Source organism: Trachurus trachurus, assembly GCF_905171665.1.
Source record: "Trachurus trachurus genome assembly, chromosome: 10".
Classification (NCBI taxonomy): domain Eukaryota; kingdom Metazoa; phylum Chordata; class Actinopteri; order Carangiformes; family Carangidae; genus Trachurus; species Trachurus trachurus.
Genome location: NC_139894.1, coordinates 14,863,270 through 14,985,165, shown reverse-complemented (window position 1 = coordinate 14,985,165; position 121,896 = coordinate 14,863,270). Strand labels below are relative to the sequence as shown.

The following is a 121,896-nucleotide window of genomic DNA, read 5'->3' as shown; positions in this document are numbered from 1 at the left end:
GAGGAACACAGTGTGCGCATACAGAGGCGCTTTGCTAGCGGGCACTTTGGCTGTCTTAAATAAATCATGGATTTAACTGATGATGTGTCATTCTCGCAAAGTAAATAAGCTCGTTGTGGGTGCTGTCAACTCCCTGACAATCTACACCACGCAGCCACATGAAATGCAGTCAGCCCAGCCCTGATCTAGTTTGCACAAGCGAGCTTTAACACACCACCTCCCTTCAAAAAACAAAAATAACAACCGTGATAACACATTCAAGGAGGAAAAAAACAAACAAACATACACACACACACACACACACAGACAATACAGGCATTCAGACAAAACAAGGGGAATATCCTTCTTTTTCCTCTTTGCATTTTTTAAAAAGTTCTTTTCATGGAAGGTCCAATTTGTGCTGTGGACTGACAATAAAGCTTCACACCTCCGAAACGACTACACAGATACTGGTAAGCACAGTGTCTTGGCTGAGCATTTCCCTTTGCTTTAGTCTCTCCCTGACCTGCTGCTAACGTTAGTTTCCTTTGGCTCGTTAACATGGTGTCAGGCTGCGCCGCTGAAGTTATCAAGCGCAGCCTGGCCAAACGGACATCAGCGTGAGCCTTTAGCAGTTTTGCATGAAAAAGGCTTTTAGTGCACAAAGTTCCAGTGGAGGGTTATAGCTCTGGGTATCATCGCTGCTGCAGTATAGGTCACAGGGCCTGGTGGACTGTGGCCTGACCTCAGCTGTTCTGGAGCTCCTCCCGCTGCCATCAGGTGTCCTTTCGGGCTTTCACGCCGCTCCTCTAGGGCCCACTTAGGGGTTATATGTGTGAGGTGGTGCCTGAGAGTAGGAAATTAGAGGAAGAGCAAGAACAACATGAAAAGCTTTTGCAATTTTAGGAACACATACAGAAGATGGAAAAAAATGTTCTGGGTTTCACGAAGAAGGCTATAATTATGATAATCCCTTTTCTTTGTCCAATTTACAGGCTTTAGACTGCCCAGGAAATTGCGTTTGAAATGCTACAGGACAGTTTGCAAAGTGTGTGAACACTGACGCTCTCTCACTCTCTCTCTCTGCTACTGTACTCTGCCCCTCTTAATCTTACTCCTCCTCCTCCTCTCTGCCATTTAATCTCCCCGTCCCTCCCTCTGACAATCGACCCGCAGCAGTTCATATTTGCTCTCTTCTCCATCTCTCACTCTCTGGCGGGTGATGGAGGAGCAGAGAGTCTATCTCCGAAGCCAGAGGTGCTACAGCGGCAAAGATCCATGCAGCCGAGAAAAAACTCACCCGGCTCTGAAGGAAAGACGTTTCTCAGCTGCTCGATGACCTCCTGCAGCTGTAGCACTGTGTCCTGCTCGTGCTCCATATCATCTCCTGACACAAACACACACAAACAAAATGTTACACCTCTGAATGGATAAAGGTTTACTTCGCATTCTTTGTGCATTTATTTGTCAGGTCTGTCGCTGACCTGCTGCTTCAGTGTCAGTGGTTTCTCTGCTGGCCGGCTCCCCGTGGTGACCTCCTCCGGATACAGGTGAAGACAGGGTGGACGGTTCTGATCCGTTGGCCTCCGAATCATCTTTGGGCTGTTTTGTTTTTTTTCAGGAAAGACTGATTACTATTCGATGCAAATAACTGTTTATATCCATCATTTTTCAAACCTCAGAGGCATTTAGCCTTTCACATATTAATGAATGTGATGGTTAATGGCACTTAGCCAGCAGTCCTCAGTTGGCATCTCTCTGCAGAACTAAAAAAAAAAAAAGGGGGGGGGGAATTTTGTCCAACAGCTGTTCACCCAAAAACCATCATGTTACTGTGATTTGTGCTTTCATGGAGACAAAAAGACTGAATTGGACCTCACGCCTCACACAGTGGTGAGGAGAGATCTCATATCACAAAGATGCATAATGTAAATGCTAATGATTTTAAATGCAACCTAACCATCTCTTGTATTGTTTTTAGCAACAGTGTAGTAATACTCCAGAGGCGAGTAAGTTCAGTAGCTGCAGTGAAACTGAGATGTCTGCTGAGATTACGAGGTGTTCCTACTCACACCTCCACAGACTACAAAGGCAGATTGTACAGATTTTTATTTTTGGAGGAAATGAAACTGTAATACTGGTCCAGAGAGAAAATGATTATATGAATTTGAATAGTGTTTTGTTGCCCATGTGCATATCTCCTCTTTCTCTGCAACTACCCCTCCACGGCTACACACTTCTTCCCCTCACTCCCAATTTCCACGTCTTTAACCTGAAGAAAGAGCAGCCTGTTCCTCTTTCCCAGTGTCTCTCTCCTGTTGTCACTCACCCCCTTTGCTTTCTCTTTATTCAGTGCACCTGCTGCTAACAATTTACACTTTCCTATTATAGTAACAGTAACTGTGTGTCAGCTCCCACTCTTCCATCCATCTCTTTCTCACACCTTTCCTTTAGACTGCGGTAAATCCTTTTATATTACACTCCACTGTGTCTTAAGGCTTATCCTCTTTCTTAGCTCCTTCAATACTGTATTTTCTTTTGTACTCCCACTACTGGTATTTCAATCATAGGTAAAAATTCAAAGATGATGTTTTCAGAGAAGTCTTTGCTCCAAGTCAGTTGTTATTGTTGTTGTTGTTTTTTTGCATGTATCTTGTTTGTCTTTTTGTGCTTAAAGAATGTATATAAACTGTGCTACCTGATGTATACAGTGTGACATATACAACCTGCTTCTGTGTCTTTCATTCAAATTGCAGCTACAGTCATCTACACAAGTTTTGTTGATGCATCTGCTCTGTTGAACCACAGTGCCTAAACAGAGCAAACAGCCTGTTTCTTATGTTTAAACTCCACTGGTGGAAGAACTACTGTAGGTACTCTAGTTAAAAATACTAATACCTGCCTTTCATGTGCAGTTAGTTAAAGGGATAGTTAACCCAAAATTCAAATTTTGCGCCGGCGTCAGTGCAAATCGTGTGAGATTTGGACGGACCAGGAATAGTAGTGCTGGGAGCTTCCGCTACAAACAAGCTTAAAATACTAATAAATAAATAATAATTTATTTAATTTTTTTCGGAACAATTTCTCATGTTGGGGCTTCAATACAAGAGGGACATTACAGACGAGCACTATGGAGGCATTTGGATGTTTTTTGGTGTGTCACAGTTTTGGACGAAGAAAAGTGAGCCCCGTTCGCTACCGTCATATGGACATGCAGTGCTGCGCCGAAACCCCCTGTAACTCAGAAAAGGCACGGAGGACTCTGAAACTTCTCCCAGCCCTTAGTCGACATGCGGGTGAGTAGATAATGAGTGAAATTTGAATTTAGGATGAACTATCCCTTTAATATCAAATACTAGAGGGGATGAAAGACTGCTAGAGAGTCTCAAAATCGTAACGTAATACAACATAATGTAATGTAATGTATCATAACATAATTTTTTTTTTTTTTTAAAGGTACTTTATTAGTCACATATACAGCTAGTACAGTGAAATTCTTTCTCTGCATTTAACCCATCCCTGAGGAGCAGTGGGCAGCCGCGGTGCAGCGCCCGGGGACCAACTCCAGATTATGAGCCAGTGCCTTTGGTCAGGGGCACTGACTGGAGGATAATGTAACCAAATAGCCATGGTCTGACAGAGGACCTATGGATCAATGTTTGTTTGGCCATTGTCAAGGCCTCCCATGATTCCCACATAATTAATAAATTCATTTTAAGTTTTGTCACAGTATCTTTATGACAAATCATGAGTTATCCCCCCCACCCTCATTATTCACAACACTACATGGAAGTGGCAAGATATTGTATGCAGCCTCTTCACTTTGACAAACAGAAAATGTTCCGGTGGATTCAGCCATTCAGCTCCTTAATGACTCCTCAGACTTTCTACTCTCGATAAAGGCATGTAAGATATAGCTGACAGGTATGTGAGCAGCCAAGAAGCTCAATGCCAGATATCTCCAATTTTGACGTCGAAACAGCGGCTCAACCGTCTTTGTCTGGACGCTGCTCCGATAAAGCTGCCACTTTTACTGCTACTTCATTGAAAAGACTTCTTTCTCCCAGCTTTTTAGGTGCTACTTTGACCCATCATTGTGAATGGCAACTTTCTTTGACTGTCATCCTTTTGAAAACTGTACTTTTTCTTCTACACCCCATGCACAGAAGGGAATGGGCAAATGGGAAGAGACTCCTCATTTCCTTATTCCTGAGCAAGGCTAATTTCTTCTCTTGTTGAATCAAATCAAATAAGACTGAATGTGGACAAAATAATAATTCATACCAAAGAAAAATCCTAATTGCATATTTACCTTTTGTTTTGTTTTGTTTTGTTGATTTTATCACTCTCAAATTGTTGAAAATGCTGTAATTTAGTGACTGTAATCATTTACAATTCATTTCCCAGAAATAATGATAATAAGGAAAATACGGCATAATCAGAAGATACACTTCCAATTTATTAAAAAAGCTAAGATAGTGTAACCCTGAGACTACAGGTCACCTAAACATGAGAAAATATTACATTTATCAAAATTCAACACGCTGTTTGTTTACCAGTTATTAAATTAATAATGGATATTCACTTACATTTAAATGAAGCAAGTCTCTCCAGGAAATTCTTAAACTAAACATAACTAAGTTAACTTTTTGAACTTTGTCCTTAATTTCATCATAATTTGAACCACAATCACAAAGTTCTTTACAAAAAATGTATGTAAATTATGAAGAGATTATAAGAGAATACGTGTTTCCCAAAGGATGATCACAGGATTTGAATATTACAAACTAACAGCTATCACATTAATGCAGTAAGACAAGAAGCAGAGATAAGCGAGATAAATGCAGTAGTACCTGAAAACTGTACTTAGTGAATGTATTTACATAACACTCCATCATCATCATCATCATCATCATCATCATCATCATCATCATCATCATCATCATCATCATCATCATCATCATCATCATCATCATCATCATCATCATGTGTAGTGTACCTGTAGCAATAGCTCCCTGAGCCTGCGCAGCTGGGACTCCAGCTGTTTGTTGTGGTCCTCCAGGATCTGCATACGGGTCTCCAGGCGTGTCTTGTGTTGCCGGAGCACCCGGGCCTCGGCCAGAAGCTCCTCATCCTGCTGCCCTTCTGCTGTCGGTGAACCCGGGCCGCCCTCTCCTGCCTCGGTCAGCATAGGAACCGAAGCCGCTTCTTCATGCTTCCACTTGAGCCTCCTGTACTCCCCCTGCAGCACCCTGTGGACCCAGAGTGGAGGACAGATGGTGGGAAAACAGTCAGGCACACAAGCTGGCCTAGCATGCAAAATATAAACACACAATGAGAGATGAGATAACTGTCCAGCTCCTCCCCGATGCAAAGAGAAATGCACCTACATATAATTGTACATGTTGTGCTTGTGAGTTACATGATTAGAACAAATTCACATCACTTCAACACTAACACATAAAAACAATGCAGGGAGAAGCTAATGTTCACAACATGGAAAGCAATTATCTTAATTTTAAGTATAAGCTCCAGTAAATCACTTCCTCCCATCCCTCACTATGTGACACAAACCATTAACTTGCATACTGTACTGTGCTGTAACACAATTACTAGGCGCTGTAATCTGTATATGCCTGAAAATCACGGTGCACAACATGTTATCAGGTCTGTAATGTTGCTCTACATAGTGGAAATACTGATGTTTTCTTTCAAAGAGATTCAGAGAGGACAGACCCTGTTAGACATCATTAAAAAACAAACTGTGAAAAGAAATTCAAAAGCATAAAAAGTGTTATCCCGGACAAAGAGCAGCTGAAACCATTTAGTAACAGCAGGATATCTGAGACAAAACACAAAGTAACGCATCATTTTCTGTGGCAGATCTTTCAAACATGTAGTCAGGTCAAAATTGGATGTTGAAATTAGTGAAGGACAAAGAATCAGTCTGATAAATAATGTTAAATATATAGATCTTCACCTGTTAGACAGACCCCGGCTCTCCAGGACCACAGGAAGAAGATTAGGATTAAAGGTGTGTGATTCTTGTACTGATTTATTGTTCAGGTATGAGGCACATGAAAGCCACAGAAGATCATAAACTAAGCTACAGCAGCTGCTGTAGTCATAAATACACACAACAAAGCACAATGCAGTCTCTTAACAGGACGCATTCTTTGTCGAAAACCGAACTGGGTCAAGGTTTCAGACACCTAAAGGGCACAAATGTGTGTGTGTGTGTGTGTGTGTGTGTGTGTGTGTGTGTGTGTCTGTGCGTCTAGAGAGGTCACCGAACTGAAGACAAATTATTCACATGAATCATTCGTATAAAGGCTGCCTCTAGTAACCAATTAAATAGAAAAGGGAAAATGAATTTGCTTCATTTATGGAAACTAGCTGAGCCTCTTTGCTTGGAGCACACAATACATGCAAATTCAAGCATTCACATTTAAAAGAAATGCATTTCAGAGATACACTTCTATCACAGCTGATGCTCCACAGTAGACTCTTTCTGTCCCTCCTGCAGGACACCTATAAACCCTAAACAGATGCAAGGCATGATTTACAAGCTCCCGTTTTACCCTCATTATTGAACCGGCTTAATGCCAGGTGTGCACACAGGAAACTGTGTCCTGTTTTTTTTCCGCAAGGCTGTTAAAAAGGATTTCAAGTGTGAAAGTGTTTACTCTCTTCAGGAGGTCTGCAAATGGCAGCAGACACCCTGAAAAGGGTGTAATTCCTACAGACAAGCACGCATATATTTGTGTTCCCATGCTGCTGGGAAGCTTTACAGATGAAAATCACCACTGCTACAAGTCTTTTCCCAAACCTTCATTTAAACCTCCTTCAAATGTATGATGAAATTGTATGATGAAATCAATTTCAACACAGTCTTGAATACTTAAAGGAATTGCGAGTTGTGCAGATGTTGTAGTGTAGATGTTCAGTACTCCAGAAGGATTAAATGTGTGTAAATCAAACATACAGTCAGGAGTCTACCATCTAGGCAAATGAGGAAAGAAACCTTGTGTCTTTTTATTTCCTGACTACAGACCTGTTCTCGTTCTCCAGGCGGGCCAGGGTGCACTGGAGCTGATCCTTGTCCTGGTGCTCCAGGTGAGCCAGCAGCATGTGCTGTCCGCACGGTGAGTCATGGTCCAGGGCTGGGCTGGAGTGACGCAGGAGGTACTGATCTTCATCCCTGAGTCCCCCACACAGGAGACAACACACTGAGCCACCAGCACACAGCCACCAGCAGCACAAAGCAGAGCAGCAGCGGAGAGCAGGAACAAGCAGGCCGAAACAAGGTAGGGCAAGCAGGACGAGGACAAGTATTACAGGACGAGACACAGTGACAAGTGCACTGCACTGTGCCAGGCTCACAGTCAAAACTGAAATGTTCTGCACTAAACTTGACTCAAGCCGTTAAAAAACCACTCACATTTGTCAAAAATGAAACTCAATATAAGACAATATAATTCCCCAAACATTGAACACTTTATTGATGATGAAATAGAAAACTTCATGTGCAGATCTATGATAGTAGCCCCTACGGCTGTAAAGCAATAAATGCATCTATAAATGTTTGGCAATTACTTTATTGGAAAGACAGATGCTTGTCAATTGTTTTTATGTTGCAATAATGCCTTGGGCTATGAAGCAAACAACTTTATTGAGCCAAACTTAAAAGCAAATTAAACGCTCTGCACTGTAATGCCATATACATTACAGATGAATTTATAGGCCTAGTTTAAACAGAGTGGCTCTATATAGAGACAGGCAGATGCATCTATTTACCTTTTTTACTTTTACAGAAAATTAGGCTAATTAAAAAATCACCAGGCTTCCCTATAAAATCCTATAGGTTCTTGAGATGCATAATGACACAGTTTACATTGAATATACAGTATGTGTTAGATGTTTGTTTTTTACGTCAGAAAGGTTCATGTCACTAAATCAAAAACTGTTTTACATAAGATTTACATTTTGATTATGGTATTATGAAGATGTATTTGCTATTACAATCAAATTAATCTACTTTATGGCTAACTAATAGTAACTTTCCAACATAACTGTGGTGGATGAAATATTTCCATAACTACATTCGCTATCATAGTAGAGAAGTAGACTCTGGTCTAATAATTTGAATACATATTTACACTAAACCTTAAATAACGCTGTTATTCATACTTTAGATCTACCGTTAATGAAAAATGCTGATTCTAATATAAATCACACCACTGAACGACGCATTCAATGGGTGCAGTTATTTCCACGTCCATTACCCGGCAGTAAGCAGCAACAGCGAACTCTGAACAATGCATGCAGGTGGAGCATGAAGGCTGCACACACAGGCGGTGCACTTCAGAACAGAAGACAGTTTGATGCCAGCCAAACACCAGCTGGAGGCTCAGATAGCACAGCAGCAAGTACAGAGCCATGCAGCAGGAAAAACAGAGGCAACAACCGACAGACGGACAAGGTCGCAGGAAGAAGAACAACAGCGTACAAAAAGAAAAACAACACCGCTACACGTAACAAGAAGAAGTGAAGCATCATGCATGCAAACGCATTCTAAGGTAAAGAGTTACAAATAACTACATGTACGTGCACTGATATACAAATATTGTTTGTGACTATAGCTCCACCCAGGCACCACATCGAGAGAGAGATACATCCAGATACATGCACATGGGAACAAAGACGTCGGGAACAGTCTTGACAAGCACAGATGTCAGTAGTAAAAAGCATTGCACTAGTTTTGTCTTAGCCTAAAACTGGCTTTTAATGTGGTGTCAATCACAGCTTTCTCTCAGAACAAACACACAAAACACGACTGTAAAGAAATAATGAGCACACTTCACAGTAAACACACACACCCGAAGACCTGAAAACACCTTGCACAGAAATGTTGGGCATGTGCATGCTACCCTGACTCTAAAATGTGACAAAAAAAAACGGAAAAACCATCTTAGGAAGGGAGGAAACGGTTGACAACGCACATAGATGTCAACAAAATAAGACATGGACACACATGATCTCATACAACCGTAGACAACTCGCTGTACCTGTTACTTTCTCAGCTTTCCACAGTGAGGACTCACCTCACCGACTCCCTCATTCACATCAAACATCCCTATTTCTCACACTGCTGTAACCTTGTCACCGCCCCGCCACTCATCCTGCTTCTACACAAACACACACACACACACACACACGCCTCCCTCTCCTCAGAGGGGGCTTGGTCTTTCTAACTACAGCCACAGACTTTAATCACAGCAGGCATGTGCATGATGAAGGGGGGGCTATGTGCGCGCTGCTCACTGTGGGTCATTTTCTTTACGTGGCTGATTATTTATGTGATTACCCAGTCTTACCCTAACATCCATGAACAAGCCTGAGCACACAGAGAGAAGGGTGCACACAAAACACACACACACACATATATATATATAATCTCCATGAAAGGCTGCGGTTGAAATGAGGGGGTTCATAGTGTGGAGGCGGCGTCATACTCACAGACTTTCATCAGGAGACAGACTATCCGTGAAGAAGGAACAATTCTGGCTCTCCATTTCTGCCAATCTATATACAATAAACATACAAACACACACACACACACACACACACACACACACACACACACACACACACACACACACACACACACATACATATACCAAGGCCAACATGTGACACACAAACAAACATATATATAGAATCACACACACCAAAGAGAAAGACAAGGGAGAGGATGAGTCAGAGCAAATCAAAGAGAAAAGCCAAAGTAACAGATATTATCAGACATGTGGGAAATATGTTTCACCAAATACAAGATAAAAGAAACCATCAGAACAGTTTAGCCTCTAAGTAATATGGATAAGACCTCTGGCCCTCTCGTATTATGGGCTGGAGCTGAGCAGGAAGCTGTCCAGAAACATGTGACTGACAAGACTGCAGAGTGGCAGAAATTCCAATGGCCATAGAGCAGGAACTATAAAAACGTCTGCATGGGGGGAGGATAAAATACTGTACCCTGTCTTTCAGCATGCAGCCAATAAAAAAAGAAAGAAAAAAGCCTTTTAAAAATGCGTTGCTGTCCAGCACCGTGGACAGAAACTATAGTGTATGTGTGTGTGTGAGTGTGAGTAAAGTAGTGTGATTGAGCTACTGTGTGGCTTTTCAGGACCAAGGACAGCGCCTCTAGTTCTGCATTATGTCCTGCTGACTGTCAGTGGACAGCTGCAGAGTACACGCTGCTCTGTGAGCTGTTTCACTGTAACATCAACCAAAATGTGCTGGGGTAGGGGGAAAACACAGAGTGCTTATAGTGTCTCCTGTTTGACGGCATCAATAAGAAAAAAAACAGCTAGAACATTCAGGCTGCTGTGTGAAAATAAGACAATGAAAACATGCATAAACGTAGCATATAGTCTTCTACATAATTAATGATAAGTAAATATTTCAAAGTACATCTAAATACAAGACTCACATCATGACATTTGAGTTTTTAGTCACTGTCAATAGCAGCAATTCAAAGTGTGCAAGACAAAGTTGCTGGACCGGTGTGGTGAAAGACAAATCCACCGTCTTCATTCTTTGTCTTTTTTTGTACCATATTGCAGTTGCTTTGTGTTTTCCTACATGATGATTTCCTTGCTGTGTGGCTGTTGCATAATCAAGTATATTACAGCTAATATACTAGCTGTTGTAAACAAAAGTAGTCACACAGTCAAGCTGCTATTAAATTAAACTTCTTAAATTATTTAGTAGCCTCTTACACTATTGAAGTGTGTAGCTACTGTTCAGCATTAGACTTGGCAGATTACCCAGGCGTTTGCACTTGGCTCATTCTGGTGTGCAGCTGCATTTTTTTTTTTTGGGGGGGGGGGGTGGTGGTGGTGGTGGTGTTTCATGGAAATAATCTTTCAAACTACAAACCTGTGTGGGGACTGCCTGCCCTGCCTTCCATCATTAGTTTTTGTTTTCCTTGTGTGTGTTTGTGTTCTGCCCAGATCACCATTACAAACTAATTCACTGCAGGAGCATCATTAGCAGCGGCACGGGCTCACAGTGCAGTCAAGTTGTTGTAATGCGGCTCTTTTTCTTGACTTTGCTCTGTGTCAATCTCACCTTTGCTGCCTCCGCCTACGTATTAGCTCACACCTGAATGCAACAAGGCCACCATTTCTAAGGCACTTGATTAAAAATCATGAAGGAAGTCATGATCTGAAGGCGATGGAGTGGGCTGGGTGGAAGTGAGTACGAGCGGCCCACTGAATATCATGTTAATGATATGTAACAGTATTGGATGATCAAACAGTGAGTTTCTCCTTCAAGTGAGGTAATTAGCAGAGAATCAACCCACTGATGCTAATATGCCATGAGCTTTGTGGCTGCCCACATACATATACAGTGTACATACATACATGCATGTATGTACACGTACATACACGTGTGAACTACTGTAAATGAAAGCAGTGTCAAGTCTTCACTGCAGCGTTCCCGGTTCACACAAACATACCGACACACTCGATGCTGCATCATTTTTCGCAGAGTGTCGTCAGCTGAACGAGTGAGGGATGGGGGGGGGGGGGGGGGGGGGGTGATGTAGAGGGCTGTCAGGGACATTCACATTACGTCCTATTTCTCTTCAGTGTCCAGTGACACCATAACACTGAGAAAATCAGGATTCATCCATGTCCTGTTACAGGAGCCACGGCCTGTGAACCTGACCGCTCGTAATTCAATCGGTGACACCACTCATCAGAAAGCACTCCAGAAACCTAGAGCCGCAGTCAGGTACAAATGAGTGGGGACAGGGCAGGCGGTAATAGGAAACATTCGTGTGTGGGTGTCTTGTGCATACATGTGTGTTTATCTTCTGGGATAAATGTAAATGGATGTGAGAGGAAATGAGAAATGGGCGAGAGAGAGTGTAAGAGCGGAGAAATCCTAACAGAGCTCTGAGAGGTTTTTTATTATCTTCTTCTCATCCATCCTCTGAAAGATGTTGAAGCAGTGCTGATGATGAAAGGAATGAACTCTACTCCTGCATCAATATTGAGGGAGGGGCGAGGGATACAGCGATACAGAGCGAGAGAGAGGCTGTCTCTAGGTTTGACGTGCCTACAAATCTGGCTTTCCTTACCCCAAACATCAATTACTTTATCTCCTTTGAGATGACTGAAGACGATTTTATTGCCACAGATTAACATGCATACCCCTCATTGGCTGAAGGGCACTTTGACACATGCACACACACACACACACGCACACCGACTCACAGACACACACCTGTCTAATATGTCATCCCAGGGAAAGAATTTCAGACACTGACCTGCCAGCGATGACATTCAGTGTTTTGATATCGGCTTGACTTTCTATAAGTGTTCAAAGTGGCCAGAGTTATGATTATTGTGGGCAGTGGATGTGATTTTTCTCTTTATATTCTATACAAACTGACAGCAGACGGAAAGAAAGAAAGAAAGAAAGAAAGAAAGAAAAGAAAGAAAGAAAGAAAGAAAGAAAGAAAGAAAGAAAGAAAGAAAGAAAGAAAGAAAGAAAAAAAGAAAGAAAGAAAGAAAGAAAGGATTGAAGTCAATTCTGCTTACTGCCAGAGTGCGGATAAAATAGTCACCATTGCCATAATAAGGACTGTCTGCTCGTATTATGCTGGTGCTCAGATCATGCTGGAAAATAAGGAGTGTGCTCATACTGCTCTATTTTTTTCTTGTGTCTAAATGTGCTGCTGAGTCCCATTCATTTTTGGCCTGTATAATTCCTTTATAGCCACTGTGAGCCAACACAATCAACGACACATAATAAGTGGGACAAAATAACAAAAACATAGTACAAAATACATGTTAAATGCATTATGGATAAAAGCCCATTTACACAGCAATCATCTTTGCTCAGCCTCTTTATCTTTTTCCCTCTCAGTCACTCGTTCATTTTCATAGACAATGGCAAGCTATCACGCAAGACACTGGTTTAACCATCAGTAGTCATTGGGTTTCTTTGTCTTGCTCTGGGAACCACTGACATGAGGAATCAAGGATCAAGGCCGCCAACTGTAGACTCAGTTAATGAATGTATGAATGTTTGATGTTACAGTGTAACAGAGCTGTAGTCATTTGCAGCCATCTCTCCACCATATACTCACTGGCTCAGCAAATGTGAATGAATCAGCCACAGGAAACTTACACATCACTACCACTTGAATAATGTGTGCTAAAAACTACCTAGATATTTTAGAAAATTATGTTTTTAGTTGGAACAAAAGTACTTGAGAAATCACATATATACTATATATTCTTTAAACCTGCTTGTGAATGTTAACATTTTTGTAAATAGTTAATAAAAACACATTATACATGACAGAAGACATATAATAAGAATTAAACCGTGTTATGTTATCAAGCTTTCACTATATGTTTCTATAGCAGCACCAGATGCTTCATATGAGGGGCTGTTAGCAAATAATTACACTTAAACTGCACTTATATCTGCTCACAGCTACATTATGGTGTGTTATTATGTGCTTATCCATTTTAATATTTAATTACATGGTGCATTCAACATTTTATATATGGAGTGTTACCATTTGAGGACACTGAAAGCACAGCCGCCTGATGAAAGCTTATTTTCTCAAAGCGTATTCATTTCTTTTTATGCAGAAAAAAAAACACAGATTCCTGGCATGCCGAAAGATGACAAGCTTCCTATGAGTGAAGTAGATACACGTTCTCGGCAGGTAGAGGAAGATGATCAAAATTTCTCAGTGAAAGCGTCTCATTTTTACTGAATTACACTCTTGCTCTCTGACCACCTTTCCTTTTCTGTTCCTCTGGTTTATTTCGGTGAGGGCCTGTGGATCAGTGTATTACGCTGGCTACGTTTTTTGCTGTGCGACTCAAGAGCTGTTGGAAGCAAATTGTGCTGTAATTGGCAACAAATGGGAAAATGTAAGAAGATGTAAGAGAAAACGATATTAAGGAACGGAGATGAAGAAAGGGGCGAGAAGAGCGAGAAAGAGAGGGAGAGCAAGAGACGGAGAAGGAGGGATAAATAAATGTGTGGGTGGGAGACAATAGAAGAGAGGGATCAGGGATGAGACTGAAAAGAAAAAAGGCAAACAGAAAACAGGAGAAAGGCAAAAAAAAGGAGAGATAAGAGGGGTAAAGAGGACAATTGAGCCTGCTCTCTTGCTGGTGTGTGTTCCCTCTGTTTTGGCAGGATGTAAAGCAGTTGTGTGTAAGAGCCTTAGGGAAGTAATACACAATGGCACACTTACCAGCGCACACGCACGTGGTACTGTGTGCACACTCTGCAGCTCTGTGGGCAGGGCTTCCAGGAGCGTGGGAGTCCAGTGTTGTGCCCTGTTTATAACCTGTCACACAGACACTAATCCACACCGACGGCTCCCAGGTGACCAATGGGCTCACTGCCCTAGCAAGTGACAAGCCACTAGGCAAGCTGAACCCTGCTGACCTCCGCACACACACACTAGACCACAAACTGCTCTGCTTCTGTCTGCCTGCATGTGTTTGTGTGTTTGTTTGTGTGGAGAAATAAGAGTGAGGGAAACTGCTGGGCAGTACAGTCTCTGCCCTGTTTGGAGTACAGTGCACCGCGCAGCCGAATCAATACTTCAATCAGTGTGCGGTGGTGGACTACAGGGTGAGGGAGCAGACAAAGAGGGGGAGGAGTAGAAATGGAAGCAGGGGTGGAATGAGTATAAAGAAGAGGGAGGGTGTGATTTGATAGGAGGAAAGTGAAAGACGGAGAGTTTTTTGTTGTAATTATTTGATATATAGCGCAGCACAGTGAGCCACGTACCTGCTGGCATAATGCTCAATCCTGCTGTGTGTGTCTGCATGGGGTAGCTTGGGTGAGGAGCACGGCCTGGGAACAAAAAAGAACAACGTCAATTCTTCAGGACGGCATTTTAACACACTGAAAGAGTGAATGTGTGGCTGCAGGAAAGCAGAACATATTGTTATAATACAGAAGAAGAGATTTATTTGCCCAAAATGTTCCCGTTAGGACAAGAAAAAGAGAGATTCAGTGAATTCCGCAATATCAATATACTTTACTATTTCATTCTAGACCTCTGCTGTATTTCACAAGGAAACATTGCATTTCTTACTTCATTTATCTCATATGACTGAAGTTACTTTGCAGATTCAGAGTTTACAGATAAAACATATGATCATAAATATCTGATGTGATTTCACTGATTAAAGTCCCTGGCTCCCAACATTTTTGGCCTGTGATCCTTCATAGTGAAGACTCTGTACCCAAGAGGGAGAAGCTAATTTCACAAGCAGTGTGATTGCAAACAAAGCAAATGGAAAGATGTGAAGATAGGCTGGCGCAACTTGAAAATGTTTTACTTTGAGCAAAAAGTCAACACACATCCCAGGGCGATATCAATCTGCTATATGAACATAAAGAGATGAGAGAGAAAAAAAAAGGGGGAAAAGCTGAAGGGAAACAACAAACAGAGGCTCACTCAGACAGACACAGGCAGTACATCCATTTCTAGCTTGATAACACCTATAGATACATTCAGTGCATTTGGTATTTGGGGCGAATAAGCACAAGCGGTCCACTGGTCAAATCTGTGCAAACGATGTAATGTAAATTCATTTTAAACAGATGATCAACTAAAGTGTCACATTCCCTTCTCAGGTTGTTCAATTCAACAGACATTAAAGTGGTAAAAGTAACAAAATTTGTCAGAATAAATGAATGAATAAAACCTATAGGTCTAGCACCACTGTCATGACAAACAGTGTAAAACAGTGACAAATTTAAAACTAGTTTCCACCAGTTACAGGCTCCTAATGCATTAATGCATAAGGAGGAATAACAGTCCAAAAATATTATTAGCATTACAATATCAAACAAGTCACTCTACATAGTAAGTTCTTTGACTTTCAATAATACATTTTGATTGCAGGGCTTTTACTGTCTTCATATTGCTTCTTCAAGTGCTGGAGTCTCATCCCTGCTGTGTCAGTAGGTGGAGAGATCAACTCGCAGACTCGTGTAATGTTTTGTTGAGGTTATAAAAGGTGACCTCAGTGACACAATCAGACAAAACATCGACCCACAATCATGCTAAATCTTGGTAGCTACTATCATCACCCTGAGCGATGCTACTTGATGATCTCATGGGTTTGTCTCATCGTTCTTGTTTTTCCCTGTGGCTCAGACTCGCTCATGTGAACACAGCATCTGACCCAGAGTGAGATCACAGGAATAACATTATGTTAATTCTGAACACAGAGCCGTCCCTTTAACCCATCTCCGCGAGTCAAAGCGCCCTAAATTGTCAGAGCATGATAATTAGCCGACAACAGCAGGGTTTTTTATGTGTGTAAGTGAGAGATGCGGGCTCCAGCAGAGACAGAGAGATGACTGTGTTCGAGTGTTTACGTGTGGGACTCACGTCTCGGCGCTCTCGGCCTCCAGCACAGACTGCACAGGCAGGTAACCCCTCTGAGGATGCTTGGTGAAGTACTGCTTCGATCTGAACTTATTCTTCAGAGTCTTGGCAAAGTCCCTCATCTTCTCTCCCGAGGTTGTCTGGAGCGTGATTTAGAAGTCGAGGGAGGGGAGGTTGGCGTGGGGCGGGTTTAGGAGGGGTGAGACAGTGGTGGAGAAAGTGGGGAGTGGATGGGTGGGAGACAAATTATAACACTACAATTTTTAGAAATGCTGCAAATTGGCCACATCTAAAATTTGTCCATTCTGTCTCAGGGATGGTTTGTCTTACTTTAACTTAACTAATTTATTTTTCCATCTGTTTTTCTCACACAGTTTCTGCCGTGCCGTTTCAAAATCATCCCTCTCTCCTCTCCCTCCTGCTCTCCAGCTCCGTCGTCTCTATCTCAGCATAAATCTATGGGTGCCTGCCTGCCTAGCCATTCTGAAAAACTGTATCCAGCAAATGTAAAATATTGTCCAGTGAAAAGGAAAATCATTGTGCAGCTGGCCCTTTGCCATATATTTACAGCTTGGAATTGATTAGAGATTAAATCTGGCACCATCTCAGTACATTTCAGCACTCTAGCTATAGTGCTACAGCTACTTCTCTGGAATTAACTCGACTTCAGAGATTGTGCATGCAGTCACTCAAGGCTCTGATTGTGCGCAACATGTGCTCCAAATTGCACTTTATGTGTACACTATAGCCAGAGAGGATGTTACTGCTGAGTGGTACTTAATCTCTGCATACTATAGACCTGGATGAAGCAATATTAGCATATGTAACAGTATATTTGATAGAGATATAGTTGCTGGAGAGCTCACACTACAGTGGTGGCTGATCTATCCCTGGCAGCAGGAATCCGGAGATGACAGTATATTTTGAGTACAGCAAAGTACTACTACTCTATTATAAGTACTATTTGTCCCTGGAGCCTTGAGTCTGTCTTCAGCCTAAGTGCTATATGACGTTAGTCTTACTGGGGTGTAGTACTCCATGATGGGGTAGTGCAGCTTCTTTCCCTTAGTAGTGCGGCCGGTTAGAAAACATGTCTGGCAGATGTCCACATTGAACTGCTTCAAACTGCGATACCTGTCAAGATCAATATAACAGAGAGGGTGAACTGATGTTTGCAAGAGAACAGACAGAGATATCAGAGACCCACAGATGGAGTAGTGTGTGTGTGTGTGTGTGTGTGTGTGTGTGTGTGTGTGTGTGTGTGTGTGTGTGTGTGTGTGTGTGTGTGTGTGTGTGTGTGTGTGTGTGTTTGAGTGTATTGAATTTGTATGCTTGCCTGAGTGCATGCTGTCACCCTCTGCCCCAGACAGGGCTGTACTCTATTACAGCCACATGTTTTCTTAGCTTCAACATCTCCAACGAGCCATTTTTATTTTTCGCTTCTTGTATATAATGAAAACAGAAAACACCAGCTGCCACTATCAACATGGATTTATTTGCTTCTCTCTTTCACTTTTAAATATCCCTAGAAGTTTTGCACTTCTTTGCTGTAAATATGGCTCAAAAAGTTTTTTCAATCAAATTCCAAATATACATCAATTATTTTTACTCTTTGTTTATATATTTATGTCTATGTGTAGTGTACCTTTAACAATGATGAATCTTTCGATCTGCATGTGTGTCTGTTTAGTCATGCGGTCATACCAACCTGAAGCCCTTGATGGGACACTGTTTGCAAATGTAGCATTTGGCTTGGTGCTTGGTCGACTCTGCAGCGGCCACACGGTGGAGGACAGGCAGCCAAACCATCGACTGGGGCTCCAGGCTCATCCACTCCAAGAAGTGAGACACCTCAATGGCAGGTTTCCCTGGGGCCTGGGAAGGGAAGGTGGGTGGGTGGATGGGTGGGTGGGGAGCGCAGGAGACTGTAAACAACCCAAATATAGACCAAGGCAGGACAGGTACATAGAGTAATGAGAGGAGAAGGTGTGCTTCCTTTCCTTTCTCTTGGTTCTCCTGCAGTGAGCTACTATAAAAAAAAACATGGAATCAAAGAGAATACAAAAGATAAGTGAAAGAAAGAGGGTGAACGAAGGTGTACTGCACAGTGGGGTATCTCTTGCTTTTATGGAACTGCTAAAACATCTATGAAGCTAAAACACAGCAGACACAAACATGTGCATCTTTGTGTATACTGTATGCGTTTGTGCGTCTGCTCGCAGTCCGTCTCTCCCGGAGGCACCTTGTTGAGAATTCCAGAAAGTGGGATAAAAAGGAAGTCAACCTAATAAAAGAATGACTCGCCAAGCGCTGAAAATCCGTGATGTGCTAAATTCTCATTAAGTCTGCATCAGAGATGCATTAAGAGGTTGATTTCCCTGGGGCTTCCTCCACCGCTCAAGCAGAGTAGCATAATAAATGTGTGTGTGTGTGTGTGCGCGTGTGCATACGGATCATACAGACTGTGATGGTGTACAGAGGTGTACAGTCTCTAGGGGATGAAGGAGCTTCTCTCTGCTAGAGGAGTAGCCAGCATCGCTCCATGTGGGAGGTCAAATCGCAGCCCCTTGCATATCGAACACCTGGAACTGGCTCTGACTATGCTGAGCATGCTGCTGCATCACAAAGCAGCACACTGAGCAGATGGGCTGCATCAAACATCATTGGAAAACTAATGTGGTAAACATATAGTTGTCCATCAAAACTTTGTGCACCACATATCCACTGAACAGCACATGTTTGTGAATCGAGAATCAATGTAGAATACCTCTCACCTACTTACAAGATGCTGAGTTATTCTGCCAGTTGACTTTGCCCCAATAACCTCTGCACATCTCATAACACCTTCAGCAATATCACACTGCGACTGCAACTACCTTACTCTGCATATTCTGTCTCAAGTCGATTTCATCTCACCTGCTGCCAGCAGAGTCAAACTGTCAATATCCTTGGGAGGTGACAGCAGCTGCTGTGGTCACATCTCCAAAAACTGATGCCTCTCATTTCGGAGCTATACCTGGAAAATGGGTGAATGAGCCACCCCCCCCCCCCTCCCCCAATTCACAATACATATACGCATATTTCATCTACAGCTAAATGTCCTCACATGGAACAAATCCAGAAAGGCATTGATTTTAATCAGCCATAGCTGATACAGCAAGCATGGGCCAGAATAGAGTGTATATCATTAGTATCTGCCCTGAAAATGAGTGAATTAAAAGGCTTTGCATAGGCCATCTCACAAAAAAAGTAGTGCCCTAACAACTCAGTAATTATCTGCCATCGCAAATTGAATGTCACATGATAAAGTTCCCGCAAACCTGCGGCAAATGTTCAAGTTCAGACACATTTAGAACAAGCGAAGGAGGGAAAGATAAATTAATTAATGCTTTGAACATGTCTCCTCATTAGCTGTTGCGCTGTGCGCTGCTGCACTCTGTGACCTCACTTCATCATATCAATATTCCAATATATTCCATATCTTATATGCAACCCTCCCAATTAAACCTCTTGCATTTTACCTACAGTCTACGTATAGTTAATAACATCATGCATTATCTACCACCGACTGTATTTGTATGTGCATTAAAAGCAATGCAATGCAATATTGATGTGATGTAATGTTTGTAAGGCAGTTAATGCTTCCTTAGGTGAAATAATTATAACTTCTCCATTTCCTGAGACGATGCATTTAACTTCTTCCTCTGTGGGAAAAGTTGAACTATGCTTATGTCAGTGAAACACAACAGGCTTCTCAGAGCTGGCAGCTTCCTGATGCCTGTGCTGGGAAAATTCCAAAAACAAATGTTTGATTAAGCAAATGATTCCTAAGGTTTTGGCCTTTTCAGTATCTGTATTTGTAACACTGTCTTGGCACAGATAAGGTCTGTTCTGGTTATCTAGAGGTTACATGTTACTTTTCTACACATTAGTAGTTAGATGAGCAGGTTTGAGACAAATCAGTCTGCTGTAATAGCAATGATAAGTGGGTTTTCATTGTGCATATGCAAACTGTGCCTGCACCATTTCCTGTATCTGTGAGTGTATTTAGGCGTGATATAAATGTATTTGACTGTTTCCTTACCATGCGGAAACAGCTACGGACGCTTGGCTCCACATTGCTGCCCCCAAAAGCGGCGACTTCACCCAACTGGCGGGGGATCTGGATGGCTTCGTGGAGCAGCATGCTGAGGTGACGCTGGTCTGTCAAACCCCCCGGACCAGACACCTGACGGAATAAGTCTGCAGGAAATATAGTTATGCATCAATTATGCAGTAACTAATCTGATTATGCAACAGTGAGTGCAGCAGTGTTGATCGTCAACCACATTCGTATGCATGAAAAAATGCCATTTGCATTTGTATTATCATTATATCTGCATTTTTCCTCCACATCTACATATGTTGATTTAGAGCAATTGTATGTACTGCTATGCGCACTGGACCTTTCAAAATGTAAATAATGAATATTGTTCCAGACATTCAAATAATTTATAGAAGATGGTTTTGCAAAATAATAGCTTTGGCACAGACATAAAAAGTGTATGCTAATTATGTCAATACAACAGCAAGACATTGGGTTTTCATCAATTTTTTAACAACAGGCTTACCAAACTCAGTTTTGCAGAATAAAACTCACTTTAGTGACTTATAGACAGAGACAGAATCACTATAAGTGGTCTGGCTGGTTTGCTTGGAGATGAAAGAGCTGTCTAAGTGGAGTCGTGTCAGGTTCTCAATGAGGCCTTTACTAGGCTTGCTAGGAGTCAGCCTGTCGCTGTGGGGATGAATGCTGACAAGCGTGTGCGGGTGCTGCACAATGCCAGTGTTAGTATCCCATGTTTCCCTTTCCCTGTGTATTTCTTCAACCCTACAGGGACAATACTTGGCCTTAACCCCTGCATGCGAAACAGCCTCACGTATATAGTCCTCCTAACTACAGCTGCAGCGTGTTTGGAATCTTAAATGTTCATGCTGCGCTGTCTTTGACACAAAAGTAGAGTGCTTTGGGGAGACACAAATCCCTATTGTACAATTTGAAATATAAACTCTGCAATGAGATAATAAGATATTGTATTTCTGACCGACACATTGCTAAGTTTGTTTGTGAAGGCTTTAATATACTTTGTTACTTATATGAAACTACTTTTTTTTAGCAAGCTTTTGGTGAACATAAACAGTTGTGGCAAGATAGTCCTGAGAAATGTGTTACTACAGAGGGAAAACACTGATATCATCAAAATCATAATAATCGTAATCAATAATATATATTTTCAGGTACAGTCTATGAGCTGTAGGTAAACTTAGTCAGTGCCAGGATGCTAACATGCTGCCACAGTGCTAGGACATTTACAAGGTATAAAGTTAACCATGGTCCCCTTCTTAGTTTTGCATGTTAGTACGTTAATGGCTAATTAGAAGCATGATCCAAGAAAGAGTTGATATGAATTTCACTTTGCTGATATTTGGTCAAAGTACTGCACACATGAAATCCACCCAATAATAGCATAGGATACATCTGTCTGGACCAAAGCTGAAAAACAGACATTACCATCATGTGGCTATAACATCACAAAAGCAACATAATTAAAGTAATTACACTACTTTTTGGAACAGTAGCGACAAGTGATGACAAGCATATTTCTTTTCTGAAGTTCAGCCAAAGACTGGCAATGACGGAATAAATACCCACCATCTGTATCTCAAAGCGGGTTGATGCAAATGCTGCAGATTTATTTGCAAATATTATTCCATTGACGTCTGGTGCTGACAAAAAAATGTAATCATTCGGAGAAAAAGACAAACTGTTAAGGCCACCACATGTCTACCTGAACTCAGAAAAAGAGGAAAAAGAGGACTGAATCACCTCAGGGACCATTCAACTGAAGGCAGATCAGCTATCTTTCAGTCTTTCAAAGCTGACACAGATGGTGTACCAAGCATGAATAATCCTGGCATGGGTTGCCTAAGATCGTGTTTGAACTACAAGCTGTTCCAGGTCCAGCCATCATCAGCCTTATATTTACAGGATATTAGCAGTATGACTTGTAAACTGGAGTTACAATAGATGAGTAAAAACATATCCCAGACTGAGGCGGTGCACTAATAAAATGTGACAGCACAATTCAAAAAAAAGGAGAAGAGACAGGGGACTTAGCTTTTTGCTAGTTGACTTGTATAGAAAAATGAGAGTGGGAGCGATAGAACGAGAGTGTTCATGAATGGTGTCTTTGGCAAGCAATCCTTTTAAGGGCCCTAGAGTACTTTGTAGAAGTAAAGAAAGCTTTCTCCATTATGGCAGCAGAGTCATTTCCTCCATTAGACTAAGTGGATGTCTTTATGTAATACTGGAAATCATGGCCGTTTTGTTTTGGCTCATTGTTTGCAGATGAGGAGATGCATTAGGCACATGAGAAAGCATCAGACTCACATTTGTACTTCTCCTGGACGTCTGCGTTGCACAGGCTCACCAATCCCATCTTGAAGCTGAGCACTCGAATTTTGCCGTTTCGAGCGCTGGACAAGAAGAGAGGGGGAAAAAAAGCGGGGTTACGAGGTTAGAATTATTGAATGATGAATTATTCCAAAATCACAGTACACTGTGTCATGGTAATACATTCATAGGACGGCTGAGCCCCGCTGGGAGGGACAAAGTGTAGCGGGATTTTGTGGGTCAAAGCAGTACAGATTAGGTCGGTGCAACAGTGTGAAATTGTATTAGAGCACATCCAGAGGAACTAAAGGAACTTGATGAAGTGCTGTGTTCATGGGTTTATGCCCAGAAGAGCAATATAAAACATACATACACTCCAATGTCACAATTTCACTTACAGGCAAGTATACATGTTTACATATTACACAGAAACTCTAGAATAACACACACATATCCTACATTCGTGTGTTTCCTCAGCTAAGTAAATTGTCTGATGACTGGCGAATAGCTAAGTCTGTTGTGCCGTGACCTGTATCTAAAAACTGTTCTAGCTTGAAATAAAAAGGGACATAAGTGGAAGTAGCTGTGGAAAGGGTGGATTTGAGAGGCAAACGCATCGTCACTGTGCCTGTGAGGATTTCACAGCTCCGGTGCCAAAACAGCCAGGAGACATTTAGTGCTGAGCTGAACTGCATTGGAAGAAACCACAGGCTTATCGTATTAACGTTTGAATCATTAAGTGAGAAATCAATAACATCACATTCATCTGAGAACGTCAGATCAGTGAAGTATAAAATTGAATTAAAAGAGTGAGTGGGATTTCCAGAGCTGAATGTTGCTTTGAATGTCTTCAAAAGCAAATTAGAGACTGTGTTTTTTAATTCACCCACAGGTCAAAACACGATGAAGTGAAACATTACTCAGACCAGATCATTAGAGTCCAGAATATTGGAGTCACATGGAGAAGCGTGAGAAGGCATGAGGAGAGCATTACTGCGGCTCCTCTGACATAATCAGGGCCGGTGCGGGTCCAGAGGAGCTGGAGAGCGCGTGGGGACGACTGGCTGTCAGCACCTTTCACACACACTTTCTGCTGTGTGCCGCATGCCATCTTCAATATGCACCCCTACGCTGTCCCTCAGGGGACACGTCACTCCCGCAAAGCCTGGTAGTGTGACATGCCTCTGGAGGACACACACACACACACATACACATACGCACACAAACATATGTGTATATACAGAAATGCATATCCACTGGCATAAACAAACACACACATGAAATTGAACACACAAACACACACCTCATTCAGATTCACTGCTGCAATTTATTGGGAAACAAAAAGCAATTACTGAAATATATGCAGAGGGTAAAGTCTCTGATTGTCTCTCATTAGGAGCAAGTAGTTAAGAGCTACCAACCGCATTTACAGCACTCGTGGGTGTACTCCTGTATTTTTGTGTCTGTGCTTGGTGCTTGCTTTTTGAAGATGGCAGAAAAATAGTCAATCAGGAGCAAAGCTGGGGAGAATTTTTGTGTGAAAGAGGATTTGTTTCCGTTGTGTCTCAGAAGGGATGATTGGCCCTCGGCCTGGACATTGTTATTGGAGCTTTAGCCATGCTGAAGCTCTTTACAGATATGTGTACAACAAGCTATTGAACTGGTTACATCAATCTGCACACAGACCTCTGTTCTAGGACTCTGAGGATTTGTTCAAAACAGCTTTTATCGTAATGGTTTATAGTAGCATGAGATCACAAATATGTTCATTATGCACTGCGTGCGTGTATGTGGCATGTATATTCCTAATGCTTCATTATTTATATTCACGCTGTTTCTTATGGCCGAATATAAAATGACGGAGGTCTTAGCAGTGCTAAAACTGGCTCTGCAGCATTTCTAAACATGATACCGGCCCATCATGCTATACATCATCATAGCCACAGACGATAACTTACACGACATTTCTCGTATTTAATGGTCTTCCTGAGAGATTTAATGTTCATTAAGTATTAAATAAGAAAATAGGAGTACAAACCACCGGAGGGAAGGTTACAGTTCAGATTTACAACATCAGTCATATCTAAAGTAATAAAAACATGACCAATACTGATTCACTGCGGGTGAATACCTATACTAAATATAGTAAAATCCCTTCCAATCACAGATCGCTGCTCCTAGTGTTGGCTACAAGCCTAAATGCAAGAAAACTGAGAGATAAACAGAGAGAGAAAAATATAGTGTAGTATGTGGCACTAATGGATCTTTATATTTATGTGCACCAGGCATTGGTATGAAATCTCACGAAAAGCTGATTTTCCACCAACTTCACATCAGACTCACAATGAAGTGTTACTACTCAAAAAGTAGCAAAACTGATGGAGCAGAGCCAGAGATATTTTCTTTTTCTTTTTCTTGTGTGGAAACACATTCTCCTTCCTTGTCATAATCTAGTGTTTACATTCCCTGCTGACATTTTAGTCTGTGATTTGAATATGTAATGCTAGTTAGAGGCTAATGTGGCCTCAAGGTTCAAGCTGCTTCTAGCTTCAGATGAGCAGCTTGAGTCGTCTGGCAAACTCATTTCATTTCACTCTCTGACATGTTTTTCATTTTCTTTGTTTCCTGTAGTCTTTTATTTTCAATGTGTTATTTACAACAAAGACCTAACAACCAAAAACAGCATAATATTACAAGTCAAAAGTCCATCTTGCAGCAACCAAAGCTGACACAAGTGGCGTCCCTTCCTCTGAACAGCTCTCTCTCTCTGGGGCTTTATACAACTTCCACTTCCACAGATGAAGCAATACTCCTAAAGAGTTGTAGACTCTGATGTGTAAAATTGGAACAATTATCCTTTAAGTGGACATCTAAGTCCACAGCAAGTAGTTTAACCATCTTGGACTTAAATTTCTCAGGTGGCAAGAAACACAATTCAAAACGAATACTCAAGTCGCACAAACTCGATCAGACAATTGCACACTACATGTAAGCTGTGCTGTTTAAAAAAAATGATTTGATCCAGCTTTTGATCCAGAAATGAGTAGATTTTACATCAATAGGGGAATACCCCTCAGATAATAGCTTACCCACCTGTCGTACACGTTGAGCAGCCAGTTGAGACACATGTCAACGCAGAGTGGGATGTTGACCAGGATGGACCTCTCCTCCTCCAGCCGCTCGTACAGAGCCGTCAGACCGTGAATCACATCCACCACGTCCATCACATGCTCCGCCTGCTGCAGCTCCTGCTCCCGAAACACCTCCACCAGGCTGCTCAGCGCCACTAAATCCACTGAAAACAGATACAAGTTCCTTTATTAATTTATGATGTGATGCCAATAACTGATAAAGCACCAAAGCATACTGATGGCTAACAACACTAAGATTAATATGCACATTCATTTTCGACACACAAATACACACACATTGTAGGATCGACCTCCTCACCCCATTAAATAAGAGCATGAGCGACAGAGGTGCCTATTCACCCTTTTTGCCCACTTAAGCTCGACCAGATGTTTCAAGAGCAGTGACACAAATTTGATTTCGCTCTTCTAAACTAATTTGATGGCCCATCCCTTGGAGTGGAGCTAAAAGGGTGTCCGTTGATGCCAGGTATAATTGGATAGCACGATAATGAGGTAGAACAGAGAGAGGAGATAAGAGGAGTATTCTCAGGGTTGGAAGGGAATCACCTAAAAATGTATTTCTGATGGGCTCTTATGCAGCGCTGCTCAATCATTCACAAAGTGTGCAGAGCGACAGAGTGAGAACTCTGTGGTTATCAAGGCAGCCTGGCAATTAAATTCTGGAACAATATCAACTAGTAGACCAGAAGAGAGTGAGATAAGACAGCAGGGAAGAGAAAGAAAGAAAGAAAAAAGAAGAAAGAATGGGAGTCATTGAAAGAGGTTCTTTCACGGTGGACCGTGACTGTGTAGGTTGAGCTTTTATTACAGAAACCTGGCAAATGAAGGAAGGAAGAGGGAGCGGATGAAGGGTTGCAGAGAGAAAAGGAGGGAAGGCAGAGAAGGAAAAAGGAACGAGGGCGGACAATATGGCCAATATGGGCTCATCTGGGGTCAGCGAGTTGGAGCACTGCGGGTGATGAAAGATGGATTAGATTAAGGTGTCAAAAGCACAGAGATCGAGACAGAAAGGCCAAGTTTGAGGTAGTGAAAAAGTGAGAGTGATACAAATGTGAAGTAGGCAGATAGTAAGTGTCTGACCCGTGTAGGATATAACAAGTGCTGTGACCCTGACGAGGCACACATTCAAACCTCAACCAAACGGCAAAAACTAATCGTCTTCTTTTTTGTAACTCAAATGGACCGATTAATAGCTCTAATTACCTAGCAAACCAATGATCCAGGCCCTGATGAAAATGAAACAGGAATCCGGTGGTTGAGTGGTTTCTAGTAGCTCTTGGGGTTCATCAATACTTTTGATCACTGGATTTCAAATCTCATAGTAACGGAGAAGACCGAGAATATTTTCAACTCCATTTCCAAGTCGTGTAGAGGGGAGTAGTGGCCCCTTTGACAACCGAATAAAGAAGTGTGTCACAATTCTAATTCTAATTCCCGAAGAGAGCCTGTCATAGCAGATTACTGATGGCGCAGGATAACAGCATATCACTTAACCAGCCCATTTCCGTACTGGAAACAGAAAATACCATCAATGAAACTCCATACATACACCTCAGAGCCTTCTGAACCCGTCGCAGCTTCATGGCTGTTCTGTATGCTGAGAACTTGATGTTGTTCAGATCCGCTAATGGAGGTTGGGAGAGAGAGAGAGAGAGAGTGATAGAGAGAGATTAGAGCAATAAAAAGATGAGAGAAAACAAACCCATCCTACACCACTCTACTCGGTCATTGAGGAATTAGACATCACTATCTCCCCTCCTTGTTTATCACACCACTGCAGAAGTCATTAGGAGTGTACTGTGTTACTAATGTTATCTGCATGTGTGTGCGTGCGTGTGTACGTGCATGTGCAGACGTGTGTCTGTGTGTGCATGTGCATGCAACAGCGTGTATATCTCCCCTGAAAGCTCCCAGTGTCAGATCAGATTAACAGTAAAACACATGATGTCGTTTAATCACAATTAATTAAAGGCTAAGCGAAAAGCAATCACAGCGCCAGCAAATTGGGCCTCGTAGGTTAATGACAGTAGCGATGTAGTCCCTTAGGTGTTTGAAATACAGGGACCTTAACGAGCTGTGACAAGGCCCAGTGGTGCCGTGCTGCTGATGCTGCTGATGCTGCTGATGCTGCTGGGACCCAGTAGGGGTCTAGAGCTCAGGGTGCAAGACTCAGAGGACGCTTTAATTGTCTCCTTACTCACCGAGCGCTTGGTAGAGTTCTGTCATCTTTGGATGGTCCCAGCATGTCGTCTGAGCTTGATGGCTGGGAGACAAAAGGCAGAGGAGTTCGTGAAGCTGGCAAGAGAGGAGGTGCACGTTTTCAGGCCAGGAAGATCAAGGTAAAATGGAGCACAAATGAGCGGAGGGAGCAGAGACAGGCAGGTGTGACAAGACGGTAAAAGGAGTGAGATCAGAGGGGACTATGTGAGAGAGAAAGAGAAAAATGAGAGCGCAGGATAGGGCGGACAATGTCTACAAGAGATTTCAAGCCCTTTAAAGAGCAGACATATGGCAACATGATAAAGGAATCAGGTTCAGGCATCAAAGTGACTTCTCACTGCTGCTCCGCTACATGGAGTTACAGGAATGGCATAAAAACAACTAATCTGTAAAATAATAACAAAATAAATGAGCGAATGACAAAAAGGATAAATAAAAGGATACATTATTAAAAATGTATTGCTTTTGAATGTCATCTATTCATTTTACTTTTCCCCAATAAAGGAATTGTTGATTGGCTTTTTTCAATTGCTACTGAGAACAATAGAGTGAAAGCAAAATTAATAGGTAAAAGCAATTTTTATTCTTTCTTCTTTTATATTTGTCCACATTTTCTCTTTAGTATGTTTATACTTCTTATTTATTTTCTTTTTTCTTTACAGATCTACAGTGCCCTTCTTTTATAGCACTGCATATCAATAGCACATTGAAAAACATATGTTTACATCACATTCATAATTACACTACTACAGCTCTATGGGCACATTCAGAGACTGTACCATGAAAAAATAGATCCAATAAAAAAATGACAAGCGCAGCAAAATGACTGAGAATCCCCATAGCAGGAAGTCTGCCAGGACCCAGGGGCCTTTTAGGACAGCACTCATTGTTTTACCTGCGCAAGCTCTCATAGATTGGTACCCAGTGGAGTGCTACTCAGATACAACTCCCACCCCAACTGGTACAGTAATGTCGCCTATAAAGAACTGACTAGCCGACTAAAACGAGACCCAAGAGGTTCTATCGCAAATGATTAAGAAAATAAATACTCAAGGTCAGGAGAGGAACAAACTATACAAAAGCTTGTACTGTAGAGTCATAACATTGCACACATAAAGGTATCCTCTAGGGTATAACAAGACACCTACCCCTACAGTACACACAGACACACACACACAGAGTTCAAAGAGGTGAAATAGTATTGATGAGGCAAATAGATGAACAGATGAGCTCAGGCAAATAGGGTTCACAGAGGCTCAATAGAGTTCTTCTCTGAATCAAATATCTGTACAAATGTTTGGGCAGCAGAAACAGCTTTGAAACTCAAACTGTGCTTAAAGCAAAGATGATACATTATTTCTACTCTGACGAATCTACTCATGCTAATAAAACATCTAGCTTTGCAGGTTGAGATCAGTCGTGTCACGAGCTACGAGAATAATGGCACAGACAGAAAGATTACAGATTTTGTTGAATTTTTGTGGAAACTGTATGTTGAGTTATTATAAATAATCTGTTTGCCCTTGATACAAAAGCAATTGGTTTCAATAAAATAAATAGATAACAAGTGCTGTAATAGACCTTAATTTATCATGGACTATTGATTAAAAAAAGCTCCACTATGGTATCGTTTTTGCTCTTAAAGCATGCAGCACGACCTCTCGCTATTGATGAAAGTGCACCATCTGAAGCTGTTCCATTGGGAAGTCACAACTGGAAAAAAATAAAGAAATTATGCCCATCAGTCACACTAATAGATTCCTAATAATACTGCAGGAAATTATGGGGAGGAAATTATGGTCAAAGTTAATCTATAGGGAAAAAGAATGTAATCAATAATCTCCCCAGACACACAATGACTCATGCGCTGTCTCACAGAAATAACAAAATCCCCTTTAAAAAAAAAGAAAAAAAAAAAGGCTCCTAACCTGCCATGGAAAATGCACATACATCCTCACACTGCAGACCTTGACCGTGAAGTTGCACTTACTTGATGTAGTAGGGCACTTTGTTTGGCGAGATGGCACGCTCCCATGGTATCTGCACTGAACCTGCGTAAACACACAGAAACAAAATCAGTTTCAAAAAGAGCCAATGTGCACAATGTCCCTGACAGTGTGTCCAGACACCGTGCCCATTCAGATCTTCTTAACAGAGCTGCCATGGTGTACTACAGGTGCAGTAAAGCCAAAGGGATAGGTCTATTGTGTCGAGTTTCCACAGGGCATCGGTTTGTTTGGCACGGCCTAATAGAATACGGGGAGGGTGGAGGAGATGGGGGTTAGAGCAGTGTTTTAACCACGGGAGGTTCAGCTGAGGATCAAAGAGGACAGACTGAACTGGAAGAAACAGGAGGCAAATACACTGGTCCAGAGGAATTACAAAGGCATACATGCAACCACACACACACACACACACACACACACACACACACACACACACACACACACACACACACACACACACACACACACACACACACACACACACACACACACACACACACACACACACACACACACAGAAGTAGACTTGTAAAACCAGTAGTAGGCTACCAGTACTGTATTAAAGCAGAAGTAAGCGACCCGGTCGTTTTGGCTAATGCTGCGTTCCAGGCAGGCTTTTGAAACCGTAAATTACAGCTTCAAGTCACAACTTACGACTTTGTAGCGTTCCAGGCAACCCACTCGTGTTTTTCCGACCTGTTTTACCTGTGAAAGTGCACTATAACGGCCACTCGTAACTTCCGACCCGTGAACTCGTACCAGATCGAACTGGTACGACTTCACAGGTCGGAAAAACACGAGTTACGAGTTTCCTTGAACGCACCATAACAGTCCTCGTCCCTACGTCACCACATTCACAGCGTCCCTTGGCTGCACACACAGCCCTGCATGCCGTTCTCTCTCCTCATTGGATAAAAACTGTAGGATACGATAAATGTTTTCTCCTCGGCTCAGAGCAGAGCAGAGTGACTGACAGACCCGTGTTTCGGTCCAAACACTCTATGTAAGTGATTGCTGTCGGAAGATATAACTATTTAAGACTGGAATAGAAGACTGGAATAGCATGATGTATTATTTATTTTACATCACATTATATTTTAGTAGTGGCTTCATTTATTCCTCAACCTAAAGGGATAGTTCAACATTTTGTCAAATTGGCCCATTTTTAGGAAATATTTGATTCAGCCCTCTTGGACCTAAAGCAGTTTGAAATTTAAATGAAATTGATTCAGAAGTTCAGAGGGGAAACAACTTACAGAGATCTGGAACATGACAAGGACACTGAGCCAGACAAATATACATAAATTTATAGAGGAGTAAAAAATACATTTCCCCCTGAAATTGAGTAAAGTAGCACTAAATGGATGTGGTATAGTAAAGTACAAGTTCTTAAAATAGTAATGAAATACAGTACTTATGTAAAAGTACTCGGTTGTATACCATCTACCGATGCACAATAAGTACAATGTGCTCTATAGCATTTTACAGCTTGCTATTTAAACAAAATAAAGGCATTTTGGAACATAAAAAGAAACACAGTACATCCAGACGTTCCTGCAGAGTGCAGTGGGCTGCGGTGGCAGTGGAATAATGCTATATAAGCCCGAGTGTGGCATTTCTGAGCCAGCGTGACAGCAGTAAAACTGGATGGGGTTGGTGAGGACTCAACTCAAACACACAGCACGGCTTCAGATACACTTGCAGAGTGCCCCACCACACACAGCCTTTGCACTTCTTCATCAGTTTAAACTAGGCAAAGGCAATCACATTTGTCAGCCCCCCTGCTACCCCGCCCCCTGCTCTGTGCACTTTGAAGAGCAGCAGGTAAAGGAAAAGACAGAATTCACAAACATGTATCTGTGCTCAAATGAGAGCAATGACTGTTGTGATGAGCATCACTGGGGATGCTTATCGCAACAGTGAGCTGGAACTGATGAAGACAGATGAATAACGCCTGCCAGCTCCATCTGTAACCCAAATACTAATAAACACACAAGCACAAACGCCTGCACAGGAAGTGTTTTACAGCCTCACCACCACCAACCTGTCTTATACCTAACCTTCTTTTCATCCCGACCCTTCTACACTTAAAGACGCTGCCTTGGCACCGCATGGTGCAGATTGGTGCGACATGAGGTAGCAACTTCAAATAGCAGAAGAGGGCTCTTACTGGAAAGGAAGTGCTGCGATCCGGGGCCAAAGTCTCTATGTGCATCCTGGAGCTGCTTCAGCCGCTCCTCTATGGACCCCTGAAGACACACACACACACATGCAGAGTTAAATCAAAGGGAATCACGCTGTTCATCCCTCTCCACCACAAATCCCCACAATAGAGATGCAGACGGATCAGACCACCTGCTTCTCCTCCATTAGTTAACTGCAGAATATAAATTATGTCTTTTTCCTCTGCTGCCCCTCTTGAAGGACTTTGAAAGCCTTTGAAGAGCAGCAGGTAGGAAATGAAGACGGAGATTGCAAAATAATAAATTTCGTTGAAACGAGGACAGCGGCTCCTGGATGCACTGTCAGTGTGGAAAAGAGCTGCAGGAAAATATGAAGGAATGAGAGAGAGGGGAGGGTTACACAGCCTCACATGTGCCACGTCAATAGCCGTGGAGACTGAGTTGACAAAATTAAGTTTGCCACTGCCTTTGTAAAAGCATTTCACATCAGTTTTATTCCCCTCCAAATGGGATTTAGTTTGTCTAATCCTGGTTTATTTGAAATGTATTGGATTTGGCACATGAATCATTGTCAGCTGGATGTTTGAAACGTCCTCAAACAATGGGAGGTAAATCCACTCACGGTGAGGTACGGAGAGACAGATGAAGAGAGTGAGGAAAAGAAGAAAATTTGAGGGGTCTTTACAGACTTCAAAGAGAAGCACAGAGAGTGAGTCATGATGTGAGAAGTTTGATGTATTAAGTTAACATTTCTCAGTCTACACATACCATTGCTCCCTCAGCGGAAGATAAAACAATATAATCTGGAGCGTGATTTAAATTGGTAGGGACTAATAAAGAGTACTGTCATTTTGCTGTGGAGATGTTACTGCCAACTGTGCGGTGTTGTGCAATCTATTTGTTATACAGGCAATTTGGGCTGCCATAAGGAAGACAAATGACTAAATTATCCATGATCGACAAATATGAGCAAATCAAATTTGGAAATACATTTTTGCCGGCGTCGGAGAAGCCAAAATCAACAGGGCGCAGGATGTTGCTGGGATTTAGCATTTATCATTTTAATTAAGAGAGAAATGGGACACAGAGAGGGGCAAAGAAAAAGGTTCCTCCATTCTGCTTGCTTTCACACAAGATGTCAGGTCGGTGCATCTTATCGCGCTGAAATTAATTAATGTGGGTGACAGAGACAGCAGATTGTCCAAGGTGTGAGGCAGCATGAGGACAGCTGAGGTATACAGAAAAGTTTGCTTCTCCTCGATCCACAGCCTACACCCCCACCCTGAAAACACTTGCTACGCCTGCCACCGAAATACATCACTTGGGCCTTGGTGATAGCACAGACTGGTCCAAGATCTCCTGGTGACTATGGATACTAAAAGCCTTTTTTATTTTAACAATGCTGATCATCGGGGGGGGGGGGGGGGGGGGGGGGGGGGGGGGATTCGAGACTCACTTCCTTCCTGAATCAAAGACCAGAGTGCTTACTGAAGAACACATCATGCATCAAAGATTTAGCAGAATTATCCCGTAAGAGAACTTTTTCATGAAGACTCTTTCTACCTCCAACGCAAAGGGACATCACTGAGTTGCAAGATGAGTCTCAATTTCTGTTCTTTCTAGGTTGCTCTCTCTGAAAAAGAATGTGTAATGAGCCCCAACAATCCTTTCCTAAAATACATGGGACTGCGGTGGCAATTTGTATCTGATCCCTCCTTGATAATTCAGGCTCCAGAAAGTGTTTTACTGGAGATTTATGAATGCTTTTAACGATCACTTAAGCTCCCCAATGCATCATAACCCTTGTGAAAGAAATACTTTCAGACATTTTAATTGAAACAGAGAGAAGGTAGCCTACTGATGTGTATAAAAATAGGACTGACAGATGTTTCTATTTATATGTGAGCTTGTTCCATCCCACACAGAAGAAAAGTCTTCCTGTTGTAATGGATGAGAAGTACCATGCTGATGTTTGAGCAATGAGCACTTGAACATGTTCATTTTGGTCAAACGAGCGGCCTGAAAAAGGATCAGCACAGCTTGAAATAAACACAAGAAGCTTCAACAGCCTTTTAACAAGCTGTGCCCCAAAATCCACACTATTTACTAATTCTTAATATGATGTACTGCATGTTAATGATCAAATTATCTGTTAGTAAACAAACATATGAACATATCTGGTGTGATCCATTGTGGGGTTAAATCACACTCCACATGGGTGTAAAAGAAACTTACCCCCTGCTCGGTTTCCCCATATTTCCAGTCTCTCAACTTGATCAAAAAAGGGCATAAAAATGCTCCAAAAAACATAACTGAAATAGATAAATTAATAAATAAATACTTCACCATTTTAAACTGACAGGAATTGTCACAATAAGTGTCAGATGTCAGTCAAACTGCAGCTTTGGAAAGCAACAGTTCTTTAAACTTCACTGTAATAAAAAAAAAGAGGTGTACATTGTGGGACCATAGTGTGTATCATCAACGCATCCAAAAGGAACTGTATTTTTGTGTGGAGGTTTCAGGACACTTTTTTTTGCCACTTCTCATGTATGATCACTATGCAGATCAAAAAACAAAAAACAATTTACAACAATTTACCCTGAGGGGGAAATTAATGTCTGTAATCAGCTTTTAAAACAACATACAGTACTTGAGACTCATGATGACGCTAAAGAAAAGTCAGGGAAGTCATTCAAATATATCCAGTTGGGGTAATAAATGTCTGTATAACACTCCAATTAATACAGTACTTGGTGTTAAGATATTTCAGACTGGACTTCAGCTAATTTCTGAAAGCTCTGGCATGCAACTCGGTCTAGCTGTGATAAATTGCTACAAATAATCCGACAGGTTTCATTCAGATGACAGAGGCTTAGCTAAAAGAATTATCTTTATTCAAGAGCGCACAGAAAAACCCTGGTATAAACCCACAGTGAGTCCATCTATGCTGATCTTCTCTGTTTTGTTGCTGTCTTTTATGCTCATGACCTCTTCCATTCTGGAAAACTTCATCAAGTGTACAAAGTTGATACCAGAAACTCATCTGTGAGAAGTGTTGAAGGAATCCTAATATTGCCTCTAAAGAGAGAGAGAGAGAGAGAGAGAGAGAGAGAGAGAGAGAGAGAGAGAGAGAGAGAGAGAGAGAGAGAGAGAGAGAGAGAGAAGAGGCGAGGCTAGAGTGGCAATTAAAAAACATCATGACAAGGCGACGAGCGACAAGCTGGGAAGGTGTCATGAAGGTTATCGAATGGGAACAGGGTGTTCTCTCGTGAGGTGTGGGGAAGGCTGAGTGGGGTTTGTTGTGCTTGTAGGAGTGCCACAGAGGTTTCTGATGGAGGACGCAGCCTAAGCTTGGAGGTTGCACACTTCAGAGTTGTGGTAAAGCTCACTGGTTAATGCATCCATACCTCCAGTAAAGCATCAAGGGCAAGTTCAGTTCAATGAATCTGAAACACTTTATTTTTGAAATTTTTAAGAGGCTTTACTGTAAGTGCCTTGAATGCATAACATTCATGTCAGCGCGCAGTTTTCATTACATTTTCATCATTCATTCATCTCTACTGCTTTTCTTACATGAACTTTTAATAAAAATACTAAAGATCTAGCTTGAGCAACGACTCTACACAACTAGGGAAAGTGATTAAAAAAAAACAACCTTTGTTAGGAAACAAGCCCATAATATTTGAGTGCGAGTTTACTACAATATGAATTAAATCTTAAAGGCCCCATGGCATGAAAAATGTGATTTTGGTTATTTTTTCGTGCTTGGGGAGGTCTCTGGGCCACGTATATACTGCCCCATGCATCAAACTGGTCATAAACGGAGAAACACACACCGCCCATTTGTAGGAACATTCTATTTAAGACGAGCAGATAGCACTTCCTCCTTTCTGTGATGTCACACACAAGGTAACTCCGCCCACCGTGACCAGTTGTTTTTTTTCAATTTGTATGAATGCAGCTTAGGTTTCAGTTACTTGCCTGTGATTGGCCCGACCACATGCCACTCTAAAACAGTCAGCCAATCAGAGGAGAGGTTCTCATTCTCTCTTCTGATTGGCCAAATGACCTGTGCCTGTTAGAACTCCAGAAAGAGGCAACAGAAAGGGGCAGTAGAAACATTATTAAGCAGATCACAGGTACTCAAAACCAATGATGCATTTTGTTAAGGATATCAGCAGGTAAATAAACCCAGAGAAAAGTGCACAGCATGGGGCCTTTAATACTTGCTGCAGCTGCTTCACTATAAATAACCTGTGTGTTACTGTCTGTTACTGTGGCAGCTGCAGTAAAATGCTGGAGAGACTAATGACAGTCACTGGTGTTACTTTAACCAGAAATCGAGGTCCATCTTAATATGTATTTAAATATTTTAAATATTAATGATAAAGAAAGAAAAAGGAGGGATGTGGGAGACTTGAGGAAGCTGATGGAGACAAACTAGCTGTTGGGTAGGATCTGAACCAGGATGATGGAGCTGCTAATGTTTTGTCCACAACACAGATACTCTTTCCACAAGCTGATGTCAGACATTTGAGCCTGGAGCTGGCTGTCCACAGTCCGCTCATTTTTCACCACAGGTTCAGCAACTGAGATAAACCTCTGTAAATCTCCCCTCACGCCCTCATAAACACCTTTGCTGGCCATGTCTTATGTTAACAGACCGTATGGTTAAACATGATTAACTACAAATCACTTTTGCTTTATGTACTGTGCCTTCACAAACCATGCTTCATAGAGGAATTTAAGTGAATTTTGTGTACCATTCAAGGCATCCTCTTTTTTCATTTCCATGCACCGTGATGGCTTATAAAACATAAGGAATAACACCTTAATTGATTTGAAATTAACTGAGATGAACAGGTGCAGTGGCGCTGTAGGAAAACTAAACCCAAAACATGGTGTCCTGGTGGTGTGAGCTTTAAGAAACTTGGGATCTTTATGTCATGTGATCTTAGTGACTTTTACCTAATATTAATATATATACTTACTGTATATACTTATTCATCTGTTTTATTGTCTTGTTGTCGGGTACACCTGTACATGCACGCATTAAAGCAGAAGTAAGCGATCCATTCGTTTTGGCTAACTTCTTGTCAGCAGATGGAGTTAGCAGTCCCCGCCCTCGTCATGGATCTATTGGTCCTCGTCCCTACGTCACCACATGCACGCGCATCCCTTGGCTGCACACACAGAGAGGACCGCCCCTTTATGCCGTTCTCTCTCCTCATTGGATAAAGGTTGTAGGATACAAGGAAAGTTTTCTCCTCGGCTTACAGCAGAGCAGAGTGACTGACAGACCCGTGTTTCAGACCAAACACTCTATATAAGTGATTGCTGTCGGAAGATATAACTATTTAAGACTTATATTAACACAAACATTCCGCTTACTTCTGCTTTAACCCTCAGAGCATAGATCAGAAGTCCACTAGAACTGTCCCCCTTTTCATTAAATTGTTAAATCATGATATTGTTAATGTGTCTAGTTGTTTAATCTTTCTGACACATTTGAAATAGTATGTTTTCTTGTCTTTTCTTGTATTTTCTATGCTTCTTCTATTATGAATGTGATTGAAGGATGTGCGTAACAGAACCACTCCCCATTTCAAAGAGCTTCTTTTCACTGTTTATTATTTAATTCTAGAAGTATGATATTGTCAATGTATCCATTCATATTTATCTCTCTGACACATTTGATATGTTAATTATGTAATTTCGATGGGATATGTGTCATTTTGTGTAATGATTTTGATTGGAAGCTGGTACGTAATGCAGCCATGTGTGCCACGTAACTGCATCTGTGCAGTCTGCATTTAAATGTGAATAACATTGTTGTGGCTGGAGAGCTTCTCGTCACCAACATTAACCTTCATTCATCCCCTGAAACAAACCACTGTCCTTCACAGGCCCAAGCAGACATCAAACAGTTGTAAACCTGAGGGGTTGGTAACATTAGAGCCTCATATAAACTCATATTCTACATTAGGGCAAATGTAACACATGAGATTTCTCTTTAAGGCCTCCCTTCAATTTGATGCTGACAATGTCAAACACACAGCACAGCCCCGGCAGTGAACCCTACCTGAAGCACTTTCCATCTGCTGTTGAGATGCTCCAGGGCGCGGGCATTCTCCATTGACAAGTGGACGTCAGAGATTGCCAGCTGGTGGGCCAGATCATTGATGTGCTTCATGCCCTCCTTAACCTGGGTCAGCTCCTCCTTAAATAACTGCAGCAGAACGAGAGAGTGATAGGAGGAGCAAGAGGAGCAAAAGGGGCAGAGAGAGGAGCATGGAAAAAAGAGCAGTGGAATAAATGAGAGAGATAGAGAGCCAGATGAAATATATTAAAAAAAATCTTATACCAGAAAAAGATCAAGCACAGGTGGGGAAAGAGAGCAGCACAAATATCCAGTCTGGACAAAACTTCATTCAGATTATGTAAATAACTAAAATCAATAGAAACGTAATCCACTGCAGTTTTCAGCTCTGCTTTAGAAGCTCCTGGCAGCAACGATGTATTAACTTCCTAAATCAAAGAGAAAATATTATGTAATGATATTGGATGAGAAGCAGCTTCTGTTCATAGTCGATTGTAAATGTGAACAAAGAGGAAAATAATGAAATTTATACAGCAAACTGTGTCTACCTCAGGATATACTGCAACAATTACAGAATGTGAGTGCGTGGGCAGCTCAGGCATGCACATGCTGGTCTATTTACAAATCAAATTTGCACTGGTGGGCGGATGTAATCACGTTTTAAAAATTCCTTTTAGTGTGTGAAAACTTCTGCTGTTGACGTTTGAAAAGCTCCACAGTGCCACACTGTTAGCTGAGCTAACTTACAGCATGTCTAAAGAAAAAAGTTTAAAAAAAAAAAAAAATTCTAACAAGCAAAAACAATATCTTTATTACATAAATAAAAGATTGGGTGTGAGAAATATTATGCACCGATGGAAACTAGTGAGCTACATGGCAGCGAACTCAGCCCTAGGACAGCCTGAAGTCACATGTTTTTGTGGATTATGTCCCTGTTTTCCTTCCTCAGGGTGCAACTTGAATGACAGTCATGTGGATTCATGTAAAAAATAATTTAAAATCAACTCCAGCAAATAAATATTGCTGAAATCTAGAACAGATTTCCTGTTTAAAATTATGGATTATATATTGTGCGAGCTCATGAACTATATGAGTGAAGATCTGACACAATTCAGCCACTCAACAGAAAATTAATTTGCAACCATTTAAAAAAAAAGAAGTAATTAACAGTCCAACATGTACAGTTTGCATACACATGTGTTTAATGTGTGCTTGACTCTGGCCTGTTTACATGCATCCACGTGTCTACATGTTAAGCATCAGTGAGTGAGGGAGGACAGATGAGGCCAAGTGACAACTCTGCCCCAAAGACTGAGTCGAACATGTGGTGGCTGTGACAGGAGTCCAAACAGTGACATGATTATTGTGAAGTGCCCTCACTTCTAATGAACAGTGCCACGCAATTACAGGCAGCAGCGGCACTCGGCACTCCATAATGACTAAACCAATGACCTGTCATTTGTTTAACAACATTCAACTGAGGATTGTAGCCTCTGCCATCTCCCTGCGTCAGATTGAAGTACCATGTCCTTGTCATCATCTGTCACATCACAACCACACAAACAGGGAAGCGCACATGGGCAACCAAAACAAACATTTTAAAGCAACAGATACAGATCTCCCATTAATCCCAGAGTGATGTATCACTTCTGGTTTTTAGTGATTTTTTTTTTTTTTAAATGGATGTTTCTGTTTTGATGTTTGTTTATAATGTGTCAAAGTGTCACAGTGTGTGAGATTATCTCACCAGAGGCAATTAAGTTACTCAACGGGTAAAACCAATTTATATTTGGGATTCATGATAATGTTTCTGTGTGTGCAAGTGTGTGTGTTTAAGAGAGATAAAGAAAAAGGCTGTGGGTGCTCTGTGTTTATCTACCTTTGTGGCATCTATGTGGTCCTGCAGAGAGTCAATGAAGAGGTCTCCCACAGGCTCCCAGGCGTCTCTCACCCCCTCTGCCTGCTCCAGGGCCACCGCCAGCTCCTCCATTGCCGCCTGGATCTGGAGAAGCCGCTCTAACGTCCTCTCCATGTGCCTGAAGTCATATTGAAAATGCAATTCATTTTAACTATACCTGCACCGTCACAATTTGGGGCTAATGCAAGTAACAGCATTCACATACATAATGCATTCAGATTTCCAGACATAATTTCAGGAGGGCCATATGCTGTGTGCACATTTCTATAACAACATTTCACTATCTGAAATGTTTCTCCCTGGGGAAAAAAAAACATTTTAATATTCTAAAAGGTAAGCAGAATGTACAATGATCTAAAACTTGATAAATGTGTTTTTCTAATTGCTTCTGTAATGGATTATGCTGCCAAATCTTGTAATCACGTTATGGTAATTGTATTATGTGTAATGCATTGTTGCATAACCACATTACAGATGAATGCAAGAGAGAAATAATATTGAACTTTGGAGTTATAAAAGTTATGGGTATATTTCTGATGTATAGTAAAACCTTTCCAAAAACATTTTATTTTTATTTAATTTTGCAACAAATGTATATGTTTTTTTCCCCTCACACATATTTGAATACGTTATTCATCCTCCTTTTCTCTCCAGTTACATATGGCTAAATCATATAAATAAAAATCTATAGGTAAATAGGAAGTATACCCTCAAACAGTGAATAAATGAATGACTCAGTCTTTCAACTATTGGCAGGTGTATCATTAAATCTGAATTCAAGCAACATCCAGAGACACAAGAAACTTGTTTTGTCCATCGTATATAAGTAAATATACAAATATGTAGTCAACAAAACATGAATAAAGTATTCATTCTACTGGAAATGATATCATTATTTTTGACATTCACATTATGTGAGCAGCATTTTTCATTATTTAAAGGGTCACAGAATAAGCCTGCATGCAGGGTCGAGAGATGATTGAGCAGGCGGTGTTTTGTTTTGTTTTGTTTTTTCCTTTTGTCAGACTTCATTGATCAATAATTCAAAAAACAGGTGAAATGTCTCTTTGGTGGAACTGCTCATAGACATTTGAAATGTGATAAGAGGTGCCAACTAGGTGCCAATAGCACAGTGTCATTCCCACAGTTGTAGTGCACTAGAAGTATGAAGTAGCAGCCACTGGAAAAGTCAATTTAACCTCCATCACTGCAGAAATCACACGTAATCTGAGCAGGACAAACACAATGTAAGGAAAAGTGCCCGACCTGTGGCGGTCCACACAGCGTGCCGTCAGCTTTTCCCACAGGTCACTGGCCACGTTCGCCTGCTTCCATACTGAGCGACTCACATTTAAGATCCGCCGGCGTGGAGACACCTCTGGAGAGGGCGGTAAAAGGTTAGACAGGGCCACACAGGGTAAAGAGGATGAAGGTGCCGAGGAGGAAGTAGAGAAATAGATGAGGCAGAGGGGTAACAGTGTGGAGAGGAGGACACAGGGGTCAAAGGTCAGAGAAAGAGAAGAGCTATCATTGGAGAAACATGGTGTGAAGGAAGGGGGCTTAAACAAGTTAGAGAACAAGGCGAACACAGTAAAGTTTACTGCTTTAGAGTTTCCCCCGGTGAGCATCCAGTGGTGAGAGGCAAACATTATGAAGAGGACGTGTGGGCAGAAAAACTGCCGAGCTTACTGTATTATTGATCTGAGCAGAAGGTACTATAGAGCTGCTGAACTCGAGGTAATTGGTCCCGACCTGAACGCTTTCCCTAAACTCAGTGTGACACCAGAGGACCGATCACTACTAATAACTACTAATGGAAAATTTCACCTGCATGGGTCCAACCAAATTAACTCTGGGGATCGGCTGAGGCAGTTTGTGAGCGGGATATTTTGGCTGGCGCAGCAGTTGGCACAGAGTACGAAGAGAGCAGACCTTTTCCATCGGTCAGGGTCTCCTCTGGCTCCTGGAAGGGGTGCTGAGCCAGAAAGGCCTGGGCAGACTCCAACACGGAGTAGATGAAGGGCCCGCGAGACTTGACATCCTCCATGAACGCCTGCCGGGAGACAAACAGGAGAGGGGGAAGTGTTGCCGAGTGGAAGAGAGTGAAGAGTAAAGGCTGTTTCCAGAGTGAATTGCTGGGTTCTCGAAAGAGGAGGCTGAGTCAGGGGCTCGGCTGAACCTGTGCCCACCTCTCAAATTGAAAGAACCTGGTCTAACATAGACGTTGTGAAACATTGGGACAAGTTAATGGACAACAATTTTGGTTAATGGATGTTGTTCAACTAATTAACCTAATTTCTATGCACAGCTCCTATATGAGGACTGGCTACTTGTTAAAATTGCATATTGAATATTGAACATCACTTTGAGCTATGGGCGATTTTGATGGACATTTTTCACACTTTAAAAAAACAAAACAATTAAAATGAGTCATTCAAAAGTAATCACCAGGATAATTGATAATGCAAACAACTGTATATGAGATCAGTCCTTCTCAAAAACAACACAAAATCGTCCAGCTTTATCATTAGAAAGCATCCCTCAAACAACTGACTAATTACAAATTCTATGATCCCAGAGTACAAGTTCATATCTTTCACTTCAACATATGATGGAAAACTGAAAAGCACTGCAGCATGTACAGTACATTGACAGTGTGTGTGCATATTCATTTAAAAGGTGTCACATTGATATAACATAATTTGAATGTAGTGTTTTTCTTCATAGGGTCTAAAAGGCTAAAAGGCGATGCACAATTTGTTGTACAGATTGTAAAACCTCTAAGACTAACACCGTGTTTTTTGAGCTGTAGAAATAAATCTGACTTGATTCAGCCTCCATTTATCTGTAAATCTCAGTGATTCACAACACGCCCTGGCTGCTAACAAGAACAAATAGGAGTTTACGCCTGACTTCAATTCACATCCTGCAGTGACGTTTTCATTGGTCTTCTTCAAGTGATGAATCACCGGTGACTAATGACCATCTGAGAGAAAATAGCCTACCTGGCAAACAGTAACACTAATAAAATATGTTCTGAGACTTTTAAGTTGATTGACAGTTGATTTTCCCTCATGATTTTGCCCCAAGAAAAACAAAAAACAGACTGCATTATTTGGAGCCTTTGAAATGATTCATCTTCATCAGCCCAAAGTTTGACAAACTTTATCTACATTTAGTCACCATAACTATCAGAAAGCAGGGGCTAGTTTCACAAAATGATTCTGAATGGCTCTAGATCAGTCTAATGGACATTAGACAATTGCAAAAGAATAAAAACTGACAGATTTTAAGCCAAAAAACTTTGCCAACTCTGAACCAAGAGCCATGTTTCCATAGTAACCATGGCTCCTGCTGGCCGGTGGCACAAAATGACAACAAAGAGGGAAGCGTGTGGCTGATAATTTGTGGTTTTCTTGCTTATCGTGAATCAAATAATGAGAAAGTGAAGGGAGACCACATAACTAGGTGCACTGACTCATTCCTGTGTTGTTCTGCACTTTATTTAAAACGTCCGGCAACTGCTGATGTCTTCCAGGAGGAAACATCAATGTGTTGCTCTGTCGGCCATGTTTTTTAGTCCACGTCAAATTAGTCTAAAGACTGAGAGTTCTGTGCAACAGACACATTGTAGACATCTTTGTGAAATCCGACAATAAGTTTGATCGAAGCCATAAAATGTCCATCTTTGTGAATAATCACTGAAACTGTAGCAGCAAAAAAAAAAAAAAAAACCTGAGTGTATTCAGCTGAGCAAGAGCGTGTTTTCAACTTTTAACACACCAAAAGCCACCCATGAGAGAAAATTGCCCTCACTCTATACATGGGTTTTCCATAGCTATCAATGGACCCACATACATACATACATACATACATACATACATACATACATACATACATACATACACACACACACACACACACACACACACACACACACACACACACACACACACACACACACACACACACACACACACACACACACACACACACACACACACACACAAGACTGATCCGCTGGCAGGACCACATGAGATTACATGGCTGTCTGGTTGTGCTGAAAGCCCAGGGCACAATGGGAGACCAACTCTACTGGGAGTACTGGTCAGCTGGGCTGCGCACACAGAAGAGCCAATTAACTGGAGAGCCCGACTCCGCTGGTCCACATTGAGCAGCACTGCCTATGCAAATTACAGGCGAGAGCTCGGTGATGTAAGAAGACACACACTTGCTCGCTTTTACTCCTCCAGTGAGCAGATACCCAGAGCCTCCCCAGGGCCTCGAAGAAAGCCAGTGTGTCAACCTTCTTCATTCTTCTACACTAATCTTTGTTCTGTATAAAACATACTGCAGGTGTGTGAATTAATGCCAGGGATATTCCCTCTCTTCAAAGTAATTTATTTAGGTGAAGCCAGCATCCTCAATCCTCTTACGGTATGAAGAGATTACAATTTCAGCTGAAAATCTACATTACTAGCTGGAATTAGCGGGGTTGTGTGGTTGCAGCGGTGACAGTGTTTCAGTGCCTATTAAAAAAAAGAAGAAAAAAGCCCAGGACCAGAGCCCGGCAGGCCTGATAACACCCAGCGAGCGGAGTTAAACAGAAAGCCCCCAGTGAAACGCCAACAAACACAAGCTGGCAATGAGCAAACATGCAAAAGTGTGTAACGGTGGGGAGCTGTGGCACGAGATAAGATTCCCAGTGCAACGGTCATGAAGCAAAACCTGCTGCCTGTCGTTCCTCCTCTTCCTCTCTCTCACACTCTCTTTCTCTAATAATCACAAACAAATTCCCTCCGCAGCCTCGCATCCTCACTCCCTCTTGCTTCCTTCCTCTCCTTTTCCTTTGCCCTCTTTTCATCCTCCTCAGCTCTCTATTCTCTCCATCATCTGTTTAGCTGCTTTGCCGCCCAAAGAGGAGCTGAGCCATGGATTCCCTGAGCCAGCTGTCATGTTAAAACTTTAATTCCAGCTAAATTTCACACTCAGAGGCTTCATCTTTGGTTGAAGGAACATTAAGAGAGAAGCCTTCAGATCAGATTAAGATACATTATGCATGGAGAAGAGAAGGCTAGGGAGGAAATGACTTCATTGACTTCATCTAAACATGCCATTCTTTCTACTCCTCCCTAAGGACTGTCCTCTCTCCTCAATGTCCTTTTGACGAGAGAGGAGGATATACATTTTCATTTCGTTTTTCCCTTCTGCAAGAGGCAGAGAAGATTCTCCAGCTTCTACAGATTCACAAAATCCATCTTGTTGCCAAAACACTGATTTATCTCAACACCCAAACACACACACAACACCCTCAAAACATATCTTCCCCCCCAAAAACTCCCCCCTCAACCATCATCATCCCAAAAACACATGCAGTAAACATGCTCCCAAACCACACAGAAAAAAAAAATGTAGCACGAAGGGAACCCGCTCTCCCACACACAAAAACGACATCAGAATAAATCCACTTAAGATCAATAATTCACATTTCTTAAAACGCTTTAATTCTCCATAGAAAACTGGGATGCAATTTCCCTCTCTGCTTTGTCGGAAAAGTTTTAGAGCGACCAGACGCTCGGGAAGCAGAGGCATCTCAGATTATAAAGGCGTGCTTGTGCTGAAAATGGGACATGAGAGGAGAGGAGAGGAGAGGAGAGGAGAGGAGAGGAGAGGAGAGGAGAGGAGAGGAGAGGAGAGGAAGCTAAATGATGACCCAACAATGACTTAGTGCTGAGGTTTTCAAAATAGTAAGGAGAGTTGAAGGAGAGGTGTGAAACAAAGATATCGCACAAGGTGGAGATGAAAACATCAGGAAGGTAGTTGCTATGGTTTTGCTGTCTGGTGTGGCCTGATTTGCACTCAGTCGTACACTCAGACACACAAAATCGGAACAGACAGACATGACGCACATATTTAGATTCAGTTTGACTTACACTTCCTGGGGATGACATCGTCTCTGATCAACCATGAAAAATGAATGTCTATAAATCCGTTTAGAAATCATAGGGAGAAGACACTCCTCCTAACTCTAAGGGCTCATGTTTTCCTCAGCACTGACACTGGAGGGGATCGCAGCCGGCAGCGATAGCAGAGGAGAGGAACAGGAAGAGAATCAACCAGAGCCTGGTGAGAAGTGCAACTATGTGTTTTTTTTATTTATTTTTTGTTCATTGGCCTGTTAATTGGGAGGAGTGGAGTCACAAACCTCTAAGTGTCAATACACATCACCTTCCAGAGATACATACGGCACAAACTGACAAGAAAGAAAATTGGAAGTAGGGTGGAAAGGAAGACTCCACAGTGGCTACAGAACCAATTATGAGTATGTGTGAAGGCTACAGAGTGTTTGTGTGTGTGTGTGTTTGTGCATGTCCACAGTCCCAGTTTGTGAGCTGGCATCACCCACAAGTGAGGTGATTTACTGGGAAATGAAAGAACATCCTGAACATCCCAGGTATAGTATAGCACTTTTCCAAATACTTCCTGTCACACAGAGGGAAGAATCCAACGAGTGTGAATTTTAATGGCTCCACCATTCTCACACACACACACACACACACACACACACACACACACACACACACACACACACACACACACACACACACAAACACCATCAAGTACATTTCCGTGCCTTAATTAAAATTTTCATTGTTCTGTATTTAGATATCACTGGAGCTCAATATTGTTTTATTCCAAACACCATAATTAAACATTTTTTAAGACTGAGACATGACCAGGTTAACAATCTGTATGACTGTAACACAATACAGGTCCACACACACACACACACACACACACACACACACACACACACACACACACACACACACACACACACACACACACACACACACACACACACACACACACACACACACTCACACCTGCCTGCTGGGCAATTCCTGTCTGTACCAACTTTATGAGAGTCTGCCCTAACTCAGCACACACAAAGCTATATAACATGTCAATTAAAACAGATTTTAGTGGGGAGACTCTCCTCCCTTAGTGACATCCTGGGATTTTTTGTTATCATCCCACCAGTGGGAATTTTTAAACACACAGGAAACCAATTTATTTTCTTTTGATCTCTGTGATAAAACAAATGCTACTGACACAGTTTTAAACTTCACAGTTATTCTGTCAGCGTACTAAATCAAGGAAGTATGATGTAAAAGCCCTTGAAAACTGAATATCTGTATGTGTTGAAGAAGTGACCAGAGGCTTCCTAGTTGGTAAAATAAGTGAAATGTCAGTCAGAGCAGCCGAGTTCTGCCCTGGATTGTCATTCTTATCACAATTTCCTTCAGTAAAGGTTTATTTAAGGGAGAACAATAGGTTCTCTGCGTCAGCAAGCTACTAACCGTCTACTGACAAACTCATTAGCTGGATCACTAACATGTCAATAAGTTCATGCAGTATACTGATTTGTACCATCAGCTCCTGTCTCATAACTGTCAGCTATTCTTGGACAGAGGAGAAATAAATGAAACTCAGCTCTGTGAAGACGTGCCTTGTTATTGGTCAACAATGCAAATTTGAGTGTCAAAATTGATTCAAGTTGAAACTTCGCACAAATTTGCTTTATCCCTGCAAATGAATATATTGACTGTGCAGTTCCACTGGAATGTAATCACTGTGGTTTTCTAGTTTCTTTTAAGTCCTGCTGTGACTTGGCCTTCACTGACTGACACCCCTCCTCTATTAGCTCAGTGGCATCCGTCAGGGTGGGGCAACTTTGTCCTTGGTCAACCTCTCATCACAGATTCACTTGTCTTCAACATAAAAGCAGGTTCAATCAGTCAAAATAATGAGAGACACTTGTGTGGGTGTGGAGGGGCTTGAAAGAGAACAATCAAACGGGAAAACTCTCATGAGACAAAAAGCACCTGTTTCAAATGTGTATTTAGTGAGTGAAGAAGATGAAAAAGGAGATGAGGCTAATGAGCTATGAGCCATTGTGGTTGAAGAGGTTTCAAGTCCTGCACATATTCATCTGTTTGCAGGTGTTTATTAATTTATCTTTTTTATGAAGCTTTTTTTTAATGATGTTTTGATGCCTGAAAAAAATGATAGAATGAGGATTAATAGTTCAAAAAGATGATATAATGTATTAATTTTAAATTGTTTTGTTTTTTTAATTATAGCACCTCAGTTACAAAGAAACCCAGTTACAGAGAGCTATTCCAAGAAAGATCGTGAGATAAAATAGGGGAACTTTAAAGGAGGATACATCACTGGACAGAAATATGCATCAGATATACAATGTAAATGTGATTTCCAATCTCTTCAACTTCCACCTGTATCATTCCAGCCAACATCTATGGGTGAAGCTTTCTATTATCAAAGAAATAAAGAAGAATACAAAACAGGAGTAGATATTTGTTCATACTGTAGCTCCCACTGCTGTAATTTATCCTAAACAAGCTGTTCCTGGTCTTCTATAAGAAGACAGTTCTTGTTATAATAGGTGCAACAAAACTAGAATCAATTGCTCACTGTGCGTAGACACCAACACAGACCTGAAAAGACTAAATAAATGAAACACCTGTGTGTGGGTTTGTGTATAGGGCTACTGTAAATGTTTTTTCTTTTGTGTTCGTGAGAGGGAAAATGAATAGACAACGTTTCCGCTGAACTGGTGCCACTCAGCCTCCCGACTACGTCCCGCAGAATCAGCTGACAACCTGTAATTTAAGTCAAATTATGATTCCAGGTTTTAAAGGCAGAACTAGTTCGCTGCTCTTGTTGTGGGGATAAAAATATTTATTGGAAAGAGAAACAAGTGGTGATTTGTGCCACGATCAATGAAGTCTCAGCCTCTGAGTTTGTAGGCCTGTGTGCCCTGCTATCCACTACAAGCCCTTGAAGGGATTTAAAGGCCAGTTCAAATCACTGAACCATGGAGGACTTATCTGAAAGGGGAAAGAGGTGGCTCACTCCTCTGTCAGCAGCTCTAACTGATGTTCTCTAAAGCCTTGAACTTTCACACTGAAAAAATATTACAATAAGTTGCCTACCGGTTCTATACGCTTATACTGGCTAATGAGAGCATCGCAATTTCAGGTGTATTGAGTATTTGGTGCGCAGAGATGATCCGAAAAGCTGATTTCTGGCCTTTTTTTCAGCACACACGTCATTATTGAGTGCTTGTCAAACATTTAGGAAGATTAAACTGAACCCTCATGTGGCTCACTGTTAATCAAAGTGTTTACCTGCCTATTGAGTACCTTCAAAATGAAGGCTGTGCTGTGTAGACTGTGAGCAGTATGTGCAGCATCTTATGCCCCAGGCCACAGTTGTGGATAAAGATGTAGTCAACATGCCTGGTTGAAAAACAAGAAAAGAAATCACTGGGGACTAAATGCTCAACTGTGAAACACACAGTCTTTGGGTTCAGTTGAACATCTTGCCAGATGTGTCCCACTGCCTTGTTCTTCAGTCTGCTGCAACAATTAGTTAATCAATTGATTATCGGAATTAACTAAGGAAATTACAACATTTGGTGATTTTAGCTGCACAAATGTGAGGATTAGCTACTTCTTTGAGCTTTAGGAAAAGGAAAATATCTGGATTTTGGACGAGTGATCTGAAAAAACAAGATATGGGCTGGGGTAATGGTGGATGAGCAACGTTTTTATGTATTACAGTATGAAGAATGAATAAAATTTTCAGTTTGTTCAGTCTGGTCTAGTCTTATTTCCTTAAAGCAATACTTACCGATCTGGCATTTCACTCAGCACAGCACAAACATTTGAAAATCAACAGCTCCACCTCCCTCACAAGTCCCACCCACCTCTCCCTCCTGCGCAGCTCCACGAGCCCCCTCCCTCCCTGCTGCATGCGTTGGCATGGCAACGGTAAACACAACAGGAACGCGAGTGAAACGGGAACAACACAAACAAACACAACACCGGAGTTTTAAACCGTATAAACGGACTCAGTGATGATGACTGATGAGTTTTATAATAAACTGTTGTTAGCCTACTGCTACTGGAGACGCAGGAGAAGTGATTGTTACAGATTACAGTTCTCAACGAGCCGGGCTGGCGGCCGGACCAGCGCCACCTGATGCGCTGGTTCAGGCCGAAAATAAATCCAGACCGAGCCGAGTCGAGCCGCGCCGGTCCGGAGTTCCACCGGGTCCGGACCGCTGAGAACTCAGCTAAGGGAGCTAACAGTAGCCTAGCCGTTAGCACTGGATGCTTTTGACTTCCTGTGTTTACGTATCACTCGGGGCTGATCACTATCAACGTTACAATATCAGACATGCTACCAGCTGCGGTTGCAGTTATTGGTCTTTTAAAAAACTATTTATTTCCAAAAACCTTCTTTCTAGTGTGTTGTGACTCTAGTCTCCTCTGCTCTCTGTGTCCTGCTACTGCTCTGTCAATAAGCGTTCTTCCTGGTCGGGAGGGGGGAGAGGAGGAGAGGGGTGCACAAAGTGATTACATATTAAGTAGGTTCGGTCGCTCGTCAAATCTTATTAATCGGACCGAATAATATTATTGGTCAGACTTTTCTCAGAATTATATGAGAATGAAAAAATGATGAGTTTTTAACCCTGTTGGGTTTCTCTTACATTTTAATGTATCATCAGATTATTAATAGCATTTTAACTTAGACAAAGAAATGTGCAAAAGTTCCAGAAAGGTAAGTATTGCTTTAAGATGACTATAATAAATTTTTTTTTATATATTTACAACTTATCAATAATAATGTGTATAATGGTTTGCTCTCCCCTCAGCTTTTTGGGGCTATTGTGTTATTAGGTTGCCATGACTTCACAGTTTTGACTCACTCTCACCACTTTTGTATTGATTTCAGCAGAAAATCACAGAGATCACACCACCTACACACAGATACACATATGCAAATCCTATAAATATATAGAGCACTCTTCGTGTTTTGTTGCAATTTGCAGTTTAGCAACTGCATTTCATTGGATTGGTAAAAATGAAAATTGAACTGACTTGATCAGTGGACGCAAACACGACTCAGAATGAATCATAAATGTTGCTCCATAAATGAAGCATGATGTTAGTTCAGGCACTGGACTGAAGAAGCGCTTTTATCGCAGAATTGGTTCCAGTTATTTGCAATTTGCTTTTCAGTCAGTGGCCCATTCACATTCGTGTAGTAACGTCCAATCATATTCATTCAGATGCATCACTACAAATCATGATGTGGCTGGCCTGCAATCACACCAGCACTATGGAAACTGCAGCCGATCTTGAGGAGAGGTGACAAACAACTCTGCATCAGCTCAAACAGGTTCAACTTTTTCTAGCAACACACCATGACAATTCTGAACATAAAGAGTTGGACAACCAGCCATACATGAGTACAAAAATAAACATGTTGGGAGTTTCTACTAGGTATATTCTACACAGGCAGCAACTGCTAAGCAAAACATTATGGGACATTTGTGTGTTTCACTAGTATTCGCACAAAAATCTGGCACTTCACAGTCATTCTTGTGACAGCCAGGTGGCATAACTGTGACGATCACGCTCATGCCAACGCCATTTGCTGCCACAGATGCTTCCACCGCCACAACCTCCTCATTATGTGCTGTTTCATGTTAAGTAAGATTCACATGGGATCGGCTCAGCAGAATCCATGTCGCTGCTTGGACTTGTCGAGAGCTCCCGCAAACAGCAGAGGCTTTCCTGCCAAATGTAGCTGTGAAACCACTCGCTAGGCGCGGTCACTTTCTTGACATAAGTTGTGTCAGAGTGACTGTGTTGAATGAGTAAACAAGGAACTGCTCCGCCAAATCAACAACTTTGACTGCATCACTCAAAACTGAGCATTTGATTGAACGAATTTACTGTATACGGGTTGGGGTTAAAAGTAAGCAAAACACTTCCTGAAATCAAGATGAGTCGCCAAAATATTTCAGAATGTGCATATCTACTCCTCTTCTCTAACTTCATGTCCATTGTTCATTCAATAGACCACTCCTTCTCAGCAGAGAGGAGCTACTCTCCAGCCATCCCAACACACACTGCACCTTTATCAGCGGTACCAATGACAGCTGAACTTCAACTGTCTAGTCTCGACTCAGACGTAGACAATGAGCTCAGCCTTTATCACCATCTCTGATATCAACAAAAGCTGCCAGTGAAGACGTTCATTCGTTCGTTATCTGCAAACTCCCAGAGCTCGGTTTCCTTCCTCACCTTTTGTTGCTGCTCTTGAGAAGGATGAACGCTTAACAACAAACAAACCCACCCACCTCACAGGCTCGGCCTCCAAAATAACTGGCCTCTCAACCGCTCCTCCCCCCTCAACCACTCAGATCTCAATGACAGAGCCATCACACACATTACACAGACCATAGCACATGACCCTGGGCACGCCCTCGATCCATTTTCCCCTCTGCGCCTGTATGGCGGTAGAAATAGGACTAGAGAAGGGCACTGTAGAGGAAGTCCCTCCAGCCACACACAATGCTGAACCAAATACATCTCTGTATCTATTCTTATGTTTGTATGCAATCGTAATATCAATCTATTTGTGGAGGCTCCATGGGCATTTACTGTATGAACAGATATACAGTACAGCTCGTACGCACACACACATACTGTAGATACAAACACACCTGTGTACATACTGTATGCACACACACAACAAGTCTATATATGTGTGACACCCAGTGGAAATTATTTTCCACTTCGGACAGAGTAAAGACTCTCCCATCAGTGTTTGTTCTGACTGTGTAATATTTTCACTGCAAACATTTTTATCGTCCACTTTACCTGGTGGAACTCCCTCTGGTGCTGGACGGCCCCCACGTCGCCTCCTATGGGCAGCTGCTCCGACAGCTCCTCATCCTTGGCTGTCAACCATTCTATGATCTCCTGCAGGGAGAGCTGCAGCTTCCCACTGTTGTCGGAGAATGCCTCTAGCCGCACCCTGCCAGCACACACACACACACACACACACACACACACACACACACACACACACACACACACACACACACACACACACACACACACAGACACACACAGAGAAGAGAGATGCACATACAGTTAGTTCAGAAAACACTAACATTCTCTAACAGTCAAACCAGATATTGCAGATGACATTAGGTCAATGTCTCCACCTATCCAGGATGTCAACACAATTTAAGCTTAAACGTCCAGCAAGCAAAACGTATGCAGACCTTTTAAAAAGAAATGGACAGGTGCGTGAGAGAAGACCAACGGCTGACAAAGTGAAAACAGAGAATACTCCCACACTGTACACTTACACAGGTTATTGATTTATTAAGAACACACAACTTTTAGTCCTCAGACCTTCATCAGGTTGCCTGCTTTAACATCCAAATGTGAAACTTTACTACTTGTCAAACCCTACTATTATAATTTGAGAGTGTTTTGTGTATTTTTGTGTGTGTGTCTGTATGAATGTTCTGTCCAGGAAGCAGCTAGGGACCCAGCATTTGGAGGAAACTTATTTTTTATTGAGCTCTTTCAAGTGACACCAAGTTTGTTTGATTCGGTCATTCCTGGTTCCGTTTCAGTCGTTCAGTGCTTTTTCCCTATAATATGCTGTTCTACACTTTTATGGTGCCCTCTTGAACTCCTCTTTTCTCTTTCATTTCATTCTCATTTTACTTGTAAAGCACTGTGTAGCTTTGTAAAGTAAAGTGATATTATATTACTATTATTATATCAAGAAAACCACTAACAATACTGATAGAAACAAGGAGGGAATAACTCTCATCATTGTATAGGCAGCTACTATAATTCTGCATAAATACTGTAGCTGCAATTTTGCAACCACTATCATATTAACTCCTTAAGTCTGGTATTTACTTTTCATTCTTTTACTCTTTATATTATTTAATGATGTCTTTTTCTATGTGTCATCTTCATACATGAGTGACAAATAGTAACTGTAACTTTATTATTCATAACTATGACTTCAATACTCTTTCTTATGACAGCTGTGTGCATGTGTGTATTTTCAGATATGTGCCATGCCGTTTTCGCCACATCAATTCCAAATGCACCATAAATACTGCTTCAATGTTTGCCCTTTGCACAAAATATTTGAAATGGGTAAGAAAAGAAATTCAAGGGAGATCAGGGGGGACACAGCGATAAAAGCAATAAAAAGGACCAAAGCACCGGTTAAAAAATTTCACAACCCCCAGTAGTATGAAAGACCCAAAGGGAGCTTTTTTGTACACTACCTTCATTCTCTCCACGCTTGCCTCTGGTATATAGGATTTAAACTTTCAGTTAGAATCCATTAGTAATGCATGGGTTGTCCGATGACTTGCAGGCCCTCTGATTTGTCCACTGATCTGGGTCATATTTTAAAAAGGTCAGTGACCTGTTAACAGGTAAAAGTTCTAAATCAAATAAAAACATATTCAATTGATGCTCCATTTTAGGGGTATTGTGCACAAGCCTTTCATTGCCCCTGAGGTCTGAGCCTTTCTGAATTCAGGCAGCTGCTGTATATCAACATGCAGGTCTGCTCAAGCCAAAGTGTCAGGATACGCATTTGGGGAGGACTTTGTGGACTCTGCTATGAAAAGGTCAGCAGTTTACTATCCCTGAGGGGCATGACTGCATGTGGAATGAGTCATGTTGGAATGAAATACACTGGAAATTTGATCTTTTCACTGTGGTTACTGCATCTTTGTACTGCATAGTATTTCCATTAGAGCTGTCAATCAATTAAAATATTTCATCACAATTAATTGCATGAGTGTCCATTGTTCATTAATTAACTGATTTTATTTGCTCAAAATGTGTCTTACTGTGATATTTTTAAGTGTTACGGTTAGTAGTAAGTAAGTATGGAGTGTAACTTTATTGTATAATTACCAAAAAGAACAATTATTATCAAGAAATAATCAAAGACACTGAATTTGGCATAGTAATAAAATATCCTAAATATGTTATTAATGCATTGACCTTGACCACCTTTATTGAAATCAATGACTTCTGAATGTGATAACTATGTCGAGTTCAGTATCAGTTACCTTTCACTGGATTCAGCAAAGTTTCCGCACCATTTTAGCCACACTCACCACACTCATGACTTAAGATATAACCTGAGCATTTTTAACATTATGGAGTTGTTTTATGAGTAGGTTCCTGTTTCATTTCCGGTGCACATTCCTGCACACGGTTTCACACGGTTTCACTGACCAGTGGGTTGCAGTAATGTCCTAAGATATGCAGTGATGTTAGCAAAACAACAAAAGTCAGCTAGCATACAAATGTGCACAACAATAGGATTTATTTATTTATTTGTTTTATGCTTTTTAAATGCTTAATGTTGAAGGAAATGTATTCAAACATGTTTGTTAGGGCTCAAGGACACACGCAATTCATTCTGGCGAGTAATACACTATGTAAACAAGAAGGTTTGTTTGTTTACAAGCAATCTCCACAGGGGACGGTTCACCAAACATAGTTTGTTGATGTCCTCAAAGACTCTTAACACAACGGCCTGCCAAACATCTCCAGGTATGGAAACTAAGCATCTAAATAGGACTGGGTTTGAATTATAAAAAACAATTTAATGTTACATTTTATCATTTTTTTAAAACTGATCTACACTCCTCATATATTTACACTGCACTTTATCAACACATTTTCAGCATAATTCATCAATAAACCTTTTCGCAGGGTTAAAAAAAAAAAAGAGTCAGGATTCAAGTCATGGGGCTGAATGTAATTTCTACTCTCAGGCAGACTAGCAATGAGACGGTGCTTCTATCTAACACTGTTTGATACTGGGGGCTCACTTTTTGAAAAATTTGCTGAGCCTTCTGGTGGTGAATCTGCCACCATTATTGCTGTTGGCTGGGCACAAATGAAAAGCATGACAGTATCTGAGGAGAGTGGACGACTAGTGGATTGCCATCTGTGTTAATTAACTTCAAAATTGGATGATCCAAAAACAGCAATTGTTAATGTGGACGTCACTGTACAGTATATGTACCTGCAACACAGTATTGTGTCACACAGTGCTGTCAAAACAAATTGTTAGTGCAGGCTTCGTGGCACAGGCACGGCGAGGTTGAGAGACAGAGTCACAGGTTGCTGCTGCTGCAGGTAAACCAGGAACAAATAATGGAGAGAATTTATCTGCTTGCCACCTGCCAGCAGCATGAGAGATGGTTGAGAGAACCACTTCCCTTATATCAGTGGCACAGCTGGCACTGAAAGGGTGGGGGGGTGAGGTGGGGGTATACGAAAGCGTCCCACTGTTTCAATTACACACCAGAAGCCAGCACTCAAATATCATTATTCCTGCACATCAAAATTTGCCGGCACTGTCAGATCAGAGATGATGAGTGGGAGCGAGAGCAAGAGTCAGAAAGAGTGACTCTGCACACATCTGTAAATGGGGGTGGGGGGTGCAAACGGGTAAAATGTAATTGGAATGATTTTCAGATGACAGCCCAAGTGCAGCCAGAGGAAGACTTTAAGATTTGCCAGTGTGAGTGTAGTCATACAATGACAATTCTGCTAAACATAGGTTCGACATAGTGGAGTCTAAGAAAATAAAAATAACTATTTCAGTGCAACTGATCCTGCAGCATCGGCAGACCACCAGCAGCAATGTCATATCAGTGACTGAAAGAGGACTGTGAGCGAGGCCATTTGAATTTGGCACAGATGAGTTGTGACACATGAGGGATTAGGTATCACTTCAGGGATGCCTGTTACAGGAGGACATGTGGGAAAAGGCTTTGAAACTATATATAAGCATAAAAGACAGAAAGGTGAAATCAGACTTGTAAGTGCACATACTGAATTGATAGGCCTGTGTCAAAAAAAACCCTGTGTGAAGCTGACCATGCTGTCCCCTTGCCTCTTGATACCCCTCCAGCTCTGCTTGCTGTGGTAATTGAATAAGAGAGGAAGTGGTTTTTTTTCTGTAGCGCCTGCAGAACAGGCTCTAAGAGGCATGACTACACACACGCACACATATACACATACACACGACCAAAAATAAAAAATAAAAATAATAATTTGACAGGTACAGACACAGACAGTGTAAATGGAGTGAGGTTTCTGACTCAAATCGAAGCGAACCCAGACCTTGGATTCATCTCAGTAAGGTTGTCTATCAAAAGATGAGTCGACCCCTAGCACTTTTGCAAAGAAGCTTCAAAACACTTCACACCACACAGCAGTGATCCGATTCACACACTCATGCTGAAAAATTCACAAACAAACACACACACACACACACGCGCCAACTAACAGCACACTAACCCATCACTGCTACTTCCATTACACACACAGAGGGTGAGACAAATAGAGCTCTGCCTGTGTTGTAATGTAATGGAATCGTCGTCACATGGCGAGCGCTGCCAAGAACAACTCCTGCCCCGCTAAGCTGTAGAGAGGCCAGGCTAAAGGTTTGCCAGGATAGGTGGCTGACTGAAGCTATTTTATCTACACTGGAAACAGCATCATATTAATTTATATGCTATTTATGGGCCAAGTTCTGGTGCATTGAATTACTAAGAGATGCCTCAAATTTTGAGCGAAAGGGAGAGGGAAAGGTAAGGAAAGGACGAGAAGAGGAAACAGTGGGTGTGCTCTTCTATCAGTGTGAAGACTAATTTGATTTTAATCTGCATTCAAGTGTTTTTTGTTTTGTTTTGTTTCTTTTGTACACTTTGTACCAGAGCACCAACCTCTAAATGTGAAGCTAACTGTCAGGAAGGGGGAAATTCAGGACCCAAATGCAGACTACAGAACACAGGCTTTATTTTACCTTGACAAGGCACCGGAACAAAGAAACACAGCATTGAACAACGTGGACATGGGTTGACAATGACGCGACAAGAGACAATGGAAACACAGAGGTTATATACACATGAGGGAACGAGACACAGGTGGTGCAATCAAACACAGGTGAGACACATGAGGTAATCAAACGGGCGGGAAACTTAAAGGGATAGTTCAACATTTTGGCAAATTGGCCCATTGCCATAATCGCTATAGTCATAGCAGTAGGTTCATTACCTTTAATTGTAGGTGTAAGCTATTTTCAGTACGGCGGAGCGCAGCAGCTGGCTGCTCAGAGCTACGCTATGGAGGCTAATGGAATTTCTTGGTTTCCCTCATTAAACTCATCAAATTCAACATCCCAAAACTCCACAGCGCTTTTGTAGACAAGTTGTGACCTGCACAACCACCACGCTATGAGATAATGACGGAACGATACGAAACGGAGCCGTTTTCGAGGTAAATACAGGGTAAATACGGAGACTGCTTGCTGAAAAACTGTCCCTGAACGCAACGCGCATCAGCGGTTTTGTATGAATTTACCTCGAAAACGGCTCCGTTTCGTATCGTTCCGTCATTATCTCATAGCGTGGTGGTTGTGCAGCTCACAACTTGTCTACAAAAGCGCTGTGGAGTTTTGGGATTTTGTATTTGATGAGTTTGATGAGGGAAACCAAGAAATTCCCTTAGCCTCCATAGCGTAGCTCTAAGCAGCCTGCTGCTGCGCTCCGCCGTACTGAAAATAGCTTACACCTACAATTAAAGGTAACGAACCTACTGCTATGACTATAGCAATTATGGCAATGGGCCAATTTGCCAAAATGTTGAACTATCCCTTTAACAGGAAGACAAGGATCAGACACAGACTTCAAAGTAAAACAGGAAACCAGTACATAACAGGGAAAACGAGACAAAACACAACACAAAGAAACAGGACACAGAACTACAAATTAACACAAGAATCTACACAGGACAAGACAGTGACAAAACCCAAACTAAAAGCCGAGCCACAACGTGGCGGAGAACTTGGGGCATGACACTAACATATTACAGTTTTTCTCAGTCGCTTTGGTGCTTTTCTCAGATCAGATTTTCATATCTATTAGTTCAAACTCCACAATTTTTAGTCATTTGTGCACATCATCGTAGCAATTTCTCCGTCCTTTGCTGTATTACAGCAACCTACTTACAGTAAAGATTTGCCATATTTACAGTATGGTACTGTACTACAGCATACAAGTGGGAAACACTTTTACAGTATTGTACACTACAGTAATTGATGCAGTATATGTACTGTACATTACTGTAATATCGGATTGCAAGATAACCTCACAGAGATGGAAGAGGACCCTTTTTACTCTGCAACAAGAGGAAGACATTTGTGCAATGGTGCAAACAATGCCATAAGGTTGAGAGAGATACAAAGTGAGGATGACAGTATCTTTGGGAATATTGAACCCGTTTCAGTTGTTACAATTGACAGAGTGATGTAGATGAAAATATGTGGCCAGACAGACAGGGACATCTGGATGTGCAGGAATGAGTTACAGCACTCTGTAAGTTCAGTTACAATACTGCAATATTGTTTACAGTTGTGCACAGCTCTACACAAAGGGTGTTTCTTATGTTTGTTGTATATAAATGACTGTAGTGTATTTTTCTTTTGTACAATGCTGTGAACAAAGTAGAATTGCAAAGAACCTATGCAGTAAAAATGTGAAACATACGTTTTCAGTATCAGTTACTTCACTAAATACAAATGTGTCACTTTACTGTAGTTTTCACATGGCTGAACAAGTAGTGTATAGTGCTGTCTTGAGCATTTTCAGGTAGTGTCACCAAGATCTGACTTTTTTTTGCATCGGAAAACACTTAATAAACTGAATAAACTGTCATAATGAAAACAGTTTCATTGACATGAATATTGAGTAAGTGATGCTATTTTGCAGGTCATCTACTAGGTTTTGCAGTTTGTACTAATTGTTTTGAGAAATGCACTAACTGTTGTGCAAATGTTAATAGTGGTGTGAGAAATGCACCGAAGCGACTGAGAAAAACTGTAGGTGTTCTTTTGTTTGTTTCTTTTGTACACTTTGTACCAGAGCACCAACCTCTAAATGTGACACTAACATATTATTACCCTATGAAGCTGGTGTATTTTGTTAGCAAATCGTTGTCTGTGCCAGTGGACAGTAGAAGTAAGGATTTTTTTATACAGTAGCTACCTGGTGAGTGGAGATCCATTATTCATTCTCTTTCAACTCTGTGCTGGTCTCTATTTCCTGGGGGTACTACTAAGCTCTTTAGCTGCTAAATGCCCCACTGTGTTTACCAGCTAGTCACTCAGTTTGTCTCACTGCAGTTATAAGGAAATGGTGTACAGTGTTTTTTCTTTTTACAGTAATGCCTCTGCACTGGCAACAATCAGGGCCCATGGTATTATGTTTTGGGGATTGTCTGTTTGTCTGTACATTTAATCTAATCTAATCTCATCCAATCTGAGGTTACTTCTTGAAATTTGGAACAAACATTCACATGGACTCAATGATGACCTAATTAGTAGATGTTGGGGGTCAAAGGTCAACACCAAAGTGACCTCAAAGCATGTTTCTGGCCACAACTGGCAAATTTTCTACAGTAATTATCAAACAATTTACTGTAACTCAGGTGGATAAAATAAAGTGTATTTTATGTTTGTACTGTATTTTACTGTAATGGTCAAAACTACGGCATCATCACCGTGAGGCAGTAATTTTAGGATCACTGAAAACAGGTGCCTGACACAACTGAAAAAATATATTGTGAGAGTGAACCAAAACAGTACCAATCTTTATTTATGGCTGTGACTGGCTTTAGATACAAAGACAGTGTTTGCTATTTGGATCTATGTGTGGTTGGTTCTAGTCTTTTCATGGGATTTGTTGTGGGCAATAAGAAAATATAGAATATCACCAGATTCATCCTTCAAGATTGAGGTTGGACGCTAGAGAGTGCAATGAAGGTCCTCACAGGGATAGAAATAAATACATGTGTGTGTTACATAGTGACTCAGCCTCACGCCTTCACTTTATTAGGAGGTGGGTTTATTTCTTTAAGTGCTTATTGTTTCCAGTATAGATATACATGTTTGACAGAAAGCCAGATATGTGGTGGAGAATAACAAAAGGCCAAAATCACCACAAACAAAAATTGTTCATGTTCTTTTTGTGCTCTGTGTGTGTGATGGCATGTGAGTGTGTGTGGGTCTCTTATCTCAGACCGCTCAATAACACTCTTTACTGTAGGCTTGATGACAATACCAGTGCTAATCAATACAAATGGGATAATGGGATCCTGAGTGACTTGAGTGCGTGGCGGGCTGCTTCCTGTGTTTGTCCTCCACACAGAACAAGCTCAACACACGAACTCATCTGTTCAGCTTCACAGACAACGGCTCCAAGATTGAAAGACAGCCAATCTCACCAGGGAGCACATGATGAGATAGTCTAAACTGAGACCGGTTGTCAAAATGAGACGTATTGTCATTGAGGAGATTGTAGACGTTTTCATTTCCTGGATTAGTTTCATGCAGAGGATTCAGAGAAGATAAAATATGCAGCCCAACACTTGAGAGCCCAACCTTTGTTCTGGGTGTGAATACACAGATTCACACGGCAACAGCTGAGGTAACAATCAACATCCATGTGTCCTTGAAAACTGCACTGAACTGCCATGACCTCTGGCAGGGAATACAAATCATAATCACTCAGTTTTGAGTGTAAATACATGAAATTGTGTCAGCGTAACAAAAACTCTGTTGCATGATAATTATTGTGGTATTCCCACATTTCTTGACAGTTAACATGCAAAGTAAATAACGCGGTCAAATAGAAATTCAACTCCCCAATCAGACAAAGAGATTACCGAGAGAAGCTTAGTGCTCAGTTCGATGATTAATTAATGCATAGGAGATAGGAGCAGTGCTCTGCTGTTTTAGGAGAGAGAAGCTAGCTAGTGCGTTGCCTCAGGGCCCAGAGAAGCTTTGAGTACAGCCCTGCTGCTATCTCCTCTCTCTTCCCTCTCTCTCGCTCTCCCAATTGCAGAGATGTTGCGAGAGTATGCAAAAAATGCGAGGGTGTGTGATGGGCCACACTGACACAGCAGCTCTGCATTTGGTTGAAAAGTTCCCTATTCAAAGGTGTCTGAATATATATATTTTTTCTTTCTTTTCTAGATCTCGCGGGAATGTCACACTGCCTTAAATCAAAGTAGATTGCAAAGCTACACATTTACTGTCATGTTGTCACTCTTAGCTAGTTTGTTAAGAACAGACTCAGGTTTCTTCAGAGTGAAGAAATGACGATGGGGAGTTTGGCAACATGTTGAAAGAGAGAAGAGAGTAGAGCCAGGCTTGTCTGTGTTGCATTTCACTGCTTTCGGTTGTGTCGTGTTGCACAGTGGTTGCACTGCATTGTGTCACCACAGCGAGGAAGTGCACAGAAAGACTGAAGCAGATATCATGATCTTAAGTAACAAGTATGAAGATTACATCCATGGACCTTATAATGGTGTAAAATCCACTGTGTATGATTATTTTGGAACACACAGCAGTATAAACTGTCAAGGCTGCTTTGTTCTCGACATGAAATTGTAATTTGAATGCTATTTATATTCTAAATGCACAAATGTGTAAGTTTAGCTGTCAACAAAATAAAATAATATACAGCCAAGTACCATAAATGAACAATTAATACAACAGAATTTGTAGGAAAAAATAATAATAATTTAGGACAGGAGGGCTCTGGATTATGAGGTAACAGCACCACCACCATGAGTCACAGCACAATATCGCAATTAACTAAAACCCTACACCTAATCACATTTATTGTAATCACATTTCATCATGTAATACAACTGTTTTGCTTAAACATGTATAGAAAAAAATCTGTTATCTGTTAAAAAAAAAAAAAAAAACACCACCAGGAAAAACAAGCAGAGGGCATCCTCACAAAGAGCTTGGAGGAACTCAACTGACATTTCTCAATTTCAAAGTGGCGATGGATTTGCAAATGCCTCACGCACACTATCACATTCAGAAAGGAGCCAGAGATTGTGTGAAGAAGTAATTTCTCCACTGGCTCTGTGCAGCTCAATTCAGCAAACCATGAAAGTCCCTCTGATTTTGAGTTTTGTTTCAGACCTTTGCTCCTGCATTGTTGTTTTAACGCTGTCGGCATTTTAATGCAAGCCAAACCCGTCCCGCTGCTGCTCCACGTTTAAAGCTTTTCACCAGCAACCCACAGGAGAGCTTTTATTGTAAAGCAGCCACGGAGAGTACCGACTTTGTTCAATTTCACTTCTCATGCATCTGAACCTGAGTTTGTCTGTAGCTACACCCACCGCCCAAACTCACAGAGCAACGCGTGGAGGTTTGTCAAGAAAATAGATTGTTGCCTGTTGCACTGCAGCATAAAGATGGAGAACAATGTCCAGGCAGGTGAACTCAGATTATCACCGACCCCAACAAGAACAAAAGAATATAATATTATCAATATAATCAGAACATGCTTTTTTCAGCCTGAAAAAATGTTGCACTGTAACAAGTTGACCCTGAGCGCTTTTCTCTGCTTATACAGAGAGTAATACAACATTAACAAAACATGGACAATCTTGAATCAAACACTGTGAAGAGAAGAAAACTACAGAGGGTGTAGGCAGAAGTGTGCTGCTTATACATATCAAAACAAAAACCTGAATCCTTGACAAACTAGATATCCTAAGTTTACCTTCACTCACTGTGGTTCATGATGTATGGAGACCCACGTGTGCCTGTGTCACTCACATGCTCCGATCACAGCACAGTGTACCACACATTCCCCAGTCTAATGGAAAGTCAACATCAGTCCCCAAACACCTGATCACTGTCACTTGGAGCAACTACCATCTCTCACTTGGACTGATCACGCTGTGTGGACCAAATTAACGTAGCCCACATGCATTCCCTGGTGGTCCCAAATCACAGCAGTCGGTAGGTGAACAATTTCAACTCCAATATCAATAAATAATGTGGTGTGATAGCTGTGGATTGTAAAGAGACTGTGAACGTTTGCCAGCTTTTCCTGGGTTTCTCTCTCTTTCCGCTTCTGCTTGTTTGGATTTCCTGCACAGTAGGGGCAGAGTGTGTCGTGCGTGATGCATTCAGGGACTTCTCTAGTGGTGGAGGAGTTTTACTGATGCCTTGCCTAAAGCGTTTCATCTAACAGCTGTCTAACTGAGATTTGTGGGAAACACACTTGATAAGTGACGAGATCAGACCAGCGACTGGGGCTGTTTCCCACAACTGGAAATACTGTCCATGTGTTATCATTTACAGCAGCTCATGCCCACTGGGAGGTACACTCCTACGACAAATTCCTTGCAGCTGTACAAGGTAAATTTACATGTTTGTTGCTACAAATCACAATATCAGGTCAAAAAACAAGAATTATTATACCTTTAATATGTAAATTTAAAAAAATCACATTGCGTGTTAACATCAGAACCACTAAATTGTGGGGTGTACAATCAGCAAACTGCACATGGGGTGCTTGTTTGTGCCAATCTGGCTGGTCTGAAAATAACTTTACACTTAACTTCACACTGCTGGCTACAGGCTAATTATCTTACACTGATTAATCCTGCTTGCTTTTGAGTGTGAGTTTGTATAAAGGTGACTAAAGGCGACTCCAACTTTGAGATCGCAAATCACAAATAGAAGCAATTTACCAGTTCTCAGTTAAGATGGAACATAAAGTTTCCACAATGACATTATAATAATGAACGATGCTGTCATTTGACCAAGAAAAGCTTACAGTAGATGTGTAGTGTGACATTTGCACCTTTATTGTAAATAACAGCTCCACAATCATTTAGATGATGCACTGACTTGTAACAGGGGTAATTATATCTCTATTGATTTCTGTCCCCAAATACCGACTTTTACACTGAGTAGCTTGGGTTGCCAGGGAACCATTTAAAGCAGATATCAGCTTCACGGCCGTTTCGGCTAATGCTGCGTTCAAGGCAGGCTTTTGAAACCGTAAGTTACAGCTTCAAGTCACAACTACGACTTGGTAGCGTTCCAGGTAACCCGTAGCTCGTGTTTTTACCGTCCTGTTGTCTGTGAAAGTTCCCTATAACGGCCACTCGTAACTTCCGACCCGTGAACTCGTACCAGATCGAACTGGTATGACTTCACAGGAAGGAAAAACACAAAGTACGAGTTTCTTTGAACGCACCATGAGTTAGCAGCCCCCGCCCTTGTCAGGCATCAATTGGTCCTCGTGCTACGTCACCACATTCACGCGCATCCCTTGGCTGCACACACAGCCCTTCATGCCGTTCTCTCTCCTCATTGGATAACACTTGTATCCCACAAGGAAAATTTTCTCCTCGGGTTACAGCAGAGCAGAGTGACGGAGAGACTCGTGTTTAGGCTGAAATACTTCATGTAAGTGATTGCTGACGGAAAATAGGACTATTTAGGACTTATATTAACAAAAACATTCCACTGATATCTGCTTTAATGCAAGAAGTGAAATACACTTTATGGCACAAATGACCAACTATAGATCTTAGGCCGAAGATGCTAGATCTGTAAGGCATCATGAAAGAGGAGAACAAACAACAGCTCCTACATTTTATTACACAACATCTGTGGTTGTCAGTCAATCAGATAAGCTGAATAACTCAACAACGTAATTGCTGCTTTGCACTGTGATGTTAATTTTGTTTTTGTTGCCTGAGCAATTGAAAGGCTTTGTTTTTCTTACACAAGGAGTTAGCCCCCTTCCTTTACTTTCAACTGCTCCGACTTGGAGGCCACACATCCTCTAATTATCATGTTTGCCTGCAGATGCCGCTGTTCCCGTCTTGCGCCAAAACTTACGAAGCCGTGCTTTACGGACAAAAACTGAACCTGGTCCAGAAGCTCGTCCTCCTCTGCATCACAGTGACTCATGGCTATAATAAACCCACATTCAAACATTTTATGCTGAATCATGAGCGCTTCCTCATTGTGCTAAGATCTCAAATGGCTCTGTCACATAAATAAATACAGTACAGCCATAGGTTTAGAGTTATACAGATGCCCACAGTATGTACAGTCAACACAGGACCGAGTGTGTCTGGTTAAAGTGGCTCATGTACTGCACTAAAGCTCACTCAATGACACTACCATTAGACACTGTGTACTGGTATGGAGAGATGGGAGGGAATCTTGTCCATTTAAATTACTCTGTCAGATGCAAACACAGACACACTGATGTATAGGAACAGGAGATATGCATGAGCAGACATGCACTGGACTAAACGGGAAGCTTTTTTTTCATAATGTGTTGTTAGTCCAGCAGGAAAGAAGAGACACTTGGAAATAATAGGAGGAAATATTCATAAAATGATCCCAATCCAATCTTAAACCAGGCTGCTTTATGGTCTGTTTGAGTTCAGCTTCAGTACAGTGCGTGCACCATTACATGCTATGGTTTGTACATTTTTGCACAACATTGGTTTAAGGTGCTATACAAACTGTAAGATTATCTTGTATTGAGGCAAAACATAAACTAACGTGTGACATTTTCACGTTTTCTTTTTCTTTCTTTTTTTTCAATCGATCTCAATAAATCCAGCTTCTTTCTAAGCAGCGAAAAAATAAGAGAGTTCAGGCTGCAGGCATCATTAAAGTGTACTGTATGTTTTAGATTTGAAAACATTTTGCTGATTCACAGGTATAGAAGAACTGTTTAATAGTGCCTGCAGTGGGCAACATAAACCACTGGGTAATCTGCCTGTTACTGAGCCAAGTTTGCAAAATTCATGATACTGTAGCAGCAGCACAAGAGCCTGAACATCAGTGCTGTGAATGTGATTGATTATAATCCATCTGTACACGCAGGTGTACTGGCACTTTTAAAGACACTATATTTATCCCAATGTTCCCATCATTAAAAGTTAAAACACTGCGCCTTGCTTTCTCTGTAAATTTGACTGACACCTTTATTAACACTAAACAAGCAGGTGTTAAAGATCAATTTAGATTTGTAATATCAGTTGACACAAGAGTACAATTTAAGTTAATTATGATCCAATGTCAAACCTAAAAAGCAGTTTTTCCATCTGAATACACTGTACTTGTCCTCCTTTGACCTCCATATAGGTTTTGGTTTGCACAGTCTCAAAGTAAAGAGGGCTAATGTGCAAAGCATGTTTCCAATCCTCCTGCCCTCATTGTTCTTGCAGCTGTAACAGCTCAGTGTTTTCTCTCCTCTGGGGATTTGATTTGTACCATATAAACCATTCAGCATGCTTGGGTACAGTGTGTGCGCAAAAACTTGATTATCTTCTTCTGCAAGTCAAACAGACACCGCAGCAGTTCAAAAAGTCCAGCATTGTCTCTGATCGGTGCAACACCACCTCTGATTTGTTCTGCACCAGATGATGGGGGGTAACCATGCACAGTTCAGCGCTCTCCTCACAGCTTCACTCGAACTCAAATTATTCATGGGGCTCTTAATTCCCAGATGGTTGGTTTTATCATTAAAGTGTGTCAAAGTTTGTTGTCGTCAGCCCTGCCACGAGATATGGCGCCGGTCCCAAAAGAGTTGAGGCTGGGATTGTGTCTTTAATAAATCTTCATTCCCCGGTTCAACAGCTTCTACCAAGTGTGATACACATGACGTCAGAGGCAGTCTCGCAAAGAAAAAAGAGAATAGGGCTTTGTGTGAGGGTTGTATTAATTATTACAAGGCTGAAGTAGCTGATTAAGGCATCAGAAATTGTCACTAGCTTACAAATGGAACAGAACTGAAAATCAAAATCCTGAAATGTGGGTCACACTTGAGTTATTCGGGGCTGAAACCACACCCATCAGTATTATGGAGTCAAACTGTGAACCTGGACAAATACAGTACAGTATATACACAGAATCCTGAAAAAACACTGCCTCTTTCCCGCCCTGAAATAAACCACTGAATCACAAAATGATTCTAAGGCAGGAGCAAAAGAAAAATCTATTTCTTCAAGCAACTGAATGATTGATAGCTGAATCCCCCAGTAGAGTCCCAGACACACCTGCGCTCCCACTAACAGTTCTAACAGCACCAGGTTTTCACCTCTGACCCTGAACAATAGAATTATTATTAACATGTAATTGGAGCTCAATAAGTCCTACAGGCAACGTACTGTAACTTGCCTGGGGATGATGTAGGGAAAAGTGGGGCACAGAACCACCAAAGGGCATTACACTAAACCTGGGATGTTGGTAGAAGAAACTGGCTCGGATAAGAGGATATGGAAAAGAATAAGGGTGGAACAGTACAAGAAAAGAAATATCAAAAGCAGAGGGCAGGGGAAAGTGAGCAGGTGAAGACCAGATGAGAATTAAAGAGACCTTAAAAGAGAGTTGTACTGATAAATGGATTGCATTTATATAGCGCTCTTTTATCCATTTACATTGCTAGTCACATTCACACACAAAGATGTGTTCATACAGCACCTTTCTCTATCAGTATCAGTATCTTGCCTGAGGATGGTTCGACATGTGGACTGAAGGAGATGGGGATCAAACTGCCGCCCTTTTGATTAGTAGTCAACCCGCTTTACCTCCTGAGCCAAAGCCACCCACTTGTGAATAAAACAGGAACACTGTGCTAATGACAAAAGCAGGCAGAGACAAAAACAGACTCAGAGGTCTCCCCTTGCCCTCAGACAGACGCTAAGCGTGGGTGGTGTGCTCTCTGCAGTTATCTGAGCCATGCGGCAAATACATTCATGGCATGCCACAGAGCCACCCACAGCAACCCTGGTGGGCATTCCCTGCAGTGCACAACAGTGGGCACCTCACTATGTGGAACAGCCCGTACCTCAACAATGCCTGATATTGTTTCCGGTGTGGCTGATACTCTAATCAGTGCTGTTACATTGGAGATCATACCGAAGAGACTAAGAAGCTCGGGTCGGTCAGATATGTGTTGAATAGGTTTGTTTCTGACAGGTGGCATACAGCAATGTGTAAACATCCCCTGATCACATCACTAACACTACCACAGAACAGGACTAAGGGTTGGGTCGTACTGTTTGGACAATGTGCTCATTGTGATGACTGTGATGGAAATCCAAAGCGTTCACAGCTGCTTCAGATGAGCACAGACCAAAAAACCAAATCTTTGTAGAGGGGGAGATGCAATAACTTTAAAATTTGGGAATAACAATGCACATTTTCAAACACGCTCCCTTGGATGACATTCATAGTGATGCACATGGTTGCAGAAAATAAATTTATGGCATGCCACCATGCAAAGAGCACATGAATCTGTCCCCCCAATGAAAGGATGCTATAATGTAACTCATGGATGTGACAATGCTTCAAACAGGTGCAGGTCTTTTGTTTTTGGCATGCAATCGTATTTTACCCCTTAAAAGTGAGTATGAATTATGAGCTCTTACAACCAGTGAATCATTTGTGGCATATATAATTATCCCCACCACACACACACACACCCTGCACCTCTCCTCTGGTGCTGTGCTCACACTTGCAGGTTGATAACCCTGGTGGAACCAGGGGGAAAACAGAGGAGGAGGTCGAATATTAATATTATATACTTTTCCTGAAGGAGTATCAATTAAAATGTGAGCCATGATGTGATGTTTACTGAGTTAACTTTTGGAAGTATTGCTTGTTATTTTGTCAAAAAATCTTAAAATCCTAAAAATAATGCCTTCCAATGGAAAGTTGCTAGCTTTCAGCTAACAGCGCATAAGAAAATCCAGCATTAAGACAATAATGCATTACATTTTGAATTGTAACATGTCTGAATTTTGTATTTTCCTTTACAAAAATAAAGACATATGCATCATAAATTAATTCAGAAAAGGCACAAAGGTACTATGCAACCATCTGACAAACATTTCAGGCGGAGTATACTGGCATTTTGAGAGTCGACTAGCAGATTGGAAATGCTATAATTCAGCACAGCCCTGCTTTGAGCATTTTCAAGCTTATGCAATTATAACAGCTTACGCATAAAATTTGACCTGCAGACATTAATGTCTGTGCTTTATTTATTGGCAACACATAAAGAGACATTTCACTCAAAGCTGTAAACGTTGGCACCAGCAGAAATGTCAAGTGATGGAGAAAGCCATTAGGAAACGTCCTCTGGAGAACATGAATGTCTGTACAAAATTTGATGGCAATTCACTTGATAGCTGTTGAGATATTTCAGGTAGCAGGCACAATGAGATCTCCTTCCCTAAAATCGTGACTCTGGCGTGGCTAAAAATATAAAGCATAGGTGAGTGCATCCCAATTGGCTGGGCTCTCGCATCATTAAAATTGCATACACAAGTCAATGTGTCCCATTTGTGCTGTTCAAACAGTATCACTGTAATAGCTTCAGAAAGAGTGGGATTTTTTGGATTAAATACACATTTTTCTTTCTTAGTTTGAAATGCAACACAGCTACACATGCACTTCACATGCTTTTTCACAGTCTAAAGAGATGTTTCGCTCGGTTCAGAAGGTTATCATGAGCTTAATTCCCTTTTTTTTAAATGCACTGAAGGCAACTCCAGTCAAGGTGAATGGACACAAATGAATGCATGCCTGATGGCTGTCCTGTGAATGAATTACACCAGCATTAGAAAAATAATTTTTGGAAAACACAGCCAGTCTCTACTGATCTAAAGAAATCCACTGAAACCTCCCACACTCTCACACTGTATTTTCTTACACAATAGTTACAGATGGCTGAATGGCCTCAGAAATATGCTTGTGGTAATAAATGTCTCTTTTATGTATTCATTCATTGGTGATTACTATAGACACGGTGCAATACACTGTTGTGGTCCACTTGTTTGGGGCTATTATCTCAATCCTGCACAAGACATTAAACCACAACTTGATATAGCACAAAGCAAACAGCAATAAAAGCAGCGTGTCTACACTTTTTTTGCCGGTGGCATCAAAGCACTGCTTTGTCGTCAATAACCCATGCAGCACAGCTGGCGAGTGTGTGTAGAGTGGCTCACATTGTTATGATTTTTCCTGTTTCCAACACAAGATGCCAAGCGAGTGATCAAACCCCAAACCTTCTGTTATCAACGCTGAGTCCTTCTAACTGAGCCACACTGTGTCATTAATTCTCTGTGTCGCTGCCAAATGTTTAGAGAATGCATTTTGCTCACTCCTCCTATTGCTCCTTTTTTCATAACTGATTTCTATTCTGTGGGTGTTCACACATCATCTTGATCATTTTGTTAGCCGTGCTAACGGTGTGGCTCAGGTCCACCACTCTTGTTCACACTGAAATATCTCCAGATTATTTGATGGATTTCTTTGACATTTTGGGCAAATGCAACACGTTCACCAGAGCGTGAATCTCCTGTCAACTTTAGTGATGCAATGAGGCTGGCATGCGATTTTTGAAATGATTCAAGAGCTTGTGTATAGATCGCAATTAAATTTGTTAGAGACATTGTTGTCACTTTCATTATCCACTGACATTTCACCTACAGCCTCAAAACATGCAAAAACAATGACATCCCATCCGCCTTAGTTGTAATTAACAAATGGCAGGTAAACATGTTTAACATTACACCTGCATAACATCAGTATGTTAGTAGTGTCACTGTGAGCTTGTTAACATACCAGCATTAGCATTTGGCTCAAAATATTACTCTGCAGCCCCTAGCATAGCTGCTGAACAGCTGTAGGCAGACAGGACCCCTCCTCGGGCCAAACATGGCCCACCAACAAATACTTACACCAACAGACAAAAGTTTTAAATTTTTTCATTAAATCATGGTTTTTCATAAACAATTAATTTAGATATGAATATGAATACAGATTTAGGCAAATGCCACATAACATTTAAAAATGACCCAGACAAGCCACCTGGACAACTAGTTACATCTCTGAACTCATACTTTAAACTATACAGTCACATACATTTTGTAATTTAATAAGTAATGATCACAGCTCTAGTTACTGTACTCACAGGAAATGCAATCTGCATTCAGATAAAACCCCAGAAAGTGTCATGAAATCGTGTTATTCTTAAATAACTTCATATTCAATATAGGCCTGCGTTTCTAAACTGCTGTCCAAGCCCCCCTGAGTGAACAATGTTGAAAAAACTGAGAACCAACTGCTGACTCCTGCTGAAGAGTCTTAGCCGTGTTTATAATTTAGTACCAACGTACAATGAGGAATTCAAGTGAATTCACATCAAGGTACAGAAATACTATAGGGAATCATGTACATGTGGCTTTAAAGGATAGAAGGAAGCAGCTATAACCTGTATTGAAGCAGAGCTCAAGCACCTGTCAATCAATGCCAGACAGGCTATTACAGAGCCAGTCGTCTGGTCTTGTCCAGCCGCTGGCGTTCAAGGCAGTCGGACGTTTCCCCTGGACAGTACTCAGCCTCAAGGTTAGACAGCTTTTCACTGAAGCTCTTTCTCATTCATTCATGCTTATTCTTTCCCTCTACCCCTCCCATTTCCCTGCATCTCATCGCTCTTCTATTATGATTTCATACCAGCTGTCTCTAACTCTTTCTCTCCCCCTCTTTCTTTCTATCCCTCTATCGACTTCTTCCTGCCCCCACCCCCACTTCCTCTTTCAGCCTGATGAAGTCAGAGAGCAGCTCGGGTATAAACAGCCACTGCAGGCCATCCATAGTGATCTCATTACACAGGACTGCAGGGGAAACTGTCTTAACCAATTTCACAACTACCCTTCCTTAAGCTCCCCCTCCCTTTTCCTAGATACATCAGGGTCAAGTAAGCAATTAAGGGGCCAATTGTCTAAACGGGATGCCAGTTGAATTGAAGAAACAGAAATGATGCAGCAAGCCTGGACAGTTTCCAATTAAGCATCAAGGAACAACATGAATGCCCTCTAATTGTTTTGCACTTGCAAACCTCTTGAGTGTAACTTGTGCAATGGCAGTATTAACCCATATTATAGCAATAATTAAGAAGCTGACTGGAAGGAGCACTAAAATATGCATTATTCTGTGACAGCACTTTATTAGACAATAATATTTTTAATTGCCTGAAAACTGACCATGAATGGCAACAAGAGGAATCATTAGGAGGAAAATGGAAAACAAAGAGACAGTATAGATAGATGTTACACTTCATTAAGCTCTATTCCCCCGTGTGACCGGCTCGTCATAAATGTACACATATTTGCATAATGTTTCCTAACTGATCAACCACAAAAGAGCAACTGCCTCAGTAATTAAACACACAATACTGACTTATTATTCAATTAGCAAAAGAAGTAATTTCCCAGCAATTAACAGTCTGTATAAAACGATAACTTTGGGGAAGCCAAAAGCCATGAGTCCCACACAAAGAAGGCTTCCATTAAACCTAATGGAAGCCTTTGCACATTAATGTGCAATCATCTGGGCGTGTGCAAACAATGGTGTATTTACAGAAACTGGGTTAAGGAGCAGGGTGTTTTCAGGGACGGACAGAAACAATCATTCAGGCCATTTGATTCCATCTCAGGCCAGTTCACAGTGCAGGATAAAATGAACAGAGAAATACTAATCAGGAAATGTCCCGGTGCGTCTGATGACCTCCGCCAGTCTGTTTGTTTGCAAAAGCCAGTCATTGTCACACATGTATCTGCTTTCTGCTTTGGCGTTGTTGGAGTTATGACTGTTCATAAACTCAGTGAATCTCAATAAAGAAAAAAAAAAGACAGTTTTGTTTCGCTGGTAAAATGGTCCAAATGAAACCCAGTGTGCACTGAGAAAGTCATAAAATAAACTTCTTTGTGAAAGTTTAGAAATGCAATCAGTAGTTTTGTTTCAGTCACAGCAGCTGAATCACCTAAAACGCTGCAGCCTCTCTTTGCAACAACATCATACTGTAGCTCTGAAAAACATCCATCCAGCTTTTTCTTTTTTACAAAGCATCTTGTCCCCCAGTAAACACCAGTGTGTGAATGTCTTCTTACCGGATGTTATGGGATTTGCGTTTGATCTCGTTCCAGCAGAGGTTCATGTCTCCTGTTTGGTGTGGGCCACCTCCTCTCAGTCTGCGGCACTCGGTCCCCTCCTCCTGCCCCTCACCGTCCACTGTGGACTGGCACGGCACACAGTGGCATCCCGGCCACGAGGGCCGCCCCGCAGCTAAACACAGGGAAGGAACAGTCAGCTCCGCCCCAGTGAGTATTACAGTCCACTATGGATTAACACAAATAAACACATTCATCCCACCAACCCAATTTATGGACACTGGAACACAATATTCAAATACCCATTATCTCTGTGTGGAAAAAACACACAACAAACAATTGGTTTACAATAGGACCACCAGTCTAAAACACAAGGGATACCACACAGAAGCCTTCATCATCCAGCAGGTTGGTCCATTGGCCATTCAAATACATCTTAGCGCACAATCCTATTCGATCAGCCTATACTTATTAAAATGAATGATGTTTTTTCTACTTGAAGATTATCATAACAGATTAAAACAATTGCCACAGTGATAACTTTCCAAAGCAGATGTATAGTATTAGACTTTGTGCTTTGCTTTGGTCCCTGATAAGCTTTTAAACTCATGGGTCTATTACTCAGACTTATTATCTTGCCGGTAGGCTACCTGTGGCAGCCCCTAGAGTTTTGTTTTGGTTTCAGATATCCACTTAGAATGGGTGGCTGAAAGCAGCACATAATAAATACTAGATATAATATAATAAATTAGTAAGGAGGAGGGTCAAAGGCAGCTCAACTGCCAAGTTGTGCAGCCTTAAAAATGGAAGGAGCATGGACTAAATTCATATTTCATTCACTATGATGCTTTGCCTAAACTGATACCAAACTTTTATGTTAAGAAAATCAAACCTACAGTACATACTTCTGAATAGACAGGATCTTCACTAATATTGTAGTTTATCAGCTCTTTGGAACGAAGCCTGGTGCAGGTCGGAGTCAGGGGAAGCCCGGGAACACATTAATCCTTTATTTGAGTAGATTCATCTAGTCTAAGGCTGGAAAATGTATAGCCCGTCGAGGCCAGAACCTCTGGTCCGTCTGCTACGGAGTGACTGAGCGTTAATCAATCAGGATTGGTAAAACAATAAACAAGCAAACAGATACCACCAGCAGCTTCTATCAGCCTGCAGTGAATAAACCTATCATGAAAAGGGTGTTAAAAAGATGTTAAAAATGTGAAAATACAAAAATATAGCTAACAATTGAGAGTCACATTGAATACGTTTCTCCTGTGTGTAAGCTAGAAAACCTGAATCAGGAGACACCGACATTTTATCCCATTATTCCATTCCATTAAACTGAGGGAAACAAACGCAGACAAAAAGCCTGTTTTCACAGTCTTTCAGAGTGAGGGGGCATGTAAGGCTAGACTTGAAGAGGTGCAAACCCCTTGACAGAGCTGGGGGGGGGGGGGGGGGGGAGACAGCCCACGCACAACGACACACAAGCACTGTTGCACACACACAGACACATGAACGTGTACACACACACACACCCGCATGCACACACATCATTCTGGGCAGAAGAAGCTTTGCCAAGTTCATAGGTCATGATAAATCTTGTGTTTGGCCATCGGGCTGTCAGAGGCTTCCTTTCTTTTCTGTTCATTTTATACCTTTGCAGCAGCTGGGCTTCTCAACTAACACCCTCAACCTTATAACACACACACACACACACACACACACACACACACACACACACACACACACACACACACACACACACACACACACACACACACACACACACACACACACACACACACGTCAATGTCCAGGAGCTTCCCTTCTGCTTGGTCAGAAGGCTCTTATCACATCGTTTTTTAAACTGGTCGATATGTTTCCTCCTTGCAGGAAGAGGACACAACCTCTAACCTTTGCAGCGAGAGTCATCTCATCCATCTGAATCCATCTCATGCTACATAAACACACATAAATTACACTCACTCACAAACAACAGGGTCATGGTGGGTTTTCTGTGTTAATGAGTTTTACATCCCACTTCTTTTCAAGGACTTCCCTCCTGAGCTCAGGTGGTTTATCTAAAACAAATTGAGCCCGAAATGAACCAGGAAGGCAGAAGTTTTTTTCTTCTTTTTGCAGTGTCAACATCTGAGTGAGCGGCTCCCCAGTGAGAGGGAGGGAAAGACTTCCTCGCAGCGTACTCATCCTCTTTCTTTATCTCTACCATCCTCTTTCCATATTCATTTTCCTCTCTACCTTTCTGGTTTGTTCTGCAGACAACATCACCTCAGATTGGCTGGATGTTGGTTTTTTTTTTTTCCAGTTTCACATGAATCATCACCATTTCGTTCTCACTCCTGTCTCCCGTTATCTCCCCACTTCCTTCCCTGCCTTTTCTTCTTCAGACAACTCCTGTTAGTGTAGGTGAGTCTTGTGTGAATCAGCAATCCACTGCACATCTCACCCACTCTGCGCTGCTCTCGTCTCTTTCCCTCCGCCGGTAATCAGAGGTCACGTGTGACTGTGCAGTGCACGCTTCCTCACTTGAGCTCCAATACCTAATGGCATAAACACCTCCGAGTTCTGTGCGCAGATTTGATTCATGTCACAGTTCAGGGTTTTGTGAATAAAACATGGCTGTGGATGCAAACAAGGCAGCAGAAGCCACGCGTGACACAATGAAGTTTAAGTGCAGGATGGCGGCATGATTGTTTGTTTGCTTTGGAAAGCTGCCTCTCCAAGATGTGAAATGGAGTTGAACAATGACAAACATCAACCACACCACTGCTAGCACCAAGACAACACCCCCGCGGGTGAAAGATCGCTCAGAGAGAGAGAGAGGCTTGTTTCTGTGGTGAGGAGTGAACTGAGTGACAGACAGCCCTGTTGGTGACCTCAAATCTCTCCTCTCTGAACTATTTCTCAGATAGCTTCTTCATATCATACATCACTGCACCTGGAAGATTGTATTTATAAACTTGTTTAAATATTTAGAAAATCAGTCCTCGTTTTGGATGCGGGAAACATTAAAAGCCATCACAAAAGGGAAATGATGTCTTCAAAAATCATGTCACACAGATGTCTCTATTATCGCTGTCTCGTATAGGCACACGTCTGCATCACGCGGGCATGTATCAGGCCACGGTGCGAGACGTTCGGTGGGTCTGTCTCCCGTTTTAAACTTCAGAAACATGAGTCAAGCTTTAAGCATGCATTATTTACAGCCTTGATTGGATGTGGCATTGCTCAGTCAAGCGTGTGTGCTGCGTGTTTTCCAAAGATGCTGGAAAAACCAGCAGAGATTTCACTGACATGCCACAAAGTGACACAGACAATATTCATCTTGCTGCTATGGCTACAGCCCTCACCCCCATGTGCTCATGACTGTTTCCTACAGTAAAAAATTGCTTTAACACTTTCAAAATTGACCAATTATAGGAACAGCACAGACAGAATATCCGCCTCTTGTCTGCGTTCTGCTCTTTATTTCCTGACCACTCCAGCCAAGGCAACCTGGAAGGACATTTTTCAGCCACTATGTGCATTTTAAATCAAAGGACTTGAGGATGATAAAAGATAGCACACAAAGCTTTTCTGGATTTCACAGCAAAAGAGAAAAGACAGTTGAACTGAGCAGATAAAGCACCAGAGGATCAAAGCCACTGTGCCGCTACACCATGTCTACACGGTGATATTAATCTGAAGGAATCATGACTATAGCTCAGATATCCTGAGAAGCAATACGATAGCTAGGATTTACTCTCATTACTGGAGCTCTGCCGACAAATGCAATTCTTTCACAATGTGCAGTGCCTACCTTAATAGTGCAGACTTCCTGCGTCGTTATGACTCCAGTCTCAGATTCATGTAGTTAAACTTGTCACTGAGGGTAAATGAGTGTTGAAATTATTTGCCCTGTCTGCTGGATGGCTTAGCAGAGAATGCTGAGAGAAGTTGGACATGCAGAGGAGGATAAAAGAAACTAAAGGAGAGAGAGATGGAGGTAGGGAGGGAGGGCGAGGAGGGGAAGACAGACACAGATATGGGGAGAGATGGGTGACCTAATAAGCAGAGACTTCACTCTTGGTCAAAGACTTCTCTGTCCTTGCACATTCCTGCTCACACCTACTTTCCCAACCCCACCCCCCACCCCCCCTCCCGCCTCCTCCACTCCCCATGACCAGCAGGAAGAAAAGGCCATCTGCCTGATGTCCTTCGACCCACACACGCACTGTGACCAATGCGCAAAAAGCCTGCATTAGCGTCTCCGAGAGCAGTGTCCAGTCATAGAAAAATAAAAATAAAAAGATACTTTCTCATATCTCTGCAGCAGATTGCAGATTGCATTCAGATGGCATTTTACAGTACCACAACACACGCAGCTGATAATAAGGAGTGCAAGGGTCGAAGTCACAGCTCAGCGAAAGACGGGAAGGAATAACAAGGTAGGAAAGGTTATGTAAGAGATTTTTTTTAAATGAAGAGCAAGTAAAACTTTATTTTTGCCATTTTTGATTCGAAACTTTCTGATGTTGGATTGGATAATTAGTCGGTCAGTCCATCACTTTGTTCCCCCGAAATAAAAGGAAATACCAGCTGGTCACACAGTCATTCATGGGCGCCAGAGAATGAATCCTAAACAGGCTACATTGGTACTTCCCGACGCCCCAGTGAAGTTGAAATTCTTGGCCGTGCTGTGAATTCACTGCAACTTTATGGGCTCTGATTTTTTCATAGATATGACTTTTTACATTGCTGTGATCAGAGCATGTCATGATTTCAGCATTTATGGGGTCATAGTTTGAAACATCTGGGCAACTACTGTACGCCTCCCAGTTGTGGGGTATTTTTCACATTCATTATCGTCAAATTTAGAGCAAACCATCATCCCTCCTCAGCATCAAATATAAATGTTGGTTTTCATCAAGCACCATTAACAGGCAGCAAATGTTAACTTGCTAAAATGCAAAATATACAAGTTTGGGAAACAATTTGAGATTTGGACGGTTCACCTACAGTACAAGGCTTTAACAGGATATTCATAACATTTCAGTTACATTTCACTAATCTTTGTTGAATCATCATAAGCTAAAATAATGTACTGTACAGCTGTATATAAAATACTCACTTTATGAACTATTTATTGGTAATATCTAGGATGAGACTTGGCAAAACAGTAGTACTGCTGAACCTCAGATGATAACCTGTTGAAATACAAACTCTGTGGGTGGACTTTCCAAATAAACACCAATACATAATGAATTTCACAGGAGACCTGGTTGAAATGGTTGTGCAGTTATCTGCCACATAAAAAGAACATTTAATTGTCAATTTATTTCTGAGCTTTCACAAAAACACCTCGGTAAACCAGCACCTGAGAGGAATAAAAAGAGACACTTTAACTGAAGCGCTCGCATTCTTCAGGAGAGATGTTTGGTATTTGGGTTTGAGTGTCTGTTCTGACGGCAGTGTTTCCAAATCAAGTTCATCTCGAAGAGGCTGCGCTGAATGACAATGCTCTTTTGCAAAGTTCAGAACAGACTCTTTGTCCTCAGATTACACAGAATATTTTCCATCCAGATGCTTTCGAACTAGAGATGGAATAGGACCCTTTGGCTTGTGACGCCTCCTCACAGGTTAGGACCTTACATGAGTTCTGAGTTGAGTATTATTTAAAAAATAAAATCTTTTACATTGCCTCTTAGGCTTTGAGACACAAAACGGGGGAAAAAAACTTAATTATTCTTCATTCTTCTTCCATCTTTATCGAAATCTTTATATTGGGATCCATTGCGTAGCACTGATCACAATTAACTGTTCACAAGTAAAACTTAAAAACAGAAAACATTCAGGATGGGGCAAAGGTCTTGTCAAAGGGTTTCTTCTTGGGCCCTTTATCAGATATGAGGCATTCATATAAAAATATGAATCAGAAGTGACAGATGGAGAGTGATGGTACTGAAATGGAACTAATTTCGTACTGTAATTGCTAACACATCCTTCTGTGAGCGGGACAAAGCCACCCACAATTACAACACTCGAAAGAAGTGATAAAGCCATTATGCACTGTCCAAAAGAACTGGCAAACGTTGATACGGACGCCCAGAACTCAGAGGCTGGGCTTCTCTGAATGTGCCGAGCACTGATTTAACTTCAACAAATAAATGCCAAGCCAGCAATGACTCAGTGAGTGTCAGTGGCCAGGAGGCTGGCTGCTGGAAACTGAATACAAGCCGCTGCAAGTGATTCTGTGCCTTTCTGCTAATGTTTGGCAGGATGTGTGTCTGTCTGTGTGTGTGTGTGTGTGTCCTGGCTTGTTTCAGAAGCAGGCTTCTGGCTTTGTGCCTGATGGGGGTTAGTGGACGTTGGACCACTGCCTCCTTGCTGCTCTGTCCTGCTGTCCCCCAGCCCCTCAACAGCCACCAGTTACAAAAGAAGGAAAAAACACATACACACACTCTTAGACACACACACATGTATGCACACCCCCTCCAGGTCTGCCCCCCCCCCCCCCCCCCCCCCCCCCCCCGCTGCTGATGCAAGCTGAGCTTCCCATCACAGCTGCAACCGTCACACACTGCTGGAGAGACTGGAGGAACTCCAGTGTCACAGCACACACATTTATTTGAAAAAGCAGACTTTTATATAGTATATTAAATAGTCGGCACAGACACACACACATACTGTAAGAAACAGAAACACACACACACACTTTCAGCTACATCAGCTATAGCCCCACACATACACACACACACACACACACTCCGGTGTCCTTTTGTCTATAGACATGTGACGCAGTGATTTGCGATATGAAGCAAGAGCAAGGAAAGACTTTCACTCTCCCTCCTCCTGCTCTCTCACTCCTGTTCTCCCATCACGACAGCACATTGTCATGCTTGCAGTGCTTTGCCCTCTAACCAGATATTTCATTACCCTTCGTACTTTATTATCTTTTCAATGACAAAGTAATTTCCCTCTGGAGAAAACATGCCATCCGTACACTTATTTATATTTACATGGCACCATTAGTTTTTACTTTTTTTCTCTTTTCTTTTTTTTTGCCCTGAAAGGATGGCTCTGAAGAAAGAGCTTGGAGACGAAATAAATAAGAGCTCAGCTGACATTAACATCATTACCGCTGGGGGTGAAAGAGGGGAAGTGTTGTTTGAACACTTTAAAGGACACGCATTGTGTTGATTCTGGCATCAGGTGAGAAACGGTGATGCTTTTCATTTAACTGTATGATGAGTTTAGTGCTTCTGGAGCAGCAGTGGAGCATCAGCGGATGGTCTGAAAATATTATTCTGTGATAATTTGTTTTAATTTCCATGTGTGTGTGCATATGTGTGTTAATGGATTTGAGTCTGTGTGCTGTTCTCATTGTGTCCTCCTGAGGTGATACTGTATGACTCACACAGAAAATTTAATATAGTCTGTTATTGACTTTTAACACTTAATTACACTTAAAATGTTAAATACTCCAAGCCTCAGCCACCTAGGCTGTGGGGAAGAAGCTGAGCTAATCCAAAACTGTTCGTTCTTCCAACTGGGAACAAAGTACTGCACTATAGCTGCTTAACTGATCCAGAATCTGAAGAAATTGCTAAAATTATTGTTAAGGCACCAGGGACGTGACGAATAAAAGGCAACATCAACCATTCATACCAGCTGCAATGCAATATGTGACTGACGCCACAATTATAAACCAAAGTTTTGCTTGGTGCTGGGTTGTTCTTTGCCTCCATGTCATGCCTTAAAACTGTACAACCATGGTTGAAGCGCATGTTCTAGAATAATCTTATTAATAATTAATACTAAAAAGTGAATGATTTTTATAGAAGCGTATAGAAACCAATGGACTGTATCAGGATGTCAGCATCACTATGTGACATTATTTACAGTAATGTGTGATATTTGAATCATCTTAACAACTCATTTTGTTCATGCCAATAAAGCCATTTACTAAATCTAACAGAATTTTGAATTTTGTGGTTTAAAACTGATCATTTATTGTCTTGTGTTATAGAGTGTCGATCAGTTTGGGATCAATAACAGGCCTTAAAACTGTTTATGAAGGTTAAAAGTGGAGCAGCCTTTGTAGGCTTTCACTTTTGAATCATATGAGATTGTAAATGTAAACATGAAGAGCAATAGGTGGTTTGCAGGTGAACTGCAGTTGGGGGTCAGGAAGTGATTTGCCATTAGGAAAAGCCATAAAAATGTCTAAAGTTTGCGCGGTCTACAGCTGTAACAACCGGTCAAAACAGGGGGAAAAAACAGAGCTACTTATGAGTTCCGAAAGTAGTAAAACACAAGGGGGAGAATTTTTTTTTTAAATTCACCAAAAAACGGTGGTAGACATGGATTGAAAATCTCTGTTTTAAGAGAGGAGAAGCAAAACGACAATATAGCAAGAAAATATCTGGACACTTCAGCAACACCAGTGATGCACAGTCTATCTGGCGCTGCAACAATAATACCAGTCCTAAAGAATCCCCACCCATCAAAAACATTGCACAGTTTCTTTATGGCCAACTGAATAACCCAGACTTACAGTATTAACACATGATGTCCAAAACCCTACGTTTCTAAATGCTAAACTATGGTCACTAGCTAGTTGCCAATTGAGCTGTTCAGTGCTTGGCAAGTGGGCAGTGGGTTTATCATAGCTTTCTGCTGAAAACAGCTGAAATTCTCTGGAAATAACTTATATACAAGAAGTGAGAGTGAACCAAAAAAGTTGCAAAGTTGCAGCCGTAAAACCAAAACAACTAAGTGAAAGGGATTATAAAAGCATGAGCAGGGGGAGCCCATAGAGTCGGGTGATATTTCTCTCAGCTTGACGCTATAAGGGAAACCTTTCACATTACAAGTGGATGTTTGATTCACAGTTAATGGAAATTCATCTTTTACTTTGGCAGCTTTAGCAGCTTTAAGCTTTTATGTCAACGGGCCAATGCTCTTGACTTTTATTCAAAGCTCCAAATATTTTCTAATGCAGTTGCTGATGATTTAACCAAAGGAGTTTGAAGTGCTCCAGATGCCAGTAACCTAAAATATGCAAGAAATGGACATAACTTTTATACTTCAAAAACTCAGGGCTCTGTGAAAAACTTCTCTCACTTCATAACTTAATCCCTGTTCTTTCAAGATGCTGCCACCCGTTTATAGAGAACTAGATTTGTTTTGCAAACATTCCTAATACAATGAGTGTTTTTTTTTCTCTTGTTTGAAGAAAACAACTCTTTTAAGGCTTAATAGCAAACCAAAATCTCAGATGGGAGTTATTTTTGCAGCGTGCCCTGAGTGGTCTCTGCATCAAACAGCTCTCGCAGCAAGGAATAGATCACAACAAATGTCCACTTTACTCAGCTGTTTTGTCACAGACGGCATCCTAATGACCTTATTGTCAAACACTTTCCATTTTTATTTCATACAATCAAATCCATCTCTTCTGCTGTCTCTCCTTTTCAATATAATTGAATTTACAGCTGTGCAACCTTAATGAAATCTGAAAACCTCATGCAGTTTCACATATAGCTTATTTAACCCTAATGCATTTCAATCAGTGTGTGAGCATGCGTGTGTGTGTGTGTGCACGCTTTGCATGCAAATACCCACCTTGAGATTCATATGTCATCTGTTCAATTATGTTTATAACTAATGAACAGAGCTTAATAGAGTTAAGATGTAAGGGGCTGTTTCTATTCTTGAATCTATTTTAGCGGAAGCGGATGACATTTGAGATACTTCATCTTGTGTCAAAAAAAAACAAAAAACTCAACAGCTCCTTTGGTATAAAATGGTTTCTGAAAATGACAAGCAGGTATAAATCAAAGTAACAAATTAAAAACAAAAGACCACAGGGCTTGAAATTACCAGCAAAGAGACCAAAGAGAAAAAAGAAAAGAAAAGAAAGAAAGAACTCGCCCACTGCATGATCAAGCTCATTACTAAAGCAAAAGCAAAAATGCTGATTAACTCAACAGATTGGAATACTTTTCTCGAGTGAATAATTTCCAGCACACCTTTGGCAAACTTGAGTGAGCAGACTGAAAAATACAAAACATGCACTGAGAAAGGCAGAGGCACAGCTTTGAGGCTGAGCAGCCAGATGCAAAAAAAGTCAAATTCTGTTGTGGTTTGGAAATATGATAAAACGGGTGATATCCAGTCCACTAGTCTGTAACCACAAAGAAGTGCCCTCAATGTCCTGATAATTGTCATTTTCATTGTGTGAGCCCTGTAAAATAAAGTGTTTAGTGATGCAATGTTGTGCTTAAGATGTATGCTATCCTTTTAGTCTACAGTGGTGTAATACATGAAGTATGTGACAAGGCAACTGGCAAAGAACTAAAGCACAACAGCAAAGCAGCGCACCACTAAAGACGATTTAAGTCAGTGCATATTTTAAACAGATTATTTAGTCAGTCCTTTACAACTATATCAAAATGAGCCAAGACAAAAGAAAAAAAAAACCTTGAGTCTCTGAGGAGTTTATATTACGGCCCCAGCTGTATTGTTTGGAGTGTCGTACAAAATTTAAAAACTCCACAAAGTCAATAAATTAAGCGAGTCCCTTGTGTTTTAAATTCCCATTTACTAACAAGTGCATCTGCTCTGTTTAGAGTTAATTAAAGAAAATTAACACAAAGAAATGCATGTAGCGCCTTACAATTACTGTGTAAGCAACGCTGATTAAAAGTCAACCCTGTCATTGCTTCCGTATGCGCAGTGATGTGTGGAGAGGGAACGCCTGGTTCAGAAAAGAGGTAATTTCACAAACCCCAGTCGAAATCCCTGCTAATTAAGACGAGTTTCTTCCATTGCGAAGACGGCAAGATGAAATATTCAGCTGGGAGAGAATTCACATTCAGAGTCAGCTCAAGTTTAAAACAAGAAAAGATGTTACTTTTATCTTTCTGATAGTTTTTCTCACAGGTTTTCTGGTTAATCACACCTTTTCTCCCACAGAGCTCCCACAATGACATATTCATCAGGCTGCTTATTGAAAATTGTACCATATCTGAATTTATTGCAGCTCTGGTCCTACTTCTACTTCTAAGGCCATGAATCATTACCAGTTATATGACGATCATGCAGACAAAAAAAGTTAAAATACAGCTACACAATTAAATTCTGTTATTTCTGGACTTCCACAGAGAGGTGAGGATCGGTGACCTCCAGGCTGACCAAGTCAGGGTTATGCCATCATAAATAAATAATGTGGTTCAGAAAACCTTGCAATTATCCTGGGATAATGATGGAAATAGTCAGAGTCCATCCATTCACATCAAAAGTCACAGTTTTTGGTTTAGCAGTGGCACAGCAGCTGACAACAAAATAAAAAATAATGCTTATTAAAAGCCACAGTTTTGTTATAGCCTGTGTCATTTGGGATTAATAGCGCATGTAAAAAACAGATGGTGCTGCCTTGAATTGAGGCGGTTAAAGTGAGCATTTTCTAATTTGGGGTTTAAATGATTAAAATAGCAGAGGGACCATAAAGTCACAAAATAAAGGTAATAATAGAATTTTTAATTTCATTTTCACAGGGTGCGCACTGTGACCTTGTCTAACATGACTACACATCATTTACCTGACTTCAGTTCCAAGTTAATGCATTTTCGCCGCTTTCAACAATAACAGCTTTTTTTTTGTTTGAATAATACAGGCCGGGCTCCAGCTGAAAAATGCCATCTAACAAACTACAGCTTGCTTTTATTTAGACTAATATATTTCTCATTACATCCAGCCAGACAGAACTGAGGGGGTTTGAATCGGGACATTTTTCAGTCTCACGCCAAGAGTTTTGGTGAAAATCTCAGCTTCTCTGATACCTTACTTCACATTTTACACTTGTTTATTTTGTTCAACAACATAGACAAATGTCTTGAATGTGTTATGTTTTTGTCTTATTACTGGAAAGAGATAAAGAAGAACAGAAAGAAGAAAATCAATCTTTTGACTCTAAATAAACGATGAAAAAAGATGAGTCAGTGCTGACTTTCATTAGTTGCTTTTCCATCCAACTTTCTTTTTATTTATATATGATGTTTCTTGACATTGATATTTCATCTTGATGCCTATCATTCGTTATATATACTTTTATCTGCTCCCAGATTGTTTTATCATTCATAATTTCACTCATCAGTTTGATTACCTCAGGCCACTGTCAGAAAGCCAGAACACAGACAAATAATGCAACAAAACACAGCTGTCTTCCAAATGAGCATAAAAGGCAAAGACAGACCTGATCAGCATCTGTCGCAACTTTACTATTGCTATTAAAGCTGAGCTGGCATGCAGTTGTATTTTTATTTTATTTTATTTTTATTTTATTCATATGCACAATGATAAAACAAGAACTTTATTTAATAATACAAAGACAAATAATTGTGCAGGAGAGGAAAAGAAGCCCAAAGGGCCCCAGGACAATCTTTCATCAACGAGTACACCAAGAAATTTTGCACATGAAACTTGTTCAATTTAAATATATAATATTGTAATGTTCAATGAACAGTCATAGTTCTCAGTTGGTGAACTTTAATGAGAGTCGAGTCGGGAACATGTACAGATCTGAAATCGCCGCTGCTTCCGTAAACACTACTGCTGCGCATGCTCACACTGCAGTCCCTGTAGCCTACAATCACAGATCACTACGCAGCCTTAACTAGTCCCATTTATTACTGGACATTACAAATATAATTTGCAGTTTTGAATCCTGCTCAGGAAAAAAAAAAATTTTGTTTCTAAAAAGTATATAATTTGATTTATTTACATTCAAGGAAAGCTTGTTCATCTGAAACCATCTTGAGGCATATTCCAGCATGGTATTGGCATTTCTGATTAGACATCCAAAGTCAGAGTGAGACATGGCAAAATTAGTATCGTCCGCAAATAGAATGGGCAGAGAAGACTCAGACATTACAGCAAAAATCATTAATAAAAATAAGAAACAGAAGGGGCCCAAGAATTGACCCTTGAGGCACACCATAGCATAATTTTGCTTTCTTAGATTCATGACCATTAATACAAACATATTGTTCTCTGTTACAAAGTAATCTTTAAACCATTTGATCACAACATCTTGAAGACCATATCGGTGGAGTTTTGACAAGAGAATAGCATGGTCAACAGTGTCGAACGCTTTTGAGAGATCCAAGAAAATTCCAATAGCAAACATATTTTTATCTAGAGCAGTAGAAATTTTATCAATAAGTTGCAAAAGAGCCATATAAGTTGCATGCTTTTTGCGAAAGCCATATTGGTGTTTGTACAATATGTTTAATGTTTTAATATTGAGGTGTGTAATAACTCTTGTATAAACTAACTTTTCGAGAACCTTGGAAAAGCAAGGTAAAATAGAAATTGGTCTATAATTGTTAAAAACACTGGGTTCACCTTCTTTAAAAAGAGGTAAGACCTTTGCCACTTTAAGAGCACTAGGGACTACCCCAGTCTTTAGTGACACAGCAAGGACATGTGTTAAAGGTTTACTAATGAAGGGAACTACTTCCTTTAGGAGCTTAGCCTTGATTTCGTCGTGACCCGCTGCTGAATTATTAAGATTTACAATGATGTCGATCACTTCATTAATTATATTAATGTTGTATTGACGTTGTTTTGATGTTGTACATTATGTGAACTCACACTGCATTTAATCAGCCATAATGGACAGCCAATCAAAACTATCTGTCCTTCCATATCCACCCAATTGTCCAAGAACAGTATCATTAACAATTCATTCATTCTACAGTCTAACACTAACAGTCGCATTAATTAACTTTAACTATTGAGCTGACTTTTATCTATTTTACTGACTTTACTCTTGTGAACTCGGCCTGTATGTTCATTACGGTCTGTGTTAAGAGGATCTATTGTTGATCTTACGTTTACGTTTACGTTTATGTTTCCATTTTTGTAAATGCAATTTGTTTGTTACAAGACTGTCTCACTTTGACAATATCAATTTAATGCTTGTTTTTGGTGTCTCTTCCTAATTTATTCGCCGCTGATTTGTTAATGATTGTCATCTATGCTGTCATCTAGTGTTGTTTTTACAGTTGTACGGCTGCTTCCTGTCAAACGTGAAGAGCAAAGTGTCTATTGGAGGTTTCTCTTGCATCGCTGTGCACCTACACTTGCAGTAGTGGGGGCAGACGACTGACAGATTGACAGAGAGGCAGATATAAATGTGTGACATGTTACAAAACATCTAATCTAAAGTCAGAACTGTGAAATCATAAAAAAGGCAAATTCCCCAGAGAGAGGTTTTCGTATCTAAAGGAGAATAAGGTATAATTACTGAATATTCAGTGCAACTGCACAGAGTGCCAGTATGTGCTAATGATGAACATCCGCTGTAATAAAGGCAGCAGAAAGCACAAATCAACAGGGAAAGTGCTTTAATGGATTCAACACTCCTCCAAGGCTCATATGAAAGCACGAATCTCATTATGACAGCAAGAAAAAGGCTTTTGACAAGGAACCGTGTGACATTTGGCTCAACTGTCCACACTCACTGGCCTGTCAACCTTGTCACTTCCCATTTGCTGAGGGAGCCATAGCGATTCCAATAGATGGGAATCTGTTTGACAGCTTGCTGGCCATTAAAAAGGTGACAATGAATTCCACAGAATATGTGCAGCCTGGAGTGTGAACTGCAGCTCGAGCGTAAATCAGAGTTTGACTGAGAAAGAGCAGCACCAAGCAGCAGAGCCACTTCATCAAACAGAGGAGGAGACGCAAAACACACAGGAGACATACAAATTTAACAAACATTACAACAGAAATAGAAAATGCAGCACTGATGCTTCGGCTGTGTCACAAAACACTGGGACATTAACTCCGTGGCTGACTAACTATGTAATTGGGACAGGCACAAATCCAGTGTGAAAGCAGCTGTTTGCGTAAACAGGGTCGTGTCTGTTTTCCTCTCGCTGAACACAAATAACTTTATAAAAAAATATGTTTCAAGAATCATTTACATGCAGCAAAACAGGACAGACTAAATTGAAAACACTGGGATAAAATTGGGACAATGACTGAGCAGAAGAGGAAGAGAAAAGAGCTTAACTCAGAAGAGAAAATGAACAATTCAGATCTTCTGAACTTAACCTAAATAGCAAGTCAGACGTGAGCAAAATCAATGCCCAGGCACTGTAAGTTTGCTGATTAGCTATAAGCAGATTGCAGGTGGGCTAAAAGAAAAGGAGAGAATAATTTGTTTCCATTAGACGAATCTAGGGTGTGTTTCAATGCACTAATGAAGAGCTAATGATAGAGGAGAGTTTAAAATATTCAGGTAGCACTCATCCGCTGTGAAACTCTGAGACCTGCATTAACATTCCTTCACCTCTTTTTACCCTTCTTCATGCCCTCGATTCAAGGTCTATTCATTTGGACTCCTTTTGATTATTGCAGAGATTCCACCCAAAGGGGAGTAAATCCTGCTGTAGACCCACACAACATTTGCCGTATATCATTACACGTGGGACAGGATTGCAAATCGGGTTGGAAAAGAAAATGCTGAGTGGGCCTTGCAAACACATTCCCAAACAAACTGTCCTTTCAGTGAAGGACAGTAGGCAGAGAGCTGGACTGGAAAGAACTGACCTGACATTTAAGGCAACTGAATATACCGTTGCATAAAAAGTGAGCTCTGAATGAATCATTTCTCCTGAGTTTGGAACAAATTTTAACCTGACGCGCCAGATGGTTTGTTTCACAGAACCATCTGGCAAAAAGTGTTGGCTTTGTTGGAATCTGTTTGAAAAAAGGCAGGAGCTGTCAAAACGGATAAATATTTGGCAGGTGATTAGATGAACCTCTTATCGTATGACGTATTAGGAGAGTGCCGAAGAGGAAACACAACAATGAGTCTGAGGATCTCTAAAAGCTGTAGTTAGCAGTACACCGGTAGAAGATTCTTGCCGTTTTGGGAAGAAACATTTGCACATGAAAGGCAATCTTACAAATACCACAACAGTCGCTTCTCCCTAGGCGTCACCAGTCGCTCTTCAGAGGACGCTGTTTGGTCTGAACCACTGTGGTTCTGCCACAAGATAACAGCTTTGAGTCTGGCAAGATGGGTTCTCACTTGTGAGAAATCCAACCAACTCGCAAGGTAAAATAAGTTTAGTTCATAATCAGTGTACTCCTTTGAAAACGGGCCCTTACAGGTTGGGGTGAGCAGCTTGGGTTGGATGGATGAGTTGACAAAAAACTGGAATTTCTCAAAGGAGAAGTTATTTGTTAAATCCACACAGGTTATAATTGTAACTGTGGATGTAAACACGGTAGAGGGACAAACAACCTACATAGTCACTGTGTCCCAGCTCCGTGATAATAGTCAAAGATGATGAAGACTGAAAGCTGTTAAATGATTAGAAACAAAAAATTAGAAATAACTGCTCACGCAGGTGTCAGGTGTCAGGCCGGCGAAACCAAATTAATTATTCTGTAAATGAACATTTCCACAATAGTGAAGCTGAGCCTAATTTCATTAAGTCGTGGTAAATCAAGTTGCTTTTCTGCTTTTTGTCATGTACCGATGTTTGTCCAAAAAGATTATACTTTAATCCTCTGTCTATTTAGCACAGAGGAATAATGTTCAGGCTTCAGGCTGCTTTGTAAAAAATAAGGTTACAGTAATATGTGTTTAAGTCAAAACAGCAATATCAAAACATTCAGTTACAAATAAAATCAAGTCTGAAACCACTTTTTCTCTTGTCATACTGCATTTTCACAAAAAAAAAAATGAACATTTGTATCTGTTTAAAGCCTGTATGACTGTTTGTCTTTTTGGCAACACTGTTCATTATTCAGTACTGATAGGAATGATCAATGCAGTTTGTAAAAAAGAATATACTATATATATATATATATATATATATATATATATATATATATATATATATATATATATATATATATATATATATATATATATATATATGTATATATATATACAGACACTTAGTCTTGTTAGAATATATATATATATATATATATATATATATATATATATATATATATATATATATATATATTCCTCTAACAACTTTTATTCTAACAAGACTAAGTGTCTGCAGCCATGTGCAACTGCTGGATAATCAAATTTTGGCCTTATGATGGTGCCAGAGCAGGGATCGACAAACTTCACTCTCTAAACAGTTTTTCTTTTTGTAGAAAGAAAAAATGTCCTGTCTGCAGTCTGGCGCTGCAAAATATATTTGGATATTTGATATGTAAATATTAATTAGCCTGTGAATACTAATAGTTCTAAATGAGTGTTCATTCATTTATTCATCCATGTTTCACCAGATCAGAGCACCAGAGATCACATACGTTCATAGCAACACCGTGGACTTTATGCCCTCCATTGTTATTGTTTTGGTGCTGTTTTTGATGAGAACGATGTTTCTGTAATTTTCTGAGCTCCCTCAGTTTTGTGTTTGAAATCTAACAGGTCTGTTATTCTAATAAATGATTCTTTCATGTGTTCACCACCCGTGAACACCTTTCCACACCTTACTATCTCCTGAGCCGTGCACAAGCCGAGTAACAGTTAAGAGTTTTGATATCAGATCCATTTCGCTTTTGCTCTGCTCTGCTGTCCACCGCAGCTCCAAAACTATCATCTTTCTTTCATCCATCAACCTGATTCTTTTCAGCAAACACGGTGCTTCTTGTTCTGGAAAAGTCTTTCAACATTACATTTTTGCTGTTTGCCAACTTCTCGCCACAGATCAAACGTTCTGGTGAGCCAGCAGTAATGGTGGCTAAAGCAGACAAATCTGTTTGTGCACAATTAAATTCTCAGTTTTACTCCAAGACTTTCTTCTTCTTTTTTGGAATATTTTGAATCCAAAGTTATTTTAGGAAAACACCCACTCAAGCCACCGTGGTGGTGGACTGCTCGACTTTGCCACCCACAGAGTGCCGCTGAGTGCGGATAAAAACAGCACTTGAGTAATTCACTTTGCTACTGTGGACCAGTTCAGTTGTGAATCAGTCTTCAAGTTCAAAATGAAGAATCACTGCCAGGCTCACTGCATGCAGGAATGGCCCAGATGGCCCGAGCAGCACTAAGGTGCCATCTTTAATCTGCACCTCCCACCAGTCTCCGCCACACAGGTGACAGGGACACATTTGATCTGCAGCCTGACAGTGAGGAACCAATCATTTGTCAAAATGTCTGTATACATTTGCTGCTCTTCTCTGAGCAGCACACTTTGCCCTCTTAGTGCCAACCCATCGTGAAGTCAGAACACACACAGAGCACATTGGGGTTGACACTGACAAGATCTTATGAAATAATTATGGTCCGATTCCCAGCCAAACCCAGACAGGAAACTCATGCGGGACATGGCATCCACCCAGGTAGTTTCTTATTTATCCACTCAGGCTTCTTATGTAATATACAACTCTGCAAAAAAGATTCTGTTAGGAGCACTGCTCTGGAGTTCGATCAAGGTTTTCCATGTGAGCGTGTGAGTTCTGTTTGATTCCCAGCCGGCGCTCAAGCCTTGAAGCTGGAATCGGTCGCTACAGTTCCTGAGGGAGGAGGCATGAAAGGTTAATGACTTTCTCTGGTGGCTCTCTAGAGTGCAAGCAGCAGGCAGTGCCCCCTGTAAAGACCATTCAAACACTAAGCTATAGCGGCTTCCATCAACGACGACTCCGAGCTCCTGCCAGTTTCTCCATTAACGTGTACAGGAAATGATCTAGAATCAATGGACCAAAAGGGTTTTTTCCCCAGTCATCGGATTATGTTGTCAAAGCCTGTGTTTTCCCACCTTTTCACCACATATATTGTGTCTACAAATGATGGAGGAAAGACTTAAATTTCCCAGTATCTTTTGTGCGCTCCAATGAGGATGGAGCCGTGAGCCCCAGAGGAAAGCAAGTCTTTAATCAAGTACGTAAGCAGACTCATAAACTATCCTGAGAGACATCCCTTAGGCACCTTGCAGGGTAAACAATACCATCACTCTGTCATGATCCTGAATTAAGATATTACCGCATGCATGTAATTAACATTTGTATTCAGCCCCCCAACAATATTTCATCATGACTAAATAAATATTGAGCGACACCTTCATGAGCAATGCTGTCTTTTTCTTTTTCTGCAGTGAGCAGTAACTAGATTAAATGGAGAGGGGGGGGGGGTTCAAAAGCAGAAAACAGGACACGCAAAGTATTTGTGGAGCACAAAAATAGCAAACCGCCATCAAAGCGAGTCCTCTCTCTCTGAAAAATCGAGGCAGCGGCCCTGCTTCAGATGTGAGCATTGTCCACAGTGGCACATCAAGCTTTTATGGGCCAACCATTGGTGGGGATCAAGTGGAGAGAGAGCTGGTTTACAGTGACATGTCTCATTTTTTAAAGAATGGGCCTGTGGGAGACAGGTATGAGGCAGAAGTGAGTTTAGAGAGTGATGTACTGTGACCATCGGTGTGGAAACCTAAATAAATGAGTCCTCGTCTTTCTAGGAACTGTTACTATCCTGCTTTTAACAGAAAATGCATTCGCGTAATGTTCCTTTGCCAAAATAACTACAAAAGGTGAAAAACATTTGAATCGCAAGAAAGGGGAGTTTGTTAACAACAGACATAGCGAAAGGTTATGGTGAGCTTGTGAGCCTGCGATGATAGGATCTGAAGTGTGAGGCTACAGCTTCGTGCCTGCAGCCAGCCATCCTCTCAAGGGAGAAAACATGGGAGCAAGGGAGTGAGAAAGGACTGAGGGAGAAGAGGCTTTGAAGATCACAATGCTGCCATCCAGTCTGGTGCTTGGTTCCCCCGTTCCCCAGTTATCTGCAACACTTCCTTTCTTTCCTCTCCCTCGTTACCTCCTGATCTTTTCTCTTATAGTCCCGGGGAAGAGATGTTGAGGAGGACGCTGGCGTTTTCTCTAGTCTCCTATATGCTTTTTTTTCCCCCATTAGCCTCGATTCTTCGCAAACTACCTGACACCACCATCAACCGTTTGATATGCAGAGAAAAGAAGAGAAAGACAGAGGGGACGGAGCGAAAACTGTGGCGATGAGGGACAGAGGGGGGGGGGGCGTTGGGAAGGAGGGGAGAGCGGCACAACAGCGAAAGGAGTCGAGGACAGACGAGGAGCCGAGCAGGAAAAGAGCTTAGCAGTAATGAAGGAGGGCAAGCCCCACTAGAGGATGCACAAGCTCTGAAGAAACAAACCAACATTTCCAGGAAAATGACTCACTTAGGCAAACTCTTTTTAAGGATGATGGGTAGAGGAGGAGGAGGAGGAGGAGGAGGAGGGGGAAGAGCAGAGGACTAAAAAAAAGAAAATTAGGCAAAGAAAGAAGCATGCAGCCTGTTATTGACAGGATCACTCATGCAGTGTGAGTGCTGTGGAGCAGGAGCTATTTCTGAACTCACCACAAACCTTACACCGGCGACAGGAAGAGTGCCAGCACCTTCAGCTGTATGTCACCACTACCACCCCCCATCAACACCGTCCTCACTCTCCCCTCTTCATACACTACTATCAGCTTTCAAACTCAACACTCCACTGTTCTGAGACCTATCAGTCACAGTAATAAAACACGCTGCTGTCACAGTGACACCCACAGCTCATCTCTCCCCTCGGCCTCAGATTGTTGCTCTTTACTCTCTTAACACTCTCTACCCGCCCTCCCTGTGCTGTACCTCTCTCTCTCTCTCTCTCTCTCAGCTACTTGACATTAGGTGTGTTGAAGAAGTGCTGTCACATTTACCTCCAGTCCAGTGAATCAGACATTTTTTTGTTTTTAACAGCAGAGACTTGTCATAGCAGCGAAAGCACAGGTGCAACAAATAATAATCACGGTGGCTCTGTGTGAGCCACGACGTCGGTGAGTCAGAGCACTCAGCACCAGGACTCTCAAACTGCAACGCTTAAATAGAGAGGAGCCATCATCGGTGTAATTAATTATACTTGTGCCTTTCCTGCTATGACAAGTCAAAATGGCTGCTGTGAAAAAAAGTCTATAGCTCAGCACTCAGCACTGAATAAGAATATCATGGATCGGTTGAAGCAATAAAGAAATACTGAACAGAGCAATTATAGACTCATAAGTGTCTATAAGCCTTCAGGTACAGTCGATGTAGCTGCTTCAGTTTCACGATACTGGAGTAGAGCAGAGCTATTTATATAAATGTATAACAGTGCTTTTCCTACTATGACAAGTAAAAAGGTTATCAGTCTGATTTTAAACCAAATGTATTGCAAATTTGAACCAATAAAAAGAAACGATGACAGGAAACATGAAATTATTTGTTTAAATCCACAATTGTTATGCAAATATAAGGCATTTAGTACAGCTGGTTGGTTTCATATTGCTGCTGGTGCTAGTTTTCCAGTTGGGTACTAATTAATAGGCTACTGTTGCAGAAGAAGAGGGTACAACAAGGAGACGTAATAAAAAGAGCATCAGTTAAAAATAAAATTGAAAAATGAATTGTGACATTTTCCATGTTTTAATTAGAAAAATACAATAGTCCACAAACATCTGATATTCTCACCTGCTGCTATTTTCTCCTCAGTGTAGCAGGAGCCTCAGTGGGAAGCCCTTTTTTTCATTAAATGTATTGATATGTGATATTCCTAGTGATCTATTTTTGCACTGTGTTTTCTTGTTCTTTGTTCTTCAAATTCAATAAAGAAAGGTTTGGCAAAATAATTACACATATTTTCAATGAAAATAAACATTAATGTCAGGAAAATAACAGGAGATTGTAAGTATAAGTAGTCACAGCAGAGTAAAAGTAGAGTTTTAGGTCATAGTGGCACTAATTAAAACTGTTGCAGAAGAAGAGGATGCAACAAGAAGACGTAATAAAAAGAGCATCGGTTAAAACTAAAATTGAAAAATGAATTGTGACATTTTCCATGTTTTGATTTTAAAAAATGCAATAGTTCGGTGTAGCCGGAGCCTCAGTGGGAAGCCCTTGTTTGACAGTTTTTTAAACTTTCCAAAGCTCGCAATTCGGTGAGACTCATGGTCATTTCATGCAGTAGTCGATCAGGTGTGCTGAGGTGAGGAAGTACTGTAGGGTGCAAACTTCCCTCTCAAGCTCTCACTCTCTTCTATTCTTCACAAAACCATTTCTATCACTTTTCAAGGCAACAGTAAACGCCTGTGAGGAGAAGCTGTCTCACTCCCATCCCCATTTGCACCATTCATCACGACTTGCCCTTTTCTGTGACTGCAGGCTTTTCACTCCACCTCCAGTGTGGCCATTCACAGCAGCTACCAACACACTTCCCATGTGGTGAGGCTACACTTTGCACCAACCACTTTTGTTTTGAGCTCACTGCATCTCAGCCTTTTATCCCCACATACTTAACACTTTTTTTTTTTATTCGCCAAATTGTCTCTGTGACTTGCTGCAGTTTATCTTGAATGTTTCTACCTGTTCTTCTCTAGCTGCCATCTCTGATGTTATGGTTTTTCTTATCTTCTAGATTTGCTTAGCTGCACTGACCAATATTTCATATTTAAAAGCCCGTTTTCACAGAATATATACATTGTCTCTGGAGTCCACTGCTTTTGAGTCCCACTTCATTAAATGTAACCAACGTAAGATCATCTGAGCAGTGAAGCTATGTTTCTAAACCTACATAAAAATTTCAGATGTTAAGGGAAAGCAAAACAGTTTCACTCAGCAGCACTCGAGAGACCGGGCAGCAGCAGACTGCGGGCTAAATACATCTCTCTCCCCTGGTAAGTATGTGTTTGTTGGCTGGTTGAGACGTTGGCCGTCACTAGGGTTTCTGGTCACGCTATTCTGCCTGGCATTATTACACCACCCATCACTCAGGACCACTGTGTACATTATTCATGCCCCCCGAGGAGTTCGTCAGAGGCTGTGACCGCAGGTGCTGTGACAGCGCTCTCAATCACAGCCGCCCACGCCGTCTGCTCATCCGACCCCACCGTGACATGGCAACCCCTGGTCCAGCTCGGTTCAGCGAGTGGACTCGGAGGCCCGGAGATCGGTGGGCACTGGGCATCCATTCACAAGTAAATCCAAACACAAAGTCATCTGGAGACTGTGTTGTTCCATTGGCGGCTTTGTGCTCAAGATGGAAGCTTGGGGGACAAAGATTTCCGCCACACAAATAACGACCGGCGCCACACATATCAGCTTGCGCCTGTCAACTTTAGCACACTCCTGGGTAACAAATAGCCAGGGGATTTTATTAACTTGTTTGTTCAATTTCACAGAGCCACATAACTCCTACTGCCATCACACATGCGTATACAGAACTTCTCAAAGCAGCAAAAGCCTGTGAGCCGGGATGTGCATTTCCACTCTGCCGCTCAGATGTGTCCTGTCATCTTTCATGGCAATGAGTAAATTCTAGCGGCACATCTTTCTGCTGACAAAGTCAACCTGAAAAGGCTATTTACCTAACATTACTGCAATTGAAACACATGTGATCTTTCACATTCGTCCTGCTGCCCACGTTCGCCACTCAATCAGATATTAGAGGGAGTCAAGGTGAGCTGTCACGCGCCAAATGTCACGTTATTTATGACTGTGGTACGGTCTGCCACGGCAGAGTCATTTCTCCGTAGTGTGATACCACTCAAATCCTTGACTTATTACCCCACAGAGTGGCACCATGAGAGCAGTGGATAATCTGTGTGAGCATAAAAATTCAAGTGTGGTGCTAACCAGTAATGAATGGCTGAGAGGCTGGCGATGACAGAGATGCTGTGAAAATATTCTGTCAGTTTGAGGAGAAAATCTAGAGCAAATTAATTAGTGATGAGGAAATACGTGTGCTGTAGGTCTTCTAAGTGATACTGAGCTTCTAAGCAGAACATTGAGTTGTTGAGCTTCTTGGACGATTTATATGCGTTCTTATGTGCGTTCTCATGTTGCTAATTATCTCTTTCCCCTCCTTCCTGTAACACGTGGTGGAAGCGGGTCTAGTCCTTTTCGACCCTTTTAAAACACCAACACATCATTCTCTGCATTACATAATTCAACAAATCATCTCGCTAATTTTGGGAGAGTGAAAGGGATTTATTCATGTTTTATTACGCTTTGAAATTTACAAGCTTGTTGCTCGAACTAAGATGTTACAGACTGAGTAGAAAGAGATAAACATCGCATTCACTGTTGAAGTATGGTTAAAAAATAATAATAATAATAATAATCACCATTCATTTCTTTATTCGTTTTTATATCTGAATATATTTCATATCTGGCAGAATTATCTCTTTTTCTGTTTGTTTATGAGCTGAGAGAGATTTTGTGACCTGCTTGGCCGTGCAATGATGATAAACAGAGAGAGAGAAAAACATTTTTTCTCTCATGTAGCTGATGAAGACTGAGTGAGAATTTGGACTTCTATCATGGTTTAGGATACTAAGCAAACCAGAGTTTCTGCTAACCTCAAACCTCAGTGTATTGATTTTAATACATGTTCTAACTGTTTAACTTATCTGTGCACAGCACCATCCATGGCTTTGCATGTCTCTTACCTGAGTAACTAAAAGTTTTCAGGTTCAGCTCAGAGACAGAGTTTACCCACAGGTACAATATAAATGTGAGTATAGTGGTTGGTGTGCTGCCTATCTGTGTTAGCTCTGTGGCAAACTGGCGAGCAGCCTTCTGTGTTTCACTGCCTTCTGCTGAGAGTATGTTTGGACAGACTTCAGCCGTCACTGAAATGAGCAAAAGGATAAAGAAAATAAATTATACGCCAGTGTAAATTTACAGTATATACAGACAGAGATAGGGAATAGCTAGGTTTGCAATTTGTTGTTAAACTGCAGCTAAAAACTGCAGCTTTGTCTTCATCACCACATTCAAATGCCCTTCCTGCAGCAGAGGTTATGAAGTAATGAATTTGTTGACTTCTGCAGAGTGCTCTTAGTGGCTGCCTCCACCACTATAAGCAGGGATTAACTTCTTCCTAATGAAGGGCAATTCAGTGCTGGTATTAGGACCAATGGGTACCAATGAGAAGACCTTGTGTCCCTCACCCTCACAATTACTGTGCCCCAGGATTAGCGCTAAAGGTGTGAAAATATCGACAGAATGCTAAATGCAGAGAAAGCATGCATGCCAACACAGACATTAAACCTGACATCTACATGAGTTCAAACAACCACATGTGTCTTTTATTGGTGCACATACGAACGCACGAAACACACACTCACACACAAAAGATCAATGACTGCCCTGCATAAGCCCTGGTTGCATCGCTCCCCTAATGGCTCAAAACACATGAGAGTGACAGCACCACGCACACAAACACCACCTATAGCTACGTCTCTGTCACCTCCACTCGTGCACACATGATAATGGTCTCGGCTGCATGAACGACAGGGCGCGATTTGTGGTGCCTCCCCATCCCCTACACGGGTAAATGATGAGAGCGTATAATTCATTCTTGTCACTGCGCCGATAACAGTGATGGGTTTTTATCAAAAGAGCTTTTGCCACGTCAGCTAATGTGAAGCTACACCAACAGTGGAAGAGCCCTCGGATCTTTGCCTTTCAAGTGAGAGCACCACTACAACAATGTAAAACTACTCCAGTGCATCTTTCTTCAGTTCAATATATGTTTATGATTGAGTGGGTATTATCAGTAAAAAAAAAAAAGAAAAGAAAAACTTGTTCCAGGGGAAAATGGTCCCAGTTCTATTTGACATTATCGTTGTGCATCATTTCACTGTCTGCAACAGAGTGATGTGCTTGTTGTGAAATACTTAATGCAATCAGCGAGTCGAGTCCTCAACCTATAAGGTCAAGCCCCTCTTAAAAGTCACAACATAAATCTGAGGGGACGGAACAAAAATGACAAACGGATTCTTTAAGGTCTGATTTTTTTCTTGATCCATGCATCTTTCCAACCCCCCTCCCTTCAACTTTCTAACAAAACGTCTTTGGCCCACATGAGAATCAGTGCAGCTCGTCGATGGCTTTATCACTTGAGCATAAACATATGTCATTTATTTCAGGGCACTTGAATGACCTTTGAGTGCAATACTTGAGAAAATGTGACTTTCACGAGGTAATTTGCTTCAAAGCAGCTCTTGTAGAGAAGAGATGAAACAACTCTTCCTGCTTCAGCTGCTTTAAAACACTCATGTTATTACTTTTTTTCACAGTGCTGCTCCCACACAATAATGGTACTTATGCATAAATGATAATCACATTTCCTCACTGTGGCCCTTGGTGACATCCCTGTGACATCCACTGTGCTTATGTATAAATGATGTCCACATCTATTTAAGTGTTACTCACCAACCCACATCACAGAGCCATGTTCTCCATCTTTACATAAATCTCCTCTTTTCACTGTACAGAACATTTAACATGTATTGTGTGCCGTCTGTGCAGAGAGACATTCATTTTATACTTGTGTGCATTTTTTTTTTTACTCAATCGTGTATGCACTGTGGGTCTGATGTAAAATAATAGAAAACATTTTTCAAATCAAATCAAGGCCATTACCTCAAGTCATAATATTGTAATTTAGCAGTTAATTGACGGAGCAGCATGTGATTCTCTGGGACATCCATCATACATGAGCCAGATTAATTTTTAATTTCTTCCACCTTTATGGAAATATAACATTTTTGTAAACATTGCACTTACAGAATGCTAAAAATACCTGCGTTTCCCTGAGGGTTTTACTCAAGAAATGTGCTGTACCAGCGAGACAGACTGCATACATAATACCAGCGTTTATGGTCATCTGTCTGCTGAGGTGAAAGTGTTGTACTCGGAGCTAATTGGCTTCAATATGGCATAAAACAAGCCTTTAATCTGACTCATGCTCTCCTAATCACACTGCCCCATAATAACAATATCAGAAATCAAATTAATAGTGAGAACAGGCCTTGCTATGGGCAAGAGGGGTAAGTGTGTGTTTGTGGGGTGAGGGCGAGGGCGAGGGGGGGGGGCATCCTCAGACTGAGATGATACGTAGTTTGGATGGAGACAGAGGAGAGGGGAAATGTTCCAGGGGAACTGGAGCAAGCATCTGTCTGCAACGAAGGAAACGTCAGATCCTGTTAATCTTATCTGAATGGCTGCTCGCTGATGTGGATTTAATTTTATACAAGTGCACGCTGGCTGACTTGTGTGAGGGTGTGCCAGACTGCCTGTATACATATGCATATACATATACATACCAAGCATGGTGACATATTTTTCAGCCCTATGTTGTTTTTCATTATATTCCAATCTGGAGTTTACATGTAACATGAATAACCTTGTTGTTCATATCCTCTAAGTATGAGCAGAAAAAGTATCCAGGCCTGCAGGTGCGTGTTGATTTCTCACCATCTCTGCCATTATGAGACCATTTAAGAAACGTGATGTCGCTGCTACAGTTTCCTGGTTTTTAGTGGAGTACTTCAGAGAGTGTTCATTTTACATTATAGGTCATAACCAGGTTTCTAAAACTGTGATTTCAGCTGTTTGCAGGCACAAGGGAAAAGAAGAGAAAACACAGCACAAACAAATTAGAAAAACAAAGCACAACACTTTTACATGATGGGAAAGGTAGAAACAACTCCTCCTCATGAGTTTACAACTAAGATGAAGCAATGCGTTTTGTTTTGTTTTTCTCTGATGTCATTCTGGCTTTGACCTCAGGGCCAAATACTGTACGTAGGAACATACGCAAAACATCATCCTTACACACCACTGGCCCACACTTGGCCACTCAATCTGTCTTAACATTAATTCCTGTTTCCTCTGATGGGAAGATGGAGATACAGCGAACATAAACAACAGACCCTTACCTCCCACATATTCCCACACCAGCATGAAGACGAACTATCACCCATTTACGCATCTACACAATAAAACACGCAACCACACACACACACACCAGAAGAACAAATAGTGAAGCTGATTCTGTCGAGAAGCTTTATCTCATGTTTCTTCACCACCCCCATTCCCCGAACATTACCCATCATTCTCAGAGGCGACAGGCAAAGGGAGGGAGGGAGAGATACATGCTAAGTGAAATTGGAAATAAAGGGGTGAAGAGGAGGAGTGGGAGATGTGACAGCGAAAAGGGAGACTAGTGAGTCGGGAGAGAGGATGACAGGGGAGTGCCACATTTGTTTCATCCTTTCAGCCTGCAACACCACACTGCGAGCCAGTCCTCCGGAGGAAAACGCGCACGAGCTGGAGTCGCGCTCATCGCAGCGCACAGCACACAGGACATGAAGGGAGGAGGGAGCCAAGAAAATGAAAGAGAGAGGGAGGCAGATTCAAATGAAAGAAGATATGAGAAGATCAAACTGTGACAAGGGAATGGAGCAGCAGAATTACAGAGTCAAGGAGAGTGGGAAGTATGGAGAAAGAAAATGCGATGTGGAGCATGACGCTCCCAGGAGCCACGGCGTTAGGTCTTTGACACTGCGACACACTCAGGGACATTCGGTGTGGGCAAGCAGACTATAAGCTGCCTTGAACATAGATTAGTGCGAGAGCCACAGGAACAGAGTATAGCGGGTGTTGTTAACAGTGAGCTCTGCACTGCACAGTTCTTCCTACAGTCATGTGAGGGTTTTAAAAACTTTAAAGCACTACTATGATGTTGATATATTTAGCCAGTTACAGATGTTCCGAGTAATCATGAGCTTTATACTTTATTAAAACACGGATTATGATAGAAAGTAGAAAATGACACTGAAAATGTTATGTGCTAATAGGTGGGAATGAGCACAGTCAGAGGAATTACCGGCTGGGAGCTTTGGAGGAGATAAACCTCAGAGGAACATGCTGATGATTGCTGTCCATGCTACTTTGTTTGTTGATTAGCATAGGAATACAGTGGTGTGGCCGGGTACTGCCACTTTAGCTTATTGTCATCCACACACTTGGCTGGGGATGCTCTGTGACATAGGGGTGCAGCAACATGAGCTTCAGGAGGCTCATTTCAGCAGCTGACCAGATGAACACATTAAGGCTCATGGTGCCTTTGCTGCACTGGTTTGTATATAAAAAAAAAAAAAGAGCACAGACTGCATTTGCTGGCTGTCCGTCTTCAGCTCCGACTACACAACGCAGCAGCCCACAGATAAGAAAAGAGGAAAGGGTAGAAAGGAAAATCTCCCTCGCTGGAAAAGAATAGTAGACCGTTCTCAAATGTCTTAGAGCGAGATAACACTTTAACAGGCTGCAGCTCCAAAACCAGATCTCCGCTCGCTGTGCAGCAGCTGAGGCGAGGCAATGTTCCCTTGTGCCACACCAGTTGGATGACTGAGCGAGCACTGCACAGCGCTAATTTCTAACTGCCAACCCCGGGCATCGAGCTGGGCCCACATCCTCAGAATTGCCGCCACCTCATTGTGTATCTGCACACAAGCTCCTGTCTTGTTTCTGTCCAACAGCTACCATTTGTGACCTTCTCCAAGCTCCCTCGCTCCCCTCCGTGCAGCTCTGATGTGAAAACTGGACTGAAGCTCAGTAATTTGGAGTCAGAGATAAGAGCAGGTGAAGATATTCCTTGTGGCTCGACAGCGACTGAATTGGATCCAGAGGGTCAAACATACATAAATGACAAACGCAGCAGCAACCGGGGACACATTTATTTTACGAGGAGAAGCCGTGAACGACGGGCCAACACCAAAGCTAAGTGTAGGCGGATCTGATGATGAAATGCACTGTAGCAGAGCTGGAGGGGAGAGCAGGGAGAAGAAGGAAAGAAAAAAAACGTCATGGCTTGCACCTATTTTTTGTGATCGCGTGAGCCTAATTTAAGAGTAGGAAGAAGAGTAAATAAAGCTTCAGGGATATCATTTTCAGTCAGGTCATGTGAGGACTTTCTGAAAAAACAGGCAGCAATGCTGTGTTTCACTTTGCCTCTAGATGTGGCTATAGGAGACAAGATATTGGGGTCACTAGGACAACTCAGTCTCCACTGGGCCATGAACTAAAGTGATCATACATTAAACACAGCAATTATTAACAAGTCAATGTTTGTCTGAGAATTTGATTAGTGCAGCTCAATGTCCATCAACTCATCAGCTAGTGTAACTGGCTTGATTGTCTGTGGTGCCACTTCATTTTCTCTTTAGGCAAGGTCAGATTTCATACAGTGCTAGTTCGTCCTCTGCTCTTTTTTTTCCCACCTCACTGACACTGTAATTTGAAATGCAGTAGCTGAGTTTGACACAGTCCAGGAGATGACACCTGGAGCCAGGATCGAAATAGTCAATGGACTAAGAAAAAGAAAAGGACAAAGACACAACAGCTTTGATCAGACCCCATGAGATTTCCTCCTGAGCCCTCTAGCCTCTCTGTTAGTGTGTGTGTGTGTGTGTGTGTGTGTGTGTGTGTGTGTGTGTGTGTGTGTGTGTGTGTGTGTGTGTGTGTGTGTGTGTGTGTGTGTGTGTGTGTGTGTGTGTGTGTGTGTGTGTGTGTGTGTGTGTGTGTGTGTGTGTGTGTGTGAGAGAGAGAGAGAGAGAGAGTGTCCTGCATGCTTGGCTGGAGAAAATGCCTCTTTTACATGAAAAATGCACACATGAGTGACCCCAGAAGTAATAAACAAATCTAAAAAAAACAAAACAAAAAACTATTCCCAAAAACAAGACCACATACTGTAATCTCAACCGTCTTTCAGTGCTTGCTCCTGCTCCAAAAAGTAAATTCAGTAGTCTATACGTGCATGCTTGATAGTTACCCAGCGGTGAAGACGTGATTGACGTGGGTGCAGGATCGGAGCCTCCCTTGAATTGAGCCAACGCTTCTGTGGCTGCCCTGCGCTGGCTGTGGAGGGGTGGGGGAGAGGCCTGGATGTGGAGCGAAGGCGGCGGCGGCGGCAGCAGCAGCAGTGATCTCCTCACACTGTGCGGGGACCTACAACACAGGGAACAGGGTCAGAGACTCCTCCCCAGCGGACCGGTGGAGATTTGATAAGAGGCTGACAAAGGCACACCATTTAACAGCTGTCTTTTGGAGTTTAATCCTTTATTGGCGCTGGGCTAAATGCCAAAAGACCCAGGCCTTACTCATCCCCTAACCCAGCCACCCACACCTCCCGCCCCCCACCCCTCTTTCTCACATGCCAAATGACTTTCAGACCTGGGAGCAAAGCAGTAACAGCAGGCGTTTTAAAACATGGTGACACTGAGCATAAGTAAAGGTTTCGCAGAACCTTTGAGCGAGATTGGCAGAGTAAGGCAGCTTAGACCTAGCTCAGCAAACTTCTATGAGTCTGGCCCAGTTGTTGTGCCGTTTATTATCAGCAGACCGCACACTCAGGTCTGGAATATAGCACTGCTGAGACACAGGGTACTGGCCGCTGGGAAGAAACGGGGAGCGAGGTGATGCAGGAGGAATGTCAATGAGTGTCCCCTCTCCTCCAGGAGATTTCATTTGCTACTCTGGCACAATGCTGCCCCACAAAGCAACTCTATCCTGGCCTCAGGTTTGATAGCAATGTTAAAGGTACCTAGAGGCGCTTTTCTCTGATTCCAAGCCTGACACCCTGACCATTAACCTGCACCGATATCCACATTAATCGGCTTTGATACGGCCAATCCAGGCAATTTGCAGTGAAGACCAAGCCCAGACAGACTTGTTGGGAACAAGAGTTCTTGGAAAATAAGATGGTAGGAGATGTTTGTCAGCAAACATGTTGGCTTAGAGATGTCATATTTCGTAATAAATCTAGTTAGGGTGCAGTGCAGAGGTTGGCAGGAAAAAGGAGAACACTCCCTAACAGTTCAAAACAGATATAAAAGTTTAATACCAAGCTGGCAGCAAGCAGCTGACTGAAAGGGAATGAGCTGAACTATTTTCAGAGTAGTATGAGACATTCATAATTCACATTATAGTTTTATATGAGGAAATACAAGATTCCCTCACATGTATTGACTTCCTATGTCTGTATGTAAATAATAAGTAAGTTATATTTAGTGTCTCTTAAGAAGAGCAGGCACAGAGTGTTTAAAATTAAAAATTAAAATACAAATAGAGACATAACAAGACAAAAACAACACATGACAAACAGGTGGGGTTTTTATGAGCTGAAAGTGAGTCCACAATATCCACAGATGCTCACAGGCTCGTTATCCCTGAACAATTGTTAAATCTCCTCATCTCAGGGTGCAAAGGCGAGGGACAGAAATAAAATGTATGTTTTGTTTAATAGTTATCTTTTTAGCAATAGAAAGTTATCAACCAGTGAGTGTTTTATAGAGCTATAGGGCGATTCAGTAGAATGGAAAGTTTTGAAATATTTTGAGATTTAATTGAATATCATCTGTAACACATTAAAGTTACAAATTGTTTTCCCAAGAGGAAGCAAATGTAATGCAAACAGCATTGGGCCCAGGATACAACCATGGAGAACACCACAAGACAGATTCAGTTCAGATGAGGCATATTTATAAAAAATAAAAATAAAAAAAGTGAATCAATCAGTCTATCAAAAGCAAATCAAATAGCAAAAAAAGAGAAAAAGCGGCAGGCAAATGGAAATATAGGACAATATAGCTCCTTTAAATGCCTAATCAAAATCTCTTATTTAAATTCAATTTAGGAATCCAGTAATTAATATGCAGTTTGAAACTTGTTTTTTTTCTTAATTTCATCACTATCATCATCATTATTATTATTATTATTATTATTATTATTATTATTATTATTATTATTATTATTATTATTATTATTATTATTATTATTATTATTATTATTATTATAATTTGCACAATAGCTATGCAATGCAGTGCTTCATATCTCCATGACACTGCCTGAGCCTCTAAACTTAAATACAGTGAGTCAGTATCAAAAGCGGCACTGAGATCCGATAGTAGTGTGTTAATAGATCATTCGAGACGTTGAGAAGAGCAATAGAAACCAGACTGTACATCAGGCATATTTACATTTGTGCGAATGGCAGAATAATTCATTGGTCTGACAGACTGGAATATGCAAAATATCCATGCAACATCCCACAAGGGTGTCAACCTGGAATCTAAAAGAAACAGCCTGACGTTATATCACCATCAAGTACAAGTGACAGTTCTCATTTTCAAATCAGACAGTCAAAAGCCAGCACAACCACTATTTCAGACTCCTGATCTCAATAAATTAAGCCTCCCTGTTCACAGCTAATGAAGAGCTGTAATAATGTGGATATATTAATATGATCAAAGGTTGACATAGATATTCATTTAGTTATAGCAGGCCCACCCGGAAGGAGGAAACAGTGGGAAGCAAGAGCAATTAGGGTGAGAAAAGAGAGCAGTGAGGAATAAAATGTTAAATACAGATACATGTGTGCACAAATAAGGCCAAAGCAATGTATTGATATCATTTATATAAATAATGTAATTTTAATATAATCAGTGCTTGTCACAAGTCTGAAAGAAATGTTAGAAGAGATAATCAAATGTGAAAATATCTATGAATGGCAACATTTTTCTACTGAGGCTGCAAAAAGCATAAACAGAAGGCACACACAGATGTCTAGATATGATAAAACAAGCATCCACAAAGTCTGCCAGCATACTGAACAAAAGCCTGGAAAACAAAACCAACTCTACTTCACATTCAGCACGAAACTTGCACTGAAACACACATGAGAACATTAAGTCATTGACAGTAATGGCAATAACAGACCTAAAAAAAAACACATGAAATCACTGGACCTTTCGTTGAAGATAGATGACAATGCTTTTTCTACGCCAGGCAGATGTTTAAAAAAATTAAGTAAGTTGAGCCATTGTTTGATCCTATGCATCTTCCATGCAAAATAACCCAAAAATATATACATTTTTATTTTAAATGAAGGCATAAAAGTTATCCTGAGCATGAAATACTGTATAAACAAAGATTTGTTTTCTCAGTGCAGCTCAGAATGTGAATGAAGGTTTTGTTTTGTATTCAGACTCACTTAATTGAAAACAATACAAAAAGAGAAGTGGTGTCAGGTATGAAACTTCTAGTGATATGCAAGAAACAGTCTGCAGCAACATGAGCAGCAGCATGTGAGGCCTCCATCCAGAGGCTGCAAAACACACCAATGGGTTTTATCTCTTTTTTCTTTGCCTCACTTACTCCTTTGTTATCAAGTGGTCTTGAAAAAAACAACTGCTCATTCATGTGATTGTCGGCAGGTCATCGGTGCATGCACATATCATTTTGTACACATGACACTACATTTCTACAGTTCACAGATAAAATATTTGCTGGCATGATCATTTTTCAGTTGTAAAATCCTGTCTGTGACTATAAAAAATAATACGTCTCAGTGTCTTCAGCAACCTACTTTGTGCAGACAGTGTTCATCATTAATTTAAAAAAAAAATAATGTCATGATTTTTTTTTTTAATCCGTAGTTAAATAAACATGTAGTTCTCTAGTGAACAGTAAAAATCTTTCATTTCAAGAGACACCTTGTCATTTCAATCAATCATTTTGTCCAATGAACAACAGCTTGGTTTTGCTTGCTTCTGGGAGTTGGAACCGCTGTATGCTAACAAAATATTTGTTATTTCATAAGTTTAAAATAAGTTTGAAATCTGATTTTGCTATCTCCTACAATAATAGGCATTTACTTTTGATTCAATGACAAAAAAACTGCCTATATTAAGTCATCTTTTCAGTCAGACCAAAGAAAGAAACTCTTGAAAACTTAACTAAGCCTCTACCAGTGTAAAGAATTTATCATACAAAGCCCCTTCCCTATATTTATCAACTGTGCCAGATCCTTCAACAGCTATTTACAATTATGAATAAGAGTCCCATGTGGCTGATCTTTTCATTCATAAAATGTGTGCCCTACAAACCCGGATAAAGAGGCTGCCGGAGAGATATAGGCCTACTGTACCAGGATTAAGAGACGACATTAATATACAGTAATAAGAATCAAAAAAGCAAAGCATCAGGAAGTGAAGTGTGTATTTACTCATGAATCTATCCTTAAATAGTTTAAAACATTCCCATTTTAATATTGGAACAACATGAACTCAGAGAGCACACTCAAGAAAAAAAGAAAAAAAACATTTTAGTATCAATATCTATTTGATTTTGTCCACTTTGTCTGTCATACCTGACAACTTGTAAAATAAAACTTAAAACTTTTATATGAGGCTTATGTCTATGTGTAATGTCTCTGTGTTGAGTGAGTTTATACGGTGCTATAAATAATTACCTAATTATCATAGCTTACCTTGTGTTTCCTAACTTTAAAACCTGGTAAGAATTAGTTTGTGGTACATGAGAGTCTGCAAAACGTTTGAAAACAAAACGTTTACAGTAGGACAGGTGAGTGAACTCAGATGGAGAGCAGGCCAAAGAACCTGTGAGCACACCGCTCTAACAACCCACAGCAACATTTTTAGTTAGTGCTCAGTACTCTGCCCCATGTTTGAGCCCATTAGGATTTCCTCAGAACCACCAAATTAGTTTCCTCTATCAAGTGCTTTTTCAATCCACCTATTTACACTCATTTTCAATTCAGACATTAAAGAAAATTCATTGAAATGCTGGGAGTTTGAAAAAAAACGTCATCTTCTATCAAAGATTTTCACTGAGGTAAATCAATAGCAAAAGAGAAACATCAGACCTAAGAATGGTTCAACCAACTGTTCAGCTCTATGAATCAACTCCTGCTATTCATTTAACAGGATGGAAAAACAATACATTTTTCAATTTTCAAATTTTCCTGGCCCCTTTTCTGGAAATCTGTTTAAAACTTATTATTATAAACTAATTATGGATGGATACACTTGGCTTATTATTAATATTTTTAAAGAAAAATAAAGATGAGAGCAAAACATGTAATTTAACTGAAATTGGATACCAAAGCACAAACTCTTGGCAAGTTTCAAAAAGCAGATTTATACTTTTTCTGTACTTTCTGGTCAAAAAAAATCATTCACTTTAGGCGAGTGGGCGAAACCAAACATCATGACCTTGACAGATATATACTGACAGACAGCTTGACTAACAGACAGGCAGCCTGGACGCCGGTTAGAGTGCAGCTCTGCCACTCTCTCACAGAGGCACAACACTGACACTAACATGAAGTATAACTGAATACCAACGCTCCCTCTCCGTTTCGTCTTCACTTCCCCTGTGGCCACCCACTGACCCTGAGTGTTTAGCCCCCTCAAACAACAACATTTCAAAAGGGATCCAATCTGTCCGGGGCTTTCATGTAGGGCATCAGGTTGTCAAAGCATCTCGCTCTCCAAGGTGCATAAGGGGCACTCATCGCCCCGAGCAATTCTCACGCATCCTCCTGCCAGCTCTCCCCTACCAGGACAGAGGTATGAGAGTTTAGTCCTATAGTTGCAGAGGCTGGTTGTCAATTCAAATAGGGCAGTACACTGAAGTGCACTTCAACCATACAACACAATTCATCATCCACAGCGTTAACCCCCTCTGTCACATTCATGCTGGATGGGTAATGAAGCATTTTGTCATTGGGAATGAGTGTGCACTCATACAGAAAAGTCTCAGTAATGTTTCAGAGGCATGAAATAGCTTTTGATGGGAGTGGTGTGATATGGGTATAGGACTGACTTAATTGAATCAAAGTTATTGGAACGAGCCAGAGTTGGTTGTTGGTCACCAGGAAAAGCAACCAGAGAGTCCAATCTATTGCCAAGGAGAAAGAGGCGAGCAGCTACACACAGGTAATCCTGAATACGCACAGTTAAAGTCAGGTCAACATCCTAAATTCCCATAGCAGAGTTAAAGGTAGTAAGTGATGGTATAGTACCATTAGGCATAACGTAGTAGTATTTGCGCTTTCAGTGGATGAAAAGGTAAAAAAAAGCAAAGTAAAATGATGAGGAAAGACAGGAAATAAGAAACATAAGAGAATCAGTGGACAGGTTGCATTATTAATTTAAAACACAACTATGTGGCTAAGAGAACTGGCAAAACTAAGTTATCAGCATCATACATTAGCTTGCTCAAAATGGGAAATATACGCTAACATTCAAAAATATTTACCAGTAAGTAACAATGACATGCTCCAGTGCAGAATCTGCAATCCAATGTCCAGGGTCCACATTGGAAACCAAAGCAGAAAGTTCAGTCCTAAGGTGCTGTTGTTTTTATTTCCAAACAGCCTGAAGTGCGCATACATCACACATTAATTTCCTTCTCTGTCACACCTGATACACACACGACAACAGTACTGTGCTATTCCCAACAGGAGCTGCACCACATGTGTAATGATATTGTCAGCATGTATACTTTATGACGCATGTAACATCATTACTGATCTCAGAACAGTAGATGCACAAGCATACTATAGCTAATGTATCCGCAAAAGCTAGTCTCCAATTATGGATCCCAGGATTTTCCTCCATGTGCAAACACAAACCTCAGAATAAAGCTGTTTTCATGTCTGCTTGGCCAACTCCAGCCTTTGCCCACCAGACACATTCACACCCTTATTATAAGTTTAATGGCTGGAGTTCGAGTTCCTGAGCTTCCTGAGACAACAGCCATGGGCACTACAGTAAGTTACTTCATTAATGCAAACATGATGCAAACAGGCAACAGGTCCTTCATGCGATGGAAATCTGTTTTGTGATCAGATATATGTAGAGATATTGCTTCCCATTCTGTATCACTCTAATCAATGTCTGTTTTTCCATTCTGAAACACTGCATGCTTTGCTGTCCCTGACAACACGCCACTTCACTCTGCCTGTAACGTTGGCTTAAACAACCATACGGTAGCTACCTATCAGTTTGTACAAATTGATTTCCACTAATTTGTTATTTCATCAGTCCCACTAATGCTTCTCCATATGCATGTAAACTGTATAAATAAATGAAGTCATACCAACATTTACAAAGGACTTATTTGTCAGTTGCCTCCTGGCTGATATTTTTGCAGCTCTGTTACAGCATGTGACGCCACCAAGAATTAGCACCTGTGTCTGAAATCTCTCACTCGTTCACTACTCAGCATATGAAACAATAGAGTTTACTCGATAATGAGCAGTAAATTAATATTTCAGACACTGCGAATCATCACACCGTTGTCAGTGATGACGCTGCCCTGCAGGGTCTATTACCCTGTAGGTCAGCGTCAAGCCGCACCCTGATGAACTCTCAGAAACTGGAGGACTCCTTTCTCTAAGAACTCCTATCTGGTCTTATTATCACGAGCATGCTGCTGTAATGGGCTTTTTGTTGACTGTGGTAGGTTGTTATCTCAGTCTGGTTGATTGGTCACAACATGCTGCAATATCGAGCCCATATCAACCTGAGCCAGATTCGCTGACTTTTACGTTAATTTTCATATCAGTTAATTGTGTCATTATCATTTTCCAAACACATTAATTTTTTGACTTTTTAGTTCCAGCTTTTCAAATATGAACATTTGCTGCTGTTCTTGGTCGGAGGCGAAAATTAACTGAAAAAAGCACTTGATGATTATACATTAGACTCGAGAGGATTATAATGAGCATTACTCACTAGTTTCTGGCATTTTCTCCACATAATGATTAAGCCAGACAATAATTGTCACATTAATCGATAGTGAAAGTAATGGTTGGTCTCATCTGCAGCTGGTACAACACAGTACAAACTACAAGACACAGATTGATCAATAAAGAGAGTGAAAAGCAAAAGAAGAAATCATGGTGGGGTGGGTAAAAAGGAAAGCATGGGTGGGGAAAGTGGTAATAGGGAATGAAGAATCAAAGATAAAGGGAATGACAGATGAGTAGGCTGGATCTCTCATATTCTGGGATATAGAGGACGAGAGACAGAAAAGTACTGAACACATCCAAAAAAACAAAAAAAGAAAGAAAGAAAAGAGATCCCAGGAACATGGCAGCAGTCTTGGTCCAGCACTTCCTATTAAGCAAAGGTGTGTGGAATGCAAAGTGTAATGCTGGGAGGACTTGCTGTCACTCTCACTCATTTCAAAAGTATGTCAGCGATCCCACAGCAGGTCCCTGCAGTCAGTGTTTGGAATAAGAACCATCTTTACCATTATACAGCAGCCGGGCCCCAGAGCGCTCTGAAACTAAAGTCTTTTCCACACAATAAACAGAACAGAGCTGTAGTGTTTTAGAGTTATACTGCACAATGACTGGCCACAATGATTCACCCGCCACAAACAATAAAAACTGAGCTGCTGAGTTGACCTTTAAGTCCATTGTGTCTATTGTGCGTTTTTCCTTGTAATTTGGTTGTTAAGATAACATTATTGTCACTTTGTGTTGTGCTGCTGAACAGAACTTAATAGAGCTAGTAATGCAGGATTGCCTCGTAGCTGGTGGCTTGCACACATCATTGTTTTTCTGAAGCAGTTTTTTTTTTCCAGTTCAATTCAATACAATTCAATAACTGTATTCATCCCCAGTGGGGCAATTAAAAAAGCATACAAACCACAGAGCACAGACGCACAAATCTCAACGTAACACACACTGTGAAGTTATACAATGAGTAGATAAAGAGAATAAAGCCATAATGACTAAAAGTACACAAAGTACACTTTTGATTGGGACTGTTTTTCATGCTTTGTGTTGTGTAATTGTTCTAATCAAGTGAAATCTTTCTACTCTATAATGATTGTTTGGTTTGGAGAAGATCCTTTCCAGTTTCAACATGTCAATGTACAGAAAGAAATGACTGGGTGAGTTTGTGCAGGTCAGTCACATCACATCACAGTCATCACTTCAACCACATCCAGAGCCTTTGTGAAATCCTGACATGATTGCCTGACACCAGTGCTTCTAAAAGGCTGGACTCAGTCATAGCAGCTTATAGTGCTGACCTTTTGTACCGAGTCTGACCATGGTTTTGTAAACTAATGTTCAGTCACAAATAGGTGCAGTGTGTGACACTTGGTAACAGCATAAATGTGTCATACTTTTGGTAATGTAAGGACTACTGTACAAGTCCTGTCTTTTAATAGAAGTTGTGGAGGTTTATCATTCTGATTTATGACCAAATAACTAACTAAATGACACTCTCAACAGTCTCGGGTGCACTTCATGTTTAACGATGGGCACCATGGCAAACAATGTGCCCAAGTACAGGAGCAGTGATGGGCTGCAGGCTCTTAGTCTTCTTCTTATTTGGCACTGAAGTGTGAAAAGCACCTTTTGGGCTTCAGCTTCAATCATTTTTTTGCAGCTGCAAAGTTGTCAGTCTCTTGCCAGGCAGCAGAAATACAGATTAATCGGAGACACCAAAGTCTCGTACATAAGCAGAATCCACAGACAGACATGATGCAGCACCTTATCAACAGCAGAACATATCAGAAACTTCCTTGAAGAGCGCTGTCTGTTTTCCTCCCCCCCCTTTTTTGTCAACAAGAGTCAGAGCGCTGGCAAAGAACTGAGTAAATATCTAAACACCCCAGCGTTCAGCTCGGTGCCCAGCGGAGGTGGAGGGCCACACAGAGTAACCATCTCTGAGCATGTCCTCTCCATTTCTGTGTCCTTGCTGCCACCCTGCTCTCACATCGCTGTCTCTCTATTATTCATACTCAAGCACGGCCAAGGCTCATCCAAAGGTGAGGACAATAAAGCCTCAGAGTTTCTTCTTGCTGCTGTGGGAGCAGCAGGGTGCTTGCCCGGTGGGTGCAGAGGCTGATGAATAACGCCAATATGGTGTGTGCACTCCGGCACGGATGGCTGCAGTGTGAGTCAGAATCATAACCCTCAGTGTTGTGCTTTACGCATTAAGATACAGAATCACCTGCAGGAAGTTTATTCCAGCTGTGCTGCAGTGACCGGAGCATACCATGAGTCTGGCACATGAGCTCAGAATTTATCATAAAAAATTAGAGAAAAAAAACCGTATAATATGTACTAAGAGAGACATGTATCTTTAGAATGAGAGGATTATGTGAGAAGATGTGACTGGAAGCTGGTAGTAAAAACACAGGAGGCAGGAGTGTTGAATGTGCATTTCCACCCACCTGCAGCTCCTGTGAGCCAGAGTTCTAGTGCTTTAATGCCAGGTTTTGCACGGTAAGAAATTTCCATTTTTTAGCTTAATTTCTCAGTTAACTACAACCGCAGTCGTACCCAAACCACAGCATAACTTTTCCATGAGACAAACAGGTAAATTGCTGTGTCTGATTACTGCTATTGTCAAATAATCAGTTGGCAGTGGAGCAATGCAATCATCTGATAATTCATGTCTGAAACAAGTAATCTGTTTCTAAATTTTACAAGATGGTGTAATTATACCTCAATTTCTGAGCAAAGATCCTTTGGGCGGGGAACTGAAACTCCAAACATCGCACTGCTGCCAGTCATGGACTCTAAAGAAAATGAATGTGTTTGTGAACGCAGCATCTGGGATTCCAGTTGTATAGTACACCTAGTTATATTTCTTGTGCGCAGTTACTACATCAATCTCACATGCCTCAAAGAATTTGTCCAACGGGCCCCGAGCTCTGCTACTGCACTACTTTCCCTGAACTTTGAACGATTTCGGTTTCCAAATGGGAGGACATTATATGCTGCCCATGTATCCAGTCAGATGTGAAGTTTTTGCCACTGAGTGTCTAGCAACTGGGGCTCTCCAGTGGGTTAAGTGTTGAGATTACTCGCAGGCCATCATCTCTGGTAATGAACCCTGTCTGGGTACCAAGATGCAGTTAAAGGGGCACAGTAGCCATAGGAAGCTTCCTCATGCTGATTGCCCATCTTAAATAGCTTTTTTTTCCTACTTGGAAGACACAACCACAAAACTTTACAGCTCCTAATGAATAATTATGATGACACCTTGTGTTATTGCACCCGCTGACAGTCTGTCTTTGATACCATGGCCAATAAATATGACCGTTAAATCTGTTTTCAACCACATTAACAGCCTCCCATACACAGCAACTGAATAACAATTCATCTGAGCAGCAGAAGTATATTAGAATTGCCAAAGCTTGCTGAAAATATCGAGTGAACCTCACTTGACACCTCTTCTTTTAACTCTCATTTATGAGTCTCACTTAAAGAATGTGTTTTCTTCTACACAACACTGTGAAGGTCCCTTCTATGTATAATCTTCCTCTCCTTGTACTGTAAGCCTCTCAAAGATGTTGCCCTCAGGCACCGTTCCAGGATCAGCTCACCCCGCATCCATCCCTCCATTAACCATCGCTAAGGCCATTTTAAGGTCTCCTTTTCTGTCTGTATGTGCTCTGCTCACATGAACATCCTTAACATTCTCCTTCATTAAGCAAAAAAAAAAGGTTTTAAGCTGAACTCTAACAATGTACTACACAAACCTTGACACAGGTACACCCCGCATGTCAGCAATATCCATCCCTATACTGCAAAAGCCATTAGATGTAATTGCATTTTTTATGAAGCTCCCATAGAAACGTGCAGTGTTTAATCAATGGGAAGGCTTTCATTTTTAGGAGAGGTCATTGGCTTTGTGTGGGGCCATCATACAATCCTCTTTGAGGGGTCCATCCAGGTCTATTACCCTGTAGGTCAGCATCAAGCCGCACCCTGATGATCACTCTCAAAAACTGGAGGAGGACTCCTTTCTCTAAGAACTCCTATCAGCTCGTATTATCACTGAGCATGCTGCTGTAATGGGCTTTCTGTTGACTCTGGTAGATTATTATCTTGGTGCAGTTGATGGGGTTCAACATGCTGCACAATTTAGAGGCCATATTGACCTGAGTGGATGGGGTTAAAACTGAATTTATTTTCTTTCTCCAAATCAGGGACATATGGGCTAAGAAAGGAATAGATAAAATAAACAATAGGTTGATTCAACAGACTGCAAATTCTGGTTACTTGTTACTAAAGAATTAAAATCATCCAGTGACCTCGCTATGATCCCGTGGAGCAGCATTTAAAGCATTGTATTAAGAGGCAAACTGCATAATTTCACCATAGCTGTTTACTATCCATGTCCAATGGCGTAGGAAGCAAGGAGAACAGAAGGGACACATCTGCTTCAGTGTTAAAGAGGATTAACTTGTCCCCTGCAAAAATCCAAAACAAAACGAAAAAAAGTACTGCATGAATCATCTTAGCACTGACTGTAAACAATGTTTTGATGGTGACATTGGTCCTCACAGTTAGTGACACCAGCATAAGTCCCTGGAGCTAAAAATAATTAAATTTGTAACTATTCATATTCACATTTATATATATATATATATCTGCAGTTTCCATCAGCTCAACCCTCAGGGATTACATCCATATCGGACGGATTCTGAACCTTAACATGTAAGTCCGTTGCCAAAGTTCAGAGCTCAGTGAGGGAGTCCTGCGACCTCAATTTCCAAGGCCAGCAGTAAGGTTGTCCAGGTTGGAGTGGTGGATGAAGATGCACACCGGAAACAGAGGTTTGCCTAATATCCCAAACCCACAATTAACGTTTTTATGAAACTCAACCATCATCTTTTGTTGCCTACCATATTATATACTTGCTTCAAGCACAATCATCTTTCAACTCAAAACATGATGTTACCCTCTTGAAATACTGACCAAAGAGAACACATTAGCAATGGACAAAAAAAAACCTTGAATGGAGTAGTTCAATATTGTTGCTCAGCAATATTGCTCAGATCAGAGGAGCTTTTTAGACTAGACGAGAAATAATGGTTTCTGTCTTACAATCTGTGAAAACTAAACAAGTTTAAATCATTTATTCATAATATAGACTTTATTTTTTATCATGTTTGTTTTCAGAACAAATGCTGTAACCTATAGCAGGTGTCCTGATATATAGGTGAAATATGGACGTGAAAACATCACTATGAAGCAAATCCAGATGTTTTGTAGAGATGCTTCTTGTCCCTGGTAACTGGAAACAGACCTGTGTTTACCTTGACAGTTATACAAGTAACTGCCCAGCACACAAAAACCCATGTCCTCTCTAATTGGTTAATACTGGGGCAAATGGCCAATTTTGCTCCAGTCTATTTTTCTCTGGAAAACATATAAGAGGTGAGATTTCGTTTTTTCCTTCATCCTCTTGGTTCCTGTGAGGCATTTATCTCCTATTGTGCAATATTCTTTCCTAATCCACAACCTATCAGTGTTTTGTGTGGTTGCTGTGTTTACAGGCAGTTTCCATGACAAAAATCGACCTAGTTCACCGTGGCAGCCAAATCTCTAATAAACTCACTGCACATTACCAGCAAACATCCGACAGACAAGATTACTGGCTAGTTAAGGAAATGGAGCATCCAGCAGCTGAGGAGCCAGAGCATTTACTGTGTAGAAGAGGTTTAGCTGGTTGAGACTAAAAGAAACTGGACTGACATTCACAGGAGGGTACAAAATACAACCACAAATGAAAGCAATTGTTTAAGCTAAATATGTGCATACAGCAACATTCACTGACACATTGGCCATCACTGATAGCACAGTATCGTTATTTAATTTAGATTTTGCTTCCACCTAAGTAGTCTCAATGGAAAACAGAACAGTGGATGGCTATGTCTAAGGTTAACCATACCATTGTAGTGCATATATCGTACAGTATAAAGAGAGGAATTAAGAGACATTTTCACTGAACATACTTAAAGCAGAAGTAAGCGGAATGTTTGTGTTAATATAAGTCCATAGTTGTATCTTCCGACAGCAATCACTTATGTAGAGTGTTTGGTCTGAAACACGGGTCTGTCAGTCACTCTGCTCTGCTGTAAGCCGAGGAGAAAACTTTCCTTGTATCCTACAACCTTTATCCAATGAGGAGAGAGAACGGCATAAAGGGGCAGTCCTCTCTGTGTGTGCAGCCGAGGGATGCGCGTGAATGTGGTGACGTAGGGACGAGGGCAGGGACTGCTAACTCCATCGACTGACAAGAAGGTAGCCGAATCGACCAGATTGCTTACTTCTGCTTTAAGGTTTTTAAGGTCACATATTTGCCTGGTCGGACAGGGTTGCAAAATGAGCTGGGAAAGAATTTGTAATCATAATATACAGTACAATATATAGTTACATAAAACCATATATATATACACATAGTATATCACTTGGTGTGTGTGGTATGGACAAGTGTGGTAAAAACTATGGTAATAATTTGCCACAGGATTTAAAGCAGGGTCACAGCACACAGCACAGTAGCCAGTGGCCGCATTACCTAGATAAGCAGGAGAAATATGTCAGGAAACCATTTATTGTTAATATTAGTTTTCCTTGCAAATGGAGCCGAGCTCCCACACAGTGTCTATTGTTCATGCTTGCAATATACCAGCAGGCCATCTTAATTTATTCTCCTGGTAACAGTGAAACAAGAACCTTGATTTATGCAGGACGCAGACAGCCTCCTCAACCCCAGAGAGAGAAAACAAGCAAGTGTGAAGCAGTTGTCCAGATTCCAGGAATTAGTTGCCGAATATCAGTCATCTCCCTCCCCCACAGCGTGTAATAAAATGACAGAACTGATCTAGGAAGAGTGTTGTTGCAGTATGTGTTGGATTAATCCAAGCCAAAGACAACCTCCTCCTCAACAGACAAGGCCAGAGAGAGAGAGAGAGAGATGCAAAGTGATCTACAGTAATTGCTAACGAAACCGTGCAACTAGAAGCAGCTTCAAAACAAGCACAGAGGAACACTACCCTCCATGTCTTCAAGTTTCATCTTTTAACACGATTCAGATGCAGTTGACCACACACACACACACACACACACACACTGTTTGTCCCCCCCTCTGAGTCCTCTATGAGTAATGGGATGTTAAAACCAAGCAAACACCCCTCAGATTTATTTTTCAAAACAAACAACATAGAAAGATGCTCCTGATAAATTTGTTTGGATTCTATTAATTTTAATGTCTTCCAGGAGTGAAGAGTGGGAGTGTGTCTGAGATCAGTGTCTCACTCAGTCATTCACCACCTCCCACACACTTGACAGTTAACTCTATAGTGAGCTTTGAATTGAGATGTTCAACACCTAAGGGCCACAGTCATTTCGTGTTATTACTGGTGTAGTCAAGGGTGTAATTTTAAATCCTGCCCCCTATTAGTAATGTGGAGAAGGGGATGCAGGAATACCTGGACAGTCTACTTAGGGCTGACAACATCCACTCATTTGCTGCACTGCTTGCACTTCAAGGGGATGTCTAGAGATGTGATATATAGAGACTAGTTATTTCTGTATGTCACATGGCTGACAGAAAGACACTTTTACCTTCAGAGTCTGCAATTAACCTAATGTCCATGTCTTTGCATTGTGGGAGGAAACCAGAGTATCTGGAGGGAACCTACGCAGATAACATTCAATTCACATTCAATTTGTATGTAACCTACCTGAATTTGTATGTAACCTTACATTATATTTGTTTGTTTGCACTGTTTTTATTGTTGCCCTTACTCTCTAGTGTTCTTCTTCCTCTTCCCCATTGTTGGTTATTTTTTCTTTTCTATTGTAGTGTTGTTTTAAACTGTTTTATGTAAATGGGATGGAAATTAGCATTTCTGCTACAATCCGGCGTATTTACATACTTGTATGTCCATCAATGTGCACTGTCCCATCCAAATAAACAAATAAATACAAATAAATAAACATGAGACCTGCACACAGAAAGGCCCTGAAAGACTCTGGATTCAAACCCAGAATCATCTGGCCGATAACATGTACTGCCAAAACAATTTTTCAGGTGATATTCAATTTTAAAACAATGGTTAACCTCCTGAGACCCGAGCTTTGTTCTGGTGTGCATTTTTTATTTCTCCTTGCTATCTGGGATAAGTAGGACCTAATAAGTACAATACCTAAAGTTTGTCTTTGTACAGGAAGTAGTTTTTGCAAAAAATGATGTCCTCATATGAGGACAGTGGGACTATCTCAACATAAAAAAACTGTATTTGCTGTTTGGGACCAGAAGGGCCCAATTTGTGTAAATTCAAAATTTCAGCTTTCTACAATAAGTAGTTCTCTCAAAAATCAGTGTCCTCATACGAGGACATCGGGTCGAAAAACAATGAATCCTACTGTATATAGAATACAGTGACATATGGAAGTTCAAAGGGGTCTTATTCTAAAATGCCACATCAGATTGGCCTGATTTTTTCTGAGTGTCATCCTGAGGTCAACTACTATCAGTCTGAAGTGGAACGGTCAAGTAATAACAAGTAGTTTTTAAGAAATGTGAATCCTCCTGAGACCCTGCATCCTCATACGAGGACATTATTTTTTGCCTCTTTGCACCATGATACTCTCATTTTTAAAAACTTATCTTACCTAGTGACTTATTAGCCACATTTAGGGACACTGCCTGTGCCATATTGTGGTGATATCACAAAAAAAAGACAACAACATGGTACTTTAATAACATAACATAGTCCCAACGTCCTCAAACGAGGATGTGACATTTATTGATGTCCTAGTCTGCTACTATTACTAAAATGTGTCAAATTTTAATGCCATATGAAGACAGAGACATTGTTGTACATAAATACACTGGTTTCATTCATGAAATTTGGATTTAATTCTTATCTTGGTCTTTTATCTTCTGGGAACTGCCATAGAAGGCTCCGGCTGAAATTCCCGCCATTTTTTCCCCCCAAAGAAATTGGTGAAATTTGTGATATCACCACAAGTTGGTGCAGGCAGTGTCCCTAAATGTGGCTAATAGGTCAAAGTTTTTAAAAATGGAGTATCATGGTGCTAAGAGGCAAAAATGTAATGTCCTCGTATGAGGACGCAGGGTCTCAGGAGGTAGATAAAAGGGTAAATAATTTTTATTCT

The 121,896-nt window shown here is 41.2% G+C and overlaps 1 protein-coding gene across 1 annotated transcript; it reads right to left on the bottom strand.

Moving 5' to 3' along the window:
* Positions 1–561: 561 nt before the first annotated feature.
* Positions 562–78,180, bottom strand: drp2 (dystrophin related protein 2). The gene is made up of 24 exons (XM_083980650.1): positions 78,047–78,180; positions 74,224–74,398; positions 53,215–53,371; positions 42,383–42,503; positions 41,717–41,828; positions 40,412–40,568; positions 38,515–38,661; positions 32,417–32,495; positions 30,231–30,291; positions 28,222–28,283; positions 27,570–27,644; positions 25,962–26,163; positions 22,866–22,951; positions 20,520–20,677; positions 18,144–18,310; positions 17,458–17,569; positions 16,439–16,575; positions 14,821–14,886; positions 9,499–9,564; positions 7,034–7,180; positions 4,979–5,231; positions 1,464–1,581; positions 1,280–1,366; positions 562–826 (listed from the first exon to the last, which is right to left on the bottom strand). Exons 2-24 carry the CDS (start codon positions 74,268–74,270, stop codon positions 807–809), a joined length of 2,637 nt encoding a protein of 878 aa, XP_083836776.1. The 5' UTR covers positions 74,271–74,398; positions 78,047–78,180; the 3' UTR covers positions 562–806.
* Between the last annotated feature and the right edge of the window lie 43,716 nt (positions 78,181–121,896).

Coding starts and splice junctions, on each gene's coding strand:
- drp2 (XM_083980650.1), bottom strand. CDS start 74,270: ATGAACCTCTGCTGGAACGAGATCAAACGCAAATCCCATAACATCCG. Junction 27,645..28,221: donor AGAACTCTACCAAGCGCTCG/GTGAGTAAGGAG, acceptor AACCTCCATTAG/CGGATCTGAACAACATCAAG. Junction 22,952..25,961: donor CTGCTCAACGTGTACGACAG/GTGGGTAAGCTA, acceptor CTTCTTGTCCAG/CGCTCGAAACGGCAAAATTC.